Source organism: Corylus avellana, chromosome 1, assembly GCF_965113065.1.
Source record: "Corylus avellana chromosome 1, dhCorAvel1.hap1.2, whole genome shotgun sequence".
Classification (NCBI taxonomy): Eukaryota; Viridiplantae; Streptophyta; class Magnoliopsida; order Fagales; family Betulaceae; genus Corylus; species Corylus avellana.
The window spans coordinates 11,028,917-11,147,773 of NC_142490.1; the positions used below are offsets into that span (position 1 = coordinate 11,028,917).

At 34.4% G+C, this 118,857-nt stretch overlaps 8 protein-coding genes, 1 long non-coding RNA gene and 1 pseudogene across 12 annotated transcripts; 7 read left to right on the forward strand and 3 right to left on the reverse strand.

Moving 5' to 3' along the window:
* The first annotated feature begins 18,899 nt into the window (after window positions 1-18,899).
* LOC132169402 (protein FAR1-RELATED SEQUENCE 5-like) lies at window positions 18,900-29,845 on the forward strand (annotated as a pseudogene).
* Window positions 29,846-30,846: 1,001 nt separating this feature from the next.
* On the reverse strand, window positions 30,847-31,985 carry LOC132172964 (uncharacterized). Its single transcript, XR_015909811.1, has 2 exons — window positions 31,858-31,985; window positions 30,847-31,285 (listed from the first exon to the last, which is right to left on the reverse strand). It is a non-coding gene; the product is annotated as an uncharacterized LOC132172964 (long non-coding RNA).
* A 2,378-nt stretch (window positions 31,986-34,363) lies between these two features.
* On the forward strand, window positions 34,364-41,455 carry LOC132170996 (ARM REPEAT PROTEIN INTERACTING WITH ABF2). Its single transcript, XM_059582180.2, has 19 exons — window positions 34,364-34,669; window positions 35,085-35,245; window positions 36,814-36,986; window positions 37,065-37,185; window positions 37,265-37,339; window positions 37,446-37,540; window positions 37,811-37,886; window positions 37,997-38,104; window positions 38,226-38,354; window positions 38,465-38,533; window positions 38,690-38,749; window positions 38,870-38,993; window positions 39,121-39,260; window positions 39,880-39,943; window positions 40,073-40,152; window positions 40,431-40,495; window positions 40,619-40,736; window positions 40,825-40,949; window positions 41,109-41,455. Exons 1-19 carry the CDS (start codon window positions 34,417-34,419, stop codon window positions 41,203-41,205), a joined length of 2,133 nt encoding a protein of 710 aa, XP_059438163.2. The 5' UTR covers window positions 34,364-34,416; the 3' UTR covers window positions 41,206-41,455.
* Window positions 41,456-42,507: 1,052 nt separating this feature from the next.
* Window positions 42,508-50,457, forward strand: EMB3129 (GTP-binding family protein). The gene is made up of 9 exons (XM_059581693.2): window positions 42,508-42,794; window positions 43,521-43,655; window positions 43,776-43,892; window positions 44,176-44,319; window positions 44,401-44,487; window positions 45,695-45,810; window positions 46,521-46,702; window positions 49,345-49,402; window positions 49,735-50,457. Exons 1-9 carry the CDS (start codon window positions 42,642-42,644, stop codon window positions 49,856-49,858), a joined length of 1,116 nt encoding a protein of 371 aa, XP_059437676.1. The 5' UTR covers window positions 42,508-42,641; the 3' UTR covers window positions 49,859-50,457.
* Window positions 50,458-50,891: 434 nt separating this feature from the next.
* Window positions 50,892-54,455, reverse strand: CYCP1;1 (cyclin p1;1). Of its 2 annotated transcripts, none has more exons than XM_059582220.2 (3): window positions 54,227-54,455; window positions 51,869-52,276; window positions 50,892-51,361 (listed from the first exon to the last, which is right to left on the reverse strand). In XM_059582220.2, exons 2-3 carry the CDS (start codon window positions 52,267-52,269, stop codon window positions 51,106-51,108), a joined length of 657 nt encoding a protein of 218 aa, XP_059438203.1. In that variant the 5' UTR covers window positions 52,270-52,276; window positions 54,227-54,455; the 3' UTR covers window positions 50,892-51,105. The 2 variants fall into 2 exon arrangements, with proteins under 2 accessions (XP_059438203.1, XP_059438202.1); XM_059582219.2 differs by having other exon boundaries at window positions 54,178-54,455.
* A 6,801-nt stretch (window positions 54,456-61,256) lies between these two features.
* RANGAP1 (RAN GTPase activating protein 1) lies at window positions 61,257-66,152 on the forward strand. 2 transcript variants are annotated; one of them, XM_059581966.2, is made up of 3 exons: window positions 61,257-61,434; window positions 61,519-61,639; window positions 64,038-66,152. In XM_059581966.2, exons 2-3 carry the CDS (start codon window positions 61,627-61,629, stop codon window positions 65,666-65,668), a joined length of 1,644 nt encoding a protein of 547 aa, XP_059437949.2. In that variant the 5' UTR covers window positions 61,257-61,434; window positions 61,519-61,626; the 3' UTR covers window positions 65,669-66,152. The 2 variants fall into 2 exon arrangements, with proteins under 2 accessions (XP_059437949.2, XP_059437950.2); XM_059581967.2 differs by lacking the exon at window positions 61,519-61,639 and having other exon boundaries at window positions 61,258-61,434.
* Window positions 66,153-69,149: 2,997 nt separating this feature from the next.
* Window positions 69,150-72,013, forward strand: LOC132172126 (GRIP/coiled-coil protein). The gene is made up of 6 exons (XM_059583577.2): window positions 69,150-69,241; window positions 69,374-69,520; window positions 69,615-69,737; window positions 70,211-70,429; window positions 70,518-70,682; window positions 71,599-72,013. Exons 1-6 carry the CDS (start codon window positions 69,197-69,199, stop codon window positions 71,878-71,880), a joined length of 981 nt encoding a protein of 326 aa, XP_059439560.2. The 5' UTR covers window positions 69,150-69,196; the 3' UTR covers window positions 71,881-72,013.
* A 1,651-nt stretch (window positions 72,014-73,664) lies between these two features.
* Window positions 73,665-77,585, reverse strand: LOC132171055 (uncharacterized). Its single transcript, XM_059582261.2, has 5 exons — window positions 77,419-77,585; window positions 75,640-76,122; window positions 75,449-75,532; window positions 75,270-75,341; window positions 73,665-74,037 (listed from the first exon to the last, which is right to left on the reverse strand). The coding sequence occupies exons 1-5, from the start codon at window positions 77,464-77,466 to the stop codon at window positions 73,837-73,839; spliced, it is 888 nt and encodes a 295-aa protein (XP_059438244.2). The 5' UTR covers window positions 77,467-77,585; the 3' UTR covers window positions 73,665-73,836.
* Window positions 77,586-87,984: 10,399 nt separating this feature from the next.
* Window positions 87,985-95,532, forward strand: FZL (FZO-like protein). 2 transcript variants are annotated; one of them, XM_059581494.2, is made up of 11 exons: window positions 87,985-88,550; window positions 89,297-89,847; window positions 89,966-90,034; window positions 90,915-91,112; window positions 91,399-91,533; window positions 91,910-91,996; window positions 92,130-92,570; window positions 92,678-92,845; window positions 93,547-93,777; window positions 94,097-94,212; window positions 95,037-95,532. In XM_059581494.2, the coding sequence occupies exons 1-11, from the start codon at window positions 88,058-88,060 to the stop codon at window positions 95,317-95,319; spliced, it is 2,772 nt and encodes a 923-aa protein (XP_059437477.2). In that variant the 5' UTR covers window positions 87,985-88,057; the 3' UTR covers window positions 95,320-95,532. The 2 variants fall into 2 exon arrangements, with proteins under 2 accessions (XP_059437477.2, XP_059437478.2); XM_059581495.2 differs by having other exon boundaries at window positions 91,402-91,533.
* Window positions 95,533-104,929: 9,397 nt separating this feature from the next.
* LOC132172523 (protein FANTASTIC FOUR 3-like) lies at window positions 104,930-105,995 on the forward strand. The gene has a single exon (XM_059584039.2). It carries the CDS (start codon window positions 105,119-105,121, stop codon window positions 105,887-105,889), a length of 771 nt encoding a protein of 256 aa, XP_059440022.2. The 5' UTR covers window positions 104,930-105,118; the 3' UTR covers window positions 105,890-105,995.
* Window positions 105,996-118,857: the final 12,862 nt, after the last annotated feature.

Consider the following 118,857-nt stretch of genomic DNA (forward strand, 5'->3'; position numbering starts at 1 on the left):
ATTTGATTAAGACATAAGGTAGCATACAAAGAGAGAGGTGTGAGGTCTATATATATTGGGGAAACTACATTTTGCCTATATGAACTACAACGCTTTAGCACTTTTTCCCCATGAACTGCTAATTGTACTACTTTGCCTTCATAAACTACTATTTTGTGCTCAAAACTTCCTTCCATCAGTTAAAGCCGTTAACACAGACAGTCAAAGTGACAAAGCGTTTTAGTTCATGGGGGCAAAGTGACAATGCGTTGTAGTTCATGGGGGTAAAGTGACGCAAAGTGACGGATTGATTGTCTGAGTTAACGACTTTGACTGACGAAAAGAGGTTTTTGGTACAAAATAGTAGTTCATGGGGGCAAAGTAATACAATTGGCAATTTAGGAAAAAAAGTGGCAAGGCGTTATAAATCATGGGAGTAAAAGGTAGTTTCCCTATATATATATATTCATGGCGGCTGCATTCAAGAATCCATTTGATTAAGACCCAAGTTATACTCTTTATGATATAGTGGGTATGTTTTGTGTCAACGAGGTTGGTTTGAAGATAATCCAATTGATTAGTAAACACATTACTAGAAGAGAATTAGAAAATCAACGGAAAGAATTGATCGAGCAGAAGATAATTAAATGGTTGGTGGGCAATCCCATTTACTATTTCATGATGACCATGTAATCTTTATTCCCATTTGATTAAGACATAAGGTAGCATAGAAAGAGAGGTGTGTGGTCCAAGTGTTACACACACACACACACACACACATATATATATATATATATATATATATATATATATATATATATATATATATGACGGCTGCATTCAAGAATCCATTTGATTAAGACCCAAGTTATACTCCTAATAAGAATCCTCCCCATTTCCACCAAACCAAGCATTGAGCCTCCTTTAATCTTTTATTTTTTGTATTAAATGCTTCTTTCAAGCTATCATGACATTCTCTATGCTTTTAAGGGTATTAAGAAATATATATAATTTTTTTAAAAAAAATATAATAGGATGTAAATGGAATAGGATCCTTTACTATCTATTTTATTGTCATGATTTAAAACTAGTGCATTTAATGGTATATATATGGTATTCCCTGCTCGCGTTACGCCAAAAAACCTTAATCGTCACTTACAATCTCCTGAATACAATTGGGAATTTCCTCTTTCCACAGATGATCCTCACCAATGACTAAAGCCAGTCGAGCTAGCTTTTGCGCAACTGTGTTGGCTGAGCGCTTCACATGTTTGACCTTCCATTGATGCACCCCCTGTAAAAGAGATTTTGTGTCATTGATAAGATGCCCATAAATGCTCCAACACTTTCCTTCTTTTTGTATAGCTTGTACCACCTCTAGGGAGTCTCCCTCCAGAATAACATGGGTGATGCCCAGTTGCCTACACATGTCAACCGCAACCCATGCTCCTACCCCCTCTGCCGCCGTGGGAATTCTACGTACGATACTATTGGGGCTTACATACGATCAGAAAGTCTGAAATTCCTAAAATGGCCCTACAGCTGTGCCTAGTGACCTAAAACCCAAATTAACCAAATAATTAGCTAAGCTACCTAAGCTTAGTTAATTATTTGGGTCACTACACTGTCTCCTGCCGAACCCACGCTCTCTCTCTCTCTCTCCAGTACGACCCAGACGGCGGCAAACCCAGCTGCTCGCCTACAACCCATTTCAGGAAATCCAAATTTCACCCTAAATTGAAATCCCCAAATCTCTCCCTCCATCTCTCTCTTCCCTTTCCCCCCACCCACGGGCCACTGCCACAGTGCCACCCACAGCCGACCACGAGCAACAACGCCGACCATCTGGACAGAACAACTCCATATCCGGCGACGAGCATTCACGTGATTCCAGCCACCCCTTCAAAAAAATATTTAGTTTTTTTTTTTAGATTTAATTTTTAAATTAAATTAATAAAAAAAAATTAATATGCTGACATGGCAAAATAGTGTGTTTCAATGGGAATGACGCCCGTTAAACCTTTGGGAAAAAATCTAACTGTAGGAATTTAGTTACATTTAAGATTGACGAATGGAGTAAAAATTCAAAAAAAAAAGAAAAAAAGAAAAAAAGAGAGGGATTTTACAATTTTGGCACTTTGACTCAGGGATTTATAATATATTTACCCAAATATTTAACTAAAATGGAACGTTGATTACATATATAAGCAAGGGTAGAACTAGAACTTTTAGTTAGGGAGGGGAGGGGGGGCAAAAAAAAAAAAAAAAATTCTTGGGAGGGCAAAAGTTATTTTTTAAAGGTCTAATTTTTTGGAAACGGGGAGTAGACACCCATGCCCTAGGCCTTATGTGTTTGTCGATTTTTACAAATTTATGTTTTTTTAAAGAACAACTTAGTAGACATCCATGCTAAATCCTTTAAGAAATAAAAGAATTAGAGTAGACACCTATGCCTAATTCGTTTCTTAGGAAAATCAATAACTTAAGGAGTAAACACCCATACCCTTAAGTTGTCAAATATTAGGTATTCATAATATGATCAGAGCATTGGCATATTGTTATATTATTTGAGCATGATTAGTGGTGGATATCAAAGCCCTACCTTTATCTTTATCTTTATTCATTTTCATAGTATCAATTTCGTGACAAAGTTGATATTTTAATCAATTCTAAATAAAATCAACAATCTCTGTGGGATTGATCTCGTACTTGCTGCACTATACTATTGTTTTCATCTTGTGCACTTACGAGTTAAAACGTACTAAATATTATATATTAATTTCGGTAGTATTTGACACAACACCAGACAATTTTTCCCATCTCCCAAGTGAGATATTTTCATGCTATACACGCATTGAGGACAATGTGTAAGTTTGGGGGTATGAGAGACACTTACATACACTTTGTCTCAATTTAATATTTCAGTTAAAAAAAAAAAAAAAAAGCATGTTCATGTCTTGTCTTAAAATTTTTGTTGATCTTAAGAATTGTGATTTAATTTTCATTGGTGAGCTTGAAATTTTGAACACATGATCTGATGATAGAGTTTTTAAGTTGGTTACTTACTTTAGGCATTTGAGAATTCACATGTTTGATCTAATCTGATACAAACACATTAGCACTGAATTTGTGGGGTGTGACATGAGAGTCTAATGTGTATATTTCGAAGTCTTGGGTGAAACTGGATGACTTATTGGATGGATACTTTGACATAATAAAAGAAAAAAAAAAAAAAAAAAAAAAAAAAAAAAGAAAGATCATTGATAAGCTTTTCACTAAGTAACTGTGTCTCTTGCCTCATTAAGCAATGAATGTTTATGGTCAAAAGGTGAAGAATTTTGATTTGGTTAATGTTATGGTTAGTATAGTTTCGTAGCCTTTTTGACTCGAGTTAGTAAGTTCTTTAGGGTGTCTTTACACCTAATGCCCTAAAACCATCTGGTTTGGGAGTTATTGGTTTAACACTCGTTACAAAAGTCAATTAGAAAGCTTAAGGGAACCAAACATTGTACAGCCAGACCAAGAAGGAAAAAACAAAAAAGGTTATGTCATAGTTATTCATTTTGATGGGGATTTCAGTGAACTTTGAGATATTGAGACATTGTATATTGAAAATAATTAGAAGCTTCATATTTATGTGCTACTTCACTTTACACTGTTTCGAACTTATGATGCTTTAGCCTATCTTTTGTAAGTAATTAGACTTTTTAAGCTTGCTAATGAATGAAAATCATGGTTTTGAGTGATACGTCAATTTTTAGATAACATGAACTTTGCATAATGTTTGTAGGTAACTTTCCTGGAAAACCCTCACGAGACTTCACTCATCCTCTAGGGAATGCCTAAGGGTTTAAAAGGCTTGTTGCATACGCTAAATGCAATCGTACATCCCACGAAATAAGGATTTATCTTTTTGTTTTCTGTTTTTCATTTTGTTTTAAGTTTCGTAATGCTAAGGTACTACCAATATGTATGTTTGGGGGTGTCATATTTTAACCCTTTAATTTACATTTGTTAATTTCTTAGTCTTGTTAGTTTATGCTATTTTATTTCATTTTTATGTTTTCTTTCAATTTGAGGATATTGAAGAAAATGAAGCGTTTTTGGAAAGTTTTGGGCTTAAAACACACTTTGAGAAGACCTAAAAGATATGGTTAAGCATAACCAATCATAATAGAGGAGCTATATGATATGGTTAAGTTTAATCAAATCAAGGATATGATTAAATCGGAATTTCTCTAATTTGAGTCAAAATCAGATTGGATTCAAATTTGGATTCTGCACATATCTCAGTATTTTGCCCATAACTTTTTGCCTAGCATTCGAAAGCTAACTCAAAATATTACAAATCATTGTGAAATAGGATTTTCCTAATTCGGATGTTTTCTATCTAAAAATCGTCTCATAATATAAGAACGCAAATCTAGATGAATCCTATTCCGATTTATACTTTGATTGCTTCTTAATTTGACTAGGAGATTGAAGTCTAATTTTTTGGGATTCCTAGGGCTTCTAGGGTTTTCTAAGTCTATAAATAGATGTCTAAGCCTTACAATTTAAGAGATAATTCAAGACAAGCTTTGGGGAGAAGAATTGGAGGCTACTTCCAGAGTTGTTTTCGGTTCTTTCTTTTCCCTTTATTTTAATTATGTGTAACTAACTCTTAGTACGGCTAGATTGAAGCCCTAATTATGTCTCTTTAATATTTTAATATTTGCGCCTTCGCTACAATCATGTTATGATGCTTAACTTGATTATTTCCTGTTTTATCGAATTCTTCATATGAATGTGTCTGATCAACATTCATATGTATTCCTTATATGACTATGTCTGGAAGGTGATGCCAAGATAATTGTTGATGCCGTGAATTCCAAGGAGTCGGATTGGAGTCATAGAGGACATCTTGTGGAGGATATTCATACTGAATTAGCAACTATCCCATGTTGGACTATGATTTATGCCCGCAGGGAGACCAACCAAGTTGCTCATATCTTAGCTAGGTTGGCCACGATGCAGGAGGAGGATAGGACGTGGTTTCATGAACCACACTACAAGAATCAATTTTTTTGGTCACGGACCATTACTAACGTGTATATGGTGTTAACACGTTACTAAACTTAGTAACGTGTTTGACAGGTTATGAAATTGGACATAACTATTTCAACTTTAGTAACGAGTTAGATTCTAACACGTTACCAAGTTGTAACGTGTTAAGATCTAACACGTTACAACAATTTGTAATGTGTCAGATGATGACACGTTACTAAAGTTGGCAGGATTTTTTTTTTTTTTAATTTTCTCCGATCGCTATACTAGAATTTTCTTCGGTCGACACTTGATATACGAGTTACATTATATAATCCAACTAATCCAAAATCCAATAATCTATATATGAATAATCTATCAATCCAACATTCAATATATAATTACAATAATCTATCAATTCAACTATATATAATCACAATCCAACTACAATAATCCAACTCTAAATATATATATATACACATCAACATAGGAAATAGTAAAATACAATACAACTAACGTTATACACAAATACAAAAAACTAAAGCCTTAAATTTTACATGTAAACTTAAGCCAAGTCATACACTACTCCGACCAAAGCCGAGTGAACATCATGACCATTATCTCCTGACTTGTCCGCATTAGCTGCAAATGATAAAACAAACAATCAATCAGCTACTTGACACTTGTCCATATAATCTTATCAACTCCTAATAGATGAGCAATGTCCAAGTAAGTAAGAAAAAATTCGAATGATTGTCACATAAACAACCTCAACATACATATTTGCACTACCTATACACAAACACATATACATCTACATATACATTTATTCAATAAGGCGGCTTCAACAAATATGGTAAGATTAACTATGCATTGCTCCAGTCACAACCAAACCAACCAAAAACAACAAAGTAAATTATTTTGAGTTTATATATATATGCTACTCAATTACATATATACTCACGGGATTGCTGAACGATGGGTATAATGTCTTGACAAATGAGACTTATGTTCAGCCGGCATCTGGTGTTGGAGTTCATTGTGATCGTCGTCCTCAGCTTCTACTCTTACGTGATCTACACATATTACGTTGCAATTGTGTTAGATACGAACAAAGTTTGTTTACCAAACAAAATTACTAGCCATTAAAATGATATTCATCTCGTAAGATAATCGTGTTACTCAAATAAAAACAATAAGAATATATTGTTACCTGATCGACTACAACTGAGGATCTCACAATCACTCGGGCTGGGGACTCCGCATCTCGCGGATTCTTGATAGTCGTCAATTGACAATCAATGTACAAATAAATATTTCTAGGGGATCCTAAATAAAATATTTCTAGGTTAATTGTGTTTTTTTTTTCAAGACATCTTTTTATTATCTTTATCTATTTTATGTAATTCACGAAATCTAAATTTTCAAACCTTAAACCACATTATAATACAAAATTAAAACCATTTGTCATGAGTACCGTAGTTAAAAAAAAAAAAAAAAAAAAAAAAAAAAAAAAAAAAAAAAAATCTATGTTCGTTGTTTATTTAATAAGATGTACTCTAATATAAATGTTCAAAACCTAAACCAAATTATATTAAGCAAATTGAAAAGCATAATTTGTTAGGGGGCCCTAAATAAAATAAATTTAAGTTATGTTTTGGTCGCAATTTAAAAAAAATAAATAAAGTTACATAATTTGAACTTCATATGGAGACCCTAAATAAAATTCATCTAACTACCTAGGTAGGGTTTTTGTTTTTTAGCATTCTGTATTTTTTATGATTATTTTGTAATCATTTATATAAATGATTTATGTAAATCTATTTTCTATTTTTTATTTATTATATAAATGATCATTTATATAATAGGTTTGTAAAACCTACACAAAATAAAAAAAATTTAGCTAATTTCAAATTACTTACCTAAAAATGTAAATATAAATATTTTGCATGCATGCTCATATTTAACAATCCTACATTCCTACGTACGTACCTATCATACAAACATGCATGAACCCTAAAAATAATATATTTCAACCAAATTAATAAGTTAATTAGCTAACAAAAAAATTTGATCATATATATATACAATGCAGAGAAAAAAACTATATAAATATATACTATAAAAAAAATGTATATATATATACTTGATCGATATTGATGAGGCGCCAGGAGATGGCCGAAAAACACGTGAGAGGTGAGTTGCCGGCCGGAGATGAGTTCGCTAGCAAAGAAAGAAGACGGTGGTGGTTGATTGCGCAGGAGGAAGACCTGATGAGCTGGGCCTGCTACAAAATCCGAAGAAGAAGCTGGAAAATGTGAAAGAATTGAAGAGAATGTGGCTGGAAAATGAGAGAAGAAGAGAGAAAAATTTTGGAATGCAAGGGGGAGGAAGCACTGCGCGCGGGGGAGAAGAAAAAAAGGGGAAAAAAAAAAGAGAAAAGGAGAGGAAGAAGAAGCTGGTTGCAGGTCGGCCAGCTGGTGCTTATTCCCGAGGAGAGTGGTAACGTGCCACATAGGCACGTTACTATAAGAGTAACGTGCCACATGTGGCGCGTTACTCTTTTTGTAACGTGCCAAGTGGCACGTTACTTTTGTTTCATGGCACGTTACTATATATATAATATTATATATATACACTTAATATATATTTAATACAAAGCTTAAGCTTTATAATTGATATAAAGCTTTATATTAATATATACTTGCAAATTATTAAGCTTAATAGTACTAGATATATTATAAAGCTTAATATATCAAGTACTTGATATATTGTAAAGCTTAATACTTGCAATTATTAAGCTTTATATTAAGCTTAGTAATTGATAATTAAGTTGATATGCGTAATATTACGCATATTTAAATTATAAATTAATTTATAATTATAAGCAAAACATAAACCATAATATATATAAAGAAGTTAATTACTATATGACAATATAGTAGGAAACAAACCTATCATATATACTATATAAAGTGTGATACTATTGATTTGTTTATTTATTTTATTATAAACTTAATTACTTTGTTCATTTGTTTATTTATTTCATTGCTCAAGTTAATTTATTTCATGCATATATGTTTACTTAAATTATGGTGTGCATATTTCCACCATGCATGTTCAGGGCTTGCATCGGTCAGTTCTCTTCGGTTAATTAATTGATAGGGTTATTAAGAATCTAACTCTTTTCTTAATTAGTACTCTATCATATTGCTATAGAGTCACTAAATTTAATTAACTATAACATTGCATGCAATCTAGATCATGATCTACCTGCGACAAAGTCCTAAGCCCTCATTTCCTTTTTCTATGTATAACAACTCATCACTCTTACTAAACTTATAATATATATAGCTCAAGTTTTTACAACTTATTATAGTTTGAATTATTAATACACGTATTAAATTTGATAATATAATAATAAAAGAATGAATGTCAACAGAATTGTATGATTGTTTACAAGATTACACTTGTACAAAAAAAATACTTCTCATTTAGCAAATAATGCAAGGAGTCACTAAAACAATTTTTTTATCATTAAATTTCTGAAAAATTTTATTTTTTAATTTTTTTAAATTAAAAATCAATTTGTAACGTGCCATTTTGACACATTGCCAAATGGTTACCACATGGTAACGTGGCATTTTGACATGTTGCCATTTGGCAACGTGTCATATTGCCATGTCACCATATGTGGTGACGTATGAAAAATGCCACGTTACCATAATTATTGGTAACGTGTTATCTTTTAACACGTTATAAAACGGTGACGTGGCAACAACTAATGAACAGTTACCACATCACTAAACCCTTATTTTTTTGTAGTGCCACCTAATTGTCTTTATGCAATTATTGTATGAGAGTACAATGCTCTATCCAACTAATAAGTTTTTATGAGAGTGAAAGCTGCAAGTTTTATCAAAAAAAGATTTGTAACAATTAAGCAACAATGATATAGTGGTGCGGTTATTTATGTTTATTCGGATATGTTATTTTGTATTATGTTTTTTCATATATATATTTATGTAATCTTAAACTTTATTATTAGGTGGCTCCCGTACGTATAACCTCCTGTATAACAAAGTTTGTTTTTAAATAAAAAGAAACAAATTTTTTATTAAATAAATACTTATTGGCACATAATCATGGCATCCTTATTTGCCAAGACTTTCTGGCATAGATATTTACCAGCATATAATTTTATAGACATTTTTATCTTGGTATTTACTAACTATCAAGATTAATACCAACATATGTATTTCATGGTATTTAATCCATCTTCATGACATTTAATTAACGCTCGGAAAGAACCTTCCTTTTGTAGTGTAAAAACATGTCAATATAATTAATACCCTATATAATTTTTCGATAAAATTATAAGCCTTTAAAACTTTAGGGGGACTAGTCTCCATGTGTAATACCCCAAGATTTTCAGTAATAAAATAATAAGATAAAGTAAACACAATTATTTCAAGTTGCGCTATATAAAACCAACCCTGATGATTTAAATTGACATTAAAATGAATCTAATAAGTGCTATAAACTTATTTCCAAAAATATAAAAAATTTACATTTCTCATCATTTCCACCCCTAACCAAACATTCGACATATTCCTGGAACGTTCGATATTAACCCTAAGCTGAACGTTTGATATATCCCTGGAACGTTCAAGACTAACCCTAAACCGAGCATTTGATATTCCTTGGAATGTTCGACTTTTATAGGAAGAAAGTTTAACTTTTTAGCCACATCAGTCAATCTTATCCATTCCCCACACCTATAAATAGTACACCACGTCATTCAGTTCATGTTCTCCATTAATTGCATCCCAGCAATCCCAAGCGGCCAAGCCTTGAGGGAAAAAAAATTATAAAGAGAGAAATGAGGCAACTTTGGTGTAGTTCCATCTTCATTAAAGTAAGCTTGAGCCTCAAACTCATTTTCCTTGTTATTTATACATTGACCTTGCAGTTAACCATGTTGAGTCGTGAGTTTTGGCATGCTAAGATAAGTCTTTAATTTATCATATACAAAGTAATTGGCTTTCTAAAAAGTTATGAACTTGTTCTTGTTTTTCATGCCTTATCACGTTATTATGGTTTAATATGTTTTTATTAGGTTAATAAAGGCCTTGCTTAAGATTTTATACGTAATTGGTAGACATTTTTTTTTAGTCTTTTATGCATTCTAGCATCCATCGAATATTCGAACCTTGTTAGTTAAACGATCAACCTTGAAGGCGAACGTTTGACAGTGACCAAAAATGGGTAACTAGGGTTTTAAGGAGAGATTAGTGTACCAACGATATGATTAGGGTTTTCACATGCATGGATTAGAACTTTCAATGTATTGCATATAATGTTAAGGTTTGTTTCAAATAGCAAGAAGCTTGAGATGTTCGAGTTTATGGATCAGTGATTGAGGTAAGTATATATTTGCGGAATTATATTTAATACAACATGCGATATGTGAGAGGACTGAGCATGCTTTACTTTTCAAATAATATGTCATTAGCTTACAAATTATACATGTTAGATTGCTTCAAATGGATAAATGTTTATATATGATTTTTTAACCAAATGATCAATATTTGGATTGTATGACATGATATATCAGTACGTGCAGTATAATGACCATAGGCTTACTAGTACAACCCTTTTGACCATAAAATCAAGTCTGTATAGTAAGCTCATGATCATTATACAGCACGTACTAGTATACTATGTCATACAATGCAAATTCATTATCCATTTAATTAAGCATCTACCCATTTTCATAAGAACTAATAGGCTCATAACATATGCATGCTCGGTCAACTGACATATCACACATTTTTATTGAAAGCAGTTGTAACTATTTACTTACCTCATCCGCTCACTCAAACCTTCGGACATCTCAAACTCATGTTGATGCGAAACATATTGAAATGTTATTCACAACACTTAGAGAATACATAAAACTCCTAGTTGGGAGTTAAACTTGCTAAAACATCATAAAACCCTAATTATCCATTCTGTACGTTGTCCAAATGTTCGGACTCGAGGTCGAATGTTTGGTCAAAGTGTGGCAAACGTTAAGCTAGAGTGCCAAAATGCATGTAAGGTTCCTACTCTAAACCAACATGTAGCACATCCCATACCAAGCTCCTAATAGGTTAATAAAAACATACTAAACCACAACAACATAATAATCTAATAAAGTAATAGTTGGTTTATAACATTTGAAAACATTTTTGCTTTTTAAGAAAAATAATTGCCTCAACTCATCATGGCACATTGAAAACTTGTAAAAGTATGAAAGTCATATAAACAACATGAAAACAAGCTTAATGTTCCAAGGTTTACCTTGGAGATGGCAACACAGCCTCAAAATCTCTTCTCTCTCTAGAATCTCTCTCTCACTCTAAGGTTAGGGTTGTTGGGGTATTAGGATGAAAGGTGGAGTCTAAGGGTTGACGGCGGTCATTTTTATAAGAGAGGGGGGTGTGGATAACATTGAGATGGTGGCTAATGGGTTAAAATTACTTTTCTGATTGGCTCGAACGTTCGTGTACTATACATTAAGCATTCAGCGTATTATTAGCCAATGATTTTAGGACTGTAGGTGTAACATCCCCAGCCCGTTAGGGTTAGGTTTGTTAATGATTCAGTAGGTCAAATGTTCATACTGTTCATGTCCGAACATTCAGTTAGAATTAAAAAGTTAGATATTTTTTGGTGGTTTTTCCATAAAAAATGTTTTAAACAATTTATAAGAGTGGGTGTATAATGAAAGGGATTAACACCTTATAAAAATGTATTTCTTTTGGGGCTTTTAAATATTCATTCACTTAGTTTTACCCCTTATTTGAAGAAGAAAAAGAAGATATGAGTCATGCGGGTTGACCTGGATTGACCTATTTATTAAGTGGGTTCATGTCAAAAAATGTTAAATCCTAACCTTTTTATTTCGTATCGGATTCACGAATCATGTAAAAGGTTATCGACAGTTACCCTAAGTAAAACAAGTCATTTTAATTATAGGATATTAGTTTTGGGGCGACTTATTCTAAGCCCATAAGATTGCTTAAATTTACAGTATTAGGCAACAAAAAAAAAATGTCCTTGTGTAACGATTTACCACGGTTTGTCTTATTGTATTTCCTACTCTTCTCTACTCCATACTCCATAGGACCATAGATATGCCGAGACCGAAACAAAATAGTCCTACCCATGTAAAAAGGCGTTGTCCCGTCAGAGGTTCTTCAACGTGATATGCATGCTGCCCTAATTTTGACCAAATTCGTATCAATTAAACCTAATTAATTAAAACCAAACCCATGATATCTTGTTCTAAGCCGAAAGGCACACGAAGATATTAAACCAAGCAATACAACCCAACTTAGAATTAATGTCCTTTGGTAAAAGGGAAATTCATAATTAAATAACTGGGAAAGTCAACTTTCACTTCAATTCTAATATCTTCCATTTATTTTATTTTATTTTGTAAAAAGTTACAATTAATCACCTGAATTATTAGCTCATTTTACTTAACCATATGCCATTAATTTTGTTAATTAATTTGGACTAAAAATGCATAGAATGTCAATTATACCCCCTATGAGATATGTACAAATACTAAAATGCCCTTATTAAAAAAATTAAAAATAAAAAAAAAAAAAAAAAAACCTCTGGACGTGACCCATGATCATGGACAAGTTTTTTTTTTTTTTTTTTTAAATAAAAAAAAAAATCTAGGGCATTATCGTTATTTTGGTTTACGTCTGATCGATTTAACCCAAAACCCTAAAAGATGGGGCTACGTACAAGGAAATAGCAGTTTGAGGCTTCAATTGCAACTCTATTTTTTAAGAAGAATGATAGAGACAACTTTTTGACACAATTTTGGCCAAACTTCTCTCTTATTTGATCATTTAAAAAAATAAAAACAAAATTAAAAAAAAATAAAAAAATAAAAATTATGAAGTAATAACATTGTATATGGTCCTTTTTATATTTGGTATTTTTTAAAAACATAAAATGGTATTTTTCTTCAGGAAAATTGTCATTTTTTATATATATATAAAAAAAAAAATGGTCATTAGTCTGAAGAATTTTTTTTTTAAAAAATACCGAATAAAAAAAGCACCGCATAGGATGTTATTACTTCATAATTTTTTTAATTTTTTATTTGTTTTTTTTTTAAAAAAAAAAAATGACCACAAGAGATAAAAGTTGGGGCAAACTTGTGTCAAAAAGTTGTGTCTCTGTCATTTTTCATTTTTTAATTTGGAGAAACATTGCAATTGAGGTGAAAGTTCAGTAAGATAAGTATAGTTTTCCTTAAATAAATAAGATGTATTTTATATATACCTTCTAATAAAATATTTGTTTTTATTACATAAAGTTTTACAATTTCAACTAAATTAATTGAATAATATTTTATCACTTAAATATTTATAATTTTAAAATATTATAATTCATAGCAAGTTGATAAATTTAATAAATATTGAGATGATATATGCATGATTGTAGTAATTAAATATTAAGGTGACAAAATATAATCCATTCAATTTAAAAATAAGAGAGAACTAATTCACATAATAGAATACCTTAATAATTATGGAATATCTTAATTCAAATCAAATAAATAAACTTAAATTTTTTAATTAGCCTACATTGCCCTAGAATGCTAGATAATGTACTAATAAATGTCTCAGTTGGTAGAGAATTTTAAGAGCTCTGTAGCTATTATTTATTGCTGAAGATATGAGCAATTTAAATGGTTCACAGCTATCAAATATTAATACCCTAATTTTCCCTTTTATGCTGACACAATAATTATTTCTTTTATGAGTAATTACTGCCATAATATTACTTTTCTTTTTGGTAAGCACGGCCACTGAAAATACAGTCGTACTATACATGAATCCTTGATTCTTCTGGCCAAACTTCTGTTTGGCAATAATTATTATATAGAATTATTTAGCCAAACAAAAAAACAGGGGGCTTGTATATTTAAGTTCTTGAAGGCGACCCATAATAAATTTATGCACTTTATGTTGGGTAAAGTAATATTAAACTCGCAATCTTTGTTATAATTACAAACCAACCCCTTGCCTTCTTTTTTTTTTTTCTTTTTTTTTAACAAAATTAAAAAAATAAATAAAAAATAAAAAGAAGAAGGCAAGGCCAGTTAGGTGACAAAGCCAGTTTTCCCTTTGAAGGGGACAACATTAAATAGCAGCATGTTCTTTTATCCATTAAGAGTAAGTTGTTTTTAAAGAAATATTACACATTATTTTTTTAATTTTTTTTTTTCATTTTATAAATTTATTATTGGATTTGTGAATTCACATGTGAGTTTCACAAATTTAATGGTGGATTCACTCACCAATTATACGGAGATGGGTAAAAGATGAAATGTAGAATAATTTTTATCATTTCCCTTGTTTTTAAGCTCAAAAGTCAAAACCATTTGCAACTTAATTGCTACTTTATTCTTGTTATTACTTAAGGGCGGAGCCAGGGCGTGAGGGATAGAACATGATCATCTCCAATTTATTAATATTCAGTTAGTTATAGTGGAGGTCTTTTCACTTTTTGAGATGACAAAAATATTGCTCCACTATAACTAATTATATATTCTCTAGTTCAAATGAAATGGAGAGGTGAAGGATAATAATCATTTATCTTTCATTTGAAATTGAGGTAATCTATTTAAAAAATATGTATTTCTCATATAAAAAGTAACATGTCATTTTTATAAAATAGGTTGGAGAAAATTTTTCTGACCCATTTTAAAGGAAATGGAAAAGTACACTTTACCTCCCCTCAAAGTTTGGAGCAATTTTCAATTCGACTTCTAATGTTTCAATTTTGCAATACACCCACCAAACTTTCATATTTTTGCACTTTGACCATTCCATCAGTCAAAGTCATTTTGACTAACAGAATAGTGATTCATATTCCGGCTAATGTAGATTGGTATATGCTCAACAAATCCAAATTCTTCTTGCTCGATGCCGCCTTGTTTTCTGGTATATCGGCTGCTCTTTATCCAATCGTCGTTTTGAAGACACGGCAATAAGTTTCGTCCCAGTGATCACGTGTAACTTGGGATGGGGGCATTTTGGAAGAAAAAAAAAAAACCCAATCAAAATGACTTTGACTGACGGAATGATCGAATTGCAAAAATTTAAAAGTTTGAAGGAGTGCATTGTAAAAATTGAATCATTAAAGGTCAAATAAAAAATTGATCCAAACTTTAAGGGAATAAAATGTAATGCACAAGAAAGGTGTGGCATATATGTAAATATTCCATCGATCACAGCTGAAAAGGAAGCAATTAAGTCCACGTACTTGCTTTAAAAAGACCAAGACCAAGTTCAAGTCACAAGAACTTGGTCTCTTTTGAGTTTCCGACATAACAAAAAGAAAATATCAACTTTCTCCCCGACTATGACTCAGCATGCAACAGCTCTGACTAATGCACACCACCACCCATTCCGCCATGTCTCCAGATCTCATGCACACGTGTGCCTCTCTCTCTCTCTCTCTCTCTATATATATATATATATATGATATGCATGCATGTGTATATAAAATATGATATAGATTATGATAAGATCTTGTCTGCCTGGTTTTTCTTTGATTTGCTATCTCCCTCTCTTTGCAGGGGCGGAACTATGTACAGCAGTGGGGGGACGAATGTCCCCCCAAAGTTTTTGAAATTTTTATTAAAGTAGGTATATTTTATATATTTGCTCCTTAAATTTAGAAATTTGTCCCTCCAAATTTAGAAATTTGTCCCCCCAAATTAATTTTTTACTCCCTTGTGTTTATCTGCTGCAAGACTTTGTTTTTAGCTTTCATTGTTGTTAATTAACTTAAATATTTTCGGGTTTAGATTCATTAATTTATTTGGCATTCTTTCACTTGTTAGTGGTAATAAGTAACTATAGTAAAATTTTAACAAAAATGACTTGTGATTTACTATGAAATTATATCTTACCATATGTATCTATGTATTCGGTAAGTGCTATTATGATCACGCCCAAATAGGATAGCCACAATTAGTCTCTCCGGCCTATCATTTTAATTAGAAAAAAAAAAAAAAAAAATCGTCCCCCCACACTCAAAATCCTGGTTCCGCCCCTGTCTCTTTGTCTTCTTCTTCGTACACAATAACACGACGAACGAAGCTGTCTAGTCCTCGCTCCCTCGTATCATAAGTTTCGATTTTACTATGAGAAAACACAATCTACAACCCCCATGCCTCTACCCATAAACCCTATGCATCATGCATACATACAACCAATTAATATCCACCAATTTACACACACAAAATAACAAACATAACCAAAAACAAAAGCCCATATATTAACCAATTAATTACCTCTCGTTTACTCATAAAAAAAAAAAAAAAAATTACCTCTCGATTTACTCTAGACCGCTTATGGCATTTATGTCAGTTATTCTATCTTTTTTAAACAAAGAAAAAAAAAAATCAATTGTGACTATTTTATTTAAGCGTGACTAAAATAACACGTACTTATTGGGAATCGCACAAAAAAACTAAAATGAGCATTCTCGATCTCAAATCCGATTGAGCCATAATTAAACTTAACTCCAACATAACATCAATAGATACCCATTATAAAAGTCAAACACATGATCTAATTACATGTACTTAATTACTGCTTAATCACTTAAAAAATTTTCTTGAACGGTTAATCTTCCGACCTAAATGGTAAGTTATTGTGCTATTTACTTGGAGAGGAGCTTATTCTTCTCGGTGTAGTTTGTGTACTTCCTAATACGATTAGGTACATGCATACTCATTAAGTGATCCGTTGTAAGGCTTGTTTGTACAAATAATTTGTCCGTGCAATCAGAGTACCAATAGTGTGGATTTTTCTCTTGAAATGACAGCAGCTTTGTCACCTAAAAGAAAGTTGTTTGGTGCGTGGGCATATTTGCCCTTTTATGAGTTGGGAATCTTTCACAGGTATAGAACTAACTAAAATGCACAAAATGTTGAACGATAAATAGTTCAGGTTTTGTTTGCTTGTGACAACCTTAGGAAGAAACAAACAACACACATTTAATAAAAGATTGTAAGAGATATATGCATGCAGTATCAGGTGGACATGTCACGAGATTTTGAAGAAATTTGTACAAAAAATGCCACTGAAAATTAAACCACTGCTTTGTTTCTTTCTTCTATTGTATTTGAGAGAAATAATTATAAATAAAAAATGGTTTTTATATATTAATCTGTGTGTTCTTGGTCTCGAGAATGCAATTAACATGTTATTCTGTCCATGGGATCTTGAGATTGAGAATATTGCTGAATACCATGTCTGGATGATGATGATCATAGTTTCATGCGATCGATCCGAGACCAGTACTATATCTGTGACACTTGTCACGCATGCGGGGGCGGCGGGCCGCGATTCTATGGACCTCGTGTGCAAGATCTAATGATAGTGCCCCGCTTGCTTGCTTCATCTATTTACTTTGACTTGGGAATATATCTTCTTTAATTGCTCCCTCCCTCTCACAACTGGCACTGACTAAGCACTAGGAGTATCTAGATTTAAGAAACATCAATAAACAAATCGGATTATTATATGTACAAATAGTTAAAATTATATGACTAAACCGTGATTAGTGGTGTCATATGACTCCTATCCTTAAACAAATTTTGATTACAACTTATTTTTGAAAATCGGTTTGCAATGAGAGAATGACAAAGAACTTGTACATATAGGTTAACATATCATCGTGTTCATAACGGTCCACTTTATCGACACTGATCTGATAATATATATATAGCCCTCTAATTTTTGGCAGATTCATTTATCTATTAGAATTCAATAACTTAATATTATGCTCATACATACGTACATACGTACCAAGATATTATAATTCGACCATTTTGTGATTCAACTATAAAATCACAACTCATTCAATTTGTATTCATTGAAGTACGTGTTAAATTATCAGTTATCCTAAAAAATTTAAGCTTATAACAAGAAGTAAATTTAATCACTTAATCAATATTTTAACATGTATCTAATATAATTTTTTAATCAAACTCTTACTTAAAAAATGACTTGCAATAATAATAAAATATCAAAAAATTTATGCACGTAATTATAATTAAAACTATACTTGACCCTTATAAAACATATAAAATGAAACATATCTCGCATCACATGGAGCAAGACATGCAGCAAGCTCATAAGATGTGATTAAAATACGTACGCCGACACAAATTAAGATGAAAAATCCTATGATTTTTCTACCTTTTGGTGGCTTACATGTGTACTTTTATTAGCTAACCCTACCACTCCAAGTGGAAACTCAAGAACCGCCAGTCTACGACTCTACTTGCAGGTGCTAGTGTCCTACTGTAGATCGAGTATATTGTCACGATCGAGCCAACTTGCCAATCTATGTGCTCTATCCTAGCTAGGTGGAGCTCGTGAAGTTCGGATATATATGGGTCTGGTCGATTTACTTTATATTATTATTTATTACTAATATTATAGTAATTGGAGGAGGTCTATGTGCTCTATCCTAGCTAAGTGGAGCTCGTGAAGTTCGGATATATATATATATATATATATATATATATGGGTCTGGTCGATATACTTTATATTATTATTTATTACTAATATTATAGTAATTGGAGGGGAGGGTGGGGTTATATTTATATATTTAATTATATATATGTATAGAGAGAGAGAGATAGTGACAACCTAAAAGACAAGCAGCTGGCGGGGATAGAGTAGACGTGATTGACTTGTTTGTCATTTAATTGTTTGTGAGTGAGTCCAGTTGAATAAGGCAGTGTAGAGGGTGCAGTGCTCACAAGTTACAAGAGAGAGAGAGAGAGAGAGTTAAAAATGGCTGCAAATGCGCTGGCGGGGAGGAATCAATCTGGAGGCCCTGGCTTTAGGAAACACCAAGGGAAGCTTCTTCCCGAGAGAGGGAGAGAGAGATTTAGGGCACCGCCGACAGAAATTACTTTGGTACGGATCCGGCTTACATGCTATTATTTTAATAACAGTATGTATGATGTAGTTGAATCAACGATCAAGATTGAATTTTAAAGTTGACTTACTTTTAGAAACATTTAATAGAATGAAGAAAATGAAAAGAGATTTTGAGAAATTTAATCTTAACTGTTAATTAAATTACAGCATACATGCTGTTATTTTAATAACAGCATGTAAGCCAAATTCCTTTGATACTACTACTTCTTAGGATGCCCTTCTGCTTGCTTGTGTTGTTTTGTTTTTTTCATCTGACAATATTATTGTTGTTGTTGTTATTATCTCGCTTCTCATTATATGCCCCTATCCTATCATATCACACCCCTAAGAGAAGATTCCCTTCTTCCATTGGTCTTTTCTTTTTTTTTTGTGTTTGTGTTTTTCTAGTGGCCGGGCTATAGAGACAGAATACGACAAGGACAGCAAAGCAAACAAGCAAACAAAACAAACCTAACAAAGGATTTATTGGACCGCCGCTGAACTCGGCCCATGATTGTCCACATCGTAATGGGCTGGCTGGCCCCATGAAATTGTATAACAGGGTCGAGGCCATCTTACTCATTCACAGAAAGGATTGAGAGAGGAAACAACAAGATGGGTCGGGAGCTATAACTAAGACAAAGCCCATTAAGCCATATTTTGGGTACCCCATATCACCATAATTTTTCTTTTGAAGAGGCCCAATTAATAAAATAATATCATTCTTTTTCTTAATAAATTTTTTTTTTTTTTTATGCAATGGAAAAGAATATAAAAACCGTCTCAAATCATACTTTAGGTCAAGGTATGTTCGTACCATGGACCCGTTACTCAATTATGCACCCACAGACTCAAGATCACCATTGTTACCAGTTAATGTGTTTATTTAGTCAAAATTTTACTTTCAGTTGTATTTGTTAACCTTGTTAGTCCTTTCCATATTTGCTATGAAAATGAAATAACAAAAACAAAAATATAAGAAAACAGTAATATATTATTGTTGTTATAAATTTGATTACAATTACACTACGTTCTTCACAACTGTTGTACAATTTTAGCTCTGCGGTCACGGGTTTCTCCCTCGCGCATTCAATAATCTATGCCTCATCAGTACATTTTATTTTCCTAATGCGGCTCACATCAATACAATATAACTTTTAAAAGAATGAAAGAGTGAATTTTTAAAAAAAATCAAAGATAAAATAAGAAATTAAAAAAAAAAAAAAAAAAAAGGTTTTATATATACCTCATCCTCTGTAGGCTGCTTTATCCAAGTAGTCTGTCATCCTCAACCTTATTTTCCAGTTGTTTGACTGTGCACACCCATAACTGTGCATTGTGTGTGTCCACTGTACAGTGATGTGACGGTGCACTAATGGCTAGGCATTGTGCTTGTGCACTGTTATCTACATGGGTATCATCATCTACATCAGTAGCTTGTTTCAAACAATAGGATACAGTGTGTCAATAAGTAATTGTACACCCTAACGCTCGAGTGTCTAGTGATTCTTCCGAATCCGCCATCTCCCCACTTCCCATCCTAAGAATTCTTGACCAACGAGTAAGTAGTACCATCAATATCATACGTCTCGAACCCAGCATAATAAATGTTTATACTATTCATATTTTGTAAGGGTGTACAAGCGGTTAGTAATTATTAGCTAAAATTGCTAATCGCAATCACTTGAGGCAACTATTGAATTTTAATAACTATAACCGCTCTGATTAGGCGGTTAGCAGTTATTTTATAACCGCCAATTAGCGGTTATTCAAACCAATAACCGGTGGTTTTATAACCGCTTTTTTATATATGAGTTTTTAGGCTTTTTGAGGTGTTTTGAGCCCTCATTATGCCAATTTTGTAGGCTTATTTAAATAGTTTTAGGTCAAAGTGTTCTAAAAAACAATGAATATGATGAAACCCTATCCCTAACTCGTATTTAAAACGACGTCGTTTTAATGTTATATTTTTAATATAAAATATAGGGTCAAATACCTTTCGGCCCCCTATGGTTTAACAACTTTATTTTTTGTTCTTTCGGTTTCAACTCATATCACAAATGTTACCTAAGTAATGGATAAAAACTGAAATAGTACGTACTTCTGTCAGTCTGCCGTTCAAAAAATTAACGGCAATCCACGTCATTGCCACTAAGCCCCTTTAAAATGTCGACACTTGTCCCAAGTGTGAAATAGACATGTCTCACTAGATAAAATAATTGCCATGTAATAAAACTAAAGCCACATAATAAGCTAATATTATTTTATATTTTATTACCCTCATATAACCTGCCTTTTTCTTTTTTCTTTTTTTCATATCCCGATATGTCTCCAAAAAATACCAAATTGCATGAACCCTAGATTTCGATGACCACAAATGCACATCATTTCTACTCGAATCGAACGACGAATCTAAAGCAGGAGACGTTGATTTAGCTTCATCTATTGGTATTCTTCCCAAAAATCACAAACACACAAACACAAACGCTTTCTTTCTTGGTGTTTTCTTAATCTGATTGATGGAGTTTTCTCTACTGTCCGGCAAACCCAGTTCACAAGCTTTGCCTTCTGGTCGATCACTAAGCGATGATCAGCTGGGCAAAGCTAGAAAAAGCTTAAGAAAAAGACAAATATTATAGCCACTACAATATCAGCTATTGTGAAATTTTAATATATTTGCAAGTGCACGAATCATTTTGACATATAGGGATGCAAGTGCGAGGTCGAACTCACAGGGAATTGTGTTTTTAAAAACTAAATATATCTATATCAATTAAATATTCTTGATAAATTATCACCTTATAATGCTGCATGTGTTTTATAAACAACTGAATTCACCATTTAATGATGGGTACGTCATGTGCATTTATACTCACTAAGTCGTCGGACTTACCCTTGTATGTATATCTGTGTCGTTATAGATAGTTTAGTAAAAGATGGATACCGCAAAGCATCTGGTTATCGTGGATGATTCGATTTGGGAGATGCTTGAGGACTTATTATGAGATTGGGCGGGTGCTCATGGTAACTAGTACTTTTGAGTTATGCTGTAGACTCAAGAGCTTTGATGCATGCTTGCATATTAAGGTATAGAATGGATCCTTTGTAAAGATGACTTGTATAGTGTGATTTCAGTTACTTTGATAATCCTTAGTAGTTGCTCTGGTTGTAATGATTAATGTTTATAGAATCTTAATGTTTTCACTGCTTAATATCCTCTCTTTTTAAGGAGTAGAGATCCCTGAGTCTTGTTCCTCGTGGAATAAGGCTATTGACGAACTGTGGAGTAAATTACCAGTTAACTAATTTTCGAGGCGTTACACCTGATGAGAGAAGAAACCCCAAAAATCCAAACTGAAAGAGGAAATTTGGAGCAAGGATGAGATGTGTAAAGTGTACTGGTTTTGGTCACAATAAGAAGAATTGTCCATTGAATAGGAGTTCAGCAAGTGATGTTAGAGGACTAGCTACAATAGTTGAGCTTAATACCCCACTTGCAGTGAGTTTTACTGTACTTTCTTCATTTATCCTTAATATTCCAAATGCTTTTAACCGGTTGCTTTTGGACTTTGTATGAATATGATGATAATATCATTTATCCTTATAATATATATATATATATATATATATATATATATATATATATATATATATATATATATATATATTGTTTTTTTTTTTAATCACAAAATGTTGGTTCCAATACTCATATAAGTATTAAAAGTACACAAAGAGTTGTGTGCAAGGTACTAATTTATGGGTACTTGTGTGACATTTTTTTAATTATAATGATGTTGTAGCTGTGATCCATGGTTATCAAGTGCATTTATTACAATTGACTGACAATTTTTACATTTTTTGTTAACAGAAAGCCCAAACAAGGAAATGTAGTGGCAGTGGTGGTCTACAATGTAAAGGCTTTTTTTTTTTTTTTTTTTTTTTTTCTACTTTCACATCAATGCAGTGTACATTAATTTATATTGTTTTGTTTGTATTGTTAAGAAGAAGAAGGACATGAACAACAAGAAAACTGCATCTGGATCAGCTGGTGGTCCACATGCATGCACTATACTGAAGGTACTTAACTATATACTTAACAATATCTATTTTGTTATAAACTAATAACTTAACATATAAGTGTTTATTATCATTTGTATCATTTGTTTTTTTTTTTATGAAGAGTAAGGGAAAAATTCAGCCTCCACATGCAAGAGATCCCCCTAGTCTTGTTGATGAAAGAGAGCACACACATTCACCTGGATTTGCTGATGATAGAGGAGTAACACCTCCACTTGGATTTGGTTCTGACAGAGAACTCACCCCCCTTGGACTTGGTGCAGGAATTATCTTATCTCTAGCATGGGGCAGGATGACTGACACAGAAGAGATAGAAATTCCTGTAATGGTCACATGGGGTCCTGCAACAATGACTCGTCATTCTGATTGGATAAAAGGTATTTGTCGTAGTACTTTTATAATAAACACTGGCCTTGTACACATTGACCTCACTGAAGTTGGCCATATTGCAAGTGAACCTTCAAAGAGAGGGCCTAAAACTAGGGGTGGTGCAAGTAGAGGACCTAAAAGTAGGGGTGGATTTGCATGCAGAGATGTTATAGTGAGAGGTGGTGAAGTCCAGGTGAGGCAAGAGTGGTGCAGGCAAAGGTGCTACAGCTACATCTGGAACTGTTGCCAAATTGAAAGGAAAACATATTCTGACAACAATACAGGAGAGAATTGAAATTATGGAAGCTAAGAGAAAACGGTTGAATCCAGAGTGGAAGCCCTAATGTCATGGACATGCAGACTTATGTTTTTTTCTTTTTTCTTTTTTGATATAATGTGTACAGAGAAATATTTTGTATGGAAGTTGGTGCAGTGTATGGACATATTTTGTATGAAATTTGTTAATGTGTATGGAAATTAAGCTGTATGGACATATAACTTATTTTTGTTCAGTTTTCTTATTTATCTCATAAATGTTAGCTATTTTATGGGTTTTATGTATGTTGCTTTCCTCAAAGGAATGAAGAAATCAGAATCTATTTGGTTTTTTTTTTGGGGGGGGGGGGGGGAATGAATGATTGAATAATGCAGTGGATAATGAATTATAATTGTCTTTTCCTCCTCATTTTGGTTACCTTAACAACATATGTGAACTTGGGTGGTTGAATTTACTTGCGTTATTGTTCTTTTTTAGTTTTGTTCTCCAAGGTATTAATCTTAAACTTGATCTCATTCTGCCAGGCTACTTTGACAGTAGCATTAATGAATATGATGATCAATTTTTGTTTTTGTATTGTGGTGCTTGTAACCTTGTAAAACATTGAATCCATCAAGTAAATCAATTTATGATAGGCAGCATTTCCAATCAATTTAGAGAGAAAGATACACTAGTGAATTGGATCAGCACTTATAGCAAAGCATACAAATTTTCATGAGAAACTGAAGGAAAAGATTCCATGCTCAAACACATATCTATACTCAATTATGCTCAAACATATCTATACTCAGTTATTCAAGATAGAAAAATTCATTGCCCTCAAACACATATACAGACTCAATTCATGTTAACATAAACCTTGAACACACATTGATATAGCAACTAATAACTTTATTACAAATAACAAACTTCATAGAAAAAAAGCTTGAAAAAGTAAGGTGAGTTTTCATAGCCAAACGGGTGCCTAGTTCTCACCTTGGGAACACGCTTTTGTAGCAAGCCTCCTGCCACACGTCATTTTCGGCTATAGTGCTGGTCCACATGCTTCTTAGTCTAGTCCACATGTTGTTTTGCTCAAGTTAATTAGGCTTAATAATGGTGATCCACCAACCCCATTTATTGCTTTTTGGATTAATCAGTCTACGCTTGTTGGTAGAAGAGTAGGTGGGAAGCACGTGAATGACTTCCCTCACAAAGCAATCTTACCTTGGGCAATGCGAGAAGTAACTTTAATTTGAAATGCACCAACTTTCTACGCATGCTTCATTGTCAAGCCTGTTGAGTGATGTTGTTTAGTAACGTATGGCTTCGAGGCATTAGACTTTGCTTGTGTGATCTTCCTAGCATTGTAATATGCTACATTCAATTATCTACACTGTCCATTTCAGCCAACCGATTTAAACTTACAAGTTAACCACGATTCGGATGCCAACGAGATTGAACGCTCCCCATAATAACAATGTGCCCGCACCGTATCCTACTTCTAAATAATACGAAGATTCTCTTGGTTGGTAAAAAATGAGTTTTTAGCTAAAGATTAGGGCTCCGTTTGGTAAACACCTTCCCCTCCCCTCAATACTATTCACTTCATTTATAAAAAAAAATCAAAAAAAAAATCAAAAATCAAAACATTCTTACTTTTTTTACTTTTAATATCACATCATTTACATTATATATCACATCATTTACTTTTTACTACTATTTAAATAAAAAATCCTTACAAAACAAAACTTTTTCACTTTTCCATATCACTTTTTTACTTTTTTTATACCAAACATTCTTACTTTTTTCTACATTACAACCACAATGTGCTTCAAAAATTATATATAAACACAAAAGACCACATTGTGCTCCCAAAATTACACATAAACACAAAAAAATCACAATGTGATCCCAAAATTATAGACACCTCAGTTCAACTTCATACCGCCAACTATGCATTCATAAGGACCACTTTGAGTGTATTAAAAAAAAAAAAAAAAAAGTAGCACTTTAACAAATTATCCAGGAACACACAAGAATTGTCATTGCATGGAGTTTGATCTCCCCAATCTCTACTTCTTTACGATACCAGGCAATTTTTTTATCCATTTCTACCTCCACACGCAGACTTTCTTTCTCCATTTCTACCTTCAACTTCCTGACTTCAACTCCAATCATGTTTTCACACCGTTTTGCTTCTGACAACAAGTTTTCGTGCCTTCGCTATAACCTACTTACAACCCTTTTACCATTGTCACACAACTTAGGATCAAACCATTCAAAGAAACAAGAATCTCGGTTAATTTGTAAAATAGTAAACAAATATTAATCACCAACATAAACACATAAACAACTGAGTTGAAGAACTATGCTCGAACAATTTATCTACTGAAGAAATCTATCACATATAGAGCAAAAACATTGAAGAGAGGGGGAAGACAATCATGCAAAATCAAGGCACACGCAAACCAAATTTAAACCAACAAACTATTGACCAACTAGATCAAATTGTATAGAAATCAAAGATCTAGTAAGCAAATGTATATCTAGACATTGGAAATTAACTCCAATTCTCTGACTAAAAGTTTTTTTTTTTTTTTTTGTTGCAACAAAAAATCTGTGCTTACTATGTGAAGGTGTCTTTTTAGGCTAGGGTAGATCCACATCTAGTCACTAATATAGACAATAAACATATGAGAGCATTTAATAATCTGGCCCCTAACAAACAATATAATTTACGAAGATATAAAATATTAGTTCCTAAATAACTTTTCAGCCAATGTTCATGCATTTTCAAGAAAAGAAGCTAAGGAAGAAGGATGTTGAAAGTATTGGTTGACAGAGCAGACATAGGTTGTATATCAGTTAAATCAATATAGACATATCTTCAACTAACTGCAATTACAACCTTGAGTCATATATGTCATTAAGTAGAAATCTGTTTTTTAATAGGGAAAAAGACAGTGGAAACCAGGAAAAAAAAAATCTATTTTAACTTCAAGGTGCCTGAGAGAAAAGAGAAAGGCTAAAAAAACAATGGTTGAGTCATCAAAAAAATTAAAATAAAAATAATAAATAAAAATAAAGAACATTGGTTGTAGAAAAATGAAATAATCAAGCCATTTATATCATCATCTAAGTTCACTTCCAAAGGCACAAGATCATTCATATCATCATTTAAGTTCATAAAAAACAAACAAAAAATTCTCAATACTCATCCTAAACACAGAGCCCACGATGAAAATTAGAATCCTAAACAATAAAAAATTAAAAATAAATAATAAATTATGGATCAGGCTTCTATGCGGCTGTTATGCAAAACGGCACAGTTTTGCATAACAATCCATGTAAAACTGTGCCGTTTTGCAAACTATCACATGGTGCCTTATTTAATGAAATGCCCGTTACTCACGCCGTTAGACTCTTTGCAAGATGAAAAGTTGGAACACAGCTGCACTGCACGTACAAGAGAAACCAAGCATCAGTTTTCTAAATCAAAGGAAAAGAGAAAAAAAAAATGAAAAAAAGAAACCAAGCGTCAGAGAAACCAAACGTGATATGGTAGTGAACAAAATACAGAACACTCTAAGATGGGAGTGTGGTGAACAAAATACAATAATGATCTTTGAAGATTTGCAAAAGTACTGAATCTGTATATGCAAGCTTAATAGAAGCAAACAATGGCATCGAGTTTGGATTGTTCAGACACTCTGTTTCCAGCTACCGAGCAAAATGCTGACAAGTATGATTTTGTATTGTGTATTATTTTTATCATTTTATATTTTTTATTGTTTATGACTCACGATCCTAAAATATCGATGTTTATTTATTATCAAAGCATTGTTGTTTATTTATTAATCATCTTTTTTTTTTATTATTGTCTAAAACTGTGTCAAAGCATTGTTGTTTGTTTATTAAACATCTTAGATGAATCTGTTATATTTTATAAGTTATGATTACAAGTTATATTTTATACAAACTTTAGAATAATGTGCTAACTATATATTACAGGTAATAGTATTTTGTTCAATTACTATAAGTAAGTCTACGGGTTAAAGTTACTAATTATTTTTTTTCGTTACCTATTAATGCAAGCAAGCTTTCTATTCTTAGCTCAAAACAACAAGACTTCAAGATTCTTACACATTTTAATTTATCTTTTGAATAGTTACACAGATGAGACAAAAGAACAATGATCAAAACATGGTTATTGACTATACGCCAAAGCTTGGCATTGAGTTTGGTTCTGAACAAGAGGCATACGACTTTTATAATGAGTACGGACGAAATTATGGATTTAGTATTCGCAAAGATTGGAGTAATAAAAGAAAGGTAGACGGCGTGGTGACTTCAAGAAAATTTGCATGTTGTAAAGAGGGGTTTCGAGACGAATTGGAGAGAGATGGTACAAAAACATATGAGCGAGCTAAAACAAGGACAGGTTGCCAGGCACATGTGACAATTCGACTTGATAAAGAAAAGGGGAAATATTATATATATAGTCTTGAGCTCAATCATAATCATGCTCTTCATGTTTCATAATGTGCTCATATGATGCCATCACAACGGAAGATCTCAAAAGCACAAGCATTGGAAATTGATTTGGCTGATGATAGTGGTATAAAATTGAAGGATTCATATGAATTCATGGGTAGGCAAGCCGGTGGGAAATATGTTCTTGGTTATACCAAGCAAGATCAGAAGAATTACCTTCACAACAAACGACAACGAGCGTTGAAATACGGTGAGGCAGGGAGTATACTAAGATACTTTCTAAAGCAAAAGCGCGAGAATTCTTCATTTTATTATGCAATACAATTGGATGTTGAAGAACAGATAACCAATATTTTTTGGGCAGATGCGCAAATGATTATTGATTATATATTATTTGGTGATGTAGTTTTTTTTTGATACGACATACAGAACTAATAAAGAGTATCGCCCGCTTGCAATGTTTGTTGGATTTAATCATCATAGAGAGGTTGTGATATTTGGGGCTACACTTCTATACGATGAAACTATAGAGTCATTCCGATGGCTGTTCGAGACTTTTTTTGAGGCAATGTCGGGGAAGAAGCCAAATACAATCTTTACTGATCAAGATCCAGCAATGGCAAAAGCTATCTCATTGGTGATGCCTAATACTTATCATCGATTGTGTACGTGGCATTTAATGCAAAATGCTTTGAAACATGTTGGTCATTTATTTAAAGGTGAGAATGGGTTTAGAAGTGATCTCAGTGCATGTTTCAAAGTCTGGGAAGAGGAAGAGGAGCTCCTTAGCGCTTGGGATCCTATACTTCGTAAGCACAATGCGTGTGACAATTCTTGGCTTTAACGTTTATTTCAAGTGAAAGAAAAATGGGCTAAAGCATATGTCAAGATGTCTTTTTCTGCAGGAATGACTTCAACACAATTGAGCGAAAGTTTGAACGCTGACTTGAAGGATTATTTACAGTCAGATTATGATATTGTAAAATTCTTCACACATTTTGAAAGATTACTTAATGATAAACGCTACAAGGAATTGGTAGCAGAGTATAATTTAAGGCAGAAGTTACCAAAAATTAAGATGTTTTCACCTATGTTGATACAAGCAGCAAATACTTATACTTGTCAACAGTTTTTGAAGTTTCAAAAGCAATATGAAGAGTTCCAAGGAGCTTTTGTTAAGGAGCGTATTGAAAGAAACTCGTCTCATGAATATATAATGTCAATATGTGGTAAGCCTACAGATCGTAGAGTCATTTGGGATGCTATAGAAAACAATGTTTCATGTAGTTGTAGAAAATTTGAGAGATGTGGAATTTTGTGTTGTCATGCTTTAAAAATTCTTGATGTTATGAATATCAAGGTACTTCTAGATAAGTATATCCTTAAGAGATGGACAAAAGATGCAAGGAATGAGATTGTGCAAGACTTCAATGGACATGAAATAATAATAGATAGCAAATTAGAAGTCACAAATCGATATAAGTCTGTGTGTCCCTTGTATGTCAAGCTTATTAGTCGAGCAGTTGAATGTGAAGAAGCATACAAGATAGTGTTGGAAAACTATACTGAGTTGAGCAAAAAGATTGAAGATGTCGTGAAGGAAATCCGATCTTTGTGAAGTTGATAATTCCCAAGAAAATGTATTAGATGAGATGGCAACCATAAGTGTTAAAGGCATAAAAAAGATGAAGGGTTGTAAGGGAAAGCGTCGGATCAAAAGTTGTATTGAAGTGGCTAAAAAGAAGAAGAAAAGTACTAACAATCATCACTCGCAAGCAAATTAGCATTTACAAGTATGAGTCTCACAGGTTTATTTTATTTTATTTTATTTTTTCACATTTATACATGTTATTTATTTAATATGAGCTTCATTTACTGATCGATGTGTAACTTAAATAGGGCCAATGTGTAACTTCAATTATGCATGGAGCTAATAGTTCGAATCCTTTGTCATCATGTCATTTAGAGCCGGTACCAATTTTTCACATTTATACGTGCTATTTATTTAATATGAGCTTCATTTATTGATCGATGTGTAACTTAAATAGGGCCAATGTGTAACTTCAACTATACATGTAGCTAATAGTTCGAATCCTTTGTCATCATGTCATTTAGAGCCGGTACCAATTTTTCACATTTTTTATTTTGTTTAAGTTGATTTTATTTTAAGAAATTGTGAAAAATTGTTGATTAGTAATATAACTATTATAATTCTTTCTTCATTTGAAAAATTGCAGGATACAATGACAAGTTCGAATATCCATGACACGATTCTCTGGAATTTCTTCCCTGATAATTAGTTGGTGTTGTTCAGGATTGGTCAAATTAGATTGCTTGTACCTCATACACTTGATTTTGTACAATACTTTGATGTCAATGTGTAGAGTTGCTTTTGTAATTTGGAATAGATTGCTACATGTATGTTTGCCAAAATGGATTGTATTGGAATAGGTTGTAGCATGGTGAAACTTTTGATGCATGTCCATTTCTTTGTGTAACTTATGATGTATGACCAATTATTGCTCTACAACAAAAATTACAATGATTTTATGTTTAGAGTTATGTATGTCCAGTTTGTGCCTAAAACAAACAAACCAAAAAAAAAAAAAAAAAAAAAAATTGAGAACATTTAAATAAGAAATTTTCATTGATCCAACAAGATGATATAATAGTATAAAATGCAGCTGCATTTTTTAAACAATAAATAAGGCAATTGTTAAAGACAGAATACAGTCATTAGTAAGGAAATATGGAGGCAGGTAGCAGTTGATTCTTGGTGATCTAGTGGAAATAATTAAGAAGAAAGTTCCAGAGGAGGATGGCACCTGCCAAAAAAAAACACGACTATGAAGATTGACTACAAAAAAACCTTTACTGAAAACGCAGGTGCATCTACACAACAAAATCATGGGATTAAGGAACCAACATGGAGCAACTTACAGTCTTGAGAAGTAGCTCATCTCAATAAGTATCAATGGTACGTATCTACATCAGATTAGACTCATCCAACATCTAATAATTCCAGCAATTCAAAGCCTCTGCCATGGGATCACCTTGACTGAAAATAGCAGTAGTGAAAATTCTACAACTTTTTGCACACTGATGTTTCAAAATCACTTCAATCCAACTCAAATTACCCCACAAAAAGAAATTAAATTGTTTCAAACTCAACTAAGCCAGATGCCGAAAGTGCTAAAATTGCAGAATATCAGTCAAACACCAATTACAGTGTCGACTTTAAAAAGAAAACAAAAATACATATATCATTTCAAAGTCAAATACACCCAGATGCCAAAATAGCTCAAATTGCTCAAAATAATAGACAACGAATTTCAACTACAGAAAATTCCTGAATAGAAGAGAATAGAAAAACTACGGAAAAAAATTCCCTTTAATTAACATATAAAACCAAAAAAAAAAAGAAGAAAAAAAAAGCAACAAATTAAACTAAATTCTTATAACGAAGAGATACAGAGAGAGAACTCACAATCGTGTTTATCACGACCTAGATGTCTATATAGAATAAAAAAAAACCCAAAAAACCCAAATCAACAAACATCAGAATCAAAACATCAGATGGTTAAACCCCTCTACCAAAATATCATAAACAAAAAATCAGATCCGGCTTACCGAGAGAGAGGGAGATAGAGAATGGTAGGCACTCCGGCTCCGGCGAAGCCTCTTGCAGGTCTGGCCTGAGCTCTTTTGGTTTAGAAAACTGACACTTGGTTTCTCTTGTACGTGCAACTGTGTTCCCACTTTTCATCTTGCAAAGAGTCTAACGGCGTGAGTAACGGGTATTTCATTAAATAAGGCACCATGTGATAATTTGCAAAACGGCACAGTTTTACATGGATTGTTATGCAAAACTGTGCCGTTTTGCATAACAGCTTCTATGCGGTAGTTTTCACTACCGCATAGAAGTCTGATCCATAAATTATGGGTTAATACAATATTGATAAAAAACAAACAAGAAATTCTCAATACTCATCATAAACACAGAGCCCACAATGAAAATTTAAAGTAGAGAACTTGCCTTATAATTTTCGCAACCTACGAACCTCCTCCCAAAATTTTTCTCTGTTTGAACTGTTTTCACAATCATCGGCCGCTTACAGTAGCAAAGGCGATGCGGTGAAGATGAAGCTCCGCTTTGAGTGGAACCAAGCAATGCACCAGGACTTGAGGTAGACTCCATCGTTTTTCCTTCAGCGCAAGAACCCTAGTTTCTCTAAGTGAGGTGAAATGCGTGTTGGTGATGGTGAACTAACTTGGGTTGTGAGCTTGGTGTGGGTGGGGGCATTTTGGGGAACAAATAAGCTTAAGTGATTAGGTATAGGTCACGTGATCACATTTCCGCCAGAGAAGACTGCAACGACTAACGGATAGGCCAAATTGAAAAAATTTTAAACTTTGGTAGGGCGCATAATTTTCTCTATATATTTCATTATATTCAGGATCTAAGCATCTGTAAATTATATCCTACATCGAAAATCTCAACAAAGGCATATATGGATGCTGTCGTTTTTGTGTTTCGCTGCCAACACTTCAAAAGTAATAGCTACCCAAGAGTGGCATACCACAAAATTATCTTTTGAATCTAAGGGTCCATTTGGAATTCCGATTTTGTTTGGATAATTTGTGTTTTTAAACGAAACCGCAATATGTGGCTTGTTTGGATTGTAATTTAAAAAACACAAGTTCTAAAATCGTGGAAAAATCCGCGATTTTTATAAGCAAGATGAGGGTTGCTTATTCGAAAATGCGCGAATTTAAACCAAAATCACAATTTTGCATCACAAATATTTAACGCAATAATTAGCAAATTTTCAAGTAGGAAGGAAATTGTTTTTAAAAAAATACTGACCTTCTATTATTTTTCTTCATCCTCACTCCGCCTCTCTGCTTTTTTTCGCTCGTTGCTACTGTTCTCGGCATTGTGTAGCCTCTACATTAGGTAAACATCTAACCTTATTTTTCAAGCATGATTCTTCCTAATGGGTAATATATATATTTTTTTCATATAACTTTCTAATAAATATTTTTCTTTTGTAAAGCTCTGCACCATATGAAAAAGCTTGTGTGGTTTTGTGTGTTTTTTTATAAGCGTAAGGTGGGTTTGTGTGGTATTTATGAAGAAGCTCTGCATCATATGTGCTCATTTTTGTAAGATACACCAAAAAATTATATTGTGCACATTGACCGTCACTATGCACCTGTCATAACGATGTGCACGCAGTGCACAGTGATGGATTACTTACCCATCTCTATGTACTGTACAGTAGTGATGTGACTGTGCACTATGTATGTAAACTGTAGCTTGTATCAAACGGTAGGATACAACGTGTCAATAAGCAAATTGTACTCATTCACACTACAACATTTTGTACTTTAAAAAAAAAAAGAAAAAAAAAAAGAAAAGAAAAGAAGAAAACTTAACTTACCACCTATTATCTTTCATTATTTTTCAAGCATACCCTTAAATTTTTAAAAATGTCAATTTAAGATAATCATCTTTCAAAACTTTACAATTTCAACCATATCATCAAAATTTGGAGTTAAATTATACATAAAAATACATTAAAAAAGCATTTCCAAATCATTTGTTGACTTTAATTTCTTCAATTCCAATCGTTAGCCTTCCTAGATTTCCGCAAAGAAAAATCCCCCCCCCCCCCCCAAAAAAAAAAACAACTCTCACCCAAATATAAATTATTAATTTTATTCAATTTAATTCACCTTCCCAAACTTGTGTTCCCAATTTAATTTCTATTATCTAAATCATCCAAACATAATTTCAAAATTTTTTTTTTCCGTATTCTTAATTTTGAAAACAATTTTAAAAAATAAAAATCAATACAAAAGAAACAAAAAAATCTCACCATAAAACGGGAATTGAAAAATGGGATTTACTATCCAATCAAAAATCAACGTGGCTGTATCCCGATTAAAAAATATTATTTTATAGTTGGGCCGCCGGGCGCACATTAGCATTTAAATTCATAGAATCCAGAGAGCGGGAGCGCACATTAGCAACAAAATCGAAAACAAATTGGCGGGCGCAACCAAAACACAGTAGCGGTTTATATAAAAACAATCTCGCCTACGTTTCTAACTTCTTACCCCAAACCCGCAATTTCTTTTCCGAAATTACCCCTGCCTCCCTCCCTATCCAGCGTCCTGCCACCCATGGATCACCACCGCGAGGGCCAAACCTCCACCGCCAGACGAAGCTTGAAGAGGAAGCTTGAGCGGGAGTTCGAAGACCAGAGCGAGCATCGCAAGGTTCTCGTCGTCGAGCCCCGCAAGGCTCACCGGGACCTGGCCAGAGAGGTCCTCGCCCACATCAATGTCCTCGACTCCACTTCCTTTTCCGCCGCCGAAGCCGATCGTGCCTCCGCCAAGAGTGCCGCCGTTTCCCTCTCCGAACTCGCCAAATACGGTACCGTTTTCGTCCCTACTCACGCATCAAGTAGATATGATTTGTGTATATATTCGTGTATGTATATAACCAGAAAATGAGAGGTGGCTCAAAGAGTTCGACAAAATTGAGTGGTCAAATATTTTCTAATTCGTTAATTTAAGGATTTTTTTTTTTTTTTTTTTTTTCTATGTGTGATTTCTTCAATTCATATTAAATTCAAGGTTTATATGATCTATTTGATTCCTTGGATTGATGCAATATTATATTTTTTGATAAGTATGTGGTATAGCGGCAATTTAATTGAGTGATTTATCTAGCATGGATGCTTTTGTTAATCAATGCTTTTTTCATATTATTTTAGTTATGTGGATTATTTGATTTAGTGGTCGTTGTCGTGGATTTTGGTAATTAGGGTTCTTGTGGTTGTGTGCAGAGGATAATGTGAATGTGATAGTGGAGTGCGGAGCAGTTCCGGCTTTAGTGAAGCATCTCCAAGCACTGCCGGCCGTCAAAGAAGGTGACAGTGGTCGTAGGCCGTATGAGCATGAGGTGGAGAAAGGAAGTGCATTCGCTCTTGGGCTTCTTGCTGTCAAAGTAATTAGAGATTGTGCCTTTCTTGTTTTGGTTAATGCCTTCTGTTGTTATTGACTGACTTAATTTGTGATTTCTGTTTTATTCTGCTTGTTTTGGAACTATTTGGATTCTTAGTAATTGTGATTTAAGTTTTGTGGACTTTTCATGTCAGAGTTGTCATTTTTGTTTTTGTTAAGTGCTAAGAAAATTTCTTCTGGAATATTATCCAATTGAAAAATCTAGCCCATGCTTGAAGCATTACATGAATTTTATAGAATGCGCATGTAACTGGAAGTCTCTGGCTGCACTGACTTCAGTGATGTTAGCATGTTAGAAAGTTTTGTATCATCTGTCTGATGAATGAAAATTAAGTGCTTGTTTATAGGCAACCATGGCATGTATTTGTGCAAGGGCAGTCTAGGTTGAGAAGCTGATCATACTAAGCCAACCGGACTTCAGATTTCTGGTATGAAACCCAGGTTTGCTGATCAGGTTGGAGGAATAATTGGGGATAGTAATAGCTGGCTGAATAATTTATAACATTATGTATAATTTAGATTTTGATCGGATTTGGATCAATTATTGCATTGTTTGATTTATCTGTGAATTTTTTTAATATTAGATAATTTACCAGTCTGCTATTGGTAGGGGGAATTCAAGAAATCGCAACTTTTAATTTGTAGGAGAGATTTGGAAATTATACGATAATGGTTGCACAGTCAAAACCAATTAACTTCATACATTTACCTGGACTGACATCAGACCAAGTTATTGAAGAGTGTTGTATTCGATAGTACCTTTTTGTTTATCAAGGGGAAACCAGTGTCCGGTGTTGTTGAAGTTGAAAGGTGTTGAAGGTTGTAAGAGTGAAAGTAGTTCTATTCCATGCAGCACTGCCTGGGTTATCTGCAGTATTGTAAATTATTGATGCAAACCTCTGACTGTTAAGCGTTGAATTGGGCGTAGTCTTGTGTGACTGTGTGTCGACTTTGTACCTGACATTACTTGCATGAACCTCTAATTAAAAGCCAAGTTAGCAAATGAAAGGAGGAGGGCCTGGAAGTTGTCCTTGGTCTAGAAGTTTTGGACTTGCTGTTTTTTATTTTGGTGGGAGTATCTCATTGGCAAGGTTATTGGTTCAGTCATCAAAAGCAAAGTTGAATATTATCGCTACAGTCCTGTGGTGCATATCCTCAGTTCAAGGGTGCTAATTATTGAATGTTTTGGGCTGAAAGTTTTTCCTTATTTACAATGCTTAATTGACAGTTACTCGTGAGTGAAGGTTCATAGGCGTTTCCTATACTAATTTGACTTGTATAATTGTGGAGAAACACCATCACTACGATAATGTGCATGGATTTGACTAATGGCATCACTTATGCAAGAGATGGATTGCTTATAATATTAACTGGGAAATCTTCTTTTTATTCCAGTTCTGTGGTTGGAATAGCTGCACATTATAATTAAACATGACCATGCTATCAATGTTGATATTGCTCTTTTTATGAACAGTTGTTTTTTGTTTTAACTTTTGAAGTCATGCTTTAACTCATTGTTGTAGTTTCTCTGCCTTTGTTTGTCTTAAACAGCCAGAGCATCAACAACTCATAGTTGATGCTGGAGCTCTACCCCATCTTGTGGATTTGCTAAAGAGGCACAAGAATGGTTGTAACACCCGAGCAGTCAATGGTGTTATTAGGAGAGCTGCTGATGCAATAACTAATCTTTCTCATGAAAATGGTTGCATTAAAACCCGTGTCAGGTTTGCTTGTTTCCTCACTTGCTCTTGAGTCTTATTTTTCATTCTATCCTCCATGACATAATTGACTGTACATGTCAGGATTGAAGATGGTATTCCTCCTCTTGTTGAACTGCTTGAGTACACTGATATAAAGGTACAAAGAGCAGCTGCTGGGGCCCTACGGACACTTGCATTCAAAAATGATGAAAACAAAACTCAGGTAGATGACTTTTTGTCTGCTGCATGTTACATTTTAGCCTTTTCTAATACAGCTGTTGATATGAGTTGCAAATTTGCAGATTGTAGAATGCAATGCTTTACCAACCCTTATACTAATGCTTTGGTCTGAGGATGCCTCTATACATTATGAAGCGGTTGGCACTGATCTATAATATTATATTTCATTCTTTATGCCTTTGGGATTTTTTACTGTACTTTGCCTTATTTTAGGCAATTTCTGATTTTTTTGGAGACTGTCAGGTTGGTGTAATAGGTAATCTGGTCCACTCATCCCCAAAAATTAAAAAAGAAGTTCTCCTTGCTGGAGCTTTACAACCTGTTATCAGATTGCTTAGGTAACACTGAATGTTCCCTTCTATTAGTCTTACCAAATTCACTTTTGCTTTGGAGAATTGCATATTTTTGGATGGGTTTATTAATTTTTAGAGCTATAAGTGCCTGCTGGAAGTTCATGATATTTGGCTTGTAGAGTCTTTATTTTTTTTTCAGAAAAAAAACCCTCCTGTGTACTGAATCTACTGATATTAACATTTTGATATTATTATTGGCCAAGTTTATTTACCTATCAGAAAAAAGCACCAATAGGTTTATCTCTTTGATGACAGTTCCCGCTGTCAAGAGAGCCAAAGAGAAGCAGCTCTGTTACTTGGTCAATTTGCTGGGGCCGACTCTGATTGCAAGGTGGATTATAATTTTTATTTCTTTGCTTAGAATCTACTGCTTCCATATATTGAATCCTCTTGTAGTATCATATTCTTTTATTAACTGTTATAAGAATGAGGTTCATGCAGATGCACATTGTTCAAAGGGGTGCTGTCCAGCCATTAATTGAGATGCTTCAGTCCCCAGATACACAGCTTAGAGAGATGTCAGCTTTTGCGCTTGGAAGGTTGGCACAGGTTAGCATTTGTTTCCTTTAACTTCTGCAATTATTGATATTTTTATTATTTTTTGATACTGGGTAGTATATTGTGTAAGGGATGTATGTTTTCCTAGATTTCTGAATAATTCTTATTTCAGGACACGCACAACCAAGCTGGCATTGCTCATAGGGGAGGTATCTTGCCTCTACTGAAGCTTCTTGATTCAAAAAATGGATCTTTGCAACATAATGCTGCGTTTACTTTATATGGTCTTGCAGATAATGAGGTAGAGCTCATTGGTTCACTGTTTAATATTAAGTTTCAGGGTCAGTTTGTCCTTTATCAATCATCTAATAGTGGTAATCTTCTGTAACTAATTTAAAGTTTGTTCTGTAGGATAATGTGTCAGATCTTATCAAGGTTGGCGGCATTCAGAAACTTCAAGATGGAGAATTCACTATTCAAGTAGGCCTTCTCTTTTTCAGTGATTATGAATTTAATTTATACCTGCTTAATTTTGTTTGTTAGTGGCTTTAGTATGCACTGAGACTCATTGATTTCTTACTCTCTCTTATCCAGTTCATTCTTTTGTTCCCTTATAATTGAGTGTGATACTTGCAGCCAACTAAAGATTGTGTAGCAAAGACATTGAAGAGATTAGAGGAGAAGATTCATGGACGTGTAAGTTTTTTTCTATATTACTGGTTTTTTTTTTTGGCTTGCATTATGTGCTATTTAGTTACTTTATCCATTACGTTAAGGTATTTTTCTACCAATTCTGACAATGCTTTATCCTTGCAGGTACTAAAACACCTGCTATATCTGATGCGGGTTTCAGAGAAGGCCGTTCAAACATGGGTTGCCTTGGCTCTTGCTCATCTTTGTGCCCCTGATGATCGAAAGACTATTTTTATCCATAACAATGGTACAAATCTTTGAGCTTTTTTCGAGTATTGTCTTTTTTTGAGCAGGTTTGCTTCACTTGTTCCATCCTTATATGGGATTTTCAAGTTCTTAATTTGTTGTTGACACATATACGTTTTTGTCTGCAGGTTTGGAGTTGCTGCTTGAGCTTCTAGAGTCTACAAGCCTGAAGCAGCAACATGATGGTTCAATGGCCTTGTACAAGTTGGCTACAAAAGCCACTTCACTCTCTCCAGTGGATGCTGCTCCTCCATCACCAAACCCACAGGTTGTTTATTAGATTTCTTATTGGTTTATCACGTGCCTATTCTTGCATTGTCTCTTATTTTGAGTCTGTTAGGGGCATGGGATAATAGAGTTCACTATGTTCTTGAATTGATCTTATTAATTTTAGGAAACTTCACTTAACTTTCTTGAATTTTCATCGCTTTTGCAATCTTTCACTCAGTTTAAAAACTTTAAATTTAATGTCTCGAACTTTATAAAATTTGTAACATCATTCATCTGTTAAATCCTAACGAGGGTGATAAATTCTCAAAATACCCCTGTATTTTCCCGACTTTTAAAAACAAAATTGTAATTAAGGATAATTTTGTCATTTTATAAATATTATAGGTGTATAATGGTCATTTCACCATTTGACTGCCTAATTTAACCACAGACCCTAACGGAATGGGTGAGATTACAAATTTTTTAAAATTCGATACACTAAATTAAGAGTTTTTGAACTTTGGAGAGAGATTGCAAAAGCAATAAAAGTTTATAGAGATTAAGTGAAGTTTTTCCTATTAATTTTCTTAAATAGCTGATACTAGCGTATCAATTGTTTTAGTGGGTGACTTAATTAATTTCGTTTTGGTTTTTGTCTTTAAAATTTTTTATTGCAGGTGTATTTGGGTGAGCAATATGTAAACAATCCTACACTTTCTGATATCACGTTCTTAGTTGAAGGTAGGAAATTTTCTTGCATATGCTGTTATTATCTTATCGAGTAAAATGACTTGCTTTTTGTTTCTTTTCAGCTAATGAATTATGATTAACATAACATGCTATGGGTGTGTATACTCCTTTCTTTATCAGGTAAACAATTCTACGCTCACAGGATTTGTCTGCTGGCTTCTTCGGATGCATTCCGAGCAATGTTTGATGGTGGTTACAGGGTGAGTACTGACTTTTACTAAGGCTCTCTGTTTGTGCTCATTATATGATGATATTTAACCTCTTTGGCCAGTCATTACCTCTTCTTTGGCCTTGCTCTTAAAGATCTAATGAGCTGGCTCATCATGTTGTTAAGGTGGCCTTGTACCCTATTGGCCTGTCAAAGATAATCCAGCTAAAGAAAACTTTGCTGTGCTAGGAAAGAGGAAATGGATCTGGGGAATTTTTTTTTTTTAATTTATTTATTGTTTATATAAAATCTCGTAACTATGTATTGCAGGAGAGAGATGCCAAAGACATAGATATTCCAAATATTAGATGGGATGTTTTTGAGTTGATGATGAGGTGCGATATTTCCTTGTGGTTTCCCTCTTTCTGCATCATTTACCTCCCCCCCCACTGCTAGGAATAGAAGTAAATGGGCCCCTCGTATTTGCTGATAGGTTAAAAATTTTCTTGTGCATTTAGATTCATATACACTGGATCAATCGAAGTCAACCTTGAGATTGCCCAGGATCTCCTCAAAGCTGCTGATCAATATCTTTTGGATGGTCTTAAGCGTCTCTGCGAGTATGCCATTGCTCAGGTTGGTTGGCCATGGAACTTGTTTGACAATTCTCTTTCTATTTTCTGTATTACCAGTTAGTCTGATGGATTCTCATTCTCTTTTGAAGGATATTTGTGTAGAAAATGTTTCCATGATGTATGAGTTTTCAGAGGCCTTTAATGCTATGTCTTTAAGGCAAGCATGCATACTGTTTATTTTGGAGCAGTTTGACAAATTGAGTGTCAAGCCATGGTATGTTACCGACTTACCCCTCTCTCTCTCTCTCTCTCTCTCTCTCTCTCTCTTATACAGACAACATATACAACACAATTATAGTGATAAATGTATGTATTTTTTAGTTGTGTTTCTAATCAAGTACGGGAATTAAAATCTTTCAATATAAATATGCAGGTATTCCCACATGATAAAATGCGTTCTACCAGAGATGCGGAAATTCTTCACCAATACACTTTCTAAGCCAGTCCAAGCTGACTTGCTGCAAGAATAGATGATACTTGAGTTTTGATGTTTGGCTAACTATTAAGAAGGGAGATGAAGAACGTACATAACGTTGTAGATCATTTTTTAGAGTCATTGAGCCAGCGGGAGTAGATGTCATACAATGTAATTCCTCATGTTGATCGAGCTGCATTTGGCAAAAGGTCCTTGTGATGCTCACTTTGTTAATAGTCGGGTTTTATCCCGTTCTAATAAATAAACAGAATTAACAACTTTATTAATAAGATTTAGTTTGAGCATACCCTCATACAAATAACTCTTTCGAGTCATAAGCTGCTTGTTTCTTTTTCAGAAAATGACCGTCTTTCTTGATGTGGCATGGCTTGCCACAATGGTAGCAAGCATCCTTCATTTTCTTCTCATGGTTATGGTTCTGTTTTTGGTTTTTAAAGTTCCCCTTCTTTTGATTGGGCCTTTTGTTCTAAAAAAATGTTGCTTTCAAGAAGAACCTTCCTCCACTATATGCACTTTCAAGGATAGAATTTCTTGATCTTCATTTCTTTAAGCTTTAATTATTCCTCAATTTGAAAGTGATGACCTAATTAATCAATAGTTATCTCCTTTTTTTTTTTTAGAATTTTCTTCTGTTTTTTTCACAAGGGAGGAAATTTGTCAATGATGGATGAGACAGTAATTTCTTCATCCATTTTTATGTTACACTGACTAATTGAAAGTTAGAGAAGACATTGTCAATTGGATGGTAATTTAAAAGAAGTATGTGAATTTTATTATTATTATTTTTTTTTATTTCTCCATGAGAGAGAGGAGAATATTAGAATAATTGTAGGAGTAAAGAATAAAATAATAATAATAAAAATAAAAAATAGTAAAAATTTATATACTTTTAAATTATCACTCAATTGATAATCAATCTAAAATTTTTTCAATATAACAAAAATACTCTAATAAATTTGAAAAAAAAAAAAAAAAATCTTCACACCCTGAACATTTAAAATTTATTGGCACATCTAAATTCAAACAACAACACAATTTTCTTTTTATATTTTGAAGTGTGAACCAATTTTATTTAGGTGGAGTGTTTTCACGTACGTGTGTATCCCATTCCATTCCCAATTTGATGTTGATTTTCTATTTGGTGAACATGGTTTTGGCAATTTTTTCTTCACTACTTTTTTTTTTTTTTTTTTCAAATTTACTTTGAAAAAATTATTTAAACTTAATATATTAAATTAATATTTATCCTTAAAACATATAAAAAATTACATATCCTATTAAAAAAATATATCAAAAATACACGAAAATCAATTTAGTACACCGGTTTCCTCCCACCCAGAAAACTTGGTCCTATCCCGGGAGAAAACGAAAAATAAACCAAAGTTTTTTCGTACGTATATTATCTGCTGAGTTCGTCTCACAGGCTCGCAGCAAGACAAGGCTGAGACTGGTTCTACTGTTCTAGTACACATGTCGATGGCGGTTCAGCTCTCAGGCCTATGGCTGCCAAACTCTCCTACTCTCCCGGGCCACTTTCTTCAATGCCCAAGAACCAACCCCAAGCCATTTCCAACAGCTCTCGCTGCTACAGCTTCTCTCTCATCCGCACCTCCCACTATCCAGGCATGAATTACGAGCCTCACTCATATATTCCTCCAAATTTGTTTGAGATTTTGTTCACTCTTCGTGTTTGGTTGCCTAGAAAACAGAGGAAAATGTAATTTCTAATCGTTTATCTTATGTTGGGGTTTATTTACTATGAGACCCAGGTAGAATTAAGTGGAGGGTTTTATTCTTTATAGGTTCTTTACAGTGGCGAATGTAAAAATGATTTTTTTTTCTTTATATTCACCACATATTTCAGCAACCAATCAAAGCATTTGGTCCGGGTTTTCGTTTATTTATATTAGAATTGAAAGCAGTTGTGCAGATCAATTCTTCTTTTTTCAAATAAATTTTATTTACACGAAGGCTGAATTTGCTGGTGCATTTTGATTTTCTTTATGGCTGAATTTGTGATATGGAGGTAATGCAGGTGCATTTTTAAGTAGAATACTCGTGTCAACCACCTGATTGTGAATTTGTGGGCTAAATATGGACATCAAATTTCTAGCCCTAGATATTAACAAGTTTTTTTCTTTTCTTTTTTGCTTTTAGACGAACTATTGTTTTAGTATTTCCAGCTCTAGAAGTAATTATATTCTTGTCCCTAGTTTTGAGAATTAATTTGGCATTACATGTTACTGTACAATTCTTTTGACTTTTGTGGATTTATCATCAACATCATTTGGAAATAAATTTCGGGTATGAATGGAGAGGATAACGCAGTTGTGAATGAAAATATTTCAGATTGTTGGTGGGAAAACTCCCAGTTGGTATGAAAATGGGAATGCCAATTCCAAAGATGGCTGCCAAGGAGAGACTGATTGGGTTGATCTAGATGCTGATCTTTATCACTGGACAAAGGCACTGCGTCCTGTTCAGGTATGAATAGGGTTGGGTCTAGCATGATTGAATTTTCTAAGTGGTGGCGGGATGGGCTTTTTAGAATTGTGGACTAATAGTTTCTACTTTAACATGCTATTGGGTGTTGGCAATGGATAGTGGTATCCTGGTCATATAGCAAAAACAGAAAAGGAGCTTAAAATGCAACTCAAGTTAATGGATGTTGTGATAGAGGTGCGAGATGCAAGAATTCCATTGTCCACAAGTCATCCACAGGTTAGAATTCTGTACTACATTGTTACTGCTTAGATATATTGTGAACATCTTTTGTAACAACTTACATAGGAAAACATATTGTGGTTGTTTAAAATGTATTCTCTCTCTTTTGGCCGAAACCACGATTGCTATAATTGTGGCATCAGATAGCATTACTTAGATCCCGAGTTGCAACAAATATTAAATGCCTCTTGATACTCCAAGAAAAAAGCACCATTAGTATTGAGGAATAGAAACCACAAGTTGTAGGCCTTGACCTTCCTACTATTTTTCTCTTGGGCAGATGGATGCGTGGCTTGGCAATAGGAAAAGAATTCTGGTATTGAATAGAGAAGACATGATATCCACTGCAGACAGGAATGCTTGGGCAACTTATTTTGCAAGGCAGGGTATGAAGGTTGTCTTTTCCAATGGGCAACATGGAATGGTACCAACACAAGAGACCCTCTTTCATCCAATTTTTTGGACATCATAACAGAATATAATTATTCTCATGCATCAAGTACAGGGGACTATGAAACTAGGGCGTTTAGCAAAGGCATTAGCAGCAGGTGTAAATGTCAAACGCAGAGCCAAAGGACTACTTCCACGGGCGGTGGGTTCCTCAGCACAAGTGAAACCAAATATGATACCTTTTTTATTTTATTTCCTTTTTCAGTCTTTTACTTATGCATGATTTTATTGTCATGTGCTTGTGAATGTGGTTGCTAAATTATAAATGCATTTATGGATATTTTGATATTATCAGTATACTTACTAGACACAGTTTATCTTCCATAAGAACTGATGAAAGATAGTTGATTTTTGGAGCATAATGTTTGTTTTTCCAATCTTTCCTTGACATAATCTTTAGAATGAAAATGAACAATTTAATACTTTTTGATTAACTCTCAAAGTTTTAAGATAGTCATTTGTTCATTTTTGCACTTTAAAGATGGGGGCCTCAGCTATGCTCCCATTTGTTTCTCTCATCGGCCATGCGGTATGTAACTGATCCTTTGGCTTACATCTAAGCATGTGCCTTGCCAAAAACACTTGTGAATCAAACCCAAAACTCGAGAAACCTAAATGTACTAGCAATTCTTCTGGAAGAGCAATTGCAGTGCCATGATTGATCATCGAGCACAATGTGATGGTGTCTTTTACCTCCAACCTCCCCACACTCTTCTTCCTCGCACTCCTCTTCTCTTTCAGTATCACCATCGAGAATGGCACCTACCAGGCCACCTCCTTCATCAGTTGCAGCCCTTCCCTCAAGGTCCTCCTCCCTTGCCTTGACCTCTTTTGGACCCACAGCCACCAGCACTACCACCACCTTGCCTTCCCTGCTGCCCCCTTCTTCCACCTGTTCTATGCCATAATGCTAGAAGACGACTTCTTTGGCGAGAAGGAGAATCCTAGCCCGTGTGGCTCTAAACACAAGCTTTACCTCGAAGGCATCCTTGTGATTTTCAACAATTTCAATCCAAATCACAGTTTTCAACAAATGCAATCAACATTCCCAAGATTTTCTTCACTGGAATAACATTCGGTGTATGTTTGCAACAGAACAAACACATCGGCAACAATTATTAACAAAATGAAAATGAAATGATTGGATTGGAAAAGTTCAAGACATGAACTGAAAATTTTTGTTTTCGAATTCTTTATAAAGGATTAGAGCTCCGTTGCTGTGATGCCTTTTTTTTTTCTTAGCTTAGTGTTATAACCTTGTATTATGCAAAGTGGTATTGGTTCTTTTGTTCGTAAGATAATTGTTGTAGTTCCTATGTTTAAACGAGTGTTAAATTATTGTTGAGCAGGTTCGAGCTGGAATAGTTGGATATCCAAATGTTGGAAAATCATCTTTGATCAACCGTTTGCTGAAGCGGCGAATGTGTCCTGCAGCTCCCAGGCCAGGTGTTACAAGAGAATTAAAGTATACCTCTTCATCTTTGTCACTTAGATATCTTTGTAGATACAAGGTTGGGGGTAGGGGAAAAAATAGAAGTGGCCTTCAATGGTAGTTTTAAAGTTATAAGTCTTGCATTAATTTTAGTCCTAGAAAAATTCGAGAGATTCTAAGTTCTTTTTTTTTTTTCTTCCTTTTGGTGGTAAGTTAGACACATGGTTGCGGTTCTAGAACCATCAATTCACCCTCCATCCCATTCTTGTGGAGGGGGAAGTGCCATTTGAGCTAGATCATTGGCAAGATAATAAAATTTCTTGATTGTGATTGAAGATATTGGGAATTTGGTAAAAAGATAAGGCTGGAATCTATTGAATTTTTTTTTTTGGGGGGGGGGGGGGGGGGGGGGGATATCTATTTAAATATTAAAATGCTGAGAATACCAAAGAATCTTTGAAAAAGAAAACATGAAAAGAGAAAAAGAATTTAACAAATTTAGAGTGGCTTACTATTTTAATGGAAAAATTTTCATTCTGAAAGAAAAAAAACTCAAAACTACTAACCTAAAATTTTGTATTTGAAAACAACAGCCTTCTGGAATGGAATTTCGTCACTCTCAGAAGAGTTTCAAAAAAATACTTGTTCTATTTGTTATCCATGAAATAATTGTTAAGAACAAATCCTGGCCCTTTCGATGTACTTTGTTCATTAATTTTATGTGTTAAATGTTCATGTAAAAGGTGGGTTCGTTTCGGGACAGAACTTGAGTTGCTAGACTCTCCTGGAATAATCCCAATGCGGATTAGTGATCAGTCAGCTGCAATAAAGCTTGCTATTTGTGATGACATTGGAGAGAGATCCTACGATGTTGCTGATGTTGCCGCAATTCTTGTACAGATGCTGACAAGGCTTCCATCAGTAGGTAAGCATCATGTCTACCCATCAAATGAATCTGCTCTCTCTTGGAATGCTTGAGGCTATTTGTTCATCAAGGACACTTAACCGGTATAATAATAATATAAAATTGATCTATATAAGAGGGTTGCAACCAGCACCATTCTCTCAACTAGTGGTAATTGTTTAAATGATATATTCCATTCCTTGTGCTAGCTTTTGTTAGGATGCCAAGAAAACCACTTGTAACTTTCTGGAAACCATCCTCGTTTGGCAACACTTTTTAGGATAGTTTTTTGCTTTTTTAGCAAAAAGGTAAAAGCATTAACAAACAACTCAAAACACAAAACATTCACAAATCACCCAAAATTACTTTTACTTTTCTGTCACATCACAACTAAAAAGCAAAAAAAACACCCTCTAAAAAGCATTATCAAACGAACCCGTAGTTTTTTTTTTTTTTTTTTTTCCTTGTGGTTTAACGCATTTATTTTGTTTTCAACCCAGTTTCATTTCGTATTGTAGATGGTACCTTATTTAAGGCTAAAAATGGAGATGGTCTTTCCATCCATAAAAGTATCTCATATGGCCACATGGCCATATTCCTCATTAAAAATTAAAAAAAAAAATTGAAAAAATTAAAAAACTAAAAATATTGGGGAAACTACTTAAAAATTGAAAGCATTTAAAAAGCATTAATTTTTTTTTTTTTTTTAAAATAAAAAACTAACAAAAAAAAGGATTTGAATGGCTCATGTCACCTCTTTGGCCAAAAGGGGGGTGGCCGCCCACCCCCTTGGCCCTTGGATAGAATATTTATCTTTATAAAACACATTTATCTCCCTATTGGTCTTTACTTCATGCAACAAAGCTCATCCCTTTTTCCCCTTCGTCCTTGTTCGGCTGAGAAAGAGAGATATACAGAGAACGAGAGAGAGTGGAATGATTTAGAGAGAGATAGCCTGAGAGAGAGAAGGTGAGAAAAACGTGAGTGAGAGGGCGGTTTTCTAGCTGCGAGTGGGAAGCGGCTGAGGCAGTAGATTCCTATCTAGCTCTAGTGAGCTCTGTACCGGTAGGACGTCCGAGCTTCCTCTTTTCCTAAGCAAAGGGAGACACTTTTTGGTAGGTAATATCTTCCCTTGATTCCAATCGTAGGGTTTGGTGTTGTTGTAAGCTTGAAATTATGGGTAATAGAATGGGTGTGATTTCGGTGCCCTTTTTGGGTTTCTGTTGTGTGGGTGTTTTGTGTGATTTCGGCTTGCCCATACCTCAGTGGACAATACCTCTAGGACATAAAGAGCTACTTCCAAACGCTCGTTATTCTAACTGGGAAGGATCTCAACCAATAGGGGAACTACCCCGATGCACACAATAGAGCTCCTGACTGGTTTCGTGGGAACAAACTGTCTTGAGCAAACTAAGAACGGTCAAGACACCATTTGGATGTCTTTTAACCTTTACCAACCTCAACAATCCAACCAAAAGACTCGAGCTTGCGAAAATCTCAAATGCAAAATCCTTCCCAACTATCAACATTTCGATCAATTTCGTGCAATTGATCTTCGTCTCCAGGGATCCCTCATACATGTCCACCATTAATGATATTTTCATGGGTTGCATCAAATCAGCCTGACTCCAAATCGAGATCTAAATTCACAAGAATCTCAATTGTCTCTAAACCAATTGCATGCGAAGTGAAATGACCCAACAGAGAAGAAAGCAAAGGTATTTGGCCATTTGGGGGTGGCAATTTTTTTTGAGTTTTTATTTTATTAATTAATATTTTGAGTTTTTGAGATTTTTTTTTTTAAAAAAAAAAAAAAAATTAATGATGAATATGACATGGTGGCAATTTTTGATTAGTTTGACGTCTACTTGCATTAGTTTCATGGATGAAAATTGGATGGAAGGACCATCTTCGTTTTTAGTCTTAAATGAGGTACCATCTACAATATGAAATGAAATCGAGGTGGGAAAAAATAAAGTCATTACCCAAAGTTCATTTTGGCTCCAGTTTTTTGTGTGATCCCTACCAAAATGAAACGCTTTTTCATATGAGGAAATTGCCATGTCAATCATCTTGGAATCAGAATCCTACTCCTTAGACACTATAAAAACAGTATTGATACAGGCGATGAAATTTTAGGAAAAGCAGATTTATATTATACTTTTCAGGGCTCTGTCAAAATTTCCTATGTGATACAAAAGAACTTGACAGCATTTTGGCATCAGCTATCCATTTACTCTTACTCCGTCTTCCTACTGCTCTCAAAATTTGACCCTGTGATCATATAGATATTCCAGTTTAAGATATGGAATAACAAAGTCAAAAATTCGAAGTAACCAAATGCAAAGAGCCCACTCACCATGAGTTAGATTTTCCTGTCTCTCATTAACTTAAAAGCTCTCGAAATTTGAAACTCCATGGCTTACAAATTTGACCCCGTTCCCCTCATATGCAAGATTGTTCCATTTTTTTAGGAGTGATGAAATAGCTTGGTCTTAATCTCTCCATTTTGCATATTCTTGTACATTTTTTCACCTGTGTTCAAATTTCAACTAGCTTTTATTCAATGCCCAATAGTAATGTCATTACTCAAATTCAAGATTTATTTTCTCTTACATGTACATAGCGTGAAATAATACTTTTTTTTGTTTGGCTTATTGCAGGCACAAAATCTCTTTACAACCGCTATAAGATTGATGTGGATGGTCAATGTGGTAAAATGTATGTCTCAGCTGGGTGATTGTTGTTCTAACTTGGACTTTGCATTTCTTTAAAGATATTTTTAGGTGCTTATTTGGGGGAAGATTGGGGGATGAGTGCTAAGCACTTTTTGAATGATGGTTTATATGGACAGCCTGGTCAGAGAAACCAAGGATGCCAAAAATAAAAATGAATTTTGGTTGGCTTTAAAGTAGATGAAAGTCTATCCTATACCACATGGACTGATGCAGTTTGGGCATTTGGGGACCTTTTAACAGAATGTTGTCACCCATTCATTTTCATTTCAACAAAATTTCTAGTTGATTTGGTCGCTCTACATTTTCTGACTGCAGATTTGTCCAGAAGCTTGCACTTAACTTGTTCAATGGTGACATTCATCAAGCGTCATTCCGTGTTTTGTCTGATTTTCGGAAAGGGAAGCTTGGGTGGCTTGCACTGGAGAGGCCTCCTAGATAATGCTCTTGAATGTTTGCTTTGGAGACGACGACTTTTCAAAGCTTCAACCAAAACCCCCTGACATGTCAAAAGGATGCCAAACTCTGTCAGGGACTGAACTTATAAATCTTTGTGAAGATTGGAGAACAAAAATCTTGGTAAGATATGAGATTTCATAATGGTTAATCGTGTTAATATGGCTCTAATTTAGAACAGGGAAGTCGGGTGATTTCAGGCGTTCCAAACAGAGGAAGTGCCATAAAAGCAACTGAGTCTTCCTGCCACGAGATGCAAGTAGCTGTTTTTCAGCTTGTATTTATCATCAGTGACCATAATGTAGCAGCCTCTGTTAGTATTGAGTTTTGTATGCATTATGTATAGCAAATATATGTAAATTAAACCCATAGGCATCATTGTTTACAACTCATCGCTAAATCGAAATATTTATTGTCATTTTTGTTTATCTGACGAAAGAATCCACCTGAAGATGATTTGAGGTGGTTGTAAGGAAATGCTTATTAAACTCATCTGTAAGGAGGTTCAATCCAGTACTTCCATAACTTTGAAGTGATGAAAGCAAATTACTAATCTCTATTGGGACTCCAAGAGATTTTTTTTTCTCTCTTCTTTTTGGATGAGCGAGTTGTTGGTCCGAATGAGAAGCTTTACAAGTTACAAAAGCAAACGAAAATACTAGGCGGAAAGCATCCTAAGATAGATATTGATGTTGCATATTCAAATCATTGTTCCTATTTTCGTCTTTCATTGGGATAATTGCTCGAGGAGAGTTCAACAATTACCCAATAAATCTCTAGCTATTTTGCTACAGCAAAGAGAGCTTTCATGAGACTCACCTCGAACTGAGATTGCTAGATATTTTAAGACACCATCAGGTGTGAAAGGTTCATGCTTTAATTTTTATGAACGGTAGTTGCTACCAGCTGAAATGAAGAGCACCAATGCAATCTATTCTTCTAACCATGGAATTGCTAAAATTTGTGTTTACACTAAAGCATCTAGGAAAGACCCAATCCAAGAGGGGACAACCCACAAGAGAATGGTGCTTTGAGAAAAAGCACACAATGAAATAAACATGGAATAACCTATTGCAATCTCTACCAGTTTACAACACATTTGAAATACAGTAAGCAAACAAGCATTATGTCCCTAACATGATTAATCATGTTCAACAATCAGGTCTTCTAATTTCATTGTATTTAAGAACTTTGTAGGTTTGTAATGATACATTGGGAATGATTTCCACATTTTCATTGTGCGACTGTGGGAGCACAACTCGAATCGTCTTTGTTTGACCAATTCTCTTTAATTCCACAGGCTTTAAAAGGCCGTTCAATCTGGAGACCTTCTGCAGTTTCCTTTTCCAATTGTAAACAATATCTTCCGAATGTCTCTATAGTTACTTGAAGTCTGAAATCTATACTAAACAAAAACTTCATCTCCAACTTGTTCAACTCTGCTGTGCTTACTCCTCCCACTTTGGCATAATATGCATTGTTGAAGAATCTGTAAAATGTTGTAAAGCTATTTGTTTCAGAAGGTTACACCAAAAGTAAAAGCCAACTAATGATGCAAAGAAGAAAAATATAGAATATAATGGTACATAATCTCCATCTAATTGGTGATCTGATTGGCTTATGGATTTGTCTATTAGGCTCCCTCAGAAGTTTTAGGGTATTATCAAGTCTGTTCATTATTATCAGGAACTAAATATTTGAAGACTATGAATTTAGAACTTCATTCATGAAAACTATTGACGCATACAGGTTCCTTATATAAATTTCTGACACAGTATCTTTATTCTTTGGACTCTTAACTGATAATCTTCTCATCTCGTCAGCCTATATTAGACACTTTCCAAGTGTAGGGAGTACAATCACTAAAAAAAAGTGATACCCACAGGGGCACCACATAAACTATCTATTTCTGCCTTGGAAGAGAATTAAGACACTATAGTTAAAAAAAAAAAAAAAAAAAATGGAGAATCATTTTCTTGGGTCAGTCAGTACTTACGCGTCATCAATAAATTTTGCAGCAAGCATTAGACTTGTTATCAGAAGCCGGTGAACATTTAGAGAAGTTAAATGAACCTCTGTACTTTGAAGGAATCTATCCACGTATATGTGTGCGACAACAAAGCAGGAAGGGCTGCAGCCAGAGTACTTGAAGATCCGATCAATATACTGCCGAATGCTCAGAGTGGGAGCTCTCAAACCATGGAATATTGTGACAACATCTTTAATTTGTGTTGCCTCCAACAGAATCTCATTTTTTTGAACAGATCTCTCAAGAAGTGAGGAGAGAAGTGATAAAACCCGTGGAATTGCAGGAACGCCTTTTCTCAGTTCTGTAAGCCCCAATGAAAGGCAAATATCTGAGTCCACATTCTGAGCATCATGTGCCAAAGTTCCCATCTCCAAGCTGCACGGCAATCATGGAAATCAATAAGTTAATTCATAACCAACGAGTGCTCAAAGCAACATTCTTGTTGGAAATCATATATCATCATAATAGTATCTGCAAAAACTGATTAGCTATATTAGACGATTTGAAGGAATGAAAAAAAAAAAATTGTGACATTTATTACAAGACTGGCCATTTACACAGCAGAGAAAGACCACAACCATTTCGAGTCATTCAACTGCCAATCTAGTCCAGGTTCCAAGACACTGATGGAATAATCATGCTGGTTCTTACATTTCTCAGGACTTTAACCTATTTCATTTCAAAATTCTGAAAAAAATCCAAAGAGATGTTTGAAATAATGTTTTTGACACTCTTGAATGCACCATCCTTTGGATGCTTTTAACAACTCATAAACTTATGATCAAAATTAAAGGGTTTCAAGCTGTGAAGAAAATGCTTTATAAATAGTACTTTGATGCAATGAAAGTGATTTCTAGGTAGTATTTTTCAATAAAGAAATGCCAAAGACAATAGGCAACCAATAGTGTGGGAAGTTGGGAACCAACCCCCTCCAGTCTGTTTCCAGTAGTTTTCTAACGGCTGAACCAATGGACGTTGGCTGCTGAAGAAGATCCTCAAACCGACTGAACACAATAGGGCTTCTGAACCAAGCCAACACCAACAGTTGTCATCAGTAGATTTGTTGATTTGGGAGTGTGTGAGGCACCACTCAAAGCAACACCAGCTTTGGTGGCAGAGTGCAATTAACCACCGCCATATATGGCACTGACGCAGCAAGAGAGAGGCAAAGAAAGGGAGAGTGGGCTGGGATGGAGAGGCAGAGAGACTTGGAAGAAGGGGTTGGTTGGTTGGGTCGAGAAAAGCCGGTTTTCCAACACATAACCCAATAATCGACCCGACCCTGTCGAAAACTGGTTTTTCTTACAAAGCCCCCGCAAACTACATTAGCTTGGAATATAGTTCCAAATCAACATAATTTGGAAACGTGTTTCACAAAATGCATTAAAGAACTTACTAATCCAGAATAACATGCTTCCTCCACTTGCCATGATATTCACAGCTTCCACTAAAATCCATTACATTCAATTGTATTTCTCAAATCCTTTCTATTATTGTTTCTTGATTTTAACAACTTCTTCTCTCCCTGAAAAGGAATTCCCAAAAGTGCATAATTCCAGTTGCTAAGAAACGTCTAACTCTAGGCTTAGTTACATGTTTACAACTCATTGAATTGAATTCTCTCCTTTCCAGGGCTACCTTCCTATATTATCTCACCCATATCTAACTGGTTCTAAGTTTTTATCTGATCGAGCTGATACCCAAGGTTGGGTATCAATCATGACGACAAAAAAAAAAAAAAATCTAAGATTGAGGAGAGCATTCTACTTTAATCTTATTTCCATCTAACAATCAAGAATTCCAAGCTTGTTAGGAGGAAAATCACGTGACGAATTGCTTCTCCAATAAACGTTTCACAGACCCAGTTTGCACATGGAGGCCTAGTTCTTTTGCTTCTCACCGCATTAATCTCTCTCTCTCTCTCTACCATCACGCATAGATCTCGGAGACCCATTTCACTTTCGCCCAAAACATGAAAAATTAGCTAAGTAAACTGACCAAGCACAACAAATCAATACTAATAAGTCCTCCAATTAAGAGAATCCAACATAATTATTCAAAGTCAAAACTCGTAAACGAAATGAACAAAACAGGCAAAACCCAGAGGAGAAAACCACAGAAACCCAACAAAATAAGCAAATCCCACCATTTCAAATCAAACCAATCAGCAGATATACATTGTTCCATCAAATCCCAACTCAGTAAACGCAATGTCAGGCCCAAATCTGGAAAGAAACACATCCCATAACAAAAGCAAAATAACATACAAAACTTACAAGAGTCTTAAAGGGAAATGGGAATTCTCAACAGCCCGGTAGCTAGTACCTTCTTCTACCTATGCGTGAGGCACGAAGAAGATACACTGAACGGATGGCTTAGCTTGTCTCATGGAGTTTACCATTCTTGCTTCTCTCTGCCATATCTTTTTTCTGCACGCTTTTTTGCCAGGCAAAGAGATTCAAAGCTTGCTTCTTTATTTATTCCCACAAGTCTCTCCTCTCTCTCTCTCTCTCTTTTTCTCTCTCTAAAGCAACTTCACATGAAAGATTGTGTCGGCAGTGCACTCCACCTTTGCTGAGTGAGTGGGGAAAGCGTTTATTCTAGCCTCTATTGGTGGTGAAGTGGGGACCCCTTGGCCCTTGGCAACAGTTTTTTCCTCCTTATTTAAAGGAGTAATTTTTTGTTTTGTTTTTGGTATTAGATCGATTTGATGATTTCCAAAAGAGTAACGGTAGAAAGTCTATTTTTATTCTATAATTATTTTATAATGATGAGTGTCAGTTTTAATTAATAATTGATTAATTTTTATCTTAAAAACACACACATTTGTAGAATAAAAATGTAGTTTCTTAAAATAAACAATTTTTTAATTTAAAAATATTCAAAAGTTCGTTGGGATATCGATATTTTGAGATAATTGTGCAGATAAAAATGTTTCTAGCTATTACACTTTCATCCCGCTCTCATCTAACAGGTTTGATGTGGCAATGCCGACGAGTCCTTAAATCAACTTTTGTTAAAAAATAATTTTAAAATGAGCCTAATGAGATGAAAATGTAATATATTGTATTTATAATTTCGAAATAAAATGGTTAATGCTCAAGGAAAGAGCTTCATTTATCCAAGAAGCGAAAATAGAGCTTAGAAATAGAGCATGACAGCTAAGCTTACAAGAGTATGTCTATGAGGTGGAGAATAGGGACATGGGGAGGAATTTTACGGTTTCATGAGTCGTGGTTTTCGACCGATTGAATTATCTATCGAAGACTTGTTTTGATGTATTTAAGAGAGTATATATATAGTGTTACGTTATTTACAAAATTTAAATTATATGATAATATATGTAAAATTTAATCTAAACAACAGGACTTAATCTCTCTCTTTCACTTAAAATAAATTAAAAATTAAAAGAACAATAATAACTTAATTCATGACGAGGCACTAAAGGGCATTGACCGCATGTTAGGGCATCCAAGGTTAAAGTTAGGGCATCTATAGTTTCTCTTCATCTAGGCCTTTTTTATCATTGATTTTCAACAAATAAGTATTACTATAATCACGTTTAGGTACAATAGTTACAATCAGTCTCACTTCTTACTATTTTTATTTTTTTTCAAAAAAAAAAAAAAATAGTACAAAAGTTTATTTAATTAATTATGCCCCACAGTCAGCGGTTCACTTGTAATGACAATGATTGAGAAGCAGAAAATGATGGCTTGGAGTGGGGATCTTGTGTAATCCCAATGCTTATTTAGTAGAGTCCAAAAGCTCTATTATATCATACATTATTATTATTATTAGTCGGTGGCTTCTTTTGCTTCCACCTCTACGCCTGATTGGACCACACCAACTGCTTTAATATGATATTTTATATATTTTCTGATATACTTAAATTAATTATTTTCTAATCTAATTTCTTATCTTTTAAATATCTGAAGATTGCTTTAAAAGACCTTTTTGTTACATAGATTTTGTGTTTGTTTAGTTTTTGTTATTCAGAATCAGAAACATAATCCTAATATTTTTGCTAGAAAATAAAATTTTAAGGATATTTTGGTTTAATTTCATTTTGTGCAAAACACTGGTAAACATCGAAGTAATTCTAGGTGACCTATTTGTGTTATATTAAAAATGATGTGGTTATTAAAATCATCATTGAGCTTTCAATTGATCATTATTGAATTTTGATCAAATTGTGATTTTAATAACCACATTATTCTTAGTAAGACACAAGTAGGCCATCTAGAATTACTCGTAAACATTGAGTAATTCTAAGTGGCCTACTTGTGTCTTACTTGTTATACTAAAAATGATGTGGCTATTAAAATCACTCTTTGATCAAAATTCAATAATGATCAATCATAAGTCTAATGGTGATTTTAATAGTCACATCATTCTTAGTAGGACACAAGTAAGATACAAGTAAGCTACCTAGAATTACTCGTAAACATCACCATATTTTGGAGGCATATTTGTTGTAACTTGGTAACATGTCAATTAAACAAAATTGGTGAGGCAAATAGGGTCTTAAGTAATATAGGAAACATGTTAGTATTAGAAATAAAGGCCTATTAATGTGGAATTGTAAGAGATTAATGATAATTAATTTTATGAAGAGATTAAAGTTAGACCCATTTTACATGAAATTTAGGGGATTCATTTTACCGTTCAAATTTTGTTTTGTTGTATTTAACGATGTATATAGTGTCATGCAATTTAAAAATTTAAATAAAGTGACAACGTATTGTTAAATGTAATATAGACAGTAAAATGAATCATTTTCATTTCATTTGAGTTCGAAAACGTTTTTATTTGTAAACATTTATGGGATTAAAGAGCTCAAGGATATCAATTGCAAAAGGAAAATGTCACTTTAATTTCAGCTTTTGAATATCCCCATCAAAAATGCCTTATAAAAGTCTCTTGTACCTAACTAAAATGATGGAGACATATTTGGTGTGAGATGGACCACTACCATGATGTAAGAAAAAAAGTAATTTACTATTTATGAACAATAAGTAATCTAGCATTGGATTATATCTGCCAATTCAATTAGAGTTGGAGTCATGGGAAAATGCTATGTGAATTGAATTAGTGTTCATTAGTCGTCTAAGGTAGTGGTTTAATGGTTTAAAGAGGTCTTTAAAGTGATTAGGTACACATTAAAGCATAGGTGAGAATCTTTATGTCTGATTAGTGTAAATTATGTTAATTTCTATTGATGCGTTGGTGAGGCTGGATTAGGTTATTGCTCAACTGGACTTGAGAGAATGCTTGTGATTCTTACTATTTAGGTCCATCACGTTGATTCCCATTGATATGTTAGTGAGGCTGGTTCAGGCTATGACTTAGTCTGACTTGAATAAGGACTTGTAGCTTATAGTTCGCACCGTCTAAACCCTCTCATATGATACTCCCAGTAGATAGGTGCTATTATGGGGTCTCGCTAAATTAGAATAGTCACAATTGACCTTCCTCGCCTACCATTTTAATTAGGAAAAAAAAGAGTAGTGTTGATTATATTTGCATCAAATTAAATGGCATGCAGGAAGAGGCAAGTGGCATGATTAAATGTTTAATCTTTTTATGTATTATTAGTTGACATGTTTATCAGGGTCCGGCTTACATGTTGTTATTTTAATAACATGATGTAAGCAACCGTCAAGATTAATCTCTTAAAATCTTTCTTTATTTTTTCTCTTATATTAAAAGCTTATAAAAGTAAGTCAATTTTCAAATTCAATATTAATCGTTGCTTGCACTACATCATACATACTGTTATTAAAATAACAGTATGTAAGCCAGATCCTGTTTATCATGTAGTTTGAAGCATTTTAGGCAATATTGGTTGAAAGTTGAACTGGGGAGGGGACAAGTGAAGCCCAAGTATAAGTAATAGTATTTCTGGCATGTTGCATCCCGCAGAACCAGGCCATCTAAGCTACAGTTGTCAAAGTGTCGGTTCCGACAATATCAAAATTAGCCCATGAACATTTACATGCATGCTTAATCTTAATACCATCCCATTTATAATTTTTAAAATTAATTAATGTTGAAGTTTAAATAGGACAAGGCTACAGTTCGTTTGCTGCATAAAAACATATGTATTCTTTGTCGTTTTATCATTCTATATCCATGTGATTATGGTGGTTGGCAGATGAAGGTTTTTATTGTTTTTATTATTATTATTAGTAGTTTTAATGTGAACAAATTTATAAGTATATATGTCTTGTAATGTGTGAGCAACACCAAACCCCCTAAATTTCTCTCTATTTTAAAAATTTTCACAACATTTATAAGTAGTGATAATTTCAAAAGGATTCTTCAGTGTCTAAATCTCCAAAAGCGAAGACATTCAATCAAGAGTTTGATGATAAATATCGAGTTTGAAAATCTCTCGAGAGAAATGATTTTCTTTAATGAATAAACAATGCATTAAGCTATGAACAATTAAAAGACAACACCTCAGCTACATAAATTCTTAGGGGTGAAAAGGTGGGTCGTTATTAATCGTCGGTTAACCGTTAACCGCACTAACCGCTAACAGCCTAGGCGATTACAGTTAGCAGTTTTAAGTTTTGAAAAAATTGCCTTTATGTATATTATATAATAAAAATATATGAAACGACGTTGTTTTTTTGTTTAAAAATATATAAAAATGATGTCGTATGTAGTAGGGTATTATCATATTACCATAAAACGACGTCGTTTTGATTTATTTATTTTTTGTTTTTAAATAACTTTTTAATTTTTTTTAAAAAAATTTCCTTAAAAAGCGGTTAAAGGTTATTAACCGCTAACCGCCAGTTAATAATAAATTTTACTAACCACTTAGGCGGTTATGGTTAATGGTTATAGCAAATAACCGCTAATCGTACTCACCTTTTCACTTCTATAAGTTCCTTTGTTAGCAGGGACGGAGCTATCCATTCTAATGGGAAGGGGCCAAAGCATTTATCAAAATAATATTAAAATAGGGGTCAAAGTATGAATGAAAACTATTTAACTTTAAAGATTAAATTAGTATATAAAAAATAAAATTAGTATTTACTCAATGCTAACAAAGAAAATAAATAAAAGAAAAGACACAAAATAATTGTTCTTAATATATTTCAATTTTTCACTCAAACACCTAAGAAAATGAAAGCTATGAAACCCTTCTTTTAAAATATAATAGCTTTTATCTATCAAATTCTTCAATTAATTGTTTAGACTTCTAAAAACTAATGGTTGTTTCTAATTAACTAAAAACTATTATAGACTATAATTAAAAAAATAACAATTAAAAAAAATATTGTAATTCCACTAATTTACAATCAAATGATTATCTGAAACTCAATTGCTGTTGATTTTTTTATTAACTCATCCACCTCCTCGTAACTAGTTAATAGCATTGTTTGTCTTTGATTTTTTTAAGCAACTAGTTAATAGTATTGTTTGACTCAATTCATTAAAATTAAAATTGAGATCTCCTCTAATTAGAAATAAATTGGAGATTTTTTAATTATTAATCGTAACCCTTTATTTTAAATATAATGAAACAACGAGGAGATAAAAGAAATAATCACCACTTTTGGTGGCCAATAGAAGCAAAAACGTTTTAGTTGGTTTCAGCCATGACAACTCTTGAGCATTAATGTGAACTTGACTTTTCCATTTACCAAATACAACTTTTACACTTCAAAGTTAAAAAGAAAAGACAATTTATCATTTCAAAATTATCTTTTCTTCTCTTAATACAATCACACGAACACCACTTCTAGTCTTCTACCTTCTTACTTCTGCAAATTGGTTTGTGCAGCACATGCTACACACAACACAGAAGCCTTTTTATACTTTGTAAAAAAAAAAAATCAAGCGAGTTGGTGGGGGCATAGATGGCCTATACTGGTCAATCTAGCTCCGTCCTTGTTTGTATTGATTTTGAGAAAATGCTTGCGGTTTTTACTGTTTAGGTTTTTTATGAGTAGTTTTTAATGGGTAGATATTATTATGTTTACTCACAAATAGAGTAGTCACAGTTGGTTACTCTCCCTTGTCCTTTTTAAGTTTTTTTTTTTTTTTTTTTGTAAAAAAAAAGAGGATTACAAACTGACCTCTAAGGGAATTACAATCAAACAACAGAAACAAATAATTAGAACAACACCATTACAAACTCATTTGCCTAAGACTGAATTACAAACAACTCTATTTGGATCAATCTACCTTGAGCAGGGGTGATATTTTTACATGGGACGTTCGAACTTATGTAAATAAATAAATACATAAATACATATAGTCCCTCTATGTGTGTGCACGCGCTTATATAAAATAAAAGCAGTCAAATCTTAAACTTAATTTCATACTAAATCATAAATCATAACTGTATATAAAAGTTACATATCTATAAAATCATCTTTAAAAAAAAGTTATCTTTCGAATACAAAATATTTCTATTTGCTATGGACAATTAGACATGTACAATTGTATAATAGGATCTAGAGGGTGCAAAAGTCATCGTTATTCATATCCACCCAAAAACTCCATACGTCATGCCTTCAAATATTCTTATCAAACGTGATTTCAATGTTAGTTGTTAAATAATTACTAGTTTTTCTTAATGAAGACATTTCTTTAAGAGTAAAGAGTGCTTTGCTTACTCATGACGCCATGATTTCAAAATGGGATGATAAATTCACCAAAGTCTCTATTTGGCATTCTGACTAGACACCTTTCACAAATAATGGATGGGATCTCTAGGGCATCTACAATAGGAACGTCCACCATTCTCCAAGAATTGGTATTCAATCTATACACGTCTAACTCTACTTAAAAGTTTATAATCTGTTTGGAATTGTGTTAAAAAGCTTAAAAAATACTTTTAATAATTAAAATTTTTTTAAGCAAAAAAAAAAAGGTTCGGTAAAGACTTAAAAACGCTTTTTTGTTTTTTTAAAAAATTAATATCCTTTAATTTGACGCGTGTTAACAAGTTGTAAGAAAGTAGAAAGTCTAATATTTTTCTTCCTTATGGGTCGAGTAATGGTATTCGGCTTACTCTTCACGCCCGTCTATCATACCCATTTCATGTAATATGTTTTAAGTGTTTGACTTGAAAAGTCACTTAAAAAACACGCTACGTTTGAGGGTTTTGGTTGAAAGGTCGGATTTTCGAGAAGACTAGCTAACAAGTGTAAGCTAAAAGTAACAATGGGCTCAGGTCGGTAGTGTTCAAGGCCCAACCCAATCCAATCCAGGCCCACGATGGTCCAGACCAGAGTTTAAGCTAGCATGACCAAGAATGTAAATAAGACGAAAGGTTTGGGACGTTTCGGTCATTTTACTAGGACAAAGCGGAAAGCCTACGCTTCGCTCCCATTATTTTAAAGTTAGATTAGGTTTTCATCATTTCCCTCCAATTCCCACACGCACTTCTCTTTGATTTTTCTCTTATCAGCGATCCATTCATTACTCTTTCGCCACGCGCACACACACAATTTTAAAAAAACCACAGAAAGTTTCCCGAGAAACAAACAGGAGAACAATCAATAAAGGTGCCTTTGCTCGTCTCTATTTTACTCTTTTTCACTTCTAGGGTTTATAGTTTCGGATGATTCTCTTTTCATTTTTCATTTCAGTCGCTGCCGCGGAGTCTGTTCCTCTGTCCTCCATTTCCTTGGTTGTGTATTGCTGTTTGTTTGGTTGCTTAGAATACGTAGGAAAATTAAGTAGATGCTTGGGATCTTATGGCACTGGCAGGTTGGGGGTTAACTCCGCCGTTTCTAAAACTTAAGAGTTTTCTTTTTATTTTCTTGCGTTTTATTGGATGCCAAACTGGAAGATTCGTGCAAAAGAAATCGTGGATTTCCTGTGACTTGTATTTGTATGCTGTCAAATATTTTCTTTCTCGTAGGGTTTTGTGCAATGCTTGATTCGTTGAAATTCTTGCTGTTCTCTATTTTTTTGTGCCTGGCCGTGTTGGTTTGGTTGGTGGTGGAGGAAGTTTAACAAATTGGAAAGAAAGTTTGGAATTACGTTAGTAACGTTGATTTCTTATAAGGTTTCAATTTTCGTTTATTTCTTAATACAATTTGTCAAGAGCCAGGCCGAGGCTTTTATTTTTTCCTCTAGATCTATGTCATTTCCCCTATCCCTATGATTAGTGAGGTTCCTTTTAATTAACATGATACGTTTTTGAATTGGAGTTCTAACATGTTGGTTTGATTAGACATTGTGATTGATATGGATGCTTAGAAAATGTTCAGAGGGGAAAGGAACTTGAATTTTTATATTTCATTATTTGGGGCATGAGAGGATAAAGATTTTTAATTTTTCACAATATGAGTTTAACTTCTTTTTTTTTTTTTTTTTTTTTTTTGTCAAAACGATGAGTTAACTTAGATGAAATAAAGTGTTAATTTTTGGTAGTCAAAAGTTAACAAACATATTATTAGAATTTCTTTTTGTTCTCATACAACAACATTGAGGGTTATTGTACAGATTCTGTATGCAATTTAATTTGATGTAGGTAGATGTGATATTTTGATCTGTGTGTTGATTTGTTTAAATCAGTAATCAGTAATAGCAGATTTCAGAGATAATGTAAAGGCATTCTTGCAGATCAACTTTTCTTCAAGGGACTTGTTAATAAGTTTGTTTTCTAGCGTCAATTTTTTTTTTGTCTGTCTTGTGATTTTAAGTTTTGGATCCTTGAGTTTGTTAAGAACCACTTCCTTTAAAATATTTGTTGATTTTCTCTTTATATGGTATTTGGATGCTATAAATGCATAAGCTCTTCTTTTTAGAGTATATATCTAGACTGGTTTGATTGTGAGATAACTGATTTGATAACCTTCTAACATCTATATAAAGTAAGAAGACTTGTTAATCTGGATGGCATTGCGTAGCATTGATAATTTTCTCTCTGGCTTATTCTAAACAATTTTCATTTTTTGGACTCATTCTAAGAGTCCTAATATATCCAGCAGGAGCACCACCTGTAACATGTGGCCTTCCATGTCCAAATTTACATTGGGACTACTCTTCTGAACGGCTGAACTTTTATGGTCTACATATAAATATCTGGGCAGTGCAGTTATAGCACCTTTAGTGTGCCTTCTTCTATCCCTTGGCTCTCTGTTACGGAAGGGCCTTCCAACTCTTCTTTTACACCTAGAAAATGGAACTATAAGAGGAAAAGGAAAAGCATATGTTTTTAATATTGGATGTACTTTTGTGGATACACAAGAAAAAATTGTTATCACCCCACCGCCTTGTTGCCATGCTTCTCTCACTACCATGGATGTCATTTCCTTTAGTCACACAAATGTTGCTTTGCTGCTTTCACCACCACTGTACATTGGTGTATGTTACAAATTATACATGTCATTTCCCTTACCAGCACAAATTGACTGTCTCATATCATTGGCATCAGTGCTACCATTATCACTGCTGCTTTTGCTGTGAACACCATGGCCAATACAGTGACAGGAACACCACCGTCATTGCCATCTCTGTAACTGCCACAGTAGCCTTTATTGCCACCGGCACCATCACTATCTACACAACACTAGTGGGTCCCTTAATATAGTTTTTATTTATTTATTTTTATGAATAATCACACCTTAATATAGTTGGTTGTGATTTTGATTTTTGCTTGTTCGTTTGTTTCATATCTCTGAGAACTTTCACCTCAGAATGGTGTGTTTTTCATAAACACACCCTTTATGTTTTTTTTGGGGTTGTTTTTGGTTGCTTTTTTTCCTAGTGCACTACTTCAGTCCTTTTAATTCTGGTCTTGTTTATGGTCATAAGAAGTGTTTTTATTTTTATTTTTTTATGTACTTTTTTTTATTTTTTAATGCTGATATGTGCATCCTACTAGTACTTGATGCTTTGGCAAATGAAAATTTGAGTTTCACTTGTGTTGACAAAATTGGAGTTTGAGTTTAAATAGTTGAGAATTTTGTCAATGGTTTAACTTGATTGCTTAAACTAGTAGGGTAATTCTGCCAGAGCCAGAAATGTTTTATGTAGGTTAAGCAATCTGGTTGGCTGTATTTATTAACCTAGTTCAAATAAATGTTCTCCCCTCCCCAAGCCGTATTATTATATCTTAGTTCTGTTATACATTAATGACTTAATTACAATGTTCCAGGCTACTTTGGCATGGATTCTGCAACACAGACTTTCCAACACCGTGCATTGCCTATCAAATTATGGCCCCCTAGCCAGAGTACAAGGCTAATGCTTGTAGATCGAATGATCAAGAATCTTACGACTCCATCTATTTTCTCAAGGAAGTATGGCCTGTTAAGTAAAGAAGAGGCAGAGGAGGATGCAAAGCACATAGAGGATATTGCTTTTGCAGCTGCAAGTCATCACTTTGAGAAGGAGTCAGATGGTGATGGGAGTTCTGCTGTGCAAATTTATGCCAAAGAATCGAGTAAGCTTATGCTGGAAGTTCTTAAAAGAGGCCCCAGAATAAAGGACGATGGAGATGTTATATCTGAGAAAGCTACTGCTGCTAATGAAACAATCTTTGATATATCTGGAGGTCGCAGGGCTTTTATTGAAGCAGAGGAGGCTGAGGAGCTTCTACAATCACTAAGGAAACCAAACTCATATACTAAGATTTGTTTCAGTAATAGAAGTTTTGGCTTGGATGCAGCTCGTGTTGTTGAGCCCATTCTGTTATCCATTAAGGATCAATTGACAGAAGTAGACCTATCAGATTTTATTGCAGGAAGGCCGGAGGAAGAAGCTCTGAAGGTCATGAACATATTCTCTTCAGCCCTGGAAGGTTGTGTTTTGAGATATCTGGACCTTTCAAACAATGCCATGGGTGAAAAGGGTGTTAGGGCATTTACATCACTCCTAAGGTCTCAGAAGAATTTGGAGGAGCTTTATTTGATGAATGATGGTATCTCAGAGGAAGCTGCAAGAGCAGTTTGTGAGCTAATTCCTTCCACTGAGAAGCTTAGGGTTCTTCAGTTTCATAATAACATGACTGGAGATGAAGGGGCACTTGCTATATCTGAGATCGTGAAGCATTCTCCAGCATTGGAGGATTTCCGGTGTTCTTCTACAAGGATAGGCTCTGAAGGGGGAGTTGCCCTAGCTGAAGCACTTGGGACTTGTAGCCATCTAAAAAAGCTTGATTTGCGTGACAACATGTTTGGCGTGGAAGCTGGAGTTGCTCTGAGCAAGGCTATATCAGCCTTTTCAGATCTTACTGAGATTTACCTCAGTTACCTTAACTTGGAGGACAAGGGGGCAGAAGCACTCGTCAATTCTCTGAAGGATTCTGCACCTTCTCTTGAAGTTCTGGAAATGGCCGGAAATGACGTCACTGCCAAAGCTGCTGCTACTTTAGCAGCCTGTATAGCAGCAAAACAATTTCTCACCAAGTTAAGCTTGGCTGAGAATGAGCTGAAGGATGAAGGTGCAATTGTGATCAGCAAGGCATTGGAAGTGGGGCATAGCCAATTAACTGAAGTTGATCTGAGCACAAATGCAATTAGAAGGGCTGGGGCAAGGGTCCTGGCACAGGCTGTTGTGCACAAACCTGGATTTAAGTTGCTAAATATCAACTCCAATTTTATATCCGATGAAGGGATTGATGAGGTTAAGGATATATTTAAGAATTCCCCTGATATGCTTGGGCCTTTGGATGAGAACGACCCTGAAGGAGAAGATCTTGACGACGAGGCTGAAGATGATAATGCGGATAACGAGAATGAATTGGAATCAAGACTCAAGAACCTTGAAATCAAGCAGGAGGATTAGAGTTGTTTCATGCTTCAAGGCAGTGCCCTACTGCCTTTGATTGATCTGATTTGAACTTTATCAAGACTTTGATTTTTCGTTTAACAAAGTATGTTTCTGTAATAGCTAGTCTAGCTTAGCTGGGTGTATTGAGAACACCCCATAGCCTATGAATTAGCTTTTAATATTGCTGAGAGAAGTTGTATCTTTTTTGGGCAGTATGTTATGCAGATTGGGATTGGCTGCAATCCGCTGTCGGAATTGCTGCCAATCCTCATCCATGATATGCTTAGTTGGAGGTAGGAAGTAATTTCTCTTTTCAGGATACTTATTCCAACTTCTCAATATGCAATTTTCTTTGCAAATCCGTTCGAGACTTGGTATTTAATTTGCAAGACTGAGAATTCAGTATTGTACGTGTCTGGTAATATCATGATATGCTTAGTTGGAGGTAGGAAGTAATTTCTCTTTTCAGGATACTTATTCCAACTTCTCAATATGCAATTTTCTTTGCAAATCCGTTCGAGACTTGATATTTAATTTGCAAGACTGAGAATTCAGTATTGTACGTGTCTGGTAATCTCTCTCTCTCTCTCTCTCTCTCTCTCTCTCTCTATATACCCTTCAGGGGATGGTTGTGAAGCCCCCCTCCTTTATTTTGTTTTTCATTTGGGGTAAAAATTATAATTTTACATTGACAACAATATGAGTCATCAATGCCAAGATTTACCCTTCAGGGGATGGTTGTGAAGCCCCCCCTCTTTTCTTTTGTTTTTCATTTGGGGTAAAAATTATAATTTTACACTGACAACAATATGAGTCATTAATGCCAAGATCAGTTGTAACATCTATCAAACTTTCTTTCTTTTTTTAACGGAAATTTGAAGATTTCATTAATTAAAGATTACAAGCATAAAGCTCTTATAGAGCAGAGTAAAAAGTTCTTACAACACAAAGCATAAAACTTTGCAAAAAACATAGTCACATGCTATGAAGTTACAAAGTCATAGATATAAACAAAAATTCTTACAATCAGGTATTATTTATGATTACAATCTTTCGCTAACCCATGTACAAATACAGATAAAAAACATATCTGCTCCGAGCAGACTAAATCTAAGACATGAGTAGCTAAATTTCTTAACAAAAATTATTTAAATCAGCTGTGAGAGATAACCCTTTACACCTAATTATACAGGCTGTGAGAAATAACTTATCACACCTAATTATTTCTCCTCACTCATGAGGACAGATCTAAAGAGAAGAAATCTCATATTCAAAACAAAAAACACAAACAAACAACCAGTAAACAGCAACAGCGGTCGGAGGAGGAGATGAATGGCACAATACGGTAAAAGGTGGACGGACGCATAGCGGAGAGGCCGAAGTTGGTGATCTAGTCGAAGAACACCTACAAACATAAAGAAAAAAAAAAAATTAATAGAAGGAGAGGGAGAGGATAAAAGCGGGGAGTAGAAAAGGTAGGGGTTTCTGAGTAGAAGGGATGTAACATCTATTCACTTGTGCATCTAACAATTTCAATTAAAAGGTTAATGGGAGGGACCATTTGGATACGTAGCTTATCTCTGGAATCTTCACCGTACTTTTGATACTCTTAAGTGATTGGTTTAGTACAACTGTAAATTCCAAATACCAAGTAATTTTCCCTAGAAGGCTAGATGCTAACCTTCTTCAGTGAATCCTGCTGCTATATGATGGGTGCACCTATAAATTCTATGAGTATATTAATATAAGAGAAAAACTTCAATAAGAGAATAACTTCAATGAGATGATGTTGTAAACTCGATATTTTGTACTCTTGAATATGAAGCAGACATTTAAATTTGAAACATCAAAAAATAATAAAATCTTTCATACCAAATAATTTTTTTTTTTATTGACAAAACTATCGGAGCTATTGTCTTAATTAGTTTTGGAGACTTCGATGTTGGGGGCTCGGAGGTGGGTGAAAAGTTCAGTGGTAGGTGGTGGGCGTTAGGTTAGAATGAATAAAAAATTTCATAGTATTAATTTGAAAGAGAAATGCTATAGTGCAATAAAAAGATTATTTTTAACTCATAAAAGTCCTAAGTGATAAGAGGCCATAGGCTCCATCTGTAGTTGTTGTGACCCTACTTATTGATGGGCTGATAACATCTTTTCACCTAAGACTTTTATGAGTTAAAAATAATCTTTTTATTGCACTATAATATATATCAAGGTTTAAAGACGTGGCTCTCAAGGTTTTCAAGCACATGTATGTTTACAGCATGGCTTCGATTTGAATTTTCGACAAAGGGTACCGGAATCCTTTGACCTTTCCTCCTTGTGCTCATGGTTTCCAGAACCAGACAAATCGAGTGGTTCAACTCAGTTCAAATGTGCATCACTTGGACACGTGTCGCACATCAAACCAAAGCATTACATAAATTTGACGGTTCGGAATATTGTTGGGTTTTACTTATAGAGTTTGGGTTGTCTTTCTGTCAAAAATAAAAAATACTGATTTTTTTTTTTTTTTTTTTTTTTTCAAAAAAGAAGTAAAGATGACCTTAAATGAAATCAATAATTTTCACACCTCCACTCAAAAAATAAAAAATTACACCTAATCCCTAATCAGATAGATTTACCTTAATCTTGTTTCTGTAATCACTTTGAGGAAATATGAGATTTCTCACATTTTAAAATTTGATCATTCCATTACATCTAATGTTTCAAACAAAAGTAAAAGTTTGTATGTTATAGTACTTATGGAAGTAATTAATTTTAGTTTCAACATATCAAACTCACTTGTCTTAGTAACACACAATTTTTTTGCATTTTTTTGAACTGTTAGATGTAATAAATGGCTCATATTTTTAAATCTGAAAATCTCTTATTTTAAAAAATTTGAGGGGATTCGAATCCCACTTTAAGAGGAGCGAGTGACTTATTTGACCCGTTTTCTACTCTTTATATGTATTCTTGCAACGTTCTTTTTCGTTTTGGGTCGATTTGAGAATCCTCTACTATTTTTTTCTTTTTAGATCATAGTATAAAATATAAATGATCATTCATTGTAAATTTTTTTTTTCTTATTTAATGAAAAAAAAAAAAAAATCCCAAGGTGGAAAATTAGAGAGAAAGCTTAGTCAAAGTAAGCATACCTGCCCAAAAGCAAAGCTGGACTCTATTGATAAAGCTCTTAATTAGACAGTTCACAAAGTGACAAAAGCCATTATCCAAGGGTCACAAGTTTGCTTGATGCATTGGGATAAATTAAATCTGTTAAATCAATTTAACTGTGGCTGTAGGCGCTGATTACTGTTGACCGAAACCTGGTAATTCGTGAAAAATTACAGCCGTTGGATCTAAATCGGTCCCCACTTGGCGCGTTGAAAAGCAGTCCCACTTTATTGATCACAAAGGAGCGGACCAATCCAAGTCCCACTCAGATAGATATTAGTTTAATTTCAGATAGATTTTAGAACGTTAGCTCAAACAGCATATCTATTTAAATTCCCCTAAAGCTCCTCTAAAAACTAGCCGTTACTCATCTCTCTCTCTCTCATGGCAGCCTCAGTGGACACACCATCGCCTCCCCACCTCAAACAGGTATCTTTCCGCTTATTCTCCTCCCCCTTTTTTTTTCCCTGTTTCATCAGCTTTCTGCGGTGGGTATTTCTTTTCTTCTTTGAATATCTCTTTATGGTCCTATTTGATGAAATTTCTTGAACTTGATTGTAGGAGGGCTCAAGCTTCATGGGTTCGTCTCCTCTGATCAGCCCCTCCTCCGATAAGCGATTCTGGAGTGCGCTACGCAGCCGGACGGAAACGCTTCTTGAGAATCGTCAAAGCAGAATGCCAAGTGAGCCCTCTGTAACCACCCATTTGGTGAGTGCTTGTATTCAGCCCTTTGATTGAATTCTTTGTTGTTCTATGCTCGCCGGAGAGTTTTGGGTTGATCCGCTTGTGGGATTCTTTGTAGATCGCCGGAGAATCGGACCGAGCGAACCGATTGAAGGAAGACTCGCTGCTTCTGATGAGAGGGTTCGACTCTGTTGCCCACACTCTGTCTCTGCTATCCAACAATCTAGACAATGCCCTTCAGGTATATCAAGTTCTTGAACTCTCTCTTAAGGATTTATAAACATGGGTTCTAGAATTTTGGTTAAATCTTCCAAATTACATAGAAAACAATAATCAAAGGTTCCTAATAATCAGAAACAGATTGAATCTGTAAGTTTCAAATTACCAAATTTTGATCATATCAAGCTCTTGGACAGAGGATTTATGAAGATGGGTTATAGAATTTTGGTTAAATCTTTCAAGTTACATAGAAAGCAATAACCAAAAGTTTCTGCTACATATATACAAGTGAAAGGGAGGTTTCCTTTGACATAATTAGTTCACGTATCTGGATCAGTGTCTGAAACAGAGTGAATCTGTAAGTTTCAAATTAAAGAGATGACTTGTCTAAACTTCCAAATTTTGATTATATTGGGATTTAGTTTTGTTGATATGTGGAAACTATACAAACTGAAATCAGAGGATGTCATTGAATTTAGCCTTCTACGTTTACAGGGAGCTAGAGATCTTGCAAAGCCGCCCACATTGACTGAAATATTCCAAAGCAATCTGAAGAACTCAGACAGTAAAGAAGAGGAATCAGAGAAGCAAGGAACTGGAGCAGAGCTCAAGCAAGGAATGAAAAGGAAGTTTGATCATAGTCATTCTTCAGAGGATAGCGAAGATGATTCGCAGAAAAGCCTAAAAGATGGGAAGCTGAAGAAAGCCAAAAACGTCGGTTTACAATTTCTTCAGTCTCCCCCCACTTGAAGTACTAAGATTATGAATCTTGTTTGAATTCTTAATTTCTTGTCGTTGACAGCTTGCCATTTCCATGGCATCAAAAGCAGCTTCGCTTGCTAGAGAACTGAAGTCAATAAAGTCGGATTTGTGTTTTATGCAAGAGCGATGCACTCTGCTTGAAGAGGAGAATAGGAGGCTCCGTGATGGATTTGCTAAAGGGATAAGGCCTGAGGAAGATGATCTGGTAGGAGTCTTCTACCTATATTCTCTACCATATGTATATATATATATATATTGTTGTAGAATATATTCTGATATTTGTTTTATTTGTCTAATTGATTTATTTTCTTGTGTAAGTTGAATTTATTCTCTAATTGTATTTTCTATTTTAACTTTGCGCCTTATTCAACTATAAATAGGTCTTTCGTTTCGTGTACATAGTTATAATACACAAAAATACAGTATTCAATTCAAAGCTTCTATTCTCTAGGTTGCCTCAACTGTCCAGACATTATATTGATTTTAGGGAAAAATCATATTTAGTCCCTAAGTTTTAATCTGATTTGGATTTAATTTAGTCATTGGGTTTTCAATTTCAATAATAAGGTCCTCTGATTTTGCCCAAATTTTAAATTGGTTCTCTAATAGCTTTCTATCTATTACGCGTGTCTCATTCAACACCCAGGGTCCATCTTAGCGTCAACGTTAATAGTTTTTCCTCTAACGCTATAAATTGAGAAGATTATGATGACGAAGAATACGGTTGTTATTTATGGAATTGGGTCTTTGTTTTTTTTTTTTTTTTTTTAATGACTGAGCACTTAATGCTGTGTCAATTGAAATATAGGTGACATATAACAAACTACTTATTTTAACGGAAATGTGATAGAGGAACCTATTTAAAATTTGGACAAAACTTGAGGATCATATTCTTGAAATTAGAAAAACCAATGACTAAATTCAGATTGTATAAAAACCCTTGATTTTATTCTGTCATATTTTCTGGTAATTCTTTGATTGTATTTTCTATTTTAACTTGCCTTATTCAACTATAAAATAGTCCTTCCTTCGTGTACACATTCAATTCAAAGCTTCTCTTTTCTAGTTACTTGAGCATAGATGATTAATTAATCATGTGAAATGTGGTGGTATCTGGGCAGGTGAGGCTTCAATTGGAGGCACTGCTGGCAGAGAAATCCAGATTAGCAAATGAGAATGCAAATTTAGTAAGAGAAAACCAATGCCTCAACCAACTTGTGGAGTACCACCAACTGACCTCCCAAGATCTGTCGGCATCATTTGAATACATACAGGGAATGTGCTTAGACTTCTCTTCTCCACCACCACCCATCAGAGAAGAAGAGGCAGAAGAAGAAGATGAAGTTTTTCAGACACCTGGAGCTTCTCACCATTTTAGCTTCTCCACCACCTCTCTAGAGTAGTGGGCAGACCAAACAAACAATGCCTCCTTTTATCATCTGCCTTATTTCAGATGTAAATTTTGATGCCTTCATTGGTAGCAGTGATGCAAAATTTGTTTGTATTCATATAATAATAAATAAATATTTGATTCCACTTCTTTTCAATTTTATTAACGGAAAAAAGAGAAATGATACATATATTTTCAAGTGATTATTCTCAATGAATATCACAATTGATTTGAAATATAAGTACTTGAAAGTACATGAAGCGATGAAGCGTTTCTCTTGATAAAAGGTCAATTAACATCAAAAGTTATTAATTTACTCCATAAAAATTCATATTGTTATTAAATAGATTATTTTGTCCACCTTTCGTTAATTGTCTAACATCCCTACCGCATATTACCTAATTAGAAGCCGAGATGTGTCAAAATAGCACAGTCAACGTGTCAAAATAGCATGCCACACCATCATTGAGGTTAACAAAATTACAGCAAAGCCACCCTAAATGGTGCGCTCCACTTGGGCCCTTATGGATCCTACAGATTCAATTGTGATTTTGAAAAGTAGGAGAATGAGAGAAGAATGAAGCGAGGATAATTCTATGACCAACAAAAAACATTGAGGATAATTCTTCACATATTGAAGTATAATTTGGGCCTTTTTTTTTTTTTTTTTGTGTGTGTGTATTTTATCTGAATGAATATGAACTTTACCTAGTTATTTAGTAGCTCTATTTATTATTATTATTATACCTCAAAAATCTGCTTATCTATGTTCCAGAGAAGCGGTACAAGCTGGAACTTTGTTTGCCAAACAACCCTTGTTCATGTCCATAAATTTTTTTTCAAAAAACTGGTCCTTGCACAACTGTATTTCTGGGCCTACAGATGGACATGATTGAGACATCTTCTGATAAGACCAACCAAGAGCACATTTCAAAGCATGATAACGTTGCAGATAAGAGATTTTCAACTCAAAACTCAAATACAAGATTGTGTATTTTACATTTGAGTTTGTAAACGATACCAGCTCCCATAATTGATTATGGGAATCACAATCCAACAATACATTTGAAACCCTTTAGACAAGAAATTGATGTCTTTTGAAAGATTAGTGTTATCCATTACCCCATTATCCTCTACCCCGTTATTAAGACCTAGCCATATAGTCTTTAAGGTAATAAGAGGCTAAGAGATAAACTATTTAATATTATTTCTCTTGATGTGGCATGCTTAATCCATCCTTGAATATATATATTTTTTTTTCTTTTTTGCCTTTTAATTATGATTGATCTAAGATTAAATTGAGCATGTCATACTAGTTAAGAATACTAAATAACATATCTATAACATTACTCATTTTGAAATGGACCTATCCTCGGTGAGCAGTGGTGGCAGCAAAAGGTGTCGTAAAAAGAACTGTTTTTCTAAGGAAATCGAAGACAAAGAGGATTAAGGACCTAAGGGCCCAAGTGGAGTGCACCGTTTTGGGCGGTTTTGCTGTAAAACTTCCATGTTTTTTAACCTCGATGATGATGTAGCATGCCAACAAGTTCAGTCATTGAGTAAACATGTTGAATGCGCTATTTTGACGTGTCAGCTTCTAATTCGGTAATTCATGGCAGGGACATTAACAAAATGGTCGTAATTGGTAAAACTTAAAGAAACCATTTGATGATTTGATCACAAACCAGGTAGTTGCCTATAGTATTCTAGAGATCAACAATGTCAGTATGATCTTGAAGTAACAAAAACAAAATATGCTCCGAAGTACTTGAACATCATAAAAACCTACACCTACAGTTGAAGCTGAAAACAAATTAGTACCATCCATCTACACATAATATGTAACAAGTTTATCCAAAATACTTAAAACACATGATGATGAAACAAGACAGCCCTAGATTCAAGCACAAGTATTTGGCTCCAAAGATTAGCAAAACCACCCACATTTTACAGCAAGTTTCAGTTCAGTTCACTTTCGGATGACTGGGGTTTTCTTTCTCTTTGCTGCAGAACCGTTGGATCCAAGAACATCATCTGGTGAAGAAGTATTGCGTAATGCTTGAGATGAAAAATTAACTGCCGTTTCAGTAGCTTTTGTCAGATTTGAGATTAAGATGACATCCTTCAATTTCTCCATCATGTCAGAGAAAACATGATTCCCATTCTGATACTACAAGCAAACAAAGAAGAAAAAAAAAAGAAAGGAAAAAAGGTCAAATCATTAGCATATATATAATGAAAGGATCATCCCTTTTAATGCTAATGCCTGATAATACATTTTACCATGAAAAACTTAATCAGTAGCACATAGAACATCTTTATCGTTGTCTATAACAAAAAGAAACGCCGCTACAAACCTAACAATACATGAACCAAATTATGCCCACATTCAAGTCATATGTATCTGTTATTGCTGATATGGGAATTGAACTTTAAGGTAGTTCTTAAAAACCCTAAATCCAAGAACACCTGAAAATAATTTTTTTTTTTAAAAAAAATCTTTCTAAGCTATATGGTAAATTTCCATATGGAGAAGACTATATACAATAGATCTTCTTCTCCATATGGTAAATTTCCATACATGTCCATACTTGATATGCAGAAGTTTAGGTAGTAAAAAAAGGAAACCAACTAAATCCCGATCAACCCTATGAGCTTCCATAACTGGAAAGCTTTTATTCTTTTATATTGCTATTATATTTCAAGGCCATCTATATGCATTTAAATCCATAGGTAAAGCCCATAACAGAATGTGTAGAAGACAATGACCTGAAGAATAAACTATCAAATCACCAATATTATGTTGAATCATCATGTATCCCAAAAGCTTAAACTGATAGGAAGAGATGAATTTAATCATTTAAGTTATATTCTAAGACTCCTCATAGGTAGGCTCAAACTCTTCCTTACTATGTGAAGTCCAACACGTGAAATATAATTAAAATGGGAGATAAATGACAGAGACAAAGTTCGAACTCAAAACCTTTATTCAGATATATATTAAATCACTACTTATCTCAAAAACTTAAGCTGATAGGAAGATGCGAATTTAATTATTTAGTTTATATTCAAACATACTAATATTCTCCATATGTCTACAAGCAAGATTTATATTAATTCATTCCAGGGACCACTCTAGTAGTGCTCACCACCAGAACAATCAAAAGGTTGAAGTAAGAAAAAGACAAATTTTAACAATTCTTATTTCACTTGTTAAGAACATAAATGCGTTATCTGGTGATAGTAACTGGCTGCTGGTTCATGCTTAGATTCACAACAGAGTAACCAAGTACACCAATGAGAAGCAACTATACAACAATATTTGTAACAAGAAGACAAAGCAAAATAGATGACAAGCTAAGAAACAAAAAATGTGATATAAAGAGGATCACTGAGACATACTGCTTCAACTTTGCAAAGAGCAGTTTCCAGCTTCATTGCAAGTTGTTTATTTTCTTCTGTTAAGGACTCAACCTGCATATAGAAAAAGAAAGAAAAAAAATAAGGGGAGAAAATGAAATAACAAATAATTATAAAAAAACAAAGTACAGATACTTTATAAGGTCACATATAACCAAAACCTTCTGTTGGGAGTTGATGTACAAGTTCTTGTATCTGATATCTACCCTAGATGGACCTCCACTCAAGAAAGACTTCTTGGTTACCTGCTTTGACATCATTGACAATTCCATTTGCAGAAGTCATAAAACCAGAAAGATACAAGTGCAATGACAAATTTACAATTTACAATTTCAACAAAATTATCGAGTACCTTGCACTTCAATGCTTCCATGGCCGTTTCTTGTTCTTCCAATCGTTGTACAATATAGTTAATTTTTTCTTCCATGTTCTTTTCACTCAAGGTTGCTGACTCAGGCAGATTTTGCTCAGTCTGAGCAGGGTGGTCATCATCCTCTTTCTCACTTTCGCTTAGGGTTATCTCTTCAATCATAGGCTCGATGTCCTGGTTTTGAGCAGGCGTAACGGTTCCTTTTATACGATCTGATCGCCTAACACCAATGCAGTGTCTCATTCTCTTCTTTGGATTTGAAGGTTTGACAGACTCTGCTTGCTGTTTAGACCGTGTATTTGCTCTCACCAAGGAAGGGCTTATGGTTTCAGGCTGCAATTCCACACTTCCCAATGAAGGATTCACACTTTTGGGCTGATTTTCCACTCTCTCCGGGGAAGGATTTGTGTGTCCAGGCTGTGATTCCACTTTTTCCAATGATTGAGTTTTGCTTTCAAGCTTTGACTAACAAACATAAAGACTAATTAGTAGATGAAGTAAAATTCCACAATCTATATTCCTAAACTTCCCAGACAACAATAGTCCCTTACACAACAAGTAATGGCATCAGAGATGTGCTATAATTTTTTTAAGTAATTACACTTATCCTTTCCATCAACTAAGATTTTGGGACAAGTAGTAATTTATCATGGTATTATGGCAGGATGATAAACCGCCACCTATCCCAAACACTTAAGTTATTGAGAAATAATGAATCTAATCACTTAATTAAAACTTTAACAATAAAGAAGGGAAACTGCAAATAAAACTCAAAACTGCTGAATTAACACAGCTTATGCAGCTGTAATACAACAAAACTTCATGAACTGTGCCAATTTTGAATATGGACATCTTTGTTCAAGTCCAAGCCCTTATCTTTGTTCAGCAATCACAACCTAAACCCCATCAATAAACAACAAGGTCTTCATATTTCACGACAAGAGCTGACATTACCAAGATTACAGCTGAGAATACCAGCAAGTTTGCAAGTAGAAAAGCCATTCATCTAGTCATCCAAAAAAGAAAAATCATTGTTCATCTAAAACTAGCCAGGATGTCGTCCATTTTTGACAAATAATTATTCCTTTGGGAGGTACTTTCATTCTCCTTGGATTATCAAAAACATTCTTAAAATCATACCATTATCATGCTCCTTTTAATGATAAAAAATTAAACCTGAACTTCCATTGTTTTTTTTATTTTTTATTTTAAAAAAAAAAACAAAAAAAAAAAACCACCCGCGTAGTTTGAGATGCCTACAAACAAAATAAACCCCAAAAGCAAAAGGCCATCGACAAGATGAATACAAAAGATTACGAACAAATCCCCCCCCCCCCAAAAGAAAAAAAAACCTATTTTTGTTAAGTCAAAGGCCTTTATAACCAAAATATATGATTCCAAACAAATACAACTTAGAAACCTCACCCTTCCTCTGTAGTTCTCAAAACCCCTTCTCCATCTTTGACTCTCTATTTATTAAAAGACTAAATACAGTGCCCTTAAAAGTAACATGCAGATCTCAAATAATACTAAATTAACACAGAAATGCTACACAGAAACCAACAAAAGATTAAACTAAAAGAAAACAAGAAGTAAGCCATTGGCATAAGAATAATTATCAGAGCAACATAAAAGAAGAAAGAACAAATGAACCAATATGATACTCAAAAATACAAAAGGGCTTTAAAATATAAGCATAAAAGAAAGTTTTCAAAGCAACAAACAGAATCAACAATGATCATATTGAAAGGGTATTTGTACCATTTGAACCTTCTTTCCAATCTTTGCAGCTTTGGCCTTCTTACCCATTTTCTCCCCCTTTTTTTTTTTTTTTCCAAAGAGACGAAACCGTCAGAGAGACCAAAATAAAAAAACCACCCTTTTCGTTTCTAAGTTTTGAGCTTTAAAGTTTAAACCCTCCTTCCTTGCAGAAAGTGAGAAAACCGAAAACAAAAAATACAAAAACAAAAAAACTGGCTTTTGCAGAGACGCAGGGGTAGTTACGTCATTTAAAAAACAAAACGTGGGGATTCGGAATCAGATATCAGTCCGGGCGTGTCTCGGGAAGTGAGTCCGTCTTGGTCAAGTGCCCAATGCCCGTACAGTTTCTTTTGATCCGGACCGTGAATGACTGTGAATGACTGTGTTGCTCTTCATTAAAATGAGAAGTACTTTCAGCTTCGGTTGGTTCATCGAAAGATGTGAGGAATAATAAAGGGTTAAATATCATTGGGTTTAATTTCTTTATTTTATTATTATTATTATTTTTTTTTTGTCTTTTAAGGTTTATGTTTTTTAATCATAGCAAGTACTTTTGCTTTGTTTAAAGACGAAAATAGTATTTCACATGTATCCCTATAATTAAGAAAAGTTAATAGCATTATAAATTATATTTAATTATTTAAAAAAATAAAAAGAAGTTTGAAGGTGGCTAACCACCCCACTTGGGCACGAGAGTGGCTTGGGCACCTCCATTTGGCTAGAATGGGGGTGGCGAGCCCCCACGGCCTCATCACCCCCCATGGAGCCAAAAGGGGGTGGCCCCACAGCTGGATGGGGGAGGCTCGGGAGTTCAAGGATGGTTTCGGCCACACCCTTTGGCTCCTTGGGGGTGGCTTCTAGCCAGATGGGGGTGGCTAGGCCATCCCCATGGCCAGCCACCGCAAACTTTTTTTTTTTCTTTCTTTTTTTAATTAATTAAATATAATTTTTAATGTTTTTTTAAAAAATTATTATTTTTAAATTAATTATAGAGACACGTGTCAATTTCCTTATTAGTGTTGATGTGGTATTCCGTCAAATTTTAGATGGAAGTATCATCTCCGACTTTAGGCAAACTAGAGGTACCTCCTATGATAAAAAGTAAATATTATGGGGCAAAAAATAAAAAAACCACAGGGGACAATAAGGTATTTAACCCTAATAATAATACGTATTTTTTTAATTTACAAAAAAAATTAAGGGTCTTTATTAAAATATTTCGGGCTACTTTGAAAATATTTGTTAGAATTGTTTTTTGCTATGAAGGACTAAAAACCAACTTAACATCAAAGAGAAACTTCACAAAGGACCATTGAACTACAACACGATTCGAAAAGACTTTCAAATTTTAAAACTTCTTAATTTCATCATTCGAATTTTCAGTTTGATGCAATTTACCTCTGTTTAGTTTTTGGACGTTAAAAGTAATGAAATAACCTTTATATCTTTGAAAATTTTATAAAATTTCAAATTTACTCTTAATTTTAAATTGAAAAAAAAAAAAACAAAAATTGAAAGGTAATTTGTTATTTTTAGTGGTTTCCGTTAGAGTTGCAAAAATTGACAAATGGGTCAATTGCATTAAATTGAAAATTTATGGGTGAAATTGATAGTTTTTAAAATTGAAAATCTTTTAAAAATGCGTTAGTAGTTTAAAGGTGAAGTTATCCCTAAGGACCATAACATTAATGGTACATTTGAAATTACAATTTCATAAGAATAATTTATGTTTTTAAAAAATATTGTAAAACCTGCCAAAACGTAAGGCGTTTGGCATTACAATTTAAAAAATATTTAATTTAAAATAGAAAAAAAAAATGCGATTTCTATAAGTAAGCTATGAGTGTTTATTTGAAAAAGCTCAAATTTAAACCAAAATTACAATTTTCGAATAACAAATATTTTTTAACATGTTCTATAAAACGTCTTTACGATTTTAAAAAATAATACTTTTAAAAACATAATTTTTAAAATTACACATATTAAAATCACAATTTCAAACCGACACTCAAATACAAAAAGTACCTTTTAAATGGTACGTTGGCAAACGAAGCTTCAAATTCCTGTGTCAGCTTGGGTTGACCAATTGACTTGTTTAAGAAAACTTTTGGTGCGTTTAATATGGTCGGTAGATACATGTAACCAGGGTACTTGTTGCCAGGACTAGAAATTATTATGGCGTTTAGGGGCGTCGTACAAGTATTATATATGTCGTTTTCGTGCATTGGAAAAATAATAGTTCACTTCAAGTGGGCATGGACTGGATTTGGTTAAGCTGGTTAAAGATAGGCATGAGTATCGGTCAAAATGGTCCGATTTTGGTTCTTATCGGTTATTAACTGATAATTTTTTGTTAAACGGTTTATTAACCGATATCGGATCAATAAGAATTTTAACAAAATTATCGGTTATAACGGTACACGGTTAAACGGTTTGGTTAAAGCAGTTAACTGGTTTAACCGTGGGCTTTATATTGATTTATTTTGTTGGGCCAAAAATGAGTTTTTTTTACTTTTGAGAGCCCAAATATTTTTTGTTGGGTTAAAATAAGTTATTAAAAATGAGTTGTTTTAGGGCCCAAATACTTTTTGTTGGGACCCAAATATTTGTTTTTTGGGCTAAAAATTAAAACTTTTTTATATTGATCCACCACAACTTTTTTTTTATATTATAAAATACATTTTTGGGAAAAATATAAAATGGCCCCTAAACTACCAGCTATTTGTAATTTAGCCCCCCAATGTTCAAAATGTAATAAAGTAGCCCCCTAAACTACTAGCTAGTTGTAATTTGACCACTCTGTTAGTTAATACCGTTAAATTGGATGGAAAATACAATACATCGTCATTTTTTTAGGTTAAGTTACTAAAATGCCATTTTGGGAAAAAAAAATTCAATTTAAAAAAGGCCTCCAAAATGACGTCGATCGGTAAACCCTAAAAACAAATTAATTAAAAAACAAATTTAGAAGGGGTGGTTTAGGGGTGGCTCGCCGGCCACCCCCATGACTTTTGCATATTTCGATGTGTTCAGAAAAAATCACCGTCGGATGAAATTTAAAGTAAAGCTGACGTTTTTTCTTTTGGTTCACAGATTTGTGGTGAAGATACCAGATAGGATGGATGTAAAGCAGGTGGCGTCGCTGTTGTGCGCCTGGGTGACATTTTACAGTCCACTGAGTCACTTTGGTTTGAAGTAGAGTCGGTTGAGAGGAGGGATATTGGTGCTTGGAGGAGTGGGACACATGGGGGTGAAGATAGCAAAGGCCATGGGGCACCATGTGACTGTCATAAGCTCTTCGGATAAGAAGAGAGAGGAGGCTTTGGAGCATGGGGGTGGTTGGACGGCCACCCCTCGACCCCTTTTTTTAATTAATTAATTTTTTAATTTTTTTTTAGGGTTCGCCAAATGACATCGTTTTGGAGGCCTTTTTTAAATTGATTTTTTTTTAAAAGGGCATTTTAGTAACTTAACCCCCAAAAAACGACAACGTATTGTATTTTCCATTCAATTTGACGGTGTTGACTAACAGAGTGACCAAATTGTAACTAATTGGTAGTTTATGGGGCTACTTTATTACATTTTAAACATTGAGGGGCTAAATTACAAATGACTGATAGTTTGGGGGGCCATTTTATATTTTTCCCTACATTTTTCCAAAGCAAATGGACTAATTAACATAATGAATGCTAATTAGACTAACAAAACTAGTTAATGAAAAATGCATTCACCAAAGGCAAATAAATCCCATCCAATGCCATCACTAAAAAAAAAAATTAAACCTATCCAAACCCAAATTAAGATAAGGTTACATAGGTATATATATAATCTCAAAACTACGTCGTTTTGGCATCTCTACTTAACGGTTTATATCGGTTAAACGGTTAACCGATATGAAATTTTTAACCGGACCGATAAGCATATCGGTATAAAAAATTTAACCGATAAGGATATCGGTATATCGGTTACAGTTAATATCGGGTCGGGTTAATATCGGTTCGGTCGAAACTGGTATACGGCTGGTAATCGGTAACCGGTTAATCTGCCCACCCCTAGTTAAAGATCAAGCAAACCCAACATGAATCGACGATATTAAATCCATATCTGCTATGTGGGCCGGCCCGTATCATCACCATCTTTTGGGCTATAAATTGGGCCCTAAACATTGATTTCTACGATTCACGTGGGCTTCTAATAGATGATATCTTTTTCTCTTTTGTTTTTGGTTAGTATTGCGCATGCTGCCAAATTATTGTTTCATTAGAAAGAAGAATAGTTATTATTAATTTTTTTTTTTTTAAAAAAAATAATAGCTTTTTTGTTTTTGTTTTTTTTAACAATTTTTCATTCATAAAATCAAAAGAAGTTACAAAACAAACTTTGATAGATTAGACATGAAAAGAATACAAGCTTAAACATAAAAACTCAATCCAGACATACCACTAGCACCTCAATGAACTGAAATGAAATAAAAAAAGTATAAGTCACTTGCGAATGCAGCCGATGAAAGGTGCGACACACTATAATGGGTACTACCATCTGGAGATTTAGAATACCCCTATATTACATCTAAACAAGCTTCCAAAGAAACTGTGGAGATTTAGATGAAAATGAACAAAGGAAAAATGGTTCCCTTCATAGACAGTGAGTCTGAAACCCAACCGGTTCGGGTTATTTTTAAAAACCACATCTAGACATATCATTAGCACCTCAAAAAATGGAAGGGGACCAGAAAGGTGAAAAAAAGATTCACTTCATAGATAAAGAGTTTAAAGTCCAACTAGATCGAGTTAAACATAACACTACAAAAAACATGTAAAATTAACAGGAAAAACTCAAAAAACAACAGCTGTGATGGAGGAAGGCATCAAGAGGAATCTGCTTGGAGTGAAAAGCTGTGCTAGGGAGCTGGGACGCTAGTGAGGTTGGTGGAGAGGCGCGCTCCAGGTTGAGACCAATGGAGAAAAGGAGATCTGGCTTTGAAAAAGTTGATCTTCAAAACTACATAGATCCAACCAGCGATCCATGAGGAGAATGATGTGGACAGCAAGTGAACTAGATTACGGCTACTGTTTCATGAGGATCGAGGATAAATCGTCAAAGACGATAGATAGATTTAGGGAAGACTATAGATAAAAGAGTTCTCTCATGAAGAGAGAAACTTCATAAGAAATTAAGCCAAAAGTTGTAAAAAGGAGGAGGAGGAGAACCTTCTGGTTTCCCTCCTTCCCAAGCTTGGACAACTAGGCTAATATCAGGAGAGAGAAGAGAGTGTATTTCAAAGAAGAGAAGCAATTCCGCCAATGATCTTCTATAATAGCTATTTCAATTCATTAGTTTTGTTGTAATACTTGAATATAACACTTAATGTGTATTTCATATATAAAAAAGCCTTTATACTACAATTTTAATTTATATTTTTTATGAGCTTTTTTCATTATTTTTTTAAACATACAAAATTCTGTTTTTTTTTTTTTTTTTTTTTTTTTTTTAAGTTCCACTATGTTCAATTTCTATACTCACAATCAATATACATATGTAACGCCCACAAACCTTCATGCATGATTAAAGGTGCTATTTTTATAATGCCATAAAAAAATAAAAGGGTGCTATTTTTGTAATGCTCCAAATTAATTAACTAATAATTAACTTGGAGTGCTATAATTAATTAGGGGTGAAAAGGCTGCTAACCGCACTAACTGCTAATCACTAATCCTACTAATTGCTAACCACTTTTAAAGGTGGTTAGAAAAAACCACTATCCATTTTCCAGCCTCCAATCAAAATTTGACACCTCACTTAAAAACACCAAAATACACTAAGACTAAAACACCTGATTACATCTCCTTCTAACCCACCAACCCGTAAACTACCCCACCCCTCTAGCCAAACGTAGCCGCCAGAATCCATGGAGCCACCGTCGGAATCCGCTCGAGAGAGAGATAGAGGTAGATGATGTTGGTGACCCAGGCACGCGAGTCTCGGCTAGAGACCCACCATGGGTCTGACCTTGACCCACGTTGGTTCGCGGCTTGACCCATGCTAGGTCGCGGCCTGACCCAGTCATGGGTTTGGCCGTGACCCAAGGTCACAACCAAAGACCTATGTTGGATCAAAGCCTAACCAACGGCGGATTTCGTGGGTCACGGCTTGACCATGGATTCTAGTGGTGGCTCTCACTCTCTCTCGGGTGGATTCTGGCGGTGGCGTTTGTGTAACGCTCTGTGAAAATCAATTAACTGGTAATTGACTCCATGGTTCGTCTTCCAGCCTACATCCCTCACGGGATAAGACTTAGAGATCATTATCTCTCCTAAACGAGAGAATAGACCGAAAGACTTTAAACTATAGGAATATAAAGCAATAACTAAATTCCACAAGTATAATCACCAGAGCAGAGATAAAACATCATATCATAAATAAGTCATTAAATGTATGGTCAAAAATTGATCATCAAAATAACATATTACAACCCCAAATCATTGTCTGAAAATAAGATAGCAACTTCAATGCCTAATTTTGAGAAGTGCTAACATAATTACTATCTCTATCATCTCTGCTTGAGTGGTCCCTCTAGTATCCCACATGGACTTCAGCCAAACCGGGTCTAAGTCTTCAAAAATGACCTAAATCATGTCTTGAGCAACTACCATGATCCGGTCCGAAGGTACCCTCCTCTATGCTAGCTAAACCGCATAATTTATATGTAATGGAAGGGAAAAAAAAAAAAGGGGGTAAGTCTAAAGACTTAGTGAGAGATAATGCATACAACACCCATGCTATTTAGAGATGAACTCCGTTTGGTAAAGTATGCAACAACTTGAGTATGCCAATAATCCATGAATGCAATATAGATATAATACATACTTATAATCATGAGAAATAGTGATAGTTCAATATTATGGTCTACCTAAGATATTAATCATTCTCAGCAAGGTTGGCACTATTCCGAGGGACCTGTAATACAATGCCGGTTCCCCGACCATTATACGCTACCGTCCATAACACTAGCAGCTCGACCGAGTCTGACCTCGGGTAGCCCACGCTACTAATGATGTGCGTTCAGTAGTGGCTGCCCGTTAAGACTGCGCCGGTCACGAAACAACTATTGAATCTAAGACCCATATATCACACACATATTTGACCATAAAGTTAACATGTATAGTAAGCCCATGGCCGTTATCCCGCATGTATCGGTGTACCATGTCATACAATGCAATTAATTTTGTTTGTATTTTATATGCATGCTTTTACAAATCTCAATGTCATTATCTTGTTAAGTAATACATTTTTACAATGATAGAGTTCACGGTGCAACAAAATGTATATCGTGATAATTGTAAATATGCATGTTTTGATACACAAAATAGTCGTGCAATGCAGAAAATAAATGGCGAACATTATGTTAGTTAAAACTCACATAGGTCGAACAAGTTCTCCGAGTATTCCTCCAAATGTTCCGGGTTCTCTAAATCTGTGGAAAACTTCCCATTACTCCTAAGTTCAACTAAAACGAACATAAGACTCGGAAATGAAGGTCATAGGGTGTTCGGCCAAAGAGGTGTTCATCTGAATGTCTCTGGTCGAGCACTCATCCCTAGGGGCGAGCGTTCGGCCAGTGAGGTTCAAGTAGAACCTCATTTGATCCAAATGCTTCCTAAGGCTTTCCTGACTAGTCCTAAGGCCATAAAAAAGATTTTCTAACACCTTTCAACCAGAACAACGTCTCCAAATAACAAGATTAAACCAAAACGGAAAAGAAAGCTTAAAATGATATTAAAGCTTAAAACTCCTAAATTTTAATAACTAAGCTATTGTAAAACAAGAAGCTAACATATCCAACCTAACAAAACACAAAGAGAGAATACAATGGTTACCTCAATAAGCAACCTTCCAATAACACTTCCCTCTTCTCCAAAAACAAAGCTATGAATAACAAGTGAAAAAAAAAGTTTTTACTCGTTTAAGCATCACATCTTTATGTTGAGTTTGATGAAAGAGATCGATTTATAAAATATTTCTAAACATATGTTTTATTAAATAAGACAAGGAAAAAAGTATTGAGTACACAAAATGGAGTTTAATCTAGTAGTTTTCTTAATTTTAATTTTTAATTTTATTTTTTATATATATGCTCAATTCACAGCTTGTATCTTAATGTTACTTTATTTCAACTAGTCCTAACCTCGATCGAAAGTTTAAGTTTTAATTCCATTATTACATGTTTTACGTGGATTGATCTTACCTTTTTTTTTTTTTTTTTTGACATGTCCACACAAGGGAGGAGGATTCGAACTAGTGACCTCTGCGTCATTAGGCGTGGTCCAAAGCTGATTGAGCTACCCCGTGGTCCACAACAGATTCATCTTACTCATATATTGTTAAATGTCTTTCTCAAACCAACCGTTTTAAGTCGGTTGGGAATATTACTTAATTGAGCCTTTTACTTACCCCTTACTTTCTTCCCCTTTTTCAGGCTTTGAGATGGTTGATATAGATGGCTGGGGCGTTACAGTAAGAGTAGCTGAGACTCTGAGAGGGGGGTTGAGGTTATCATGTGTGGTGGCTGAGCTCATTAATGAGCACTAAGAGAGAGAGAGAGAGAGAGAGCTGCATGCATTGCGTGAATGAGTGAAAGCTGAGAGTGAGAGGTAGAGGTGAGAGTTTGGGTTGAGTGAGATTAAATGAAAACAACAAAAAATAAAAAGTATACACGAGGCTAAGTGAGTCAGTGAGTGAGACTTGAGAAGGGTGAGTGTGTCTGAAGTTGTCATGTGTGTTGGGCAAATGGTTGAGCACTGAGAGTGAGAGAAAGGGCTGCTTCTGTCACTGTTGAGTGAGTCCAAGAGAGTAAGGGTGATTGAGACTCAGAGGGGGTTGAGGTCATCGTCGTGGGTTGGCTGGTGGCTGAGCCTAAGCTCAGTAAACATTGAGAGTGAGAGTCGAGAGAGTTGAGAGGCAGAGCTAAGAGTGAGGGGCTGATAATTAGAGTTGAAAAACTTCAAGGTATATATATATATATATATATATATATATATATATATATATATGCATCTCAAAACAACGTTACTTTTGGCTGATAAAAATGATGGCGTTTTAACTAATTAAGTATACAATGTTGGGTGAGTTCGAGTTGAAATACCAATTTTTTTAAACGGTGTTCGTCCTACCGAATCGACATTGTTGGAAATCGAAAAAGTCTTCCGCCTATCGGTCATTGGTGACGGGGCGGTGTCCTCACCTATTATGAGGTGTTATTTTTTCCATCCCACAAACCCCAAAAACCTTCCCTAATGAACTCTTTAAATAAAAACTAAATTTAAGGAGAAAAATTAACTTTATTAAATTTAGAGAACTACTTTCAAAATGAGTCAAACATCAAACTCTCTACATTTTTCTACTTTAGTGAAATATTATTATTTTATGAGTTTTAAACCAATCAAGAGAGACGAGGGCAAAAAATAAGCTTAAAATATTATATAACTTTACCCTTTTTGCTCTTAGAATGTAGGGAGCATCTATGACAAGAGTTAAATATAAAGTAGAGAAGAGAGCTTGTTAAATGAATATTTTCATGAATTTTTAGAGAAAAACTAAATATAAAGAAACCATTAGTGTTGCTATCGCAATTGTGCTTTTTTATTTTTATTTTTAAAAAGCTTCACTTAAGATTATTGAACCACCACATCTTTTGAGAAGACTCCTAAATTTTTAAAATTCTTAATTTCACCACTTGAACTTTTAATTTGATGCAATGTATCCCCTCCATCAAATTTTAACGTCAAGAGTGATAAAATGACCTTATAACCTTGACTTTTTTACAAAATTCTAAATTTACCTTAATTTTAAATTAAAAATTAAAAAAAAATCGAAGAGTAATTTTACCTTTTTAGTTATTTTCGTTAGAATTAACGGCTGAATCTGGCGGAGGGGAGTCAATTAAATCAAATTGAAAGTTTACAGGATTATATTGAGAGTTTTTAAAATTTAGAATTTTTTCAAGTAGTTCAATTGTTTGCACTCTAAGAGGGTGTTTGGCAAACCCCTCCGCTCACTAACCCACGACACTGTAAATTGGATTGGGCGCCGAAGACAGTCTGTAAAAGAGCAGACTGCTGCACGCTGACAGGTATGGGTTTATTGTCAAGATTTCCTATTTTACTCCTTTAGCATTGTAAACAATTCTTATTTACCATATGTGCATATTTGTCTTTTACTATGAATTGGGTTCTCCTATACAAACATGCTGTAGGTGTGCAACAGCATCATAGTCAAAGACCTTCGGTCGAGGAAAGTGTCGTGGGTCTTGAAAAAAGTGTTGTCATTTTACAAACAAGGCCTAAAGTAAAGTTTTCATTTATTTATTTATTTTGGAAACACAGCATAGTTTCTCAGTTTCTCTCTATCGCCCTCTCTTTCTTGCGTTTTTTCTTCCCTCGTTGTCGTTTAAATTCCTTGACAGCAATCTCGTTTTTTCTTGTAACGGATAAGATTACAGATAACACTACACTCCCATAACGCATTCGAAGATAAGACTCTTTCTCTAACACACACACACTGACACACACAGACGCACACACTCCACAGTCTCTCTCTCACCCACCCACACACAGAGAGTTGGAGACCCATTTCCAGTCCCATGGTACCCCTTCTCTCCGTCGAAACCCCCAAAGTCCCTCGCCTTTTTCTCACCCCGACCCCTCACCCCCTCACGCAATATACTCGCCTCAGAACCCCACCACGCCGAACCCACTTTCCCATTACCTCAATCTCCCAAAACCCATATCAGTTCCCCAATCAAAACCCTGAAAAACCACGAAAAGCCCAGCCCAGAACCCTCTTTCCCGGCGGCTACAAGCGCCCCGAGATCAAAGTCCCCGGTCTCGTCCTCCAGGTTGACCCCAACGATGTCTTGGGTCGCCAAGACGCCTTGGATTCGATTGACAAGGCCGTCGCCAAGTGGGTTCGGATTGTGCTGCTCAATGGCGGTGAAGGAAGCAGTGGTGGGAGGCTTTACGAGGCCGCGTGCTTGTTGAAGTCGGTGGTTCGGGACCGGGCGTATTTGATGATATCCGAGCGCGTTGATGTCGCGGCCGCTGTTGGTGCCAGTGGGGTTGTGCTCTCTGATCAAGGTTGTTTTTATGCTCCATATCGTTTTGGTTTTATTGGTAATGAATGGCAGAGCATTTGGTGTTTCACATGCTCTTTAAGTGTATGATGTTGAACTGTGTTTGCTAAAAGCTTGAAATTTGAATTTTGGGTAGGGCATTGTTGGTTAAGGTGCTTTGTGGAGCTGCATTATCTACTTTTGCGTGTTGTAGTGATGTTATTGGAGTTGAGTAAGGAATCTCATTGAAGAAAATAGATCAATAAAGTTTTGCTTGTACCTCTGATTGGTTATAGGCTGCCCATTTTGTTAAGATGTGGATAATTTAAGAACTAGAAAGATAACATATAAAAGCGTGAGTGCTGAATAATTGGGGTGTCATATAACCCCTACACGGCTACACCCAGGTTGGTCAATGTGAGTAGTCAGAATGCTGTTAATGTAGGATAATATGTTTTTTGTGCTTGTTTTCATCCATTCTTTTCTTTTCTTTTTCGTTTGTTTTTCCAACTGGGTGCATTGTTACTATTATAAAGGTACCTGGCTGAAGTGTCTATTTCTGAGTAGGATAATTTATTGTTAGAGTTTGTACCTTGCTCCATGGCAAATCCCAATGTTTGGATTATATTTTGAAGTTGAGCCTGCGCCACATTAGTTTAATTTTTAACCTATATGTCTCAGCCGTATTCAGTATTTCATACAGTTTCATCTTAATTGTTTACTAGGAATTGCACGATGTGTTAAGTCATGTGTTTCCCCTTTCTGTTACAGGCCTTCCTGCCATTGTGGCAAGAAACACGATGATTGATTCCAAGTCTGAATCAGTTATTCTGCCTTTGGTAGCTAAGAATGTGCAAACTGCAAATGCTGCTTTAAATGCATCTAATTCTGAAGGTGCTGATTTTCTTATATATGATATCGGTGGAGAGAAACGTGTTGATGTGGCAGTGAGGTCTGTATTTGAGAATGTCAAGATACCAATTTTTGTTGTATTTCCTTCATGTGGAGAGGACACGTTGTTTACTGAGGCATCAAATTTATTCAAACTGGGTGCTAGTGGCTTGGTGATCACTTTGGAAGGTTTGGGGTTGTTTGGTGATGATGTTTTGAGGAAATTGTTTAACACTGTCTACATGAAAAGAACACAAGATGAAGTTGAAAGCTCTATTAAGCTCAAGTTATTCAACATGGATAACGGTGTTTATGGGGAAAAAAGAGTTGCAGGCTTTGTTAAATTGGAAGACAGAGAAAAACAGATCATAGAAACAGAGAGAACAGTGTTGCTTGAAGCAATAAATGTTATCCAGAAAGCTGCTCCACTGGTGATCATTTAATTAAAACATTTGGTAGTTGAGTTATTTTTCATATGATTCTACATTTCATTCAATTTTTTATTGTTTACACCATTTTGAAACCAGAAATATTGGTTTTCAATGACAGATGGAGGAGGTTTCACTTCTCGTCGATGCAGTTTCACAAATTGATGAGCCCTTTTTACTGGTTATAGTGGTAATTGTGTGCTGACCTTCAACAAATTCTGGTTCCAGGGATATACATTGGTATTAGCTCTAAATTTCATATAAACCTTTCTCTCTTTACTTGAAAGAATGTTGAAGTTAAGCAGACTTTGTTATTCCACATGTTTATATAAGATTGTATAAGAAGTGCTGTAGTTTTTCATTCTAGAGTTAATGTGGTACTGCTTACAATGCATTTTTTGTTTTTAATTTTTAATTTTTCATATTGAAGCCTTTAAACAAATCTTAGGTTCATATTTCATTAATTCCGTTTTGTGTAGAAACTTTAAAAGCTACTCGGTGCAATGCAACCTCATCTTGACTAGATGGGTTCATTCAAATATTGTCCTAGCATACAACTTTGTCTAGGATAATATGTTTAATCAAATCAGATGTCATCATGTCTTTCTGCTATTTGCTTAATCAACATTTGTTGTTTTCTAGCATGTGTGCTTTCCTTGTTGAGCCTGGTGTTTTATTTGGTGCATATTTATCTCTTTTACTGATTTTAGTAGATGAAGCAATTATATTGCCATCTTAGTCTGTGTAATATAAGAGTTTTATTGTCTCATCATATTCACATGTTTCATTAGAAAGCTATTAACATTGAAAAATCTCTTAAAATAAGCTTGGTTTTTGTTGCTCTTTCTTTCCTTTCAATTTTTTATTATTTATTTTTTTAATCATTTAGAAGAAAGCTTCTTTTATACTAAGAGCAAAGAGTTTTTATTTTATTTTTTTATTTTTTTTTAAAGCTGAGAAAAGAGTTATATAAAGATCAATGTTTCACTTTAGAAGATTCAAGCCATAGAGTTTATCAGAATGTTGCTTTAATGTTGTCTTGAAAACTTCATATCTCTTGCTATCGCTAGGGTGAATTTAACTCTGGCAAGTCAACTGTTATTAATGCGCTTCTTGGAAGAAGATATCTCAAAGAGGGCGTTGTTCCTACGACTAATGAGATAACTTTCCTACGCTATACTGAATTGGATTCTGGTGGCGAACAACGTTGCGAAAGGCATCCAGATGGCCAATTTATGTGCTACCTCCCTGCTCCAATTCTTAAAGAAGTGAGTGAGTTGATTTTTCTACTGAAATATTTCAATATTTCAGTTAAAATAAAAGTAGTGTTTTGACTTGATCTTAACCCGATGCAATGAACATTGAAGAGGAGAAGCATTTGAATAAAGTATAGCAAAATGTAGAATAAACAAAGGACTCACAACATATGCTTATTCAACAATCCACCTGCACGTCTTGCTTACTGCATTAACTTCCTGGAAATAGATCTGAATACTAGTTTATTTTTATTATGGCTTTGCATAGTGGAACTAATTTATTTATCCCTTTCTAAAGCAGATGATCATTGTTGACACACCTGGAACTAATGTGATTCTTCAGAGGCAGCAACGCCTAACCGAGGAATTTGTGCCCCGTGCAGATTTGGTTCTTTTTGTCATATCTGCTGATCGTCCTTTAACTCAAAGCGAGGTATGATTAGTTGCACTTGTCAATGTGGTATAACTTGCTACTGAAATGTTTTTGTCTTTATGAAAAACAATGGGGATTTTAAATGCCACAGGCTCTGGCTTATAATCTTTTTGTATGCAAGTGTGATTGATTTTTGCTGGTCTGGCTGTGACGGTATTCTATCACCTGGAGAAGCCTCCAATTTCTGTTAGAAATATCATTTTCTTTGTTTTTGTTTTATCTTCATAGTGACCTTTGCTTTGGTGTATAAATTTTTACTTTAAAGATAAGGTGTTTTATCATGAATTCATATTATTTATACCTGCAAGTAATATATTAGCTGGGTATGTGTTATCAACATAGCTGATTTCATTTTGCTATTGGTATTATTTTTCAGGTTGCTTTTCTTCGTTATACTCAGCAGTGGAAGAAGAGAGTGGTGTTTGTTTTGAATAAATCTGATCTCTATCAGAATGACCAAGAGGTTTAGTCATGCATTTTGTTTGTATTGATTGTTGATTTTACCTTAGATGATCTTCTAGTGAACCTATTAAATCTACTAGAGCTCCTCAATCACCTTTCTGCACGTCCTTAACTATTTGCATGATTTGGTACAGCTTGAGGAGGCTATATCATTCATCAAAGAGAATGCTCGGAAGTTTCTAAATACTGAGCATGTTACATTATATCCTGTGTCTGCCCGATCTGCTCTCGAAGCAAAACTTTCGGCATCCTTTGACACTGAAAATGAACATGGAGAGCTATCAATGTCTGATTCTCACTGGAAAACCAGGAGCTTCTACAAACTTGAGAAGTTCCTGTATAGCTTTTTAGATGGGTCAACGAATACTGGAGTGGAGAGAATTAAGCTGAAACTTGGAACACCCATTGGAATTGCGGAACGACTACTTTCTGCTAGTGAAACTCTGGTGCGAGAGGACTGCAGATATGCCAAGCAGGATTTGGCCTCAGTAAATGATATAGTTGGTAGTGTAAAAGACTATGCTGTGAAGATGGAAAGTGAGAGCATCTCTTGGAGAAGGAAAACTTTATCCCTGGTATGCTTTTAGAAATTTAAACTCTTTCATGAGTCAGTAAGCAGTTTTGTGGTACTTTTTTCTTTAGATTGTGTTTATGAACTATACTATATTGCATGAAATTGCAGATTGATACTACAAAATCACGTGTTCTGGAGCTTATAGAAGCTACTCTTCAACTATCCAATCTTGATCTTGTTGCTTCATATGTTTTCAAAGGGGAAAAATCTGGCATAATGCCTGCCACCTCAAGGATTCAAATTGACATAATAGGTCCTGCGCTCTTAGATGCAAAAGTAAGTTAATATTTTTAACCTGTTTTTGTTTGTTATTTGTCCCAAAATGTTCTTTCTTTGTTTGTATGCTATCTTCTACCATTAACTTGGTTTTACTGGCCTAAAATCTTAGTGTTAGAATCATGCGAGTATTGCTGTCTGTGGTACATCTCAGTATGTGTGAAATGGGGGCTGCATCTTTTTAGTGTTTGCAATTTGGAGATTTACTAAAGCTTGCTTTTCTCTGCCTATAATTCTCATTATTTCAGTGCCTTGAAATGGGAGCTGCATCTTTTTGAGCATTTGCAATCGAGTAATGCTAGAAACCATATTTTTATCTGCAACTATCCCACAATGATGATGTGGTAGTCCCAACCAAACCTTGAATTAGTCCTTTTTAAAAAGCAAAATTCAAGGATTGGTTGGGACTAACATGTCGGTATTGAGATATTTGTTGGATAAAAATGTAGTTTTTAGCATTACTCTTTGAAATTTGAAAATTTACCAACAAAATTCAAGGATTAGTTGGAACTGACATGTCGGCATTTGGATAGTTGTAGGATAAAAATGTGGTTTCTAGCACTGCTCTTTAAAATTTGGAAATTTACTAAAGCTTAGTTTTCTCTACCAATAAGTCTATTCATTAATTTCGCTATCATGTTTTCCATGGAGCTAGTCTGCATTGAATTGATGTTTGTTTGTAATATATTCTTGGCATGTAGAAACTACTTGGAGAATATGTCGGGTGGCTACAATCAAGCAATGCTCACGAAGGGAGTCTGTACAAGGATTCTTTCGAAAAACGATGGCCTTCGTATATCTATCCAAATACTCAGGTGCATTTGGAGACATATGAGTCGCTGAAAAAGTTAGACAGAATCAGCTTGAGAGTGATAGAGAACTTTAGTGTCAGTGCTGCAACCAAACTGTTTGAGCAAGAAATCCGTGAAGTGGTGAGTTCAGAAGTCTTTAGGATTATGAGTGGCATTTATCATTCTTGAGCAAGAAGATGGAATTGTGTGGTGTAGTGCTGTTAGTGCCTGTTACTGAATTCTTCTTTTTTAACTCCAGAATGAAACCATTTTAATTTATTCTTAAAAGCGGATGGCATCCTGCTTCTTTTTGTAATAATTTCTTCCTTGAAGCTTCGTCACAAAAGGGCTGTCATTTTTTGGTTACTTATAGAGATTTTCTAGTGTCTGAAATTTATCTTATTTAATTGTGATTATGGTGAAATCAGCCTGATGTGAAATATTTTCCCATTGATTTCAGTTCTTGGGGACTTTTGGAGGACTAGGAGCAGCTGGTTTGTCTGCTTCTCTTCTGACATCCGTATTGCCGACTACTTTGGAAGATCTTCTTGCTCTTGGACTTTGTTCTGCTGGCGGGTAATCTTCTTCAATCTGACTCTTTTCTTTCTGCATCTCTGTGTGATTCTTGCTTATTGCCGAAGCCCTTAAGCCCAACTTTCCCGATTTTTTGGTAGTTTACGTGATTGAGATCGTTCAAGTCTATGAATTCATTATGGACAAGAAGAAAGAAAAATGTCTATGACAACATTGTTTTGACTTCACATATATCATGATTCAAAACCAAGGTAGTTGATGCGGTTTCTTAGCTAACATTTGGTTGGCTGAGGTAAGGGAGAGGAGAGAAAGTGGCCTCTCTCATTATCACTCCCTTTCTCTCCGGCACTTACACACAAACATGGAAAAGAGGCATGCATATAGACAAATTACACACAGCTTACTTGGTAGCTTGCTTTTGGTTGAGGATGGGGGGATTAGATCAAACTTTAGGTCCAAGGTTCGAAACCATTTGGTTGTAAACAACACCTTGGAGCCACACCCTTGGCAAAAGCCAGATTTAACCGATCCGATTGGTGGGGATGGATTATATGGGTTTGGTAAGTGTTTATCCTTCAGGGTGGGTATATGAAGTGGCCTTACCTTGAGGGGTTTCCTATCAATAATTAAAAAAAAAAAAAATGATATCGTACAACTAGCTGTTTATATTTATATCCCTGATGTCAAAAGCATAAAACCCTTTACTTTTCTCTGCTTGTCCGCGTTAGTGCTCTTATGTTGTCACTTCGTCATGTATATATATTTGATGGCACCGTTTTTTATCATTACAAAAGAATTGCACCCTTAAAAATATAGTTTGCATTCTTAGATTGTTCATCTGACTAAACCTTTGGTTTCTTTGGTAGGTTTTTAGTAATTTCGAATTTCCCAGCTCGTAGGCAAGGGATGCTAGATAAGGTGAGAAGGACTGCAGATGCCTTGGCCAGTGAACTTGAAGAGGCCATGCAGAAGGATCTCTTGGAAGCTATCAATAATGTTGAAAACTTTGTAAATATCGTCTCCCGGCCCTACCAAGATGCAGCACAGCATAGGCTAGACAAACTCTTAGAGATTCATCAAGAATTATCCGATGTTGAGAAAGAGATGCAAAAACTACAGAGTGAAATTCAAAATCTTCATGTTTCATGACATCAGAAGATTTTGCTGTCATCTGAGGCATTCCACCCTGTTATTGAAGGAGGTTACCTTCTCACTTCATGAATTGTTTTGGCTAAAAACTGTTGAATATAACAACAATGTATCAAAAGAGCTACAATTTCTCATTTAGTTTTCATTATTCCACTCAGCAGAGACTAAAGTTTATTCTGTTCTCTTTTATTTATATAAGTGGACCTTTGCTCACATCTTTCATCTTTCCCTTTGTACCTCTTTGAGAATCAATGTATATATTTGGTGCCAAAAATAGAAAACCTAAGCATACGCCTGCAATTGCTTAATGAGAATATTGGTGATAATAATGGGTACCAATAGTAATACAATAGTAAATAAACACTAGTGCCATTAAGTCAATAAAGTTTGCCACGGGATTAATATTATATTTATGTGTTTAACAGCCATTGGCCTCACCGCACCGTCATCAATCATCATATTTGAGTTCTCATTTTTTTTTTCATGTCAATTGGATAGAAAATAAGAAAGAAAAGGGGGCACTAAGCTGGTCAAAAGGCACAATTAAAGCCCTAAACTGATTCCATCACCTTTCTCAGTAAAGGTTTTAAAGCAGAAATAGACAGAACCAATAATTAATTAGACCTAATTTTAGGGTTTCATTTGGGGCCAGGGGGAGACAACATGATAGAAAGAAGTAAAGAGCCAAGAGGCCATTTTTCTTAGTTTGTAAGGGTCTCACTTTTTACTTGGTTAGCCCAATCTAAACATGAAAACAAAAGTAAAGGGGATTGTAAAAGCAAATTTGGTGGTTAGGGCTTGAGTGCGTACAAGAGGCACATATTCTTCTTAGCTCACTACAAACTAGCTATACCTATAATATCAACTTTCTTCCATTCAGACCGACACAGTATGTAAAGAATTAGCACAAACTGTTTACAAAAGCTTTTTTAGTCCACTTTTAAAAAGACACTTTTGCTTGGGTTTCAACATCTCCAATAGTGCCTATTTAGTATCATGGAAAACTTGTTAAAACATCAGCTAAATACGATTTAGAAACTATAATTCCCTCTGCCAACTGCTAGCATGTTATATTCTTTTCCATGTATAGTTAATAGTGATGCCACATGCATTTGTAGCTTTTTGGGTTATCAAGTTTGCAATTTAGACGTGTAATCCACCTTTGTAACTCATGATGTAGTTGATCTGTCAAGAGTAAAAATAGTCGGAGACTTGTTGAGAATTGCGGGCAGGAGAACTCTCTAATGTTTGGGTTTGTCAAGGTAAAGGGTAGAAATTGCTTCAGGAATGAGAGCAATAGTGTTTGCATAGAGAATTGTAATGTGATGATACCTGAAATGATCGTATGTCTTCTCCTTATGTATGGCGTCTACTGATGAAGTAAGGCCTTAGTCAGGTGTCGCCTGTTGATGGAGTACGACCTTGTCCAATTGTAGCGCCGAATTACAACTTATTGGTAGGTTATGGCCATAATCTTATGCTACGTTGGATCCCATGCTTGCTGCTAGTAGGATCAAATTAGAGGGAAGTTATTCTTTACGCCACATTTCCAGCGTTCTCTAAGTAGCCATTGCGCTCGCACACTAGCTTTTGTGGATTGATTGGGGCCGTGGCTTGAAATTTATGTTATCGGTCCAAATTGTGAGCCACCAAATTTGCATTATCTATTATGAGCTCAAGGTTTAAAGCCTCATAAGAATATTAAGTGCTTCTACTTCTATTTTTAGTAGCACCACAAGTATGTAATATTAATTGTTGCGCACTACATTACCAACATGTAATTTTCCTAGAAAAGCTTCAAATTGTTTGATAATTGATAATTTTCATACACTGTAACAAAATCAAGTGAACTTTTTTCTAACCCAATGGCTTTTCCATTTGATTGTGTCTCGGCATCTAATACAGAATAAATGATCCATTGGCTGGTGTTGCAGTTCAATTGCGTGATGACTTTATTTCCAAATATGGCAAAATTGGCCTCGAATTGACAACATATACAAGACCAAACACAAAAAGATAAAGAGGTTCACATTCCCATATTCTTAAAACATGTCTTCCACCTCAGCTACTTGTACTCGTCAGCAATGCCTCCTGTATTTTAAATTTTAGACTTGTATGTAAAATAATCAATTAAAGTTCTAAAAAATGTGTCCTTTTGATTCTTTAAATCAAATGTATTTTGTATTTGAGTTAAGTGCTTTCCAAATGTGCATCAATGGATAAGTATTTTGTGCTTTTTTTTTTTTTTTTTTTTCCTCCCCATCTCTCTTTCTTTATTATTTTTTTTTCCCTCTTTTTCTTTGCTGTCTGGGTTAAGAAATAAAGAAACAATAAGGAAAGAATATTTGAGTGGTGTAAAAAAGAATGGATAATCGGATGGAAAATTCATTTGAAAAGTCATCATCTAATATAGAAAAATGTAGCTTTAGCCTTTAGGTAGCAAATTTAGGTAGACATTTAGAGAATTTATTGCGGATGAGAGATGCTGGATAATTATAACCCTTTCATTTCAATGGCTTAGGGCTTCTTTTGGTGGGGGAATTACACTTCATTATTATTAATTTTTCCAAACGATAAAGATACTCTTAGTGCACGTTTGTGTAAAAGCCTGCTTTAAGTAGTATGATATTATCCGTTTTGAGCTTCAGCCTGCACGATTTTATTATTAGGTTTACCACAAAATGCCTCATACCATATAGAGAGAGCGTGTTAAAAATAAATACATCTCATTTTTCTCGACATGAGACGCCACACAAGAGGTTAGAATGGAATGACCATACATATATTATTTTGGTTGGTAACAACACATATACATATATCATCACTCGAAGTGAGCCAAAATTATTAAAATACTCAATTTTTTTTGTTTTTTTGTTTTTGTTTTTTTGTTTTTTAAAAAAATAACAAAACCTCAAAGGTGTTCACACCAATTCCGAAGCCCCTCTTGGCGAACCCCCGAGGTGTTTTAAATGCCCTCGCTTTATTATCTTAATAAATTTGATAGAAATGCTAATTAAATAATTAATTTCAAAAAAAATTTCAATCAATCTAAGTGTTTTGCTTTATTGGACGTGAAAATGGGTTGATTGGATTGGGTGGTAGCCATTATTGGAGCTTCAGTACTTTTAGCTTCACAAACCATTTCTTTCGGTCTCAACACGAAGAGTACTGCGAGCGCTACTGCCCAACAAACAAGCAAACAAAGCAAAAGATATGAGAGTTAGTGGAAGATCATTGCTTTCAATTGATTGGTTGGAACACAAAATTTGAAAGAAGAACAAAGATATTGCTCCTCCTAGGCTCCTATCATGCAAACGGACCTGTCCGGCTGGTCTTGGCATTTACTTGACCACTGACCAAAAAAGAGCAAAGGATCGTTGAGGGGTAAAAAGCGGGAAGATTTTTTATTTTTTTTATTTTTATTTTTAAAGAAAACTCACATAAACTTCTACTCGTTCTGACACTATTCCCAGAGTTTAAAAACTCTCAATTAAGGGTATCAAACTTTTAATTTTTTTCAATTACCCCATCTCAGTTAAGATTTTCTATTAAATCTTGTCAAAATTCCTAAAATACTTATTTTTTAATTAAAAAAATAAAAAAAATATTGCAAATATGTTTTTTTTTTAAAAAAAAATTTTATAAAAAAAATAAACTCGTGAATTTTTACAATTTTTTTATAATAAAAAATATGGGTATTTTGAGAACTTTGACAAGATTTAATGAAAAATCCCAACGGAATGAAGTAATTGAAAGAAATTGAAAGTTTAATACCCATAATTGAAAGTTTTTGAACTTCGATGAGTAATTTCAAAATGCGTGGAAGTTCAGAAGATTTTATGAAATTTCATATTGTTTTCTTACTTAAGACTACTAGCAGCAGCTTCTGTTTGATTTTTCTTAAGTTTAGGGCACAAAACTACTTTTTGCTTCCCTATGAAAATATATTTTACAATACATTCCCTAACATTTTCCTATACCATTATAATATTATTTTACAAAATACAAGTTCTTTACCTAACCTCACTTTTTTCACAAAAACCCAACACAATCCCCAATTAAAGACAAAGAAATGAAAGAGGAGAGATGAAAGATAAATGTTTATATTAAAATAATATATAGAGAATCATTTTTGGTTCCATACATATTGGAAAATACTGTAGCAACTCTTGAGTATTGGTTAAATGTAGGAAATCTGATTCGAGTAGGTTTTTGTAGGGTTTTTTTTTTTTTTTTGGTTGAAATTTTTCTTAAACATAAATAATGGAATGACATATAGAACATCTGCTACTAGTACTCTAAACAAATAAGAAAAGAGTTACATGGATTAAAACACAAAAAAATTAGTGAGTTTTCCAACAAAAGACCAAAAACGAAATTTATAGTGCATCACATACAACCAATTAGTAATAAATGGATAAAAAAAATACACAATCCTCTTTGCAAGGTTCACATAAAGCGGTAATAGAAACAAAAGAGTAAAAATGTTTTTTTTTAGTTTTTTTAGGTTTTTTATTTTTTTTATTTTCATGTAACTTTTTTGGTTCTTTAATTAAGTCTCAATAGAAAACCAAAACAATGGGTGCAATTTTAAAGGTTGATAATAATTGACACAAAAGTTGAGGGAGCCACTTACAAGATGCTAAAGGTAGGCTTGTTTAAATATATTAATCACCTTGTTACAAAAATATATGTATATATATATATATTAATCACCCAATGGCCTCTTCTCATTTGGTCGGCTCCTTTCTGTACTTTAAAAATGTCAGTTAATTGCAGTTAAGAACATCTAGCGAACGTCGGCTTTGAAATAAGTTATAAAAATTAAAATAATAATAATAATAATAAATAAATAAAAGAAGAGTTAGCTAGCCCTATATAATATTTCATTAAAAAAAAAAAAAAACACACCTTACCTCCAGAATTATTCACCCATTTGCACTTTTAATTCAAATATTTAAAAAGTGGTACTCTACCCCCCAAAGTAACATTGACACTTACTCCAATGAAGTACACTTTACCTCATGAAGTATTTTGCATTGACACTTTACCTCCCAAAACTTAGTTACTTCGGGGGGGTAAAGTGTCAACTCAAAATACTTCAGGGGGTAAAATGTACTATTTGGGGGCCAAGTGTCAATGTCAGATACTTTGGGAGGGATAAATTGTCACTTTTTAAACATTGAAGTTAAAAGTGCAAATGAGTGGATAGTTCTAGGGTAAAGTGTATTTTCCCCTAAAAAAATTGTTAATAAACTTTTGGTAATCTTGATTTTAAGGAAGTAATTAAGATTATCATCCTGTGGAAGACCACTCCTTAGATCATATTTGAGATTGTATTTGAAAAATAAAGCTTTTAAGTCAAAAAAACCTTTTTTTGGCAAAAACTTCAATTTTAAGTTTTTGCTAAAAGTGCGTTTTGGTAATTTTTGGACCTTTAAAAGCGCTTTCAATTTTTTTTTTAACCAAACGGGTACTTTTTTTTCTTTAAACTGACTTTTTGAGTGTTAAAACCACTTTTATACCCTCAAACTCACATCCAAACTGGCTTTTAGAGCATGTTTGAGATTGTGTTTGAGAAATAAAGCTTTTAAGTAAAAAAAAAAATGTTTTTTCAGCAAAAATTTCATTTTTAAATTTTTGCCAAAATTGCGTTTTGGCTATTTTTGGACCCTTAAAAGAGCTTTTAATTTTTTTTATAATACGAGTATTTTTTTTTTTTTCAAACAGACTTTTTGAGTGTTAAATGCACTTCTAACCCCTTTAAACACACGGCACCCAAATAAGCCCTTAGTGTTATAGTATTCTCTAGCTAGGCAGTAACACTATATATCATCCTAGGGTTTGACCGTAAAGGAATTGATCAGTCAAGGGTTGAATGGTGAGAGAAAGGATCCTTTTTGGCCAATTACTAATGATAGGAAAAAAGAAAAAGAAAAAGAAAAATCTTGAGAATCCATGCATGGTGGAAAAGCAGATGTAAAGAACATATGCATAGAGAAAGCAAGTAATCCCAGCCAAAAGCCATTTTTGAAGAGAATCGTACGTTTTATGTTCATCACTATGTTTCGTTTTCTTTTGGCAGAAACGAGCCGGTCACCTCGGTTGTCCGAGTCCCAGTCTCCCAGCAGGCAGATATTTTTTTTCTTCTTACAAAAATATAGTTTTTTAAAATAACCTTCGACGACGGCGAGGGTTAAAATGGTTTACACTTCTCGTATGGTAAATCATTTTTCGTCGCTCTCTTACACCTTCAGACGGGTAACTGTGAGAGGACTTTTTATAAGGCTTATCCACTCTATAAGATCCTTTAACAATTTCCAAATTGTACTATTTTCCTTCGCATTTTGCAGTTTCTCTTTTCTGGTACAAGACAAACACCCAAAAAAAATATTATAGTTGAAGCAAAAATATCTTACCCCGAAACTAACGAGGTTCGCGGAAGATCGTAGTTGGTTTGAAGTGATTGGTTGGAAAATGTTGCAGGTAGACAAAACTTGACAATGTAAATATCGGTCCTGTCCGTCTGGTCCCGGCGTTTATGATTTACTAGACGACCAGTGACACCAAAAACAGAGCAACGGCAATCGGGAAGATGTTAAGAATAACTGTGAAAGTATTTTGGTTCAACATACAAAAACAGAGTAGCCTCTGAATCTGCTCGTATGGAAGACAGAGCTGTACGTGTTGAATGAGTGAAGAGTCATATCTGCTGTAAACACAACAAGACAAGGGCGGCCATTCAAACTGAATTTATGAAGCGGATTTGATTGGCATTAATTGAAGAGGAGCTCATCTTTTTTTTTTTTTATTTGAATCCCTTCTTGTTTAAGTTATATTAATCAACCCAATGCCCTCTTCTCATTTGGTCGGCTCCTTTCTATGCTTTAAAAATGTCAGTTAATTACAGTTAAAGAACATCTAGCGAACGTCAGCAAAGAAATATCTTAAACCTCCTCAAAGTACAACCTTTATTGTAAATTTACCCCTTCCCAAACTACCAAATGATGTTAATGTCCCCCAAACGAAAAAAGAAAAAGAAAAAATACCCTTTATAAATTTTAAAAATTCTTCAATATTAACAAAAAAAAATTAAAAATTAAAACCTCACCCCCTCCCCAACCTTTTTTTTTTTTTTTTGTCTTTTTGTTGGCTTGGTAGAGACATTGACATTTGTTGGTACTTTAGGGGGGACATCGACATAATTGGTAGTTTTAAATAACATTGAAAATGAGGTGGTACTTTTTAAAAAAATAAAAAATAAAAGTGTTAGCCTTTTATAGGGTTTGTTTGCGAACACATTTTAGATGGTGCTTGTTACTTTTTTTAGTTGTGATGATGTGACGTAAAGATAAAAATAGTTTTAAGTGTTTGTTTATCCTTTTGTTATTTTATTAAAATAGCAACAACAAAAAAAAAAAAAATCTAAAAAGCATTGTTTAATGAGCCCATAATATTTGGTAAAAAAATGTTTAATAAACTCGTGGTAATCTTGATTTTAAGGAAGTAACATTATCATCCACTACCAAGGTTTTGTATTCTCTAGCTTAACAGGGACGGAGGAAGGGGGGACTGGCAGGGGCCAGGGCCCCCCAAATGACAAATATATTTTTTTTAAGGTAAAAACAATTTTTTTTTGGTTAATTTTTTTTTTTTTTTTTTTTTTTGCTAATGGGCCCCTGCCCATTAAATTTTTTCAGCCATGGCCCCTGCCCATTCTCAAGGTTGGCTCCGTCCCTGTGACTAGCTAGGCAGTAACACTATCATCCTAGGTTTTGACCCTAAAGCCATTGATCAGTCAAGGGTTGGAAGTAACATTATCATCCACTACCAAGGTTTTGTATTCTCTAGCTTAACAGGGACGGAGGAAGGGGGGACTGGCAGGGGCCAGGGCCCCCCAAATGACAAATATATTTTTTTTAAGGTAAAAACAATTTTTTTTTGGTTAATTTTTTTTTTTTTTTTTTTTTTTGCTAATGGGCCCCTGCCCATTAAATTTTTTCAGCCATGGCCCCTGCCCATTCTCAAGGCTGGCTCCGTCCCTGTGACTAGCTAGGCAGTAACACTATCATCCTAGGTTTTGACCCTAAAGCCATTGATCAGTCAAGGGTTGAATGGTGAGAGGATCCTTTTGAGCCAATTACTAAGAAAAAGATAGACAAATCTTGAGAATCCATGGTGGGAAAGCATATGTAAAGCACATATGTATAGAGAAAGCAAGCAATCCCAGCCAGAAGACATTTTTGAAGAGAATCGTATGTTTTATATATGTTCATCACTTTGTTTTGTTTTCTTTTTGCATAAATGAAAATTGTTGAGAAACAAGCCTATCATCTCGGTTTTCTTTTAATTTGGTAGAAATGAAAATGTAATTCATCCGTCGTTTTTTAACTTTCCATTTCTTATTTTCCTCAATATTATTGCTATTTTATTTTTATTTTTATTTTTATTTTTTTAACAAATATAAGTTGGACTCCTAACATTTACATCATACCACTATCGATGTATATAACGGCTATGAGAATCCATTTGTTAATGGTTTTTATAGGGATTTATTTTTTTGTTTTGTTTTTTTTTTTTTTTTAATGTGATATAAGTGCAAAAGTAGTTTTAAGTGTTTTGTGTTTTAGGGTGTTTGTCAGTATTTTTGTTTTAAAAAAGAAAACAAAAAAAGTCTTATAAGCTATATTTTTAACTTTCTTCTTATTTTTCTCAATGTTATATTGGCTTATTACAAATAAAAATTGAACTCTCAACCCACAATACTACACTACTACTCTCTAAGAGCATCTCTAACAATAGAAGCTAAAATATTTAGTAAGAAAGTACAAATTTCTATTTCATTTACTGCTTTTTTATTCATAAATCTAACAGATTCTCTATTTTATTTAAATATTATTTTTTAGATATTTTTTATTCTTTTCTTAACGAATAAAGGAGAAAGAAAAAAAATCAATATTTTATTGATATAGTGTGCTAACTGAATAGCCACATTTGTGTAGCACATAAGGTATTTTGGCTAGTTTGCTGGAGGAGAAAAATAGCTCATTTTAAGTAAATATAGCTAATATGAGCCATTTGACTAATATGCTAGAGATGCTCATTTCCGGCCGTAATGGTTATTTTAACTACCTAAAACACAAATTTTTTCTATTTTAACTATTACATTTTCAATATAAACTCCAAGTTATCTATTCTAATATCTACTTTATTTAAATATAATTTTTCAATGTGCTAAAGGAAGGGAGAGAAAAACCAATAGAAAAACAAAAAGTACATCATTGCCTATATATATATATATATATATATATATATTTACTCAATGTTCTACAAAGTTCATTGTAACAACATTTTACTTGTTGAAAAACTAATATGAGCCATTTAAAGCATGTGGTAGACATGATTAAGTTTTAACCCAATTTCATGTTCACCTTTCTATTCCTTTTAGCTTTGTTAACGTGTGGCAGAGTAAAGTTGCATAATTCTATTGGGCTCAAAAGTTCCTCTCCCTCTCACTCCCTCTCACTAGCTGTGTGTAGCTTCTCCTATAAATTCAACCCCATTCCTTTCACTTCTCCTTCATGTTCACTTCCTTTCTTCCCCTTCATCTTCCCCATCTCTCTCTCTCTTTCTCTCAATCCTCCCCATCTTCAGTTTCAGCTAAAATCAAAGGTGGGTTTCTTTCAAAACTCTCTTTCATCCAAATTCCACAACCTTTTCCCCCTCATAAAACTCCTCTGTTTTCATCCCCTGTTTTTTTTTTTTTTTTTTTTGGATATATTCCATTGTGAAAACCAACATGTCTGTAAGTGTTGCTGAACCGTGTGGGTGGAGTTTCCTCCAATCTTTCACCAACAACTGCAATACCACCAAAACACAAGACACTGAAAATGACAATTTATATGTACACCCTCTAGTCAAGCACTCTTCCACGAGGCTAAGCGAAGAAAGCCTTAAAATGTGCACCGAAAGCTTGGGAAGCGAGACAGGGAGTGCTGTCACTGAAAGCAGCAACGATGAATTTGCTTTCCTTTCAGGAGTCAGCGAAAATGGTCCCAACAAGCAGGCCTCGAAATCGAATAGATTTCCGGCGTCAAAGAGGATGAATCATTGCCGGAGCTTCCCGCCGCCCTTGACATCTATTAGCGGCTCAAATGGCGTGCAAGTTAAGCCGCACAGAGAAGGCGGTCGGCTTGTTCTGAAAGCCGTCACTGCCCCTTCTTCTCACGCCCTGTTTCACGCTGAGCGTGGGGATGGCAGGCTCCGGCTTCGGATGGTGGAAGACAGAGGAATTGCTGAAGAGGAGGAGGATGAGGAAGCTGTCGGAGAAACTGAAGCTGTTGAAGAAGAAGAAGAAGAAGAAGAAGAAGAAGATAGCGATGCAGGGGAGGCGGAGGAGGAGGATTGGTGTGAGGAGGAGATGGAGGGGTACAATGGGAATTTTGGGGATGAGATGGGAATGGGAGCCAAGCGTCCATGGCTAAGCAGGTGCACGGAAGGTGCGCGTGGGAACGAAGCTTTAAGGAATTGGGAGCCATTCTGGATGGCTACTTATAAGCTCTCTGTCTGAACAAAAAAATACCATAATTATGATCAGTATTTTTTGTCCTTTTTTTTTCACAATTTTTTTTTTAGTTGTTATTGTTTTCCTCGTATCTTGGATGTCGTAGAATATGTTAATGGTAGTTATTGTAGTTATTATAGTTATTGGATTTGGTCCCTCTGATCAACACCTCTCTCTCTCTCTCTCTCTCTCTCTCTTTCTCTGTGCCTTCCTATTACGTTCTGTTTGTCATTTGTCTCACTACAGATGTTCTGAAAGTCAAGTACCATGGAAGGCGAAATACCAAGTTTTATTTTTGGGCATGAGATTTATACAAGCTAATCTATACTCTCTGGCCCAGAAGGACAAATAAATCAAAGAAAAATAAAATAAAAAGAAGAAAAATAAATAAATAAAAAGAAAGAAAGAAAGACAGGCTATAAAAGTCAACAGAGTCGCATAATTACCAACTATTAGTATTTATGTACTCCTAAGGCCACCAACTACCACATTATTTAAACCACTGCCTTGTACGGAAACATAAACATCAACAATTTGATGTTTTTAAAGAATAACATTAAAAGAAAGACTTATGTTTATTTATTTATTTTGATTTAATAGTAATTTTAAAAATTAAATTAAACTTTAAGAGGATGCGAGTCTTTCTTATAGTATTATGGTCTTATAGCTCATCATGTATGACATTTTAGATGGTCGGATTGGGTATATTTCTGGGAACCTCGATTATAGCCATTACATGTCGGGAGAAGCGTTAGATTTTTCGAACCAAACGAGACGGGAGCGTATTGTATTCTTAATTTGAGTGTTGGAAAATAGATTTAGCGATTGAAAATGAAATGTAGGGGTATGATTAATAATAGAAATGATTGAGTGGCATTTCCTAGAGAAGTATTTTGGTAAAGGGATCGAAGGGCAAAGATATTGCAAGTTGCAGTATACAAACGGGAAGTACGAAGGTCCGGTAACTATCAGGCAGTAGGGCCCAAGGGAGCTCATGATACATAAGATCATCATCCATGTGCTCGCTTTTACGCTTTTTCCAGCAGTTCTCTGCAGATTCTACATGCAATATTATGGTATCAACAAGTTACAGTAGTATACTGTAACCCCCATGCCCAAGCACTGATATTTGTGTTGTGTTTTTTTACTTTTATTTTACAGAAGCTTTTACAGAAAGATTAATTAATTTCCTTTGACAATATATATGAAAGCTAAGGACATGGAGTGGGTGACATTGGGATTCCCACGAGAAGGAAAATGGTTGGTTCAACTTGGTTATGTAGGGCAGGGGGATTGGGTAACGTTCCTTAGAAGAGGAGGGCAGTGTCCAATCGTGGAGTTTGGGTATCCATACGTTAAGGTATATATATATATAGTTGTGGGTTAGGTTAGAGCGAAATGAAATTGTCAACAAGCGAGGCATCATTGTGCTTCAAACATCATGTGCTTGGAGAACCTTATTTTGAAAATTAATGTCCTTTGAGAACATATTCTGATCTTTACCATATCATGTGACCAGGAGGCAAAATCACTAATCAGCATGTCTTCCTAGTTTTATTGTCACATGGGGATTTACTATTTCATTGTCTCCATTGCTTCAGGCTTCAGCTATATATTGTTGCAATGGGTTGTACCATTAGTATATAGCAATTGCCTAATAGTACTCAAACCTGGATGCCAATGGTGCCACTATAGTTAGACTCATGTCTTCTTAATTAGTGTGTGCACGCACTCTCGCTTACCACACCCAAAATGGTAGCACATGACAATGAGACTATTGCTGAGACCTAGACAAGGATGAAGTGTGAGCGGGATGACAAGATCTACAAGGGCCACATCTGTAATGCTATGGTAGACTCGTTGTTCGATATTATCATAGCAAATTGACGGCCAAAGATGTATAAGTTGCACTCGAGGCTAAGTATCTTTTATAAGTTGCCAAAAAAGTCTTACTTGTAGCATGCTACAAGTAAGACTTTTTTGGCCTCTAAATTTATGAATTATAAAATTGTTGATACTAGACTAGTTGTTGAACAGTTTAACAAAATTCTACATATTTTGAGTTAATTTGGTCAGTAACATGAAAATGGAAGGGAAAATTGTTGTCCCATCTATCATTGACAAACTTTCTCCCTCCTAAAAAGAACAAAGGAAAATTTTGAAACACAAAGCGGAGGAAATAATTGTTGAACAGGTAGGCCAGCACTTTCAAGTTAAGGAAGATTTGAAGCTCAAAGACAATGAAGAGCAAGAAATTATGTCGTCGAAAGTGCACATGGTGGAGGAAGGTACTTCTTTTAAACAACCATATGAGTCCAAAAAGCTCAATTAGAAGAGGATTATCTTTGAAAACTAGAACTAGAACAAAAACCATGAGGAGAAAAAGAAGGGTGCTTGCTACCATTGTGGTAGGCCAAGTCACTTCGAGAAGGATTATTGATTTCTAAAGAAGAAACAACAAGCTTCTAACTTGAAAGAGAAATTTGTGCCCATGATATCCGAGATTTGTATTCTCGAGGAAGATGGTTTCTACTGAATTGACTCATGTTTACAAAGCATGTTTACAAGGATATGAATCTTTTTAAGACTTTTGAAACAGTGGAGGATAAATGTATTCTATTTAGTAAAAATTCATGCACTATTGTTGTTAAAGGCAAATGAACAATGAATTTAGAATTTACTTATGGAAAAGTTAAGACTTTGAATGATGGATATTATGTACCAAAAATTAGGAAAAACCTTGTGTTTGGAGATCTTAACAAATTTGGTTTTAAGTCAATCTTTGAGTCAGATAAGTTTGTGCTGACCAAAAGGGGTACTTTTGTTGGGAAATGCTATTTGTATGAGAAAATGTTTAAGTTGAACCTTATTAATAAAGTTGTTAATTCTTCTTATATGCTTGTCTCTTTTTCTTTATGGCATAATAGATTAAGTCATATAAAAACTAGAAGAATGTATGATATGGCAGTTTTAAATTTAGTTCATAAATTTGCAAATGACCTGGTTGATAAGTGTAGAATATCATGCAAACAAATATAACTTGAAAAACATTTCTTAAAATTGATAGATCTTCTATATTGTTACAACTTTTACATAGTGATATTTGTGACATGTATAGCAATCCTACGAGAGGAGGCAAAAAGTATTTCGTAACTTTTAAAGATGATTTTTTGAAATACTGTTATTTATATCTTGTTGAATCAAAACATTAAGTTATGGATAATTTTAATGTTTATAAATTAGAAGTTGAAATTAGTGTGATGTAAGAATTAAATGACTTAGATTCGATAAAAGAGGAAAATAAGAATTTCCTTTTTATTGTGAATTTGTAGGCATTATTTATGAAACATCTCTTGAATATACTCCACAACAAAATGAAGTTGCAGAAAGGAAAAACACAACTTTAGTTAAAATGGTTAATACCTTGCTTTGTAATTCTAGATTTAACAAAAGTTTTTGGAGGGAGAAGCTATACTTACTGCATGTTATATATTAAATAGAATACCACCTAAGAAATTCAAGATTACCCCATATGAATTATGGAAGAAAAGAAACCCAACCTTATTTATTTTAAGATGTGAGGGTGTAGGGTTAGTATCAGATTACCTGAACCTAAAATTAGGAATTTGGGACAAAAAACCATTAAATATATTTTCTTGGGTTATGTTCAACATAGTAAGGGTTACAAGTTAGTTATGGATCCTTCAAATTTAGTTGAGGTAAATACTATTATAGAATTAGAGATGCAAAATTTTATGAATATAGGTTCACTACAATTCCAACTATTAATGATAAGATGGTAGAACCTCTAAGAAATAATTATAAATTTGATGAGCCAAGTGAACCTTCTGAAATAAGGAGGAGTAAAAGAATAAGAAAAGAAAAATCTTTTGGACTAGATTTCATAGTATATTTGGTTGAAGGCTCTAGAGATTCATCTTGAAAACAAAAGATGATCTCACCTAATATAGATCATTTGACATATGAAGAGGCTATGAAGTCAAGAATTTTGGCAAGAAGCCATTAATGATGAAATCAAATCTATAATAAGTAATAATACATAGAAATTAGTAGACTTACCTCTTGGTTCCACTGCTATTGGTTGTTAATGGATTTTTAGAAAGAAATTGAAGGTAGATGGAGCTATAGAAAAATTCAAAGTAAGGTTAGTTGTTAAAGGTTTTAAACAAGGGTTAATTACTTTTTTAGTACTTAGGTTTATACTTTTTTTTATTTTTTTTATTTTTTACCTAGGGTTCAAATCTTATCACAAATGGTACCTAACTTACGAGAAAAAACTAACTTAGTACCTTCGCTAGGTTCCGCTAGCCCAAACTAACGAAATGCCATGTGTCCAAAAAATAAAAAAATTAATTAAAAAACTAAACTAAAAAGAAAAAAAAAAATTGAAAATTATGGGGTAATGGGGGTGGTTGGCCACCCCATAAATTTCAACTATTTTTTTTTCCTTTTTTTTAAGAGCTTAGTTTTCTCTCTCTCTCTCTCTCTCTTTTATTTTATTTTTAAATTATTTAAATTATTTTTTATAATTATTTTAAATTTTTAAGGACACGTGTCATTTGTATGTGATGACACGTGTGACAGAGTGTGACTGAACCTAATGGAGGTATTATGTTGGTCTTTTCCCATAAGTCATGTACCATTTGCGGTAGGATTTAAACCCCAGATAGAAAAACATAAAAATGTGCAAACCTAGGTACTAAAAAGGTAATTAACAGTTTAAACAAAAAGAAGTTTTAGATTATTTTGATACCTTTGCCCTTGTTGCTAGGATTGCTACCATTAAAAGAATTGCATTAACATCAATTTTTAAGTTCGATATTCATCAAATAGATGTAAAAATTGAATTAATGATGAGATTGAAGAAGAAATTTGCATGGATCAGAGGGTTTTGTTATGCCTGATCAAGAACACAAAGTTTATAAATTGGTTAAGTCCCTCTATGGTTTGAAACAAAACCCTAAACAATGACATAAAAAATTTGATAAAACTGTGATTACAAATGTTTTTTTAAGATATATGGATCTAATAAGTCCCTAATGGAAGAGTGATGACTGGTGCCATGACTAACCGTTGCTTCAGCTCTGGGAAACTTTGCTCTCACTCTTCTGACCACTTAAATCTTTCATTCTTTCTTGTTAGTCTGGTCAATGGTGCCGCCAGCTAGGGGTGTTAAGTGAGCAAGCCGCTCGCTCGCTCGCTCAAGATCAGCTCGTATAAGCTCAGTTCGTGCTCAGCTTGATTATTAAATGAAACATTTCGCGAACACAAATCCTGGTTCGAATAATAAACGAAGCAAGCTCGACTCGACTAAGCTCGTGAGCAAGCTCGTATAAGGCTCGACTCGTATATTTTTTTATTAAGTAACAAATAACAATATATAGTCAACATTACTCAATAATAACAAATATATTATATACCTTTGTTGTTTGTTATTTATACATATATGTGTGTATATATTATATAAACACATATAAGAAATATACAATATATATATAGTAAATAATAAGAAATATTTGATATTATCATTAATCATTTTATCATATGATATAATCATATGGTACAAGTTATTGTGCCATTTAATAAAAGTATTATCATTAGATAGTTTATACTTTGAAAATTGTAATCGTATATCATATAATCATTAATCATTATATAATCATATGGTATATTTACATAAGTTATTGTGTTATTTAATCAATGCATTATAATTCGATACTTTATTCTTAGAAAACATATCTCACATGATCTTAGATCTAAGATAATATTAATATGAATTGTGAGATAATATGATCATATAATTGAAGTATGAGTGTTATGATCATTAGATCATGAGCAATTTAGGAATTAGAGTTTCAGCATCACCATTAGATTATTAATTCAATTAAAAAAAAAAATAGTAAGTTAATATGATAATAATTTAAATCATTAATCATATGTTCTAATTTAATGAGATCATATAAATCACAAAGGGCCAGCTTGATATAAAATATTTTCAAAAATCAAATAAAAACTAATAATGAAAGTGATTGATTGAGTTTTTGGTAACTAACATTTTTTTTTTTTTAATCTCTTATCAGTTTAATATGTCAATTCAATCATGTGATCATGTAATTTATTGTAAGACTGTAAATGAGCTGACACACTTGACAGCTCGCTCGATACCCGCACGGGTTACATAATTTCATTCATAAATTATTTGATTAAATGATTAATAATTAAGTAACTAATGTGTTTCTTATAATTTATAAATTATAATCATAATTTGCAGTAAGTAAAAACCTAACTATTTGAATTTAAATCATATGTCGCGAATCGTGATCATGAGATCATATAATATAAATATATAATAATTAACATTGACCCATATAATGATACAATCATATAAGTATATATATATATATATATTGACATTATATACTTGACATGTGTTAAGCATTAACATTTTAACATATTAACTAAATAATACTATATGTAATATGAGAATAGTGAAGTGTGTGTGACATAAAGTGTTGACATTGTGATTTAAAAAATACTTAATTTAAGATTCTAAAATAAGAAAAAAAAAATGCAATTGAAAAAAAAACACAATTTCGAAAATCGCAATTATTGAAATTGAAATAACAAACTGACCCTAAATAATACTAAATAACACAATTTTTATTCCTAAATTTTGAATTTTGAATTTTTGATTGAATTTAATCGTAGCTGTCCAATTTAATTCAATTTAATCTTGGCCATTGGATTCGATCAATGGAATGCAACTATAAACCATTTTGAAAGTGAGAATTATATGGTGTTCCGCATGACACAATGAGGTCACTAATCTAACGTTCCAAATTGAATAAGAAAGTCAATATCCTAGGAAATAGTCTGGATCATCTATTATGCTTGCATGGAACCGGTCTCACCATCAGATGCACATAGAGGATGAATTCCAGGTGATCTCGTTCCCCACAACGCAGGGTCAACCAGACTCCGTAACGCGTGCGGGTTGTCTCAGATTCTCACCCCTTCCAAAATGTTTTGATGCTCAAATAGCCGTTGGATGATATTAATGGATGGCCGCTGTTGGGAATAAATTCACACTGCAAGCCCACCAGATTTTGGGCCTTAGGGCCAATGATAGGCCCACAAAGCTATTAATCAAATAGCAGAAGGTACAATTAAAGTGGGGCTCTATTTCACAGAGATCTACTCAAAGTCTGGATTGGGGAGTGATAGTTCAAGTCTATCTCAACTCTTCAGAAGAATCAGTTCAAGCCTACTTTAACTCTTAAGCCTATAAAGAGGCCCCTACACATGGCACAAAAGGATATGAATATTTCTCTGATATTGATAATACTCGATGAGGCTAAATTATTGAGCTTTGTTCATCAAATTGCTCTTCTCCAAGAAACTAATTTAGGCATTGGAATTTCCCGGCATAGACGCTAGCGGATCCTTTGACACTCTTACTATTTTGTAACCATTAGAGAGCATACCAAGCGCATTCCGAATCTATCACACACACAAATTGAAGAACGTGTAGCTTACACCATACTGGAAACAGTTAGACAAAAAACTGCTCTAACAGTTTGGTGCTGTCTATGGAAACGATTATTCGTTTCTCATAAAAATAAATTAAAAAAAAAAAAAAAAAAATCCTTCATGGTGGTGAGCACATGTTCAAGCAATGGTCAACTTGCCAAGAAAGAAGGAAGAAAAGAAGAAAAAGAAGAAACTGACACCACAGGATAGAAAGAAGGAAGAAAAGAAGAAAGAAGAAGAAAAGAAAAAAAGAAAAAGAGAGGTCTGGGCGGCAAGGAAGAGAAGGAGAAAAAAAAAGAAACAAAGAAGAAGAAGAAAGTTCACGCCGTAGGAAGGAAAGAAAAGAAAAGAAGAAAAGAGATAGGGGTTGGGAGAATGGCCCTTGGGAAAGCATGGAATGAAGAGATGATGGGATCAGAATCATCAACCCCGGAACAACTAGCCCCGAGAGTATCGTCCACAAAATCATCCTAACCATGGAGATAGGGGTCGGGAGAATGGCCCCCAGGACAACATAGAAAAAGATAGGAGTCCACAGCCCAGAGGACTGAGGAACCAGGATGTGATAGTAGAAATACGACCGCTAGACCATTGATGCCTCTTCTATTACAAGAAGCATGATATAGGGAAAAAAACCCTAAGGAAAAACAAGAAGGCTATAGGGAGAAAATCTTAAGGAAAAACAAGGCTAAAGGGAGAAAACCCTAAGGCAAATCAAGGGAGAAAACCCTTTAGGCAAATCAAAAGGGGAGAAAACCCTAAGGCAAATCAAGAGGAGAAAACCCTAAGACAAATCTAGGGAGAAAACCCTTAGGCAAATCAAAAAGGGAGAAAACCCTAAGGCAAATCAAGGGGAGAAAACCCTAAGGAAAATCAAGGGGGAAAATCCTTAGGTTCAAAAGGGAGAAAACCCTGAGGCAAATCAAGGGAGAAAACCCTTAGGCAAATCAGAAGGGAGAAAATCCTAAGGCAAATCAAAGGAGGAAACCTGGGCCATACCTAGAGACAGGAGGAGACCCAAACCATACCCGGAGACAGGAGGAAACCCAAGCCAACCCTGGAGACAGGAGGAGACCTGGGCCAACCCCGGAGACAGGAGGAGACCTGGGCCACACTCGGAAACAAGAGGAGACCCGGGCCATACCCGAAGACAAGAGGAAACCCGGGCCATACCTAGAGACAGGAGGAGACCCGGGCCAACCCCGGAGACAGAAAGAGACTCGGTCCACACCCGAAAACAATAGGAGACTCGGGCCATACCCGGAGACAGGAGGAGACTTGGGCAACCCCGGAGACAGGATGAGACCTGGGCCACCCCCGTAGACAGGAGGAAACATGTAAAGATTTGAGCTTGGCTGTTTTAGCTAAGCCCGGAAGGTAAGGTCGGGTCTAACTCCTGGTTCACAGGTAAAGGCTTGAGCTTGGTTATTTAGCTAAGCCTGATAGATAAGGTCGGGTTTGACTCCTGGTATACATACCTGATCATGGGGGTATATGTATTAATGATGTATACAATATTTGTTATTTCAGGAGAAAGGTTTACAGGTTTGCAATAAACTTGTTATTGAAAGATATGACATGTTTAACCCTTGAACAAAGAAAAGAGTTGGGGGGTAACCTTGGAAAATCAGCCAATGCTGTGAACAAGATTGAAGAACTCCGGTTGTTGAGCTCTAGGTACACTTACAGGGAGACTGAGTCTCAGACAAGGCCAAAACAACAAGTCATTCAGGGGCTCCGACTAAAATTCTCGTTACCCAAGTACTTCGGCTAAAGGAATTAGGGTATAACTGTTGGGAATAAATTCACACTACAAGCCCATCAGATTTTGGGCCTTAGGGCCAATGACAGGCCCACAGAGCTATTAATCAAATAGTAGAAGGTACAATTAAAGTGGGGCTTTATTTCACAGACACCTACACAGTCTGGATTGGGGAGAGATAGTTCGAGTCTATCTCAACTTTTCAGGAGATAATTCTTCAGGAGAGCTAGTTCAAGTCTATCTTAACTCTTTAAGAAATAACTCTTCAGGAGAACCACTTCAAGCTGACTTAGGCATCAGAGTTTTCCTGGCATAGACGCTGGCGGATCCTTTGACGCTCTTACTATTTTGCATCCATCAGGGAGCATCACAAGTGCATTTCGAATCTATCACGCGCACACCTCGAAGAACGTGTAGCTCACACTATATCGGAAATAGTTAGACAAAAAATTGCTCTAACAATAGCTATCAATCATTTGCTAAGAAGTATGCATATAGTGTTTGATCTAATCTAACGAGTAATATTAAATGTTGAAAACATGTATATAATCAACGGACCATATTGAACCAGCACACCAGATGTAAGTAGAAACGGCCGCATGGGGTAAGCTTTTGGTAAACCAAATCGGACGGTTAATATTTAAAATTGAATTATTTTCGCAAATCCAACGGTTGAAAATTAGAAGACCAAAATTTAACCTAAATTTATCATCTCTCGACTCTCGCTCAGTCACTCTCCATTCCCATTTTCGGATTTTCCCATTACCAAACGACTGGATTACAGGAAAAAACCCAAAGTGACCGCATACAGTTGTTTGATCTAGCAAGAGAAGGCTAAGGTATGTTTTTCCTAACAATTTTGCTCCAACTTTTAGAGTATTTGTTATTTTACTTTCAGATTTGGTTGTTCCTAACTCTAATATATTGATTTTAGTATATACATGTTTTCTTTTTAAACATTCCCTTTTTTCTGTTTTAAGTAATCGGTTAGGGTTTTTTGTTTGGATAGCATTGTGTGAATCGATCAGGTCAGGGGGTTTGATTGCTATCTTTTTGTTACAATTTTTGATATCTGATCTTTTGTGATGTTAGGGATTTATGATTTGATTTGATTTGAATTGAATTTTTTTTTTTTAATTGTAGGTTACAAGAGACCGCATACACTTGTTTGATCTAGCAAGAGAAGGCTAAGGTATTTTTTTCCTAACGATTTTGCTTCAATTTTTAGAGTATTTATTTTATTTTCAAATTTGGTTGTTCCTAACTCTAATATATTGATTTTACTAATTGGCAATTTTTAATTTTATTAAATTTTGATCTGATTTTTCAGGGGATTGTATAGTTATTTTCATATTTCAGTTTCTTAATATCTTGTATTTGAACTAATTACTTTGCATTTGTTATTTTAGGTGGAAGCTACAGATGATTGTGAGGTGGAGATTAATCTGCAGAGGAAAAATGATTTTTAATGTTCAATGTTCTTTAATATATTAAAACCATATTTTGCTTTGATTTTGTAATAGTTATTGAAACCATCTTTTACTTTGATTCTGTTAGCATTTAGGAAATTAGTGTCAATTTTTTTATTTTTTTTAATGTTAATATTTTGTATTAAAATAAAAAACTCTAATGCACTTAATTTACCAAAAAAAAAAAAAAACATAGTCGAGCTCGAACAGGGTTCCAACCCTATTGAGCTGAGCTCGAGCAACATTTTTAGGCTCGTGTCGAGCTCGAGCCTGACCGAAAAGTAAACAAGCCGAGCCTGGACAAGCTCGGCTCGCTTACACCCCTACCGCCAACTTAGAAAAATCATTGAACAAGCCTCGTGTAATAGACAGCAATAGCTAAGAAACTTTGCACCTTAAGGGCATTCAACGGCCTCACCCAATTACTAGTGCTTCTACTTTACCTAGGTCCACTACAATTCCTCTAGTTCAATTAACTGGTAACTAACTGAAGGGATCAACCATCTAATATACTCAGAATATATGTAAGCGGAAGGTAAAAGTGACAGATTTAAAATATGTAAAAATCATAGAGTATGCAAATATTATTATTAGTTATAGACTTAAAACTTCTAGTCAAAATAATCATTCTAATCAAACCTGATACTGCAAACTAGACTTTTATGTTCTTCCCTTTAAAAGGTCATTTTAAAACAAATAACTTGACAAGCCGCAAATACTACGTAAGTCTAAGACTTAGTAAGTAAATTTTATAGTTGAGTATAAAATGAGCTTTCGTTATGAGTGTAGAAGTAAACATGTGTTTTTAACAAATGTATTTGTTGTTACCTCTGTTATTACATTATAAAAGTATAGTTTTGGTTTTGAAAGAAGTTTATGTGTAACCCAACAACAACTGTGCATAAGTTTTAATGTAGAAAACTAATGTCATAATTAAGTTATAGGGAAATCATATCAAAAATCCTTAGGTCAACGCGCTTTTTTTAAAAACTCCCTGGGTATTTTTTTTTGAAAATTTAGTCCCTGGGTCACTCGAAACTACTAGAAAACTCCCTACCGTCAATTTTTGCTAACTGCCGTTAGTCCACTCAAAACGCACCGTTTCATCTTATTAAAATATTAATTTTTTATTAATTTAATTTAAAAAAATTAAACTTTTTTTTTTAAGCGTTTTGAGTGGACTAACGGCAGCTAGCAAAAATTGACGGTAGGGAGTTTTCTAGTAGTTTCGAGTGATCCAGGGACTAAATTTTCAGAAAAAAAATACTCAGGGAGTTTTGAAAAAAAGCGCGTTGACCTAAGGATTTATGATATGATTTCCCTAAGTTATAACTATCATATATGGTCTACCTAAGATATTATTCATTCTCAGTAAGGTTGGCATTGCCCCGATGGACCTATAATAAATACTAGTACCCCGAAAATTACATGTTATTGTCCATAATACTAGCAACCCAACCGAGTCTGACCTCGGGTGGCCCACACAACTAATGATATACGTTCTGTAATTACCCGCCACTCAAACATGGTTGCGCAAGTCACGAGCAACTATTGGATCCTAGACCCATATAACACATGCACATACATTAATCATAGAATCAAGTCTATATAGAAAGCCCATGACCATTATACCGCACGTGCCGGTGTATCATTTCGTACAATGCATCTTATTAATCAATTATTAAGGCATTTACCTAGTTACATGAAAATTAATTATGCTTATAATATACGTATGCTCAGTTAGCTGACATATAACATATTTTTATGAAAGTAGTCGTAAGTATTTATTTACCTTGTTGATAAGCGCCAAATGATGTACATTCAAGCCTCTTAACTAGTAAATGTTACTTCCTTAGCATTGTTATTTGTTTGATTTCGTGCTGTATTATTGTTTTCAGGTTTTAAATAAATATGCAATTAATCCATTGATTTTGGGTTTAAAGCATACTTTGAGAAGACTTAGAAGATACGGTTAAGCTTAACGAATCATAATAGAGGACCTATATGATGTGGTTAAGTTTAATCAAATCAAGAAAATAATTAAATCGAAATTTCTCTAATTGGAGTCAAAATCGGATTGGGTTCAAATTTGGATTATGCACATGTCTCTGTATTTTGACCATAAGTTTCTGTTTATGTATCAGATTGAAGTAAATCAAGTGGCAGTGGAAAGATAACTCAAAATAATACAA

Bases quoted from the DNA above. Each gene is read 5' to 3' on its own strand.
- LOC132170996 (XM_059582180.2), top strand. From the start codon at position 34,417: ATGGATCACCACCGCGAGGGCCAAACCTCCACCGCCAGACGAAGCTTG. The intron at 35,246-36,813 runs GTAATTAGAGAT...TGTCTTAAACAG, and splicing joins TTGGGCTTCTTGCTGTCAAA to CCAGAGCATCAACAACTCAT. The intron at 38,105-38,225 runs GTTAGCATTTGT...TTCTTATTTCAG, and splicing joins CGCTTGGAAGGTTGGCACAG to GACACGCACAACCAAGCTGG.
- EMB3129 (XM_059581693.2), top strand. From the start codon at position 42,642: ATGTCGATGGCGGTTCAGCTCTCAGGCCTATGGCTGCCAAACTCTCCT. The intron at 46,703-49,344 runs GTAAGCATCATG...GGCTTATTGCAG, and splicing joins GACAAGGCTTCCATCAGTAG to GCACAAAATCTCTTTACAAC. The intron at 49,403-49,734 runs GTATGTCTCAGC...TTCTGACTGCAG, and splicing joins GATGGTCAATGTGGTAAAAT to ATTTGTCCAGAAGCTTGCAC.
- LOC132172126 (XM_059583577.2), top strand. From the start codon at position 69,197: ATGGCAGCCTCAGTGGACACACCATCGCCTCCCCACCTCAAACAG. The intron at 69,521-69,614 runs GTGAGTGCTTGT...GATTCTTTGTAG, and splicing joins CCTCTGTAACCACCCATTTG to ATCGCCGGAGAATCGGACCG. The intron at 70,430-70,517 runs GTCGGTTTACAA...TGTCGTTGACAG, and splicing joins AGCTGAAGAAAGCCAAAAAC to CTTGCCATTTCCATGGCATC.
- LOC132171055 (XM_059582261.2), bottom strand. From the start codon at position 77,466: ATGGGTAAGAAGGCCAAAGCTGCAAAGATTGGAAAGAAGGTTCAAATG. The intron at 75,342-75,448 runs GTTTTGGTTATA...TTCTATATGCAG, and splicing joins ACATCAACTCCCAACAGAAG to GTTGAGTCCTTAACAGAAGA. The intron at 74,038-75,269 runs GTATGTCTCAGT...GTTTGCTTGTAG, and splicing joins CTCTTTGCAAAGTTGAAGCA to TATCAGAATGGGAATCATGT.
- FZL (XM_059581494.2), top strand. From the start codon at position 88,058: ATGGTACCCCTTCTCTCCGTCGAAACCCCCAAAGTCCCTCGCCTTTTT. The intron at 93,778-94,096 runs GTGAGTTCAGAA...CATTGATTTCAG, and splicing joins AGCAAGAAATCCGTGAAGTG to TTCTTGGGGACTTTTGGAGG. The intron at 94,213-95,036 runs GTAATCTTCTTC...TTTCTTTGGTAG, and splicing joins GGACTTTGTTCTGCTGGCGG to GTTTTTAGTAATTTCGAATT.
- LOC132172523 (XM_059584039.2), top strand. From the start codon at position 105,119: ATGTCTGTAAGTGTTGCTGAACCGTGTGGGTGGAGTTTCCTCCAATCT.